The 144,179-nt window shown below is 35.9% G+C and overlaps 3 protein-coding genes across 6 annotated transcripts in view; 1 reads left to right on the plus strand and 2 right to left on the minus strand.

Annotated features, from left to right (window-relative positions):
• Positions 1-8,033: 8,033 nt before the first annotated feature.
• On the minus strand, positions 8,034-60,784 carry mr (anaphase promoting complex subunit morula). Of its 3 annotated transcripts, none has more exons than XM_081764480.1 (14): positions 60,568-60,784; positions 55,903-56,347; positions 51,949-52,054; positions 48,623-48,761; positions 45,622-45,796; positions 35,677-35,902; positions 33,771-33,958; positions 23,254-23,428; positions 21,651-21,762; positions 18,304-18,429; positions 16,930-17,059; positions 16,274-16,359; positions 11,648-11,803; positions 8,034-8,381 (listed from the first exon to the last, which is right to left on the minus strand). In XM_081764480.1, exons 1-14 carry the CDS (start codon positions 60,649-60,651, stop codon positions 8,175-8,177), a joined length of 2,355 nt encoding a protein of 784 aa, XP_081620606.1. In that variant the 5' UTR covers positions 60,652-60,784; the 3' UTR covers positions 8,034-8,174. The 3 variants fall into 3 exon arrangements, with proteins under 3 accessions (XP_081620606.1, XP_081620605.1, XP_081620607.1); XM_081764479.1 differs by having other exon boundaries at positions 51,949-52,060; positions 60,568-60,782; XM_081764481.1 differs by lacking the exon at positions 60,568-60,784 and adding an exon at positions 60,474-60,489 and having other exon boundaries at positions 51,949-52,060.
• Positions 60,785-60,930: 146 nt separating this feature from the next.
• On the plus strand, positions 60,931-111,294 carry LOC145689150 (uncharacterized). The gene is made up of 15 exons (XM_081763282.1): positions 60,931-61,336; positions 63,479-63,780; positions 67,926-68,103; positions 71,810-72,045; positions 75,478-75,640; positions 81,210-81,313; positions 83,400-83,626; positions 85,913-86,163; positions 91,545-91,688; positions 93,504-93,646; positions 95,943-96,119; positions 98,494-98,791; positions 101,022-101,207; positions 103,047-103,341; positions 110,894-111,294. The coding sequence occupies exons 1-14, from the start codon at positions 61,321-61,323 to the stop codon at positions 103,313-103,315; spliced, it is 2,694 nt and encodes an 897-aa protein (XP_081619408.1). The 5' UTR covers positions 60,931-61,320; the 3' UTR covers positions 103,316-103,341; positions 110,894-111,294.
• Positions 111,295-119,238: 7,944 nt separating this feature from the next.
• The window catches only part of LOC145690007 (uncharacterized), an 865,423-nt gene continuing 840,482 nt past the window's right edge, over positions 119,239-144,179 (minus strand). For both annotated transcript variants that reach the window (XM_081764484.1, XM_081764482.1), the window contains 2 exons: positions 131,216-131,371; positions 119,239-120,747 (listed from right to left, as the gene is read on the minus strand). In XM_081764484.1, the coding sequence (XP_081620610.1) occupies positions 119,956-120,747; positions 131,216-131,371 (948 nt within the window). In that variant the 3' untranslated portion in view covers positions 119,239-119,955. The remainder of the gene's footprint in view (positions 120,748-131,215; positions 131,372-144,179) is intronic.

Genomic DNA, 144,179 nt, shown 5'->3' on the forward strand with positions numbered 1-144,179 from the left:
TTATAAATGAGTATTGTGCACATGCAGGTAGAATTATACAACACCACCATAAAGAGGACTTAAAAAAAAAAAAGTATTTTGACATCACAAGTGTTAATACTTGCTCTCAACACAGTTTATTTGCTTTCAAAATATCTCACTAATTGCTTAAGAAAAGAAATAGAGACTGGCTGGCGTGTAGCAATGACTCATCTTGAACTGCAACTTCTTCACAAGTTACAAACATACATCATTTATTTGAGTTACTTAACAGCCATATGACAGGACGATAATAATATTTTTTTTTTTTTTTGTTATCAAATAGCGTCTTCATAGCTCAATATCTATCGAAGGTTATCTTGTTTGCGTGTTGTTTTAGAGATTTTGTATATTTTCCTGTGTCAAACGTGATGTATATATTTAATCATTAAATCAGAAGTTATATTTGTTACCTATGCTGTGACAAATAGACTTCATAAACGGAAGAGCAATTGCTTCCTCTTTAGTTGGTATCCCGCTGGACCAAGCCCTGATTTTTTAAAAGTAAATTATACAGTTACATTTCAGTCACTTATAGATCAGGCGTAGCAGCACAGACAATAAGCCCAGCAGAGGGAAATTGTAGGCTAATTAACGTTCGTTTTACGTTATAATTGGCCACTCTGTTGAGCATTTGCCAATCGATTTCATTGCTAATGTGACCATTAGGAAAGGAGTAAAATTACAATTGACAATTTGAGGTCGAAACTGATGATCGAATTATGGCAAATTGTTAGTACGCCAACTTTACTTTAAACGACGTTGAGCAAACGTATTTTTCAACTTCATTTTTGTATCATTGCCAACCATGCCCATCATTAGCCTACGAAGGGCTACCAAGTGTGCTGCTAGGGTATATTTAGATTCACACTAGGCTACTTCAAATTCACAAAACAACTACCATTATACCCCAAAATGAGATAGAAATTCATTATATGTATATTGTTTATGCCCATTAAATGAGACTTTGTTTTCAAGAAAGGCAAGAGGAATGACTTTAACGTCCTCAACTAGGTTCATGGTGCAGACAAAAAATAAATAAATAATAAAATAAAATAAATAAAAAACTTGGACCTCATTTCATAACGGTTTGCGTCAGGGCAACGCAAAATATTCGTTTTTGTTCGGGATAACAGTTATAATTATTTTCTCCTTTTTTGCGTAGTGTACGTAAGTGAGTGCGTAGCGTACTTATAGACTAACGTGATTTCGTGGAAATACCGAACGAATGCAAGAGACTCATCCACGATTTTGATGTAGATAGTGGCGAGAATTTATCATTTTCTAAATGTTCTTTGAGCATGGATCAGTCTATATTATGAGAGAATAAGTCCTAACTAACTGACTGACTGATCAACGCCCAGTCTAAACCGCTTAAGCTAGAGACTTGAAATTTGGACATTAAAGTACCACTACGGAAGGATTTTTTGAAATTCGACAAGAAAAAGGGGGAATAGGGGTATCAATTATTATAGTAAAATGTCCATGTCTTGGAATCTTTGAAGGGTAGAGACATTAAATTTGGTATTTAGACTCTTCATTTAAAATAATTAAAGACATATTTCAGCGTTTTAGATATTTTTGCTACAAGGGACAAAAGGAGGATGGGGTTGCAATTATTAAAATAAGATGGGCATATCTCGAAAACTCTTAAGGTTAGAGATATGAAAATTGCCATTAGACTTTTTAGTTAAAATAATTAAAAATGTGTTTCAGAGTATTTTGATATTTCCCTTAGAAGGGAAGAAAAACGGTAGGAGTTGCAATTATTACAATAAGACCAGGGGTAAAAGTGAGGGGGAACGCGCGGGGACGCCGTCCCCCAACCTCGAAAATATATGTACGGCGTCCTCCAGTTCCTAAAAAATGACAATGGGTAAGGATAGGCAGGGTGGACGGCGTGACGTCATGTCGCTAACTACCGTCCCCCTACCTTTTCAGATCCACTTTTAACCCTGAACAAGATGGCCGTATCTCGAAATCCATTAAGATTAGAGACAATAGGATGTAAAACTTAGTATATAAACTTATTACAGAAGTGGGTATATGCTAAAAAAAAAAAAAAAAGCAGACAAATGGGCACCACATTTGTTAAAATTATTCAACTTATGTCTGTCTTATGTCTGAATTATTAGGTAATAAATTTACTTCTTTAGGAATACATGTGTTAGGAATTTATCTCCTTTTTGGAGATAAATTACTAACACATGTAAAGAAGTACATTTAATAATTTTCAAGAAATTAAAGGAAATGAGAAATGATGATCCAAAATCCTACCGGTCAATATGCCTTTTCAACATTATAAGCAAATTATTTGATCAGGCAATAGTGGAAAAGTTAATCGGCCATAAATAAGTCCAGTAGTAAGATAAAGGCAGAGAGGGAAGTGGAGGCCATAAAAAAGAATAAATAACTTTTAAAAAATCCTTTTTTATCGAGAAGGCGAACAATTTCTATTTTTTTTATCAATATATAAAAATAACTTCAAGATTGTCAGTGTCATAACCAGGGGGAAACGAGTGAACAATTTGAAATGAATTTTTGAACACATTTCGCACCTAAATCAACATGAGTTAATATAATTTCACTTTGATTGGAGTGCCTGTTCTAAGAAGGAAAGCGGATTTTTTTTTTTTTTTTTTTTTTCACAAAGAATGATGTTGCACGAGGAATGAAAGCAAAGCGGAAATGTGAGGCGCGAGGCCATAGGTCGAGCAGATGCTGGGGTTTGGGGACAAAGTCCCCAGCTAGCGGAAGGCTAGTATACTTATTTGTTTAGAAAAGTATTAATTAAAATGTCCTTAAATTTTATATTGGTATAAAGAAGAAAATACATATTTTCCTATTAACTGAAAGAAATATACATGGTGTATCAGAACAACACCGACCACGTTTGGGAGGTGATTCCTGACATCAAGATAAGACAAACACAGCAATTTTTATAGAGGTAGTTGGTGAGTATTTCAAATTATATATCCGTAGCCAAACTCCCTGTATAAAAATTATTGCGGAAGTAGGCCTACCGCCAGGGACGTACGCAGGAATTTATTTCGGGAGGGGTCCAAAGCGTTTCGGGGGGGTCAAAATACAATTTGAGGCTAAATTATATGAAAATTTCTAAAATTGTCCCTAAAAGTAGACTACATTTACAAAAAAAAAAAAAAAAAAGGGTTTTCGGGGAGGGTCCGGACCCCCAGGACCCATTCCTTGCGTACGCCCCTGCCTACCGCAGGATTCTACGACACATACTAATTCCTAAGTGAAGTCTTGACCCGACTACAGTAGGTCCCATAGTTCTGGAGCTATGAACCTTTAAAGTTATTATTATTATTTCGTGCTTTCGGCAGTGTATAACTCCAAAGGAAGCATTTATGCACCCAGAATGGTCTATAATTTTTATCTTGGTGTCAGGAATCACCTTCCAAACGTTGTCAGTGCTGCTTTGAAACACCTTGTATATTTTAAAATGATACATAAATAAACGTAAACTGTTAGAATTTGTATTATCTTTACTTTATTAAATTATACGATCTATTTTTCGTATAATTTATACCTGCTTAATATTCTCAACTATTCTGTGATGCGTAATTCGCTTAATTTTATTTTAATTTATTTATTTGTCGTGTTTGGACTAATGTTCAATCACCACTTACAGTCCGCGAACTACAGTTTGAAAATCGATACTCTGAAGCAAATAACAATAAAAAATCTTTGAAATATTATGAAAGTACAATTTATTTTTTTCTGAATCTCATATAAAATATTTAGCATGGTTATTTTTCTTTAATATTGCAAACAAATACGTAAATTTATAATCTTTGAAAATATAGCTTTAAAAAACACGGTAACTTAGATTTCCTGAAGATGTTGGTTGGAGAATTTATGTTATGATTTTCCCCATTAGAACTGGAAATGATCAAAGTTGAATAATTTGTGGATATTATTACTGTTCTTCAATTATTGCTACTGGTTTTATAACCATTGATGAAACATGGGTCCATCACTTCACATATTAGACAAAGGAAAACACACAATAACATACTTAAAATGGGAGAATCGACCCCCCCTCCTCAAAAAAAGCGAAGGCAGTTCCATCTGCTGGCGAGGTCATAGCATCAGTCATTTGGGATGTGCGTGGAATAAGTTTCATTGATTATCTTTTTTTAAAAAAATCAACGGCGAGTATTATCCAAACTTATTCAGCGTTAGAGTAATGAAATCAAGGAAAAACGGTCTCATTTGGGGAAAAGAAAGTGTTGTGTTATAAAGACAACGCACCAGTTTATACATCCGTTATTGCGATGGCCAAAATCAATGAGTTGCTTCCTCACTCACCTTATTTACCAGAATTAGCTCCTATTTTCTTTTTCCAAACATGAAAAAGTAGTTCGGTGATAAAAGATTTGCCAATAGTGAAGACGTGGAGTCTGTGGTTAATGGTTATTTTGAAACTCGACGTTTGACACTATAAACAGGATATCGAAGCTATTGAATATTATTGGGAAAAGTGTTTCGAGCTAAAAGAAGACTATGTTGAGAAATAAAGAGAGTTTTATTCCCAATTTTTTGTTTTCTTTCTTAGATCGGGCCCTTCTGAGATTACCCTCGTATATTCTATGAAAAATCTAAGACGGTATCAAATGTAACGGCTACATTGGATTCTTACATTTAGAGATAATTCAAGGGTGTGAGGCAAGAACATGGTACCCACAATTTTGCAATTGCTGTGTTTTACAGCACCCGATAGAGAGCAACGCATATCGCTTCGTTTAACCTTGTCCGTTGAATCCTCCATGTATAGTCTTATGTGAAAAATCAGCTTTCCGACTTGGAAAATGAATTGTGCAGTAGAAAACCTCTAATTTCTTAAAATAGTAAAATTGTGGGTTACCAATGTTCTTGTCTCACACCTTTCAATTCAAATAAACAAGGTCAAATTTGTTGAATGACAAACATGTAGAACACTATTTCCAGACTTTATAATTTATATCACAGATGCAATGCTTGGTTTATGATAATCTAGATATGGATACTTCAATAATTTCAGCAAAAATAGATGATTAGTTGTTTCTTAGCAATAGAAAACCTTCGTCACAAATGAATCAATAATAATAATAATAATAATAATAATAATAAAAATTATTAGGGAAAATTAAGAAAATATAAACAAAACAGTTTGGAAAACGTCTTTTTAGTACATATTAGCATTTTCTTTCGTAAACGCTAATACTCAATACATAAAATAAAACTTTTTGTAAACGTATGATGTCATAGCAACTAATTAACACTCATATGAGCAGGACGGACTCAGAGTGTTAAGTAAGTAGATACATACGCATATGTAAGTGAAACAGGTGTTGCAATGATTCCGTTCGTAGATTTTTCCTCGTGTGCATGCTGAACAAACGTGTAAAATGAACTTTTCGTATCATACATTTATTCAATATACACGAAGTTTTATGATTGTTTATTATAACCGAGGTCGTTTAGTTCAGGATATTTTGATGCTGAACTTTTCAATAGCAATTTTATTTTTTCCTTACACCCAACCAGGGCCAATATGGTTCGTGGTCCGGTGGTGCTGGATTTAATTAAATATTTTCTTGTGAAATATAAACAAAATTATTGGGGTTTTTCGGAAAACTTCACCCTTGGGTAAATTACCCCTTGTTAGATTTTACTATAAAATGACTCATGCAATATGTAGAGTTATTAATGGAATGTTTGTTTAAAACATAACAATAACAAACATTGCACGATTCGTATTTCATATAACTCAAGAAACTCACCCTCACGAGTAAAATACATACAACTTGTGCATTTTTTTCGTAAGGAGTAATTTACGTAACATTATAGTTATAAAATACTTATTTATAAACCAAGAACAAATTCGGCTGAGTTGTTTCTTGAGGAAATCTTTGTTTTTTAATATAACTCACCCCCAAGATTAAAACTATATCTCGTAGATTTTTTTTTTTGAGGCCAAATAAGTTGTGCCATATTGCTTATGAATTATGAAAACTGTTTTTATTGCTATTGAAAAAATCGTCCGAAAAAAAAAAAATAAACTATCCCTAGTAGGTTCTTTCAGGACAAATAAATTATGCCATATTGTCAGGTTATTAGAGAAATAAGAACAAATTCGCCTGAGTAGTTTTTGAGAAAATCGCCCGAAAAAGTTCATCTCTAATAATAAACTAATCCTCACAGATTTTTTTCAGGACAAATGAAATATGAATAAAGTTGCCTGTCATTTTTGAGAAAATCGTCCAAAAATAAACTATCCCTCGTATATTTTTTCAGGACAAATGAGTTATATTATCAGGTTATTAATGATAATAATTATTAATGAGATATGAACAAAATTGCCTGAGTAGTTTTTGAGAAAGTAGTTCGGAAAGGAACTTACCCTTAAGTATAAACTACCCCTTTTCGATTTTTCTCAGGGAAATAACTTACGCTGCAGTTATGAGGTTGGTACTGAAAAATTAATTTATGAGATGTAAACAAAATCGTTAGAGCCGTTTTCGAAAAAAATGCATTTAAAAAAATCATCCATCAGTAAACTGTCCTTATTTTTAGCGGTAGGAAGAAAATTCGATAAACTTTTCTGTAGAATCACATAAAAACTGTAAATGTAAAATTTGGTTTGAGATACAATAAACGGTATGGCCTCCAGGCGAGTGTATATCAGGACGAACGGACAAACAGACGAAGTCATAAAAAATGAAAAAAAAAAAAAAAAAAACTCGGTATCTATGCGCATGAAACGTGTAAATCCGTTGAAATCTCGACTTAATTTTTTTTTTTTTTTTTTTTTTACCATCACACTTTCTTGTTTCCTTTCATCATTTAAAAGTGCGTGTAAAAAATGAGAAAAAAAGAAACGGAAAGAAAGGAAAACTGACGCCTTCGCAGTTTAAAAATAATTTCACAATGAATTTTATTTAAGTAATATGCGCCCCTTTGATGATCTTTCATGTGTCTCATGTCAGGATCAGGAGGAGCTTGGATAATTGGTACTGCTGACGGTGTTATGTTGTGTCTATGTACAATAAGATTTTTTTTAATTGATTTTTTTAAAACGTACCATTCTTTTGTACGTATCGTCAAGTAAAATGGAAGCGGATGATTCGTAACGGACTTTTTCACTCGGCTCGTACTGATGGTTTTAAAAACAAAAGTATGACATTTGTTTTAATGGTATGTCAAATTTAATGGTGGTATATCTGGAACTTACAGAACCAACTTGAAGTGTCCTGTCTAGACTAGAAACTGAACTTTTTTTTGAATGCCTCCTTTGCTCTAAAAATGGCCATGACAATACGATAGATATAGATACTTCCGTTCTAAAGTTAGTGAATATGAGTTTTCAAAACATTTAATGTCATCATCACTAAATCCTAAATGCTGTGTTAAATGGTGAATCTGTCAACTTCAACAAGAAACTGGTAGATTTTTTTTTTAATGAAATGTGGTTATTTTTCCTTTAGATTTAGAATGTATGCAAGAAAATAAGACTTTCGTTTCAAGTATTTTTCCACAATTGTCTACCTTTGTCCCTAGAATGACATGAAAAATTAGTTCTTTCTGTAAAACTGTTCCCGTCACAATTTCGACATCATACCAACGGCAAAGGAAGCATATTTGAATTGGACATGTTTCAAACAAAATTTGCTTGTTTTCTTGTACACATTCTAAAACTGAACCAAACGTACTGCATTCAAGTTTATATGAATATATAAACTTCCTGGCTGTTAAAAGAGAGCTGAACATTCTGAATGAGATCGAAAATTGCCACCTTTCGTTTCACAAATTTAACGTCCCGTCTTAAACTACTATTTCTGGTTCATGTTAAGATTCAAAATTTTACCATTAAATTTGGCACGTGTAATTTGATATATCTGTGTTTGTTTCAAGACTCTATATGCAATACGACTTACTTAAAATCCTGGGAATAATTAACGGATCACTTAGCATACATAAAATATATTGCAGAAATAAATACAAAACAGTTGGTAGTTTATGGTTTATTTTTATTTACTTATTTATTACACACTTTCATCCAACAATTAAATATAATCTCACATCTCAACGAAACAATCTGAACATTTTTCTCATTCATACAAGTTTTAGTTTCTTGTTCGCAGAGGTCTTTAAGTTTTTGGAAGTCGATAATAGCCCCCACTAAACAGCAACTTATGCTCACGAACTTTTCTGTCCAAGAAATGTCTTAACTCTTGGAGACTACATTCATCCGCTGTGGGTCCCTGAGACGCAAACATCTTCAGCATTTGGTGTATCCTTTCCAATGGTAAGGAATCAAGGTTTGTTAACATTCCTACTATATACGACCAAAACACCTGTAAAAACAAATTATATATATATATATATATATATATATATATATATATATATATATATACATTTAATTGGATAAAGCACATGGTGATTTAACACTAAATAGTAAAAACACTGAATACTGACTGTTTTTTTTATGCTCTTTATGTGTATACACTACGGTCGACGTCGATTTTTTCACTGTCATTTCGAAAACATTTTCAAAGTGTCAAAATACTGAGGAATTAAATAGGACCAGAATCAATGCAAAACATACATATTACAGAAACTACAACTACTAATGTAAGCAGGTACTACAAATGTAAGCAGGTATTTTAAGTTTTGTTTGTAAACGTATGCTGCGAGGATGATGTACACTGAAACCTCTGAATAACGGATAACGACGGGACATGATAAATTGTTTCTAAATACTATTAGTTATGATATAAATGCAAATATAGACTAATAGCCAAATACTGTACCCCCTAATGTAATGCTAGAATTTTTGGTGGGTATGCGTTCAACCGTTTTCAAAGCTATATCGTGTACCCACTCCCATTATGCACTCATTCTTTCGCAAATTTTGAGGTAAATATACAAGGATAAATCAAAAAGTAAGGTGAAATTGCCTGTCAAACCCATAGTATTGTGTGTAGCTAATTAATTCTTTTCCATGTTACAGGTAATCTGGTAATAGAAGTGTGACGGCTTGTACAACATTCTATGTCCACCCGTCTGGTGCTGAGAGCAACTCAAAGATGGCGCAACGACTGGAACATTACACCAAGGAGGAAGTGCGCAGTGTCATTCGTTTTTTCTGGGCCAAGGGAACAAAACCATGAGATATTCATCGAGAATTAGTGCAGGTCTACGGAGATAGTGTTATGTCGCTGAAACAAGCGTACGTGCGGTGTAACGCATTTGCAAGTGGTAGGAGTACTGTCACAGATGATGGCAGAAGTGGCAGACCATCAACGTCCATCACCGACACGAATGTGGCTGTCGTCGATGCCATGATTCGTGAAGACAGAAGAGTGCGGTTGCAGGACATTGCCAATGAATTGAATCTCTCTTATGGTTCCGTAAGCGATATCGTCCATGACCAACTGGGCTTCACAAAAGTGTGCGCGCGCTGGATACCCAAGCTTCTGAGTAACGAACACAAAAACCAGCGAATGGGCATTTCCCTGAGCCACCTCACACGTTATGCCGACGAAGGAAATTAATTCCTTCATCGCATCATAACGGGCGATGAAACTCCGATACCTCTATGGACATCTGAATCCAAACGTCAGAGCATGACATGGAAACATCCATCGTCACCACAGGCCAAGAAATGCAAGACAATAGCATCTGCCCAGAAAACAATGGCTACTGTCTTTTGGGACCGTCTCGGTGTTATTCATGTTGAATTTCTGGAAAAGGGTACGACCATTAATGCAGACACCTACTGCCAAACCCTGGACAGGCTGAAAGCAGCCATACGGCAGAAACGGCGGGGGGCACTCCAAGAGGTCGTGTTGTTACTGCATGATAACGCAAGTCCACATACAGCCGAACGGACCCGTACACACCTCCGTGGGTTCAAGTGGGAAATTCTCTATCACCCTCCGTATAGCCCTGATTTAGCCCCGTCGGATTACCATTTGTTCGGCCCCCTGAAGCAACATCTCCGTGGGCAGCGTTTCCAGACACTGACAGAGGCACAACAGGCTACACATACCTGCTTAGGAAATCTGGAACAACATTTCTTTGAACAGGGCATGGATGATTTGGTGCCACGTTGGAACAAATGTTTAGACAACTACGGTTCCTTCTTCGAATAATAGTGTGATACCATACTTCAAACATAGTAAAGCTTCATCGACGTATCTCTGTACGCTTTCCTGTAAATCAACAATTCACCTTACTTTTTGATTCACCCTTGTACGTTGGACTATAAAAATATTAGGTAGGTATAAGCCATATTCGACTCATTATATCTGACTGTGTTCAGTGTTTCAACTACTGAGGGAAATCTCCTGTGTAAAGAAAGAAAAGTATCGCTAGGGAGCGGAAATGAAATCTTTCAGTTTAACGTCGACTGGTTTTTGATCTCGACAATGTTTTCATACACAACGAGAAAGAGAAATATCCAAATACAGAATTTATGCAATATCTGTTTGTATATAAACAGACCACAGGAAGAGAAATGACAGTTTTCACGGATAAAAGTTTGAGTTTTATGTTTTGCGTCCTTATACAGCACCGAAGTTTTGAATTCGGAACCACAACTACAGCTTGAATTTGGTAGAATTAGTGAACGCGTAGACCATCATAGAAGCCAAATTTTACAGTATACACAACAAAAGTGAGGTGTTAAAACAATACAAAATGACTACCATTTAAGCGTGTTACTTGTGTGTTAATTCAACACGCACAACATAACCTTCCGAGCATATCAGAAATAACTAGTAACTGACTGAGAATTTGCATTTCTTTTCATCGTTCGCTATGAGCAAAGCTTTACGCAGTATATTTTTGGCATTTACATCAACTAACGAATATCGCACTATGTTTTCTGTAATCGGTCACGGAAATAGCCTTGTAAGCCTATGAATTGTCTGATAACAGTAACATGAATAGTATTACTGCCATCTGTTCTTCTTATCTGTTATTCTTACAACACACAAGAACAACAGATGGCAGCATCTATCATACACAAGTGGGTATATTGAATAGTGGGTTATGGGTATTGAATTAACCACAAGTAACCACGATAAAGCGCTAGTTATTTTTGTTGTTTGAATACTTCATTCTTTGATGTGTAAGCCGTTCCCCACCGTACTATCTGTCCTCAAAAAGAGATGGATTACAGGAACCACGCCACCTGTCCCCAACGATCGGTGTAAAAATGTGAATAGATTGAGATAAAAGATATGCGCTGCCATATACAGTACATATTTGATGTAAGTTCGTAGCATGTACCAAGCAAATACCGGTAGTGCTGCAATGCGAACTACTCAATTAGGAGTTTACATAACACGTTTAAGAAGAGTTCTGAGTACACCAATCAAACGTTAATAATAGAATAACAATAATTACCGTTAAAAGAATAAAATAAGTCGTTTTGTAATTGAACTCACATTTTGAAAATAACCCTCAATTATTTCACGTATGCTTTTCGGGATCTTTCGAATTCATATACAACGCTGTTTCTTTCTTTTTTCATTTATTAATTAAACAAACTCTGAATAACCAAATAAAGTTAGCATAGAATACAATAAAAATAATATATATATATAATCACCTGTAATTCTTCCTCTCTCTGGTCATGCGCCGACGCCATTGCACTCTCGGCTTCCTCATCTTCGCACACCATTTCGGTGGCCACCGGACACTTGGTTCTCGTTGGACTCTCTTCAACTAACAAGAAAGTATCTGTGCTAACCTCTCGCAACAGACCCTGCAACAAAAACGCATTCAAAGATACAATTCCAAAATAAAAGAAGACGAAGAACGAAAACAGCAAAGTTTAAGTCATGTCAATTGAAATTTACTAGTGAAGTTGAAGTCAACATGAGGTCATTTCGTACTGAAAACATTAATAACTGACAGAGAGAGATCGAAGATAGTGATTAGAGAATACAGTTGTAAAGATATGTGGTTTAAGAAATCACTTTTTGTTTATTTCTTTTTAACACTAAGTACGAGGACCACTCAGAAAGTAAAATCCCTTCGCGCCATGTACAACGCTAGCGGCTCGTGTAGCCGCCATTCGGGGTCAACTTGTCTCAGATAGCTGGCTGTTCACTCTGTATGACGGTTTGTTGTGCTATCAATTCTTTTATTGCTGAAGTCAGTGTTCGAAATTATTTTAAAATTGAATCGACTTCTAAACCTAAGAAATGTCCGCCGATATAGTCACCGCCAAATTAAGCCAGTGTAGTGATCCTTACGACAGTAGCAGACCTCATGTTATTAAAGAAAACACGTTTACGTCTTCAATGGTTTTAATCGGAATTGTTCAACCACACTTTATATAGCCCAGACCTGGCTCCTTCTGATTTTCATCTTTCTATGAAAAACTTTTTAGGAGGAAGGAGTTTTCACAGCGATAAAGTCCTGAAAGAAGAGGTCACTTCTTAGCACAATTGGTTGGCGCTGGAGAAATCTGAGGCAGGGATACAAAAACTCATTACGCGACATGAATGAACATATTTGAATAGTAATAGTCAGGGTTCGAATCAACGACGAGAATGAAGGGGGAGGGGAGTTCTCACTCTCGTCAAGTAATTTTCCCGGCTTGTCAAAGAAGATTTTTTTCTTGCCAGAGATATACATCTATATTACTATGTAAATAAACATTTGAATATATATCTGGAAAGCCCACATCTCTCGTAAAATAGCTTGATTCGAACCCTGGTTTAAGGTATATACTAAGGTTCTGTTAGACACTTTACGTTACTGTCATCATGAAAGAAAATATCAGCAGATAAGTAAACCATCGAAATGATCAGCATATAATAAAACTACAATACGTGTAACATAAAGTACTATATTTTTTCATATTTATATAATGTAAGTTACGTTGTATTTTTTTTTTTTTTTCTTTCTTGAAACATTTTTGCTAATAGTTAATTAATTATAAAACTGGTACAACTTTTCGGACGGAGGAGGTAACTACCTAGAATCTCAATTTGAACACTATTTGGTGAAGTCTACAACTTATTTTCATGTTTATTTTAGTAAAATAAATAAATAAATATTATATACATACATACATACACAAAAATAAACGGTACTTCACAACGTAGTTATTAGATCATTACAAAATAGTATAATTTCAAATAACCAGTGACTTTAAGAAACTGCCCACTTTTATATAGTGGATTACCAACACATATGACATCAAAGTTAACAATTATAAGGACAATTATGAATATTCTTTTAAAAACTATTTATTTTTTATTAATATATTATACATTTTCGTAGTTTTGAATTTGGTTTATTAGACACATTTAACTTTTCTGAAAAAAAAAAAAGAAAAAGAAATGTGGGGAAAACGTATTATCAATTGAATGTCATTTGTTTTGTTATATTTTGAACACAACTTAGAAAATATCCAGCAGCTATTTATTTATGATGTCACAGTATAGGTATAAGAAGGAATTAAACAAACCTTATCCGTAATGTGCTACATAGATTAGAAACAGTTTTGTAAATTAAAATGAATGTCAAATGTTCGATATGACATATTTTTTATTGTTTCAATAACATAATCTTAGTAATGACATGAAGTGCGAACGTGAAATAAAAGAATAGGAATGGCGAAAGAAGCCTTTAGGAGGAAGAAAAGTTTGTTTTGTGGGACCTTGAATAAAGAGTTGAGAAAAAAACTCATAAAATGCTTCGTGTGGAGTGTTGTACTGTATGAGGCGGAAACGTGGACATTACGTAAAGGTGACGAAAATCGACTGGAAGCCTTCGAAATGTGGGTGTGGAGAAGAATGGAAAGAATTAGTTGGGTCGAGCGGAAAACGAATGAGAGAGTGTTAGAAATGGTGGGTGAGAAAAGAACACTTTTAGATATTATTAGGAAGAGGAAGAGAAACTGGTTGGGACATTGCCTAAGAAGAAATTGTATCATGAGAGACGTCCTAGTTGGTATGGTGGCGGGAAAGAGAGGGAGCGGGCGAAGGAGACTACAATTAATGGATGATATTAAAACAGAAAGATCATACGCGAAGACGAAAAGGTTAGCGGAGGACCGTGGAGCATGGAAGCTTCTCAGCTGCGGCAAGTGACCTGCCAATAAAGGCAGAATACCTATGATGATGATGATGATAATAACATAATCAGAGATACACAAGCTAGAATTTTATTCTCGTAACAGAAATTCATATTTAAGCACTATAACATGCCTACCCTCTATATACTTTATTCAGATATATTATGGTGTTTCTTTCCCTTTTATGACTATATCACTGAACTCGTACTACTAATAATATTTGGAAGAAAGAAAACCAATATTCAAATTGGAAATAAATTACTACCGGTATGCTTGTATACTTCAGCTTTACATTGAATGTTTATACCTGGAATGAATTTTGGTATGGTATTCCATACCATCTCAATTCGAGCACTGAAAAAAACAATAAGAAGAATACGTAGGAAAATAAAATTTACGAAAGAAAAACAAGGGAACGCAGAAAAATAAGATGTATTTCACAAAGAATGGGAAAAAGAAAACAATAAAAAGCGAACGCAGGCAAAACTTTTTAGGAAAGAATGGAAAAAGAAAACATTACGATGGGAACGCAGTCAAATATTGTATTTACTAAAAGAATTAGAAACGAACACAATAGAAAGGAACGCAGGAAAATAAAGTGTGTTTTGGAAAGAACAGAAAAATGAAAAAAATTAAGAAGGGAACACAGGAAAAGAAAATGTGTTTAGAAAATAATGAAAAAAGAAAGCAAGAAGGGAACACTTGAAAATGTGTTTGGAAAGAACAAAAAACAAAAAAACAAAACAAAAAAGAAAAAGAAAGAAAAAAGAAAGCAAGAAGAGAACACTTGAAAATGTGTTTAGGAAAGAACGAGAAAAGAAAGAAATAAGGGAACACTGGAAATATATGTTTAGGAAAGAATGAGAAAAGAAATAAGAAGGGAACTGGAAAATATGTTTAGGAAAGAAAAGAAATTGACAACAGTAAGAAAAAACGTAAGAAAACAGAACCTCTTTAGGAAAAAGCAGAAAAAAGAAAATATTACAGGAACGCAGGAAAATATAATGTTTGGGACAGAACGGAAAATGAAAATAATAAGAATAAAATAACACAATTCAGGGAAATAAAGTGTTTGGAAAAGAACAGAAAAATAACACAATAAAGCATCGAGAGGTGGGGGTGGGGTGGGGTGGGGTGTTTAGAAGAAAAATGTCAGCGTCAGCACGTATTTTGAAGAAGATGCATTAATAAATTGGACTGTAATCTGAAGAATGGCGAATTGTTAGATAACACCGCGCGTGACGCTTGTACAAACTAATTTAAGAATATACGATTAGCCCAGGTAGATACGATGGATGTAAGTTTAACGATACACAGGGTTATGACTAATTATACAATATAGATGTGAATAAATTGATTAGAAATGTATATTAAGAAGCAGCATTAAGAGTTCTAGAATGATTAATGGTTGCTATGTAATCAAGCGATGCATATTACTGATGTTAGTTAAACTAACTCGCCAACTAATTGTTTAATAAACATATCACTAAATTTCCAGCTTCTTATAGGACATGTATTGATAGCTGCACTACAAGGAAGTTAACTTTAATTCCCAGTACTCTTTCAAAATGCAAAATATAAATGCTAAAATTCTGTATTTTATGCTGATCCTAATATTAGGATTTTACAATTGATATACACAGGGTATTTCTAAAATATTCATCCGATTTCAAAATTTTAAAGATTGAAGACGGTTAATTGTATTTGAATGAAATCCCTACAGTTTGGAAGGAGGGGTATTTAAATTCATACATATTAGGTCCACACACATATCATCCGTTCGAAAGTGATGCATTAGCTTTGGGAAAATAATACAAATTTGTTACAAAACACAAACTAATTGCAGTTACATCAAGTTTTTAGTTCACTAATCGTCAGTGTGCCTTGGCACATATTAAATAATAGTCAAATTCCCATGGCTTGAATACCGGTGGGAGTGGGCAAGTTGACTAACGAGAGACGTCACTAATGTCCGTTGCTTCTGTAGACTAGTAACATCCCTCGCGAACCAAACGCAACTTGAACACACTCTTTATTCAAACACACTCACTGAAAGCGGAAGAAGACTTTAAACACACCGGTATATTCTGGAAATTACCAGGTGGAAAGAAAAAAAATAGATAGATAAGAAAAAAAGACTATTACCTGAGACTGCCAAAATGTTATTTTTCTTCTCAGCACGGTTGATGGAACTTGCATCACTTGACTCAATTCGTCAATTGTCCACTGATCTAAAATAACAAAATGGTTCTGTTTTAAAAGTGCTGACACTGTGGTATTATAATTTTGGAGAGGGCTACACTGCACTCAAGCATCATTGAACAGAAAAATGCAGGTTTATATATTTTTACATAATAATAATAATAATAATAATAATAATAATAATAATAATAATAATAAAATTAATAATAATAAAATTAATAATAATCATCATCATCATCTCTAAATATTTACCTCAGTGCGCCAAATATTTGTTAAATAAAGTTATCTGAAATTTTGTGAGTGTATGGATTACTTGGAATGAATTTCCGGTAAACTTTGTCACCAGTTAATTTGTTCTTTCTTTTTTAAATTGCAATGTCTAGGTACTTAAAAAATCTTCAATTGTAAATTTTATTTTTGGAATTTTAGTAACATAATCTAACAATCGATCTAGCAGGAGCTGAAACCAGAAACGGTACACATGATTAAAGTAAATTAATATAGTTTGAAAAAAGAAAAACGCTTGGACAGCTCTACATAGCCAAAATGCATTTAAAAAGTGACATAAACAAAATGCCTGTCAAAACAGGTACACTTACTCTTGCTCTGAAAGTGCCATATAATGGTGGCGTGTATTGGAGAGACAGTGAGATTGATTTTTCTGTCCTTCAGCTCTATATCGAGGTTCACAGAACCCAGATGAGGTTTCCAACACAACGTTCGATTGCCCTGAATTAAGAAAATTAACAATTATGTTATATTATATATACTAAGACATCCTTAGATATACACAACAGAAGAAAAATATATGAAGAAAAGTAAATGATAAAACTAAATTTATTATGCCCATATATTTATCTTATGAAAATTTTTAGGAACTGTTTTGTTCGTTACGTCGATCACGATGTACGGAGACAAAACTACCGCTGAAACTAATGTTGATCACTGATCACGTTTCAGTTATATTATTATATTTTATGCCTTCCAGTTTTGATGAAGTAATTATATGGGTGTTGGGACATCATAGTACAGTGGTTAAAGCGTTGGATTCACGTCCGCGTGGTCCCGGGTTCGATTTCCGGCCGGAGCGTCGTGAGGCAACCTGGGGAGTCACGTGAATAAAAGACGTGGCAGCTCCCGATATGCCGGTTAGAGGTAAGGCGACGCAGCAGGTGTTCGTCGCTAGCCTGAACGCAGTTCCACCAGTCGCTAACAGATGGCGTGGAGCGGCTCAGGCCCACAAATCTGGCCGTTACGCTAAGTGGTTTGGGGTAGGTTTAATTATACGAGTACTTTCTAGACAGTGATTATACTCTGGTTTCGTACGATAAAAATTATAAAATTTATGCATTTAATTTCGACTAGTAAAAATCAGAGTTTTAGTTTTGGGGGTTAGGATTTTCTCCATACACAGTAACCGACTAAAGAAACATAAAAAGTACCTGAAAATTTTCACAGCATAAATGTACAGAAATAATAAAGTCAGTTTTATTAAGTTAACAATAGTATACCAGACATTCTCTTTATTACATATAAGAAAAAATTATATATATGTGAACCAAGAATGTTATAAAATAGAGGATCTGCCCATACGTATCTTCATCATATGAACTCAGTGAAGCCAAAAAACAACCGAGCATCGTCCGAGCAGGCACGTCTGATTGGCTTCTCTCGTTTCCACCATGATTGTTGGCTCGAAACATTGCGATCTTAGTGGAGCGAAGTGAGCAGAGCAGGTGTGGCGATGCTGTGACGTATGGCCTCACGATTTTGTTGTGTGGGCAGATCCTCTATTTTATAATATCCTTAGTGTGAACACTGTATTCAATATAGATGATAAGGCTACCCACTAACTGTATCGGACTAAAGTTATAAAATAAATTTTTTTTTCTATAAGAAATGACCCTCCACAAAAACTATAAAATTACAAGGAAAAGACAAAAAAAGCCTACGAAAAGGCAGTTAGTCGTTACCTTTAGTGTTTCAAATGCTCTCGTATAATTTTCAAGATGGTCCATCACCAACTTCGGCAGCTTTAAAGTTTCTTCCTTGAAAGGAGGCCAGAACTGAGCGGACAATATCAAAGCCGACGCTGGAAACTGTTAAAGATACAGAATTACTTTCTAAGTAAATCAATTTACCATTTTTAAATTACATTCCAATATACAACGTAAGTTACAAATCAATTCTCGTTAAGTTTAAGAAAATTTATAATGTACATTGCAGTAAATTAGTGAAACTTAAACACACAGTTTATTATTAACAACTTCGTTAGATTTCATAATAAACAAATGTTTAAGTCATTACATTTTCAATGATATATTTAAATAATACATTTTCAATGATATATTTAAATAATAATCATTATAAAACCAATTACCATTAATATTATTATTCCTACTAATCTCTATCCATACAAATATATAAAAAATATTTATGACTGACTGGACAGTGTAGGATGCATAGTGACCTAGTTGATCCTTGGTTCAATCCCAGGTCAAGTAAGTTTGTGGTGGACAACATCATGTATGTGAGTTTTCTCGGGCTTCTCCCGTTTCCTCATTTCTCCAAATCTTCCATAATAATTCACTTTCAATTATTATTAATCTCCTTTTAACCTAACAGAGCATAATCGTGGGACGTTAAACTAATAAAGATTTTATTTCATTTTTGACTCACCACTCTATCTTCAGTACCACTTTACCAACCCGAGATTGGAAATTTGTATTTTGGTAGTTTTATCAGGTAAGATTTTTATTTTTTAAAAAATGTTCTAAACTTGTTTGTATTCTTAGAAGGTTGCAGTAGTTTCTTTATTTCGGATAAATAAATCGATTAACCTTTTTCAAAATTCACACTAATTTAAATCACATTATGCAGAATTTTCTTCGCATTCTTGTGCTTCAACATCAGTGGTAAATCATTCAACAATGTATTAAAATAAAGTAACGTATTTAAACGCATTACCATATAATTTGAAAATCAACTATATAACATAGGAGGTATCAACTCGTATGTGTTTTCCTACAAAATATGTTTATATAAATGTGACAGTGCACTAACTACATTGATTGTTACCTGGTTATACAGGGTGTTTCAAAACAACACCGACAACGTTTGGGAGGTAATTCCTGACACCACGATAAGACAAAAGGTACAGACCAACCTGGGTGCAGAAACCCGTCATTTCGGAGTTATAGGCTGCCGAAAACTTAAAAACTTTAAAGGTCCACAGCTGCAATACTATGGGATCTACCGTAGTCGGGTAAAGACTTCACTTAGGAACTACTATGTGCGCTATTCAAGAATACATGCTTCAGAATCCTGCGGTAATCACCTAACAATTTTTATAGAGGGAGTTTGGATACGGGCAAATAATATGAAGTACTCACCAATTACCCCTATAAAAATTGAATCATGGATATTTAGATAGGGCACATACTACTTCCTAAGTGAAGTCTCGACCTGGCTGTGGTAGATCCCATAGTATTGAAGCTATGGTCCTTTAAAGTTCTTTTTTTTTCTTTTTTTTTTTTTTTTTTTCATGTTTTCGGCAGCCTATAACTCCGAAATGACGGATTTCTTCACTCAAGTTGATCTATACTTTTTGTCTTATCTTGGTGTCCTCCCAAGCGTTGTCGGCGTTGTTTTGAACACCATGTATATTATTTTTTAATCTTACGGGTAATTGAGAATATTAATTTTGTTAGTAAAGCTCCTCTTGATGACATTAAGTAACATTCATCCGACGACATTTCTGTTCACACGATCTATTAATAAAGCTTTCTCTTACTGTCAAAAATATCAAATTTTTATTAAACTGTAAGAGGAGGGGGAGCTTTAATTTTTAATTTTCTTATTGACATTATTTTTTTTAATGCAGTTCTTATAGTTTTTTAACTTTTTTTTTCTTATCCTTGTCATGATACTAACTAAACTGAAATATAACGAAAAAAGTCTCTTGAATCTTCGGAATTGTTAACATTTTTATTTTTTAATTTCCTTCGTGTTCTTTTACATTCTAAATTAAAAGAAAAAGAAATTAGTCAAAAGTAATAACTGAAATACGAGGGCTATCAGGAAAGTAGCACTGTTTTGGCCTATCGCGGCAGTAGGCGGCGCTAGAGTTGTTATTATGATGTCAGAACGTTGCCACACTCAGTACGCATCCAGCTGTGATAGCGTGAGGACTGTGACGTTCTTACTGTGCTTTATGTGATGTATTACAACGTGCGCTGCAATAGAAAATCCCGCCTCTTGTGAGGTGCATTCTGTGATTAGGTTTTTGTTGGCAAAAAGCCATTATGCCAACTGAAATCCATCGCCAGCTGTGTGAAGTGTACGGATTTTGGAATAACAGGTGAAGGCCGAGTGAGGCATTGATACAATGAGGACAACACACGTCCATACACGGCCATGCGTATTTGAGAGCTCTTAAATGGTTTTGGATGGGAGGTGTTCGATCACTTACCATACAGTCCGGATTTGGCGCCGAGCGATTATCATCTCTTCCCAGCGATGAAGACATGGCTCGCTACAGAACGCTTTGATACTGACGGCGAACTGCACGCCGGTGTACGGTAGTGGTTGAAATCGCACGCGGGCAGATTTCTCCCGCGACGGTATTGAAAAACTTGTGCCACGGTATGATAACTGCCTTAATTTGCATGGCGATTATATGGAAAAATAGTTTAAGAGTGTACCTTTCAAATGTATATAATGAAATTTGGTTTGTGTTCATTCTTTTTTTTTTTTTTTTTTTTTTTTTTTAATTTCAAAATGTCTGTTACTTTCTGGACAATCTTCATGTATTACTCAGGTTTGACAGCTCAGTGACAGAGCGCTTCTCCCTGGTACGAAGGGTTCTTGATCAAGGGCGCCGATTTCTCTGTAAATTTGGGGGGGGGGGGAAGGGGCATTCAGATGCAGAAAGTATATATATGAGGAAAGTATTCTATATATATGAGGATTTTAAAGACAACTTCCATTCAAATTATGCAAAATATTGTATATTCATAAATACACTACGGGGGCCTACATGAACTTTAGGGGGGCACCCTCGGCCTCCCCAGGATTGGCGTCCTTGTTCTTGGTTCGATCACACATAATAATGTGAACTTATGTTGAACAACCTTGTATCCATGTTTTCTCGGGGTTCTTCCGTTTCCTCTATTTCTTACATATCAACCTATTCATTTATCATCAATCAGTATTTACTACGCCTCTCCTTTAGCTCATACGTCATCACTGCAAAATATTAAACGAAGATTTTATTTCATTTTCATTTACATATTACTAAATCTTAAAATGACATACGTACCTCTTGATCGAGGTTGAAATTTGGATCTGAATGCAAGTGATTATTAATTCTGTTAGAATCGTAAACATCTTTCAACATGACTTCACAGTAATGAAGTTGGGCTTCTCCAAACCTGCAGAAAAACAAATTAAATTTTAAATGACCATTATCAAGCATCTACATATAACCCAACAACCTTACCCACAATACCCTTAGCATACTCTGTAATTTAGAACAATTCAAACAGAAATCTTCCTTACAAATTATTATTCAGATACAAATTTATTAAATACTTCATCCTGACCCATAAATCGAACTACTACTTTAAAATCGAAAAACTTGGAATGAACACAAAGAGAACATACAATCGCGGAAATTAGCATTCAAGTTTTCATGTGGATATCACGATTCCAATGACAGTAGGAACTTAGCGGAACATATGAGGTTCAGTTTCCGTGTGGCACTGTTTCGTTCATTACGTATGTGTGAACTTGAGAATTCCACCCCCCAAAGGAGGTAAACCATGTTCTGCGTTGACAAAGCGTTGCAAGAGAATTGTGGAGCTACTTGAATTAAGGGGAAACTAACTTCAGCCAAGGTAGTCACAAATAAGACGTTAAAAGTCGATGCGCTGACTTCAAACCACTTAGCCAAATGTGTGTTATTTCGCAGGTCAACGTTAAATCTGGATAAACAACCTCGATAAGAACTGGGATTGTGTTATACACAGTCTTACTTAGAAATATAGGCTTCACTCAAACACAAAAAACAATTATGCCCTTTAGTCTACAGCAGGGGTTCTCAACCTTTTCCATAGGTATATTTTGGAACATATCTAGTACCTACCTCAAGAACGATTTATGGGCATATCCTGAGGTAAGGGAGTTATTCTTTTCTTTTCAAAAAATAGAGTATCTTATGGATTTTTTAACTACACTTTCATTGAAAAACACTTCCTAAAGGGGATAGGGCCTCCATAAACTTACTCGCCCCGAGCGAGAAACGGTTTAATTCAAGTGCAAGTGCTAATTTTTAGTCACGGAATAAGTTTTTGATTTTTTTTTTTTTTTTTTTTTTTTTTTTTTTAAGAAGTGAACCAGAAATACCCAATAATATACATAGATATAAACTGCTCGTTGGAATTACAAATCCTGCTAAGGTTATCAGAAAAATAAATTACTTAGCGGAACACAAGTTCAACGGCCCAATTGTACACTGTTAGGGAAAAGTTGTAGATACATATATCTTTTATACAATTGTTATTGCCTTAACTACCTTATATGACTAACCTTACAATGCTAATGTGTTTATCCTAAGAGAACTAACTTCAAGAGTGGCTGTTGCACTCACGTTCAGCCGCTCAAAGTACGAAAATCGGTTAATTCACTGAACTTACATATTTATTTGACCACAATATTCAACAATGTGTAAATTATGATATGCTGGCAAACTTATAATCCTCCCAAGCAACATCTAATTTTTATACTTGGAACGACAGAGGATAAGACAACAACTTTCCCTGAAACGGGTTTACTGGGACAAATGGATTGGTACTCTAAACTTAGTAGCATCATTTAGTAAAGAAAAAAATATGCTAGGCGGTACCTATATTTCAGATTATTACCTTAGCTTTAATAGCTCCAGATAGCGTATTTCTTTTTCCGTGTTATAGCTAAATTGTGACAATAGACGATCCGCCAAAAGCGTTCTGTATTCGTTGACGAACAACTCCTTACTGCCATAGACATTCACCAAAATGGAAATGATATCGGACGTCCTTCTACTCTTCGATGTTTTAGCTGCAATACATAATTTTAAAAATAATAATAATAATAACTACACATGGGTAATAATAATACAAACGCATTTGGGAACAAATCTTTTCCATCCTTAGATAAAAAAGTCAAAGAAATTTTAAATAAATTACACACAAACATTTCAAAACTGCACAAACTACGAAACATGCAAGCTTCTTCATGAAAAAAAAAAAAAAAAAAAAAAAAAAAAAAAAAAAAAAAAGACTAGAAACACTGGCTATCTTTTCGAAGGAATTAGGAAGTAAGACATGGCATTTAAACTGGGCAATGGCTATACTAACCAATGCCATATTTTACTGTATTGTTCTTACAAGTAAATTTCGTATTACTTAACAATAAACTTGCACACACCATGTCACAATTCGTTGGTTTAACTTCGAACCTTCCACTTAATTGCGTTCACTCAAAGAATTATTTTGAATAATAATAATAATAATAATAATAATAATAATAATAATAATAATAATAATAATAATAATAATAATAATAATAATAATAATAATAAACTAACTAACTAACTCTATGGTTTATGGAACCCGGAGGTTCAGTGCCGCGTTCACAAAAGCTCTCCACTGACTTCTATCCTTAGCTAATTGAATCCAGTTTCTACTTTGTATTCCAATCTCTGCGAGATTCATCTTAATATTGTCCTCCCATCTGCGCCTAGGTCTTCCTAATGGTCGTTTTCCGATGGGTCTTCCAGTCAGGACTTTGAAAGCGTTTCTACTTTCTTCCATTCTAGCTACCTGACCTGCCCACCTAAGCCTTCTAGACTTGACGACCCTAACACTGTTGGGTAAACCGTATAAATTATGTAGTTCCTTGTTATGAAGTTTCCGCCATTTTCAATTTCCGTTCCTCTTGGGTCCGAATATTCTTCTCAGGATCTTGTTCTCAAATACTTTCAGTCTATGTTCTTCCCTCAGAGTAAGCGACCATGTTTCGCAACCATACAGAACAGGCATGATTATCGTGTTATATATTTTAAGCTTCAAATTCTTCGACATAAGTCGCGACGACAAGAGATATAGTAACACGAATTCCCTGCTTTTAGTCGACATTTAATAATAATAATAATAATAATAATAATAATAATAATAATAATAATAATAATAATAATAATAATAATAATAATAATAATAATAATAATAATAATAATGAGGAGAAGGAGGAGGAGAAGTATGTTTCGTTTCACAGTATGAAACTACAGTAGATTTCCAAATGCAAATTCAATACTCAAATTTCAAGTAGTGCATCTATAATTTCTGGTTGAAACAGAGGAATAAAATCAAAGAAAGAACCTGTTTTTCGAACGCTGAATCTATATTAAAGAGCCATTACTCGCTATCTAATGCTGTTTTTGCTCTATAGAAATTAACATTAAAAGCAGAAGTGGTAAATAATGTCTATCACTTCCGGTTGCAATAGAAAGAATAAAATAGACGTGAAACATATTCTTAGTTCTGAATCAATATATAAAAAATACTACTTGTCGGAACTATTTCCGTTTTATCCACTATATGATGTGTTATAACACAAAAATCATAATTTTTCACCACTTCCGGTTTCAACAGATAGATAAAAGTCGAAATCAAACTCCTTTTTGGGACGATGCCCTGTGTCGAAAACCATTTTTTTGATATCCCTTCCCGTTATTCCTCTACGGAAATACGTACTGAAACCAGAAGTAGTAATAAACTCCAACCACTTACGGTTTTGTTAGAGTGTTGCGGGTGGTGATGGTATGTTTTCCTGAGACGATGAATCGATAGATAAAAGCCGCTTATCGCTCAATCTATTACCGTTTTCGTTCTATGGTGATTCAAGATAAAACCGGAAACAACTGATTTCTACCACTTCCGGCTTGAATAGAGCGTTAACGAAGGAGATGGGACCTATTTTTCGGACGTTGGATTGATTTTAAAAAAATGTTTCTGGATATCTCTCACCGTTTTTGTTTTGTGGAAATCAATATTGCAACTAAAAGTAGTACTAAAATTTTAACCAGTTCCGGTTTCCCTAAATTGCTGAGGGTGGGGATGGCATGTTCTATGGAAATCAGCATTGAAATCGGAAGTCCTAGTACATTTCAAACAGTTCCGGTTTCAGTAGAGTGTTGTAGATGATGATGTGTTCTCTTGAAACGCTGATCCGATTGCACAAAATTGCTTGTCGCTATCTGCTACGGTTTTTGTTCTATGGCGATAAACTTGAAAACCGGAAATGGTTGATTTCTACTACTTTCGGTTTGAATAGAGGATTACCCTCGGCCATGAAACCTCTCCTTGGGATGACGAATCGATTGGAAAACAGCTACTTGATATCTTTAAGTTTTTGCTCTATGAAAATCAGTACTAAGACCGAAAGTAATAGTAAATTCCAACCATCACTTCCGGTTTTAGTACAGTGTTGCAGATGATAATAATATGCTCTTTTGAGACGCTGAATCGATTACAAGAAACCGCTTGTTATCTATTACCTATTTCGTTGTACGGCGAAAACTGTTGACACCGGAAATGGCAAATTTCAACAACTTCTGGTTTGAATATTCTGGTACCTATTCTTGGGACGCTGAATTGATCGCAGAAAACAATTTCTCGATATCTCTTATTGTTTTTGCTCTGATAGACAGACATAATTATTCTTTAAGATTTCCGACACGCATAGCATAGTTTGGAAGCCTAATTATACGAAGATTAATAAGCGCCACTTTAACTACGAAGTGGAAAAATTTCGCCTAAAAGTCTAAAAATAGCCGAGGATGTGCTAACCACGTATCACCAAACTAAAAGCTCATTGTATCCCTCTATTGAGAAGGGATTTATTTCAAACAGCATAGAAACAAAATATTTATACGGTAATACAGTGCTCCAATGAAATATACTTTCTTTTATTTTATTTTTGTAAAGAGTTCTTTTGTGATGTATAAGTTAACAAGTTCAATCCATATTACATAAACGTTGGGGTAGACAAATATCATATTTGGGACTCTCCAGCCTTCATTATTTTATATTCTTTTACTTTTTTTTCAGGTTCTTTAGAGATTGAAAGACAGGCATAAGACGTAGAAAAATGACAAAAAAATTTAAATTTAACGTCCCACGGTTATGCCCTGTGGACTAAAGGAGAGGAACGATAAACGAAAGTGAATGTTTATGAAAAAGTTGATAGAATGGAAATGTGGGAGGAGATGGGAGAACTCAAGGAAACCCATGGGCATGATGTTGTCAAACACAAACTTACATGACCTGGGATCGAATCGTTTGATTTGATTTGATTTGTGAGTTTAGCGTCTCGTTCAGCAGCGAGGCTACATGAGATGTGGACCTATTTTAACGTGGGATCCCAACCACATTAGCTCCCGCTGGAACTTGAACCTGGGTCTCCCACGCCAAAGGCGCGTACGCTAATTGCTTAGCCACGAGGGAGCTCTGGGATCGAATCGTGTATTTACCAGAGTTGAGTACACTTACAACTGAACTATCGTTACCCTATAGGACATTACTCACAATATTTAAGGATGGTTTAAAGGGACAAGTTTTGCCGATAGATGTCACTACAGTCTTAGTATATCTCATGTATTTTTTACTGATACCACATTAAACATGCTGATTGAGTTCTATACCAACGATTTTAATGTTGAAAGATACTATTACATGTGTTATGAACTATATAATCCACAAGATAAAAAGCTGGAACAAAACTAGATGTTGCAGAATATTCTAAACCTTAAACTGTACCAAAAACACTGAATAAATGTTAAATGTCTATGTGTGCATCTAACCAACTCTATCTGCCTCATACTTCTTCTTCTTCTTCTTCTTTTTTTTATCAGTGTTGCCAGTCTTCGAATGCTAAACTAGTTACAACTAAAAGAAATTCCTAACATACTCCCCCCTCTTGATTGAACATAATCAACAATTAAGGAATATAACACAAACTCTACAATATATTAACCAAAAGGAACCAGTTTGGTTATTGAACGTTTGTAAGTCCCAGATTTTGTTTTGACTTTCACTACTCTTACAAGTTCGTCTTGCCCCTTGTACACCTCGTCGACTACTCCCAACTGCCAGGATAAAGGGGGAAGATTGTCTTCTTTCACTAACACTATAGTATTCGGTTTCAAGTTTTGTGATATCTTCTTCCATTTGCTGCGTTGTTGCAGTCCATGGAGATAGTCTATAGACCAACGTTTCCATATGTATTGTTGCATTTGTTGGATACGTTGCCACTTAGAGAGATAAGTTTCCTTAACATCGGTTATATCAGGTTCAGGCAAACTCATTAAGGGTGAACCAATAAGAAAATGGCCAGGACTAAGATAGCTAGGGTCTGTAGGATCACTCGACAAAATGGTGATAGGTCGCGAGTTGAGACATGCTTCTATCTGGGTCAATAAGGTACTTAATTCCTCATATGTGAGTGCAGTATTTCCAATCGCTCTCCTTAGATGATATTTCATTGATTTGACGGCACTTTCCCAGAGACCACCAAAATGTGGAGATCTCGGAGGAATGAAATGCCATGTGATGGCTTCTGAGGCAGCAAATTCACTAATAGAATCCTGAAACGCTTCTGAAGTGAACAGCTTGTATAATGAATTCAACTCATGATTTGCCCTGACAAAATTGGATCCATTATCACTGAAAATATGGGAACACCTTCCTCTTCGAGATATAAATCTTCTAAGTGCTGCTAAGAATGCTGATGCGGTTAGATCAGTTACTAATTCCAAGTGAATAGCTTTAACTGCTAAGCAAATAAATATGGCTATGTATGCCTTGCATCTGACACGACTTCTTGGTGCATTCTTCAAGATCACAGGACCAGCATAATCAATTCCGGTGTTACAAAATGGACGTGAAGGAGTCACTCTAGGTGGTGGAAGTTGACCCATCAATTGTTCTGACGTTACAGCCTTCAGTTTGAAACACGGCAAACATCTGTGTAGCACTGCTTTGATAACTTGTCTAGCACGTGGAATCCAATATTTTTCTCGAAGAGATGCTAAGAGTAATTGTGGTCCAGCATGCAATAAACGCAAATGTTCTGCTGTAATGATAAGTCTAGTTAAATGATGGTCAGTAGGGAGGATCAATTGGTGTTTATTGCTATAGGATAAATCAGAGTGTTCAAGTCGCCCTCCTACTCGCAAAAGACCTTGATTATCAATGAATGGATGTAAATCTCTCAATGAACTGTTTTTGGATACGGAACATCCCGATGACATATCTTGAATTTCTTCATTGTAACAAGTACGTTGAACAATACGAACACACGTTTGTAAGGCTGTCTTTAGCTCATCAGCTGATAATGCATGATTCCTTCTTGTAGATTTATGTGTCACATTGTAAATGAATCTTCGACAATACGCAACAACTCTAAGCAGCTTCCCTAAGGTGGAAAACCCTTCCATAAAGTTCGTTGTATGATTAATATTCACCAATACAGTCTTGGACGTTATCCGCTCCTCTGGAATCTCTATTTCCATCGACGAATTTTCCTTAGGCCACGACACTGGATCCTTTAACCATTCAGGTCCATGCCACCATAATTTGGAATGCTGTAAAAGTGTAGAGCTTACTCCTCTGCTGATAAGATCTGCAGGATTTTGTTGTGACGAAACATGTTTCCAAACACTGATGTTGGTAATTTCTTGAATTTGCGAAACTCTATTTGCTACAAATTGTTTCCAACGATTTGCTGGTGATGCAATCCAAGCTAACACAATTTTAGAATCGGTCCATAAATGAATTTCATCGATTTTCATATCAAGAATAGGGATGGTTTTGTTAACAAGTTTCGCTAAGAGTACTGCACTACATAACTCTAATCGTGGAAGTGTTACTCTTCTGGTTGGAGCAACCTTTGATTTTGAGCACAATAAACAAACATTTATATCACCTGTCTTGTTTTCTGATCTGACATAGATACAAGCTCCGTATGCTTTTTCGCTAGCATCACAAAATCCATGAATTTGAATGTTTGTAACTTGGCCCTGGACTAAGATAAACCTATCAATTTGTATCCTTGTGATGATGGGTATCTCTGCGAATAAATGATTCCAACGTTCCAATAGTCTTTCAGGCAAATCATCATCCCAGTGTACATTGCATAACCATAATTCTTGCAAAAACATTTTGAAAGAAATTACAATTGGACTAATCAGTCCCAAGGGATCGAAAATTGACGCAATGATGCTTGTGACTTCACGCTTTGTAATTCTTTCATTTTTTGATAATGATGTATTTGTTGGTGCCTTACTACAAATCAACAACTTATCTGATGATGGATGCCATTCTAAACCCAATGTCTTGATCCCATCATTCCGATTAAATTGAAATGGAGTTTCCGTCTCTCTCAATTCTGGTGAGACAGCTTCTAATAATTTAGGATGATTTGAACTCCATTTTCGTAGAACAAATCCTGCGCTCTTCAACAAATTGATTAACTCTGATTGTAACACAAGCGCACTTTCGACATCATGACTTCCAGACACTACATCATCAACATAGAAATCACGTTGGATTACTTTAGATGTAACTGGATAGCGCTCTGCCTCTTCTTCTGCCAATAGTTGTAAGCATCCTGTTGTTAAATATGGTGCAGGCCTTGTCCCGAAAGCTACAGTTACTAATTCATAAGTTTTAAAAGGTTCCTTAATTGATTTCCTCCATAGTATTCTTTGAAAGCATGTATCGTCAGGGTGCAATCTTATCTGACGGTACATTTTCTCAATATCTGCACTAAATACAATTTGATGCGTTCTAAAACGCAATACAATAGAGCACATATCTTGTTGGATAGTAGGCCCAGTCAACAGAATATCGTTCAGAGATAAACCGTTTGATGTTTTTGCAGAAGCATCAAACACAATCCTTGTTTTGGTTGTACTACTAGTTGGCTTAAAAACTGGATGATGTGGTAGATAGCACAAATGTTTGTCTTCCTTTGAAGTATTAATTTCTTTCATGTGTCCCAATGTAAGATATTCATCCAAAATTTTACAATAATCTGCATGTAGGGTTTGATTCCTCTGCAACCTACTTTCCAATTGATTGAATCTTCTTAAGGCTTCTTCATATGAGTCTCCCAAATCTTCATGATTTTTCTTAAACGGTAAACGAACTACAAATCTGCCTGTACTATCTCTTCGAGTATTTTCATGGAAGTGTGTCATACATTCTTGTTCTTCTTTACTCATTGTTACAGCGTCTACTTCTTCCAACTCCCAGAATTTACGTAACTGTTGGTCCAACCCATCAACAGTATGAGCCAAACATGCTGTAGTAGGTATTTGGGGATGCTGACTGACAAGTGACTTCGATGATGATGGTGGAATCCTTCCGGCAAGAATCCATCCTAACTTAGTATTTTGTAATATTGGGAAATCACCTTCACGTGCCCTTTGGCCTGGCAACAAAAGTTCAAAGAATATTTCTGCCCCAAGTAGCATATCAATTTTATCTGGCTGGAAGAACAGAGGATCTGCTAGTTGAATATCCTTAGGTAAATTCCAACTATCATAATTGATTAACTCTGCCGGAATGTTACCTGTAATGCGAGGCAAAACTAAAAAATTCATGGTTCTTGAAAAATCTGATACTCTTGACGTTAACGGAATATTTACACAATACTTTGTTTTAGAAGACACATCGTTTATACCTTGTATAGGAACGCAATGCTTATCCTTAGTTAATCTCAATTTCTGTACTAAGGCTTCTGTCACAAAGTTCGATTGAGAACCGTTGTCCAAAAGAACACGACACTGATATGTTACCCCACTACTATCCTTCACATGCACAATAGCTGTTGATAGAATAACCTGAGGAATGCGTTTCATTTTCAAAGTACAATAAGAACCTTGTGATGTTTCTTGCTTACCATTGACTGATCCTGATTGACCTGAGGGATTCTTACTACTTACTAAGTCCTGAATCAGAGAATATTCATCATCTGATTCAAAGTGTAGTAAAGTGTTATGTTTCTTACCACATTTTTTACAAGACCCTGCCTTACAATCCTTAACAAAATGATGCATGCAAACAGTTTATACATAATCTTTGTTTACGAACAAATTCTTGCTTTTCCTTATTACTAGCATGCAAAAAAGACGAACATTGAAATAAAGTATGATTTTGTTTACAAAACATGCATAATTCCTTTGCTGTTACTACATATGTATTACTATTCTGAAAAGACCTTTTGGTCCTGCCTCGCATATCAAGAGTTTTCGCGTCTCTTGTATGCCCATCACTATGAGTTGTCTTGATGCTCTCAAGTGCTTGACACTTATGTTCCAAAAACGAAAATAATTCTGATAATGGGGGAAAAGAAACATTTTCATTTTTTAATTCCCATTCCTTTCGCGTATTGGTGTCTAACTTTGACAAGAAATGATGCGATAGTATCACTTCATCTAGCGGAGTTTCTAAGTTCATAGCCTTAAGCGCATTCAAATTTCTACTGACCGTATTAATAAATTCTCGGAAGTTCTTTGCACTTTCTTTATTAACTGATTCGATGTTCATCAGGCCCTGTATGTATGTAGCTGCTATCAGTCTTTTATTCTCATAACGTTCAACAATTAAATTAAAGGCTACCTCATAATTATTTTCTGTCACTGGTAACGACTCAATTAACTTATACGCTTCTCCCTTCAAGGCTGACCTAAAATAATGAAATTTTTGTATAGCTGGCAACCCGTTATTATTGTGGACCATGACCTTGAAATTGTCGATGAAAGGGAGCCAATTCTGATAGATACCATCAAATAATGGCAATGATAATTTGGGGAGTCTAACTTCACTGACAACACTAGCATTAGTCTCTTTAACGTTTGCGTGCTTTTGTTCATTATACGTGCTAATTAAAGCTTGTATTTGAGAATACACACTATAATACATAGTTTCAAACTCGGCTCGATATGATTCATGTTCTTCCGATTCATCTTCTAGTTCGATCTGACACTGAACATTTTCAAACTTGTCCCACACTTGTTCTAAATGTTTTAAACGAACATGCAGTTCTTGAATATTTTGTGCTGTATCAAATTCCTGCACAAATTTTTGCATCCGGGTGAGTTGTCCTTTATAACTTGCTCTTTGTTTTAGCAATTTACTATTCTCTTTGTCATCCATTTTAACGTACTTGCCAAAAAAAGTGCTTATGATATAATATGTATACAACAAAATTACAGCTAATCGAACAACTGTTGCACTCAATTACAAAACCAAAGTTCGTTGTTAACTTCGCATAACTACAACCACTCACTTTCGTTGCTAACTTGCGTAAGCTACAATCACTCACTACCTATAAGCATTTGAGTCACTACTCCTGGCAACCCTTACTTGTGGATGAATTAACTTTTATTGTTGCTAACTTCTGTCAAGTCACTCACCACACCAATCCACAAACAAATTTACATTGTTTCATTCTTCCAAACAAAGCACGTAGATCACGTTCGTGAAAAGCACAGTTATTAATGAATTGCACACACTACTGGATATTATTTCACTTGTAACTATCATCTGCAAAACATCCAGGCAACGGAGGACCATAAAATGATACCACATTAAACATGCTGATTGAGTTCTATACCAACGATTTTAATGTTGAAAGATACTATTACATGTGTTATGAACTATATAATCCACAAGATAAAAAGCTGGAACAAAACTAGATGTTGCAGAATATTCTAAACCTTAAACTGTACCAAAAACACTGAATAAATGTTAAATGTCTATGTGTGCATCTAACCAACTCTATCTTCCTCATACTTCTTCTTCTTTTTTTTTTGTTATCAGTGTTGCCAGTCTTCGAATGCTAAACTAGTTACAACTAAAAGAAATTCCTAACATTTACCTTTCACGAAAATTCACGATTTCTCTTACAGATTTCAACCTAGAGACCCCAAATTTTTAAAGAATGAACTTCATAACTTATCGAAGGCAACAATCCGTGCCGAATTTTTATTTAGAATTTTCTTCATTCTTGAAACAGTCATATTGTTAAAGGTTTGGATATCCATTTCAACAATCAAGCCATTTCAACAATGAAGAAAATTCTAAATAAAAAATCGGCACGCATTGTTGCCTTGCATAGGTTATGAAGTTCCTTCTCTTAAAAATTTGAAGTTTCTAGGTTGAAATTTGTAAGAGAAATCGTGAATTTTCGTGAAAGGTAAAAAATACATGGGAGGGATACGAAGACTGTAGTGACATCTATCGGCAAAACTTGCCCCTTTACACCAACCTTAAATTACTTTATTAACAACAAATAACGTATATTACACAGATATTTATTAGTTTCGAACACTTACACGGATCAGCATCAACTGGATCTGGATTCCAATTCTCCCAGTTTTCTGTATCATCATCTGATGGACTTCCTTCATCCAATTGTAAACCTTCTCCTCGAACTAATTCATCCGCTAGTTCGCTGGGTCCTTCCTCAGTTAAACTGCTAACTACACAGCGTACTGTGTCGTCTCGACATCGTAAATATTGTCTAGAAATCAAATATTTTACAGTAAGCACACCCAGATTCTTCTTTTAGCAATAACATTATAACTATTTTTTGCAATTATATTATAACTTTCTAATTCAAGAACAGACGGGGATAAAAGATTCTATTTCACGGTGGTGATTATTATTATTATTACGAGAATACAGTATTACGTACTAGATTGCAGAGATCAACAAGAAAATGTAGGAAAAGCTTCTATATGAATGATGTATCTTACTTAGTTGTATAATTGTGTGCTGCAATCAATATATAAAATTACTGAAGAAGATATGTGCAATAAACAGACGATACTTTATCGAGTAAAAATGTTATATGAATCACTGTGTTGGAAAAGATTCAATGCATATCTTTAAGAACATTTCTACATAGTTAATTATATACAATGGACATTCATACTCCAATAGTTGATATAAAACAATTCTGAAATAGGAATGGAAAACAAATTACTTACCATAAAATAATGGAAATATAATCACTCATACTAAAAAGAAAGGCACACTATAAGCACTATCGCTATATGCTTTATCAGATAGGAGAGGGGAAGAAGTACACGTATTAAAAAAATATTTTTAAAAAAATCAATATGAACATTACTGGTTGATTGGATTAGATTCTAGCGTTTCTTTTGGCATCGAGACTATATAAGAGTATGTTTGTTTTTTTCAGCGGTGAAGCTACATGAGACGTGGATCTACAGTACAATGTAAAATTCGAATTACCGTAATGCGTTCAATGCTCCCCCACCGGAAATCAAACCAGGGAGTAGGTACACCAAAGACGCACGTGCTAGCCATCACACCAGCGGGGAAGGGTATATCAGTCGCGGTTTTGCAACTTACAGACACGAGGGAGCTCTGGATCGGTCTCATGTTGCACTATATACATAAAATTTCTTTTCGGAATTCTTTTCTTCCATTATTTCATACTGTGTTATATGATTAGTTACATGAAAAAGTTAGTTACATGTGGTAAATAAATAAATGAACAAAAATAAAATAAATAGAAAAATAAGTAAAAATGAGTGAAATATAATTAAAAGGGTTGGAATTGATGGAAGCACAAAAATTAAGGCAACAATGAATGCAAAATAACAAACAGCATAATAATACAAATTGAAAAAGAGGAAAGCACTATATGTAATGAGTTATCAAATAACTAGTTCTGTTTCCTAATTTAACTCAACAATTAATATACTCTGAGGCTAACGGAGATGTTGATGAAGATGATGAACGAAGTAATGGAATGGAGAGAGAAAACGAGAGAACTCCAAGAAAACTAAGCCCACGGTGTTTATTTACCACAAAGCCCAAATAAATAATAATAAAAAAAAAAAACCTAAAAAACAGAAATAATAATAACAGAAATTGTACACAAGAAACGAAATGAGTTCAAGTTCCATAAACTAAATGGTTCACACACAAATTTTTGGCGTGGAAACCAAATTCGATTTCTGGTAAAAACTCATGTAGTTTGGACCCCACGTTAAGCTGTAGGTTCACGTCTCATGTTGCTTTGATGCTGGGAAGGGAAACAGAACTGTAAATGAATTAATCAACGGTAGGAATTAGTGGAACAAGAAGAAAGACAAAAGATAGTCAAAGAAATACTTCAATGGAAAAGGGAAAGCCAGACTACACATAATATTACAATATACGTGGCACTATAAATTATGTCATTATAACAGAAAATACATTATTTACCTGACAGGTTGCGTTACAGTTTCCAGCAATACTCCAGTAGGATCTAACTGTCTGAGTGCTCTAATTGCAGCCACATATGCCGTCAGAATATCAGGTGTATTTACTCCTGGATGAAGTAAACGCGTCTCCAAAGCTTTCTGAAGTTTTTGAGTCAAATAAGGCCTTAGATCGGTCTTCTGCAAACAAATTCGTAAATCTTCTACCGCCGGTTGAGAATCTGGGTATTCTACGATATTAAAAGAAAAAAAATGCTTATATGGCATTATTAAGATGTTAATTGAATGTTGTATCAGAGTTTAAGAAACGTTCGTCAAGTGGGGCACAAGTATTAGTCAAAATGTTCTATGAACTACTCTATTCTTCTTCTTTTCGAAAGTAAATTTATCATTTTCTTTTTTTTTCTTTTTTAATGTTTTAAGCATACACCACCATATCAGATGCATTTGTTTTTATTACAATATTGTTTATAATTCCTGTAAATTCATGTTGGTATTAACAAAAGAAAATACATAGTATTCTTTTTATTTAATAACTGAAAGCTATTAAGAACAGTTTATAACAGTGGTCGCCAAACTTATGAAGCTTTTGAGCTACCGTGCCGTTTTTAAATCTTACAGTGAACTACCAACAAAAACAACTACCATTTTTTTAAAATCTTACATTTGTTTATTGCTTATAAACTTACATTACTAGTAAATATGAAGTGAAACTATCCAAGTTAGCAAATGTCTAATGTACACACGAAAAACATAACGTTTAGCAAATGTCTAATATACACACGAAAAACATAACGTTTAGCAAATGTCTAATATACACACGAAAAACATAACGTTTAGCAAATGTCTAATATACACGCGAAAAACAGCGTTTAGCAAATGTCTAATATACACACGAAAAACATAACGTTTAGCAAATGTCTAATATACACACGAAAAACATAACGTTTAGCAAATGTCTAATATACACGCGAAAAACATAACGTTTAGCAAATGTCTAATATACACATGAAAAACATAACGTTTAGCAAATGTCTAATATACACACGAAAAACATAACGTGCACAACCCCACGCTTATACAATCAACTGTGAGATGAGCCTGACAATGGCAGTTGCGCAGAAGAAACAAGCACTTGTTGTCAGCGCCTCCGGTCGTTAGCGTCAGCTCAGTGGAGGAATCAAGGTTAGCCAACTGGAGCGTTAGCGCGATCTAACGAAAAAGTCCCCGAGAGCTACTAGTAGCTCGCGATCGACGGTTAGGCGATCACTGGTTTATAATAACGAGTTAAAATGCCTGTTCTTCACACGAGGAGATATCGGTTTATGGAAAATATTTGACTCCCTTTCCTCCTTACTATATGCATGCCAATGAAAGTGTATAATAAACATCCATTAGATCTGAATACTACTTATTCTAGCTTTGGAACTTCTTGTATTAAATAAAAAGCAAATTCTGACCAAAGCAAGTACTATCTAATAAGAAGGCCCGGATCTTGTTGACAAGTCAACTTTTCTCTGTTACGCATAGGACAAGGGAAGTTCAAATAAAAACGTCATCCATCAACTCCAGATTCTAAAACTATATTTTTTAAGAGTCAACTTTTGGTCACTTTTTGCCGTTTTGAAGTTTTAGGTCATTATTGAATATTTTAAGGTAACTTTTATTTTAAGGTAACTTATGGTCTTTTTATTCTTTTTCTTCTACATAAGGAAATCTTAAAATGAAGACTGTATACGGATGTGAAAAAGACGAAGGTAAATAATCTCTTTTCATGTTTTCTGACTATTGGGGGTGGAAAAACTGCGTTCTTAACAAGCTAATCAAAACGTAGCTGGTTAAGGAAAGGTAAGGATTGGTAGGTGGCCAAAGAGATAGTGTTGGGTTGTTGACCACAAAGGATGTGATCACGTGAATAACTAAAACTAGATTAGAAGGCGTACAAAGATTTTAAACAGGCTTTTTATCTATTATTTTCATGTAGTCTACACTTGCGAACTTTTATTGTTTTAAGAGTGCTTCTAGTTTCAACTCGGGAGTGATTTGACACTTTCAGTACGTACAATGCCGTACAATGGACATAAATGATCAATGGAGTGCAACTAACTGAAACAAAACTTTTTAAATATGAGTGAGAAACGTTAATTAAAATCCAACAGATATTTAAAAATATCAATGTTTAATGAAATACACGTTTAAAAAAACGCAAGTTTCAAGTTCAATTTTTGTGGATTTTAGGGTCATTTTACAGGAATTTTAGTGTCACTTTTTAGAAAATTTTAGGGCAACAAGATCCGGGCCCTGCTAATAAGTAACTGCGTTACAGTTCGGGCAACGTATCTTTACCCAAACTGTAACGCTATTATTTATTAGATAGTATATGCTTTGGTCAGAATTTGTTTTGTATTTTATCCATAAGATAGTTTACTTTTGTTATAAATTTTGACACACCCTATCCCCAATAGAATACGCCCTTTAATCAAAGTGGTATGATAAATACCTATCTTCAGGTAGCTATTAATTATGTTCCAAAAATCATTTCCATTACATCAGTCAATTTCCCGGCCCCGAAAACTACGGATTGACACTAAAATTGGTCATTTTGGACATTTTATTTTCATCTCTCATGCCGATAGGGGCTGAACTTGGACTTAAACGGCATTGGAAGTATCAGAATTTATCTCAGCGATTACAAAAACTATGAACTCGACTCTTAATATCGTTCGTTATCGATTAGTTCTGTATCACCCTCTTCCTACCCCTAAAGGAGTGTTAGGGGTATCTTACCTCCACAGTACTTTTTCCGTACTGTAAGTCATGTGTGAACCAAGTTTGGTTGAAACTGGTCAAGAAGTTTCAGAGTTATATTGAATATACATACATTGTTATGCATCCATATTATATATGTATATACCGGTATCTGTCATTATCTGAGAAAAGTTTACAGTAAAAATGATTTTAGCTCGATCTTAACGTAATTTGAGCCGAACATTGCTAGCTCAGAAAACGCTATATTTATAGCCATAATGATTAATGGCCCCACAATGTAAACCTGCACCGAAGGAAATAACGTCGGTTATAAAATATGATTCCTGAGTATTTCGTTTATTAGTTTGTAGTAAGTCCTGAAACTAATGACTTTTTAAAAAAAATATTTTTTAAGGTTTAGGCCTGGAAATGTTTCTTCTACCTTTCTCGATCTTCAGCTTCCTCTTTCTTCTAACTCCCAATATTTTTTTTTCTATACTTAAAATCATCAAACAGTTGTGTTCCTTCTTCCTATTCCTCGCTTTCCTTTCATCTTTCCTTCTATGGTAGTATGAAGAAGACAATTTCTTCGCAAGATGTGTCCAATCTAATTGGCCTTCCTATGAAGGATGCTGGCTAAAAACGTCCTCTTCGCTCTTATCCGTTTTAAACCATCTTCGTTTGTTGATTTTTCCGTCCATTTTATCTTCTCCGTTTTTCTCCAACATCACATTTCGAAGCGCTCTGAATATTTCTTCTCTAACTTCCGTAATGTTGTTTCAACTCTTTGAACCATACAGTCCAATGCTCCATATATAGCACTTGACCAACTTCTTTCTTAGGCCAATATTGAGCCTGCTAATTACGGTGATCTTTTCTTGTTGAATGCTTCTTTGGCTATGGTAATTCTTGACCTGGTCTTTTTGGTGCAGTAAGCTATTCTCCTCAAAATACTTCCCAGGAACTTCATATTATCAATCTCTTCAAGTTCTCTTTGTTCTACCCTGACCTGTAAGTATATTGCGAGCCTATCTTATTCAAAAGCCGTGATATACACAAATATTTTGCATTCGTACACCTATTCTTAATCTTCACCATAGAAGTGTAGAACGTATAACGTTTCGTCAATTGAGATAATCACTTTCGATTCTAGAAAACATAATAATTAATTAATAGCTCAAACGCGGGCTGTGTTACATAAACAACTGTCTGCAGTTTATATACTGCATTCATGTTGCTTAGTTACTAAATTATATTCTGCTTCACATGGAGTAAATACTTACGGATTTAATTTATGTAATTATAACCTTATTTCCATTTAGAATCTTAGTTTCATTTAATAGTGTATATTAATGGTAGTACGCTTCACGTGATTTGGTGGTAAATCTTGTTATATATTGCAGACCTAGTGAATGTAGCGGAGCGGCGATTGTTAGCTATTAGGAATTAGCGTTACCCACAAAGTATTCTTAGATTTTGTTTTTTTATCTGCCTGACGACCTTTCAAAAGTATTTTCTTCTTCTAATTTTCATTGTTAATATTTCCATTACCAAGTAAATAAAATTGTTAGTCAAGTTTTCGTTAACATGGTTGTCCAATGAACTATAAAACGATATCTTTTTTTGGAGTTGTCCTTACACATCTTACAATGTATGACCGTCTATTTCAATTTGTCTATGTAACAAATTGCAAATCACGGGTTCGAGTCCTGGAGCTATGTTACAGTGGAAACATTAACAATGGGAAAGAAATCGGTCAGAACTAAAATTTTTATATTTACAAATATCATTGTAGCATTCATGAAAAAATTCAGTCAGGATAACCGGATGTGGGATTCGAACCCGAAGCCCGGGACTTCACAATTGCAAAACCAAAATTGTCAACATTTGTCTATTAGGTCCCATCGGTCTATTAATCTAAATATCCATAACATACTTTACCGTACTGTAATTTCCCCATAATGATGATGAAGGATATCATCTTTTACTAAGTAGGGTTTCCAAAGTCAAAATTTGAACGACGAGGCTAAATCTTTCTTAAAGAGTTTCCCCACATTCGCTATGAAAGGGAGCCCATAAAACAAAATTGGCTCAAATCAGCCGAACCGTCTAGAAGAAGACAAAAAGCTGAAATGCAAATTTTCAATGAAGAATGGAACTCCACTCTCTTTTCTAGAATAAGATAAGCCTCATTACCATGTAAACTTTCACAAGGGAGAAAGTGCACATGTCAACACCTTATATGTAGGTTTTTTTGTTTTTTTTTCATTTTTAAAAGAAGCGGTGAATTTTATGTTGAAATAAAACGCAGAAAAATGTTTTTAATATCCATTAAATTGGCTTCATTTGACAGATTATTTTATGGTACTACGTTTGAATACAATTTCGAGCATGTGGCCACTGCGGCTGGCGCGTAAATGGCATAATCTGGAGGTCCAATGTTCACATACTCTTCGCAGTAAATACGGTTGTATTTCGGCAATAACGCGTCGAATGTTGGCTTCCAAGTGCTCAATTGTTTCTGCTTTCTCGGTGTAGACATGCGACTTTACATATCCCCCAGAGAAAATAATCTAATGGCATCAAATTGCACGGGATGGCCAGTTAGATCCATTTCGTGAAATTAATCGTTTGTCAAATTGAACCATGGTTTTCAAAATAAATTTGGACAATTTGCAAACGTTGCTCCGGTGTGAGTCTATTCCTGATGAATTGCCAAACCAAACTAACCTCAAAACAATCCAGAACTGTAATATCAGCTGTCACAGAAAACAGAGTTGCCAGTTTAAAGTTCTTTAAGGTTTATTTCCCTAAGATACTTTAAATGACAATGTTAGCAAAGACGGATGCCTTTCCTGATGGTACTTTCATTGATGAGTGCAAATAGACCATTCTCTCAGACTCCGGTATCCAAACTCTTTGTACTACTTGCCTTCCTCTGTTCGCTATCGCTCATCTGGTACCTGCACTTTCCGATAGTCACGAAGAAAATATTCCTGTTAAATACTTACTCCTAAAACTTTTATAGCTTCCTGTGAAAACTGACAAATTCACATGCACCAATGGTTGCCATATGTTTAGGTGTGACTTCTCTCCGTTGACTTCTATGGGAGATGAATTTTACCCATGATTATTCTTCTCTCGTTCAGCTTATTTCAGATTTAATGTTGCTATAAATTCTGCCAATGGTCTTGAATGTCATGCAATATTTGGTTACGATCCGTCACGTTGTTCAAAATAAGAAGCTTCAGTGATGTATAACATTTCTCAGGTACAGTACAGTTTTGCTGTATCATATCCAGGGTTGGCAAAAACCATGGTTTTTATTGAAAAAACAAAAGTTTTTTTTTTGGGTTTAAACTCGGTTTGTTTGGTTTAAACCAGGTTTTATTGGTTTAAATAATTTACTCCTATGTATTTATATTAGATATGGACAGAAATTAGTTTGTTTCGCCTTGGTGTTATTATGCAACAACAAGGTTATGCTGGAAGGGGTTACATAAGCTTAAAGCGGAATACAAAACTCTTCTCGGCTTCATTCAAGAAAAATTGTTCATTTCGACACGAAACCGGGACTAATTGGTCACAAATGCGATTGCCGACTCACTCACGAAGGACTCCTGATAAAAATACATTGTACTGATCTATACATAGGCCTAGTTGTTAACGAATCGCTAATTGGTTTACACTTGAAAGATGGGTTGTAGTTCGACCGAGAATTGAACACGGGACCCTTGATTAAAAGGTGAAAAGTACATAAACGTAATGCAGATGGTTTCATATGTAGACTCACCATGAAGTTCACAAGATTTAAAGCATTTTTCGTTTTTTTTTTTTTTTTTTGTTTGTTTGTTTGTTTTTGTTTGTTTGTTTAAATCAGCCAACCCTGATCATATCCTTAACATGGACTGCCTCGAAATACAAAATAAACAGTTTCAATTTAATGTTTCTTTACAGATGTTTTTCTCTAATTTTTTAAATGTTTTTCAGTTAAATCTTCTACATTTTTCCATGTTAAGTCGAACGTCGGGCACACGCTTACAACATGTCACACGAAAACTGCCAAGTGTTCTTCGGTAGAGTGAGTGATTTGTTATTTATTATAGATTTATTAAGAGCTGTACTTCACAAAAACAATATTTGGAGCTTGTGAAGATATCACATCTTCACTACTTTATTCATCATCATTACTTTATTCATCCAGATCATAATGCTAGTACCAAAAAAAGTGTTTTTACTAATAAATGCACAGTAGATTGATCAGAGAAACAGATCAATCTTACCATCCATTACGACTGTTATTGATATGTAGTATGTACAGTCCGCAGCAAACAATCTGCAACATGAGCATGTAAGTTTATTGTGAAACTACGCTTAACAGCGCAGGGAATCAACATAACGTCTAAGTGGCACGAATCACGCCAGAAGAAACCTCGGCGCCCTCTCCATCACACTTATTTTGGAGCAAAAGACTTCGTCGTTTCACAATAAACTTACATGCTCATGTTGCAGTTTTTTTTTTTTTTTTTTTTTCTGTGAACTGTATAACATGGTTCTGAAACATGTAATTCATATTGGAAACCACGAATACAATTACCAAACTGTGAAAGTGGAAGTAATCTACCTAGTCCAACCCCCCATTTCTTTGTTTTGGTTTATCTGAAAGTAAGTTATAGAAAACCTACCTCAGTTTAAAATTACTTTCTCGAGTTACCGTAAATTTTCAGAGAAAATGTTAATTACAGTAGCTGAAAGACGGAGACGTATATCTTTTTTCATACTTCTCGATTTTTCTCTTTAAAGCTAACATGTAGTCTGGATAATAATTATCCCACTTCGATACGAATGAAGTATAGCACACCAAATAGGTGATATAACCATAATATTAATGTTTCAACTAACAAATTGAACTTCACATCCATCGCAATGTATAAATAAAAAGATACATATATAGAAAAGAAAAGTGATTCTTTTCTTGGATTAGATAAGACAGGGTGTCTACTAAAATTACAAAATGAAATTTCGTGACTTTTTCGTGACCTTTTCTTTACCAAATCTTAATATTTCGTAACATTCAAAAACTAATAACAGTACCTATATTCTTCAGCACTAATCTTTATCTTATCTCTACTTTCAAAGGCTGTTCCTTGGAGTGATAAAAGATTGGTATCTTCTCATAGTTGAATAAACTGGTTAGATGCGTAGGTGGTTTCGGCGATGCGATGCGATTTGCATCGCCACTGCTCAATGATGCCAGCTGAAGGAAAGTCTCATGACCGAATCTAAATGTGAATTTGCATGCATGCGATAGAAGCGTGCTTTGCTTGCGATTTGGTAGCGTCTAACGCCGACAATAGATATTTTTGGCGGTGAATTTTAACGCTGTATACAATAAAATTTTCCAGTCTGTACTTATATTCCTACAGATAAAGTGATCATAAAGCTAAATTTCCTTTCATGACCGTTTTCTGATTTCGTGACTTTTTCATGACTTTCGTGACCGATAGACACCCTGTAAGAATCAGGGCTTGCCCAAGTGGGCCCAACCCGAAAAAACCCACGGTTTTTTTCGGGTTGGGCCCACCTGAAAAAACCCACTTTAAAACCCACCTGGGTTTTTGAGCTTTTTGTTAGTATATTATCGGTACAACTAAGGTGATCACATTGAAAGTGACTTTTATCAGATTTTGGACTTCCCTTGGGCGAATTAGATGCTTTCAGGTTAGAGTATACAACAACATTCAAGGTTAGACCTATATAAAGTTCTGAATGCACTGAATGAGTAAAAAAGCTTACCTTAGCTTGAGATAATTATAGAACAAGTTAATGTATAGACGTTATACCTCATACATTTGATGAGCTTAAGGCCATAGGTGCCTGTACCACTAGTAAATATGTAAATACATTAGTAAAACTATTAGTATTATTTCATACATTTGATGGTAACAGAAGTATTCCTCAGTTACATTTGGTTTTCCAACAGTTGCTACTCTTCAAATAAGCATTCTTTAGAATCAACACTAGCAATAGCGTAAAAATTCTTGTCAAATTTAAGAAGCTTAATGCTCGGAGTTCCGAAGACTTTGTAACCCTACTATTTCAGGTGCTTAATTTAAAATTCCATACTAGTGGAAATGTCAATGTAGAGTAAAGATAGTTGCATTTACAATAAAACTATTTATTTTAAGCTGGAAGATATTTAATTCTATTTAAGACATTTACCTTATAAAATTGGAATTATCTCTTTGTTAATTGTTTTAAATTCATTTTCGAGAAAGAAACGTCTTGCTAGTGCTAGGGAAATTCCCGTAATTGAACGCGCAAAGTATCGGAAGTGACAATAAAACCATTTATTTTACGCTGGAAAATATTTGGCATATAAGATATTTTGAAACATTTATTTTATAATATACGAATTATATCTTTTTTTTAAATTAATATATTTGGTATTCATACGGTATTTGGCGAATGTTATTGAGGCTCCTGGAATGTTTCGATCTACATTTGTTCGTTTACCTGCCTGTACCACACATATTACAGGGTACAACTTTCGGTTTTTTAAGTTTAAATTTTCAGGGTACAAGCACGAGACACACTAAATTTCCTGCATAGATTTTGGCGGCATACCAATCATTTCAAAATTTCAAAATGGCGGCATTTCTTTTTTTAAAATAGCGGGTATCCACGCTACAAAGCGCAATTTTCGGTCTTTTAGAAACGAATTTTCAGAGTAGAAGCACGAGACACACTAAATTAGCTGTATATGTATTTTGGCAGCGATCCAACGTAAAATTTCAAAATGGCGGCCATTTTTCAACTAGCGTAGAATATCCACGCTACAGGGTGCAATTCTCGGACTTTTAAGTTGAAATTTTGAGGGTAGAAGCAAGAGACGTTCTAAATTTGCTGTATATATTTTCTCGGCGATTCAATATAAAATTTCGAAATGGCGGCCATTTTTTCAAAACAGTGGTGAACAGAAAATTTGCAGAGCACATTTTAATACTTTTACTCCAAAGACATTGAAATATTTCGAAAAAAAAAAAAAAAACCAATTAAACCCGAAAAAACAATAAAACCCGAAAAAACTCATATGGGCCCAGATGGATTGGATTTTTTCAAACCCTGGTAAGAATTATCATTTCATAAATGTGTATTTTGATTTAAAAAAAGAAAAGAAAGAAAGACAAAAGCAACTTACCGATAATAATATTAAATAGTTGATCAATTCTTGTCCGAGTATATGTCTCGTAAAGATAATGAGTTAACTTCTGCTTAAATTTTTCGACAGCTTCCTGTGTATTCGTTCTTGCGTGTTCCGTATCACCACCGCAGTAAATTCCTATTAGCCAACCCATTACAACAGTATCCAGCCACTGTAAAGAAAATAGGAAAATTGACAGCTACATACACATTATAACAAACAAACAAACAAATAAATAAATAAAAAAAGATGATATTCACTACCTAAGCAGAACGGTAGTGTGTTTGATTGATAGCTATTAGTTTTAAGCTTTCTGAGCATGAAATTAAAAAGATGACCACCAAGGAACTGTCACCATACTTAGGTTTATTGATTCATTCCGAGAATAGGACAAATTGAACCACATGCGAATTCTAGTAATAGACATTTAAGATTGGTCGAGGAAAGTACTGAATGAACTGTTGAAACTATACAACAATTAAGCATGATAGAGTTAGTGAGCATGAAAGGGTTAGGGAGCTGTTGTTTTTAATAAATATGTACCAAAGCATGTTTGTAATATCTTCTGTATTACATATGTGTTCTATAGGCTACGATTTTAAAATGATTTCCTTGGCACACCAAGCACACTCTTTCAATGTACACTCATGTCCAAAATTATTGTCGCACGTCTATAAATGTGTTGTTTTATGAATACAATTTGATAAGGAAATTGCCCAGCATTTCTTATAATATTAGTATGTGTATAAACGGCAAAGACATATATGAGGCAAATTTCATGACAAAAGAGCAGTAAATAAGAACAATAAAACGAAAATAAAACTTTCCTGTCCATTTAGCAATGTTTTGTTTTACTCATTCTAATTTTCATATTTATAATTCTTTTCCTATGAAATTTATCACAAATATACATATCCCGATTATACACATAGTATCAGTATTAAAAGTACTCTGCAAAATCATTATCAAATTATATTCTTACAAGAAGACAGTTATAGATATGCGACAATCATTTTGGACATGAGTGTACACTGAAAAACTAATTTTTTGAAGTTTCAAGTCCTCTTGAAGTATAAAGGTTACCTAAGATGTGGATCCAAACTTAGTGTGGAGTCCGAACCACTCGTACTCTCACCATCTGACTGAGAATCGAACCTAGAGCTCCCATACCAAACGTGAAAACGCTCACAATGTAACTATACGGCTCTCCACAACTGTTTCATTGAAAGTGAACTGATAAGCTAGCTTAAAAAATTCTGTCCGTCTGTCTTTTATAGGTTTCTCGCAACAATTACTAGAGCATATAAATGTTAATGAAAGAGGAAACAACCGATTTTTTTTTAGCACATCATATACTCTATATATGTGAATTCAATAACGTACAGAGTGTAAAAATGACTAACTGGACTGGAACTCGAACCCTGGACCTCCGGCATACCGTACCGATGCATTAACCATTACGCCACCCAGTCCATATATTTGTACGTTATTGAATTCACATCTAGAGAGGATATGGAGTGTTAAAAAATCGACTGTTTCCTCTTTTATTAATATCTATATGAACTCAGGGATCGTCCAAGCACAGCAGGAGTCTGTGGTACACTCATGTCCAAAATTATTCTGGCATGTCTATAAATATGTTGTTGTAAGAGTCTAATTTGATAACGAATTCGTCGGATATTTCATATTATGTTAGTACGTGTATAATCGGCAAAGACATGTATGTGGTAAATTTCGTATCAAAAGAGCAGTAAATAAGAACAATAAAACGAAAATTAAACTTCCTTGTCCATTTAGCAATATTTTGTTTTACTCATTCCAATTTTCGTATTTATAATTCTTTTCCTATGAAATTTAATACAAATATACATTTCCCGACTATACATATAGTATCAATATTAAAAGTACCCTGCAAAATCATTATCAAATTATATTCTTATAAGAAGACAGTTATAGGTATGCGACAATCATTTTGGACATGAGTGTACAACCCACGTGGTCCGAGTGAAGAGCACCGACTTTGAGAGTGAGTGGCTGTTCTGGGGAGCGTAGTGGTTAACGCATCAACACAGTATGCTGGAGGTCCATGGTTCGAGTACCGGTCCAGTCAATCACTTTTTCACTCTTTGTACGTTAATTACTAGCACATTTTGTGCAAATTTTTACCAAAAGTTCTGTCTAATAAGGGGAAAGAAAAGAACGAACTATCTGCCCAATCCGCGGATCTTTAATGAGTATGAAAAATATAACGTCACTTTTCATTTCATTAAAAGATTCGTAAATATAACCGGAAATCACGTGTGTCGTTTTACCTACATGTGTGTATATTACTACCATGTTCTGTGTGTAGAAATATTAATTTAGAACATTTTAATTATTACACATCTAATAAAGATCTGACAAGGGCAGAGAGAGAGAGAGAGAGAGAGAGAGAAAGAGAAAGAAAAGAGTTTAAATTTGATATAATTTTACCCATGCTGAAGAGTACTCGCTTTTCAACGAGAGGACAGAACAGTAAAACAAATAAGTATCCAGTGATCGCGACTGCTTTCTTTTTGCATCCTGTGCCTTTAAATAAGTGATACAAAAAAAATGAAATGAAATTTTTGAGTTTTACGTCCCACGGTTATGCCGGTGAGGCTAAAGGAGACAGTGATGATGAGTAATGAATGAAATGGTGGAATAAAGAAAGTGAGAGGAAATGGGAGAACCCCGAGAAAACCCACGTACACGGTGTTTGTCCACCACAAAGTTCACTTGGTGGGGGCTGGGATCGAACCCGGGACCCCAAGCACCAGAGGTGAACGCTCTACCACTGAGCCACCGCGGCCCCAAATAAGTGATACAATTCACTTAGTCATTACAAATCTTTCTTTGTGCCTATGTGCTCGTATACTCTGGTAGACGTAGCGAGAATTACTTATAACAAAGTCTTTATAACAAAAACAAAGAAATATTTTATTTAACCTTTAAGAGCAAATTATATAATAAAACTTACCCTTTCTAAGGAACCAATGTGTGATACATCGAAACTTCCTTTACACGATTCCTGGACGTGGTTTTCAATCCGTACATGAATTAAGTTTGTAAGTACATTTCCAGCTAGCCTCTCAAGGAGCTCAAGTTCAATTAATTTTCTGAAATTAAAATTTATATTTGTGAAAGCTACACCAACAAAACAAAATTTTAACTGTTAATAACAACTACTTAACAGGCAATCACATGAAAGGTAATTTTGTCTATTCTGACAGTGCATTGTGAACTAACTAACAAAGTACTTAATACTAATTATGAACACTTATATTACGTAAGATTTTTTTTTTTTTTTAAGCGAATTAAAAACTGCTACAAAGTACAACAGTAACATCTATACACATTGATTTCACAGAAAAGTGCCCAATTCATTCCACTAGTCAAATATAGTTTCAACAGATATCTTAGTTTTAATTTCAATGACTTTTTACCCGCCTTCTTCTCACCTTATAGTTGATCATACCTTTGCTTTATGTTCTCCACTTATACCTGACAGTATATTACCTTTATGTGTCTTTTCAGATTATTTTTAATCCGTTTTTCAATGTTTACAATAATATAATTCAATGTTTAGTTAGAAAGTAAGTAATATAAAACATCCTACAAATGTTTGTCATATTTTAGTTTCCTTGCTTCAATTTTTGTTGTTTTAACTCCACTTGCTTCGTGGACGTAGTGGACTTTGTGAACTACGTATACTGATTACATGGAATTACAACTGAATATTCGTAGTAAGAACTGACTGCCCCTCCCCCCCCCCCTTAAAGATGTTCCCGATAGTAGTTTTCCGATTTTTATGGCAACTACACAAGAAATTATTGTTTAAAAGAGTAAAAAAAAAAAAGGACCTTTCTAATAATGAATTTTAGACTTGTATTGACATGAGGCCGGACGAAAATATTACAACAATAACCATTTTCGAAGGAAGAAAAAAAGAAGGAGCAGATGTTCTTTGTTTGGAAACAGTAGCAGCGATAGTAATCTTGAATATCCCGCGGTGCGGAAGGGGGAAGTAGCAAATTTTAAGAGCTTTGTAAAATTATTAAAAACTCAATTCGTACAGGACTTGTTTCTGAAGAGGGAACGGGGGAGACGCAAGATAGTTTCGCCGCTACTGTTCCTAGCCATTTGATTTCGGAATTCTCTTGAGATCTATATTAAGTTATATATTGACATACACAGAGTGGACTTTTATCTTGAAACGAACCCATAACTTTCAAACTAAATGATAAAAATTAATGAAATTTTTTGACACTCAAATATTGACAGGGAGGACATTGTTTATCATACTCCCCAATACCACCTGACTAACAGTGTAAGCAACCCAGATAAAGTTATATATTTTTAAATGGAAGTATGTCAGTTTATTACATATTTAAAATCTACACATTTAACAAAAACTTACAATATCACATTTATTAGTAAGTGCTACAAACTACGGACGCTACCATATTACAAACATCCAAACACATCCAAATTGTGGAGGCCTCTACAACAGTAAGAATACAGATTAGACAGACGTGTCAGTGCACATCTAAAGTACTTAAGTGTCAAATACTATGCCATGATAACAACTAGGAACAAAGTTACAACGGACTGAAAATTTGCTTAGTTTTTCCAAAAGCTTCTATTTCGAAAAATGTACCACGATAAGTATTACATTCATTTACATAGATAGTTACACATATACTGTTTAAAATGGTGTAGTTGTAGAAAATTGATTTTGAAAATGTTGCCTTCGTCTACTTAATTTTTGGAAGTTGTAATTACAATAAGTTCTAGCAGTGTTGCCAAGTTTACCAATGTGCATCATAGCTCTGAAACGGATAGAGATTTCAAATTTTTGTAAATGGCATTATGCTTTATACGTTTATATGGAAACTATTTATATGACTATATGTTAATACTTATGTAAGCACTTTTTCGAAATAAAACCTTTTTGAAGAAAGTAAAATTTTCAATTCCTTGTAACTTTGTTTCTAGTTGTTAGAAATACATCATATTATGGTCATAGTGTTCGACAGACACTAAAATACTCCCGAGTGCACTGACACATCTGTCTCATTTGCATCATTACTGTTACACAGGCCTCCAAAATGTTTTCAAATGTTTGTGATACTACACCGGCCTTAGTTTGCAACAATGAATAATAATAAATGTGGTATTGTAAGTTTTTGTTTAACACGTAGATACGTATGTGGGTTTGTAATGTGTAATGCTTTGACGTAAGGCTAGTTAAAAACATGTAACTTTATGTTGGATTGGCAACTCTATTAATCAGGTGGTATTGGAAAGTATACAAAACAATGTCTCCTTATTAATATTTGGTGTTATGGTCCACTTTGTATACAAGGTATGTCCCAAAAGTCATGAAATATATTTTTCATGGTCGCAGCACGTTCGAACGTGTTGAGTTAGGTGGGCTCCGCAGCGCAGCTTAGGTCAGTCTGCTCCGAGCATCAGTGGCGTCAGGATCGCTGATTTAGTGCATCGTGCTTTGAAACCACGTCATGGCGGGTACTTTCGAACAACGTTGGGCGATCAAGTTTTGGACAAAACTCGATAAAACCGTTACAGAAAAGGATCATCCACGTGTGAAAAGACATTGCCGCTACCTGGCTAAAGCATCATGGGAACATGCCCAGACACTCGTCTCCGCGCGTTCGTGAGTTTCTGGTGGCAACGCTGCCGGAGTCACCCTATAGTCCAAACCTTACTCCGGCCGACTTCTTTTCGCTCCCCAAGATCAAGAAAGTGCTCAAAGGACGCAGTTTTGACAGCATTGAGGCTATCCAAGCGGCTGCGACAACAGTTTTAAAGGAGATTTCTGTCGAGGCTTCCGAAGGGGCGTGTCGGTGGAAAAATGTGTAGATGCTCATGGACAGTACTTTGAAGAATATTAATCTTTTGTATAGACCTTGTTCATAACTTTTTTTAAAACATATTTCATGATTTTTGGGACATACTCTCTATTTAACAGAACCTGAAATAAAGGTCCCTGACATTTCAAATAGTGTATGTACTCTATCGAAACACTACAATACAACAACTCAGGTCTACAAAACTGGAAGTAACATCGAAGAATACGACCACACATAGCTCAACTAAAAACTCGTTGGTCTTAACCCTTTCTGGGCTATAATGATAAGGCTTTTATTGTATCAATATACTACTACATGATACTATTTATATAGTTCAACTGTTTGAACACCCACTCCCTTTCCTTCCGTTGTCACACATGGCACTCAACTGGCCACTTTTATACAGAATTACAGTTCTTTTTCAAAGTACCTGTTGACGTTGTGAAAAGTCTGAATGATGCTCTGACATTGACACTGTTCTACGTCATGGGAACAGCCTTCACATTGGACAACATCCTCTGACGATTCATCTCCATCTGCAACTAAGAATGAGAAATATAAAATCCAATGGCACTCTCAACAGAATAAATAACAGTAAACAACAAAATGAATTCAGTAACTGGATATTTTAACTCAATCTCACTAAGTTTGTTATCAAGAATTAATTAACAATAATAGTGTTAATTATGCAATCTGAATATTGCATAAATAACAGTTAATGTAAAAAAGTGTGTAATACCAAAATAATAAATAAATAAGGTTTTAAAATGCTGCAATGATGCTCTGAAAAGGGTACAGAAAAAAAGGGCGAAAAGCGGGAAAAAGACAAACCTTGCGAGATAACAGGACAAGAGCCTTCAAACCAGAACTGTTCTGGTAAAAATGGTCAAAACCGATATTTTAGTTTTTCCCAAAAGTTTTCTTTCTTTTTTTCTTCTTTCTTTTATTCAAACAGGTATGATTTTCGCCAAACCCAGTATTTGTTCTTGTACTCATTGCCAAACAAGTTAACGAAGAAGCAAGAAAGCTTTGGACAAAAAACCGGAACCGTTTTGATAAAAAAAACTGAACCGGTTTGATAGAAAATCAAATCGGTTTTGAAAATTCGTTTTTCTTAAAATATTCAAAAACTAGTTTCATTTCTTCTAAAAACCGAAGAAGTGATTTCTGTGGCCCCCACTAATGATAACCCTACTTAAAACTCCACGGCCATTCACCAGAAGATAACGTGGCTAACCAGAATACGCCTAACTCGCCAGAGATTACTGTCCCCCTACCGGTTAATCATAGTTGGAACATTATGTTAGAAGTTGACTACCACTGTCCACAACAAGTCTCCCCCCATTTCTAGGGTGGTTGTTGATACCCATCCCAAAAGGGGTAACGGGATATGCCCACTTCACGATTAGTCGTTTGACCACAAGCCTGCAGATTTCTAAAACCTGGCCCTCCCTATCTTGTGCATTAATGAACCTCATAATATATGCAGTTCTTCAATGGGTGCCCACTGGATGGTTTTAGGGCGTAAGATGCGCCCACGAGAATATTTCTGATTATAAAGTTTTCATTAAAAACGGTACAATGAAGTACACTGAAGTCAAAACGGTGACGGATTCTACATATGTTCCTATGAGTTTTTAAAACATGTAAGCTTCACCTCTCTGCTCCAAAGAAGAAACAAAGTTCTTTGAGCTTTCTCACCTTCTTTGGGAAGTATTTGAAGTTCTGAATAGTTTCTTCTTCCTTCAGCGAGGAGTCTATCTCAGTTTCAGAGACAAATGTTTGTTCTTATTAATGCACAGCTTTAATGTTCAAAGCAGTTGTCAACCATCAAATTACCGACACGGAACAAAGAGAGGAGGGAAAAAAGCTCACGAAAAATACAATCCGAAACTGGCTTTCCTAAATAGAAAAAAAAAAACTTTATTCTCATAATATGTTCTGTGCTCCAAATTTAATAGTCCAATGGATTAACGGCGCGGTAGCTCAGTGGTAGAGCACTCACTTGGCGTGCTATGACTCCTTGGTTCGATCCCAGGCCATGTGAATTTGTAGTGGGCAATTCATGTCCGTGGGTTTTCTCGGAGATCTCCCGTTCTTCCTACATTCTCATTTTACCAACTACTTCATAAATGTTGTCCTTCATTAACCGTCCATTTCCTTTAACCTACAGCGCATAACCTTGAAGAGACACAGTGCTTCATTGATAGAGCGCACCCCTTTGTTGCCAAGGGTTCAAGGATCGAGTTTGCGGTTGACAACACAATGTCCGTGGATTTTCTCGGGATTCTCGTTTCCTCCAACATTCTCATTCTACAATTTTTTTCATAATCATTCACTTTCATTAATCATCCATCTCGTTTAGCTTAGAGCACACAATCGTTGGATGTAAAACTAAAGAATTACCCTATGTCTTATTTCCTTACAGTGTTTGAGCTTTTAATGAACCATCGATGCAAACACATCGAAGTGAAGGAGAGGAAGAAATGCTTACGTGCATTTGCACAGATCCCAATATTGGTTAAATACTATCAATAATATACTAAATTCAGTGGCGTATTTAGGATTTTGTTTCGGGGAAAGCTATGCACAACACGGGAATGCAGCGGGGAAGGGGAATTGCCCATTTGAGTTTGAGAATTAAACAGTTTAATTTATGCATAAATTAAAGTCTTAATGGCAAAAATTGCAGACTGACGAATCTTATGTGATATGATACACACAAAAATTTAGCAGTGAATCTAACCTTTTTTTTTTTTTTTTTTTTTATTCATAAAAGTAAAAGGAAGCATCATCTTGACCTACCTAATATCCCGGGCTACTTATTCCCCACTCTTGATTTTCTTTACTTCAAATATTTACCTTTCTTTATAACTGAACGATGTAAATATTTCTTTGTTATAATAACTAGTCCCGTTATGTTGACTGGAACACCAGTTTCGCTTATCAGCTTCTCCTTTTTTTTTTTTTTTCTTACTATCGACGGCCGACTTGAATAATAACTAACAACAGTTGAAAGCATGATAGGAGAAACGAAAGAAAGTAACAACTAAGAAAAAAAAGAGTAGAATGAACAAAAAAAAAAAAAAAAAAAAAAAAAAAAAAAAAAAAAAAAAAGGAACGCAGTTCTTACATGGAATGAAATTTGACAAATATAGTATTATTTCTGAATAAAGAGCATAAGAAAATAAAAAGTCAATTAAATTCTTAGAAATGGTAAGGATTATTGTTGTACGTAGAATGCGAAAAACTAACAAATTTATTTCAGGGGGAGGGGGGCTTGAGCCCGATAGCTACCCTAAATACGCCACTAACTACGATTCATTAATACAGTTACCCAAGAGGAAGAATAGACATGGTGGGGAGACGTTATTTATATTCCCATTTTTTTCCCCTTAGGCATCATTGTCAAAGCAAGAACAAAACAAAAAGAACACTTTTTTTTTATTTATTTATTTTTTTTTTTTTGTGATGGACAGAATGGAAAAGGAATTTTTTACACTCTTGTGCCATTTAGCTTTGTTAATTTTCAGAGATCGTTTAATAAGAGGATGCCTATGTCACAGTGTAATATTTGGAGAGGATCCCAAAAGTGATGGAAGAACTTGTAAAGGAAAATACTGGAAAGAATAAGAAAGAGCTTCACCTCTTATGAAAATTTAATATTGCAAAACTAAAAAGGAAAGTTTTCTTTATTTCCCTCCTTTCTTCCAACTCTTCGTATTACTCTGATTGTTTTCCACCGCCACTTTTATCGAGAAGGGAGGATACTCTTAAGAGGAGATAGTCCTAAAAAATGAAATCTTTCAGTTTAACCTACCGCGATTATGCTTTTTAGGCCAAGGGAGACGATGATAAAGGCACGTGAATGATGATGGAAGAAAATAAGATGAAATCTTTAAGTTTTACGTCCCACAGTTATGCCGGCTAGGTTAAAGGAGACGGTGATGATGAGAAATGAATGAAACGGTGGAATGAAGGAAGTTGGAGGAAACGGGAGAACCCCCAGAAATCGTACACACACGGTGTTCACTTGGTGCGAGCTGGGATCGAACCACGGATGTCATGCACCAGAGGTGAACGCTCTACCACTGATCCACCGCGGCCCCATAATGATGGAAGAATTGGTAAAATGAGAAATTGGGAGGAAACAGGAGTACCTAGAGAAAACCCACGGACACAATGTTGTCCATCACAAACTTACTTGGCTGGGGGATCGAACCAGATATCCCACGTACCAGAGGTAAGCATTCTTCCACTGAGCCACTGTGCCCCCAGAGATAATCTAAAAGACGAACATCTTAGTTAAGAAAATAATATTTTGAACCCTCTCGTACGTCACTGCTATTAAATACTATATAACAATAAATAAAATTCCAAGCACCTGACTGCGATTTATCTGCATTGCAGAACACTTTAAAAGATATCTTGTAGAAATCTTCTATAGTTTTCTGATATTCCAGAGGGAGTTGCGAATGCAGGCATGCTCGTACGATCACTTTGAAAGTCCCCAACAGGTTCTCTTCACCATAAATGCACTTTCGAATTTTGCGCTTGTTATGAAGTTTCTCCAGTCTTTCCAAAGTAGGAAGAAACATAGAAAGCGAATTATACAAGTTATCAACAGCTAATCGAAACTTTTCAAATCCTTCACTTTCATTCTCTCTGTCACGAAACGTCTCCCAAAATGATGGAACAACTTTCTGTTGTAAATTCTGCTGAATTCTGTTTAAGACAAGCTCTTCTACAAAATCTACACACTCCAACTTCTCAACTAACTCAAGGACTTCATTAACGCTATCTATCGGACAAATTCCAGAACTCCAAACCTACAAAAGAAAGAAAGAAATTAAATCAAAATTACAATGGTTAAGGACATGTGATATATCAGTTTTGAAAACTCATAGGTAAAACTACGTGTTTTGAGCACTCAAGCTGTACTGTGTTAATAATAATTAAATACACAAATTGAACAGACATTGAAATAGTAGTACGGTTATAATACACGAAGTAGAGGAATTGCACAAAAGCATATTTTTTTTTTACATAAGTACGAAACGATATATTGTACTAAAATCAAGGAAACAAAAAAATAAAAATAGAATACAGACGATATAAAAGTGATATTCAAGAAATGATCTTTATCAGGGAGGGAATATAATGAAATTAAAGAGACAAGCAATAAACAAAAATAAATACGTCCTGAAAGATCACAGGTATAAGTGAAATTCAAGCGAACACTCTTATAAATTGCTTATGTCTCCAAGCCAAAAACAAAGCCTATCACATACTCTGTGTAAATTAAAAAAAGAATTTCACTTACGTCATTCAAAACAAGGAAAATGAAAATTCCTGCTTAAAAATAACATAGAAAAAAATAAATAAAATAAAATAAAAACTTAGAGAGACATACAATAATGTACAGTGTTGTATATAAAAACTCCGGAAGAGCGAACAAAAGTCTGTACAGGTCAATAGGCATACAATACAGTTTTATTTAATGTTTACAAGTATAGGATTACTAGTATAAAATCTTCATACGTGCTACAGTATACAAAAGCTGCATTTTACTTTACAGGTGTAGCGTTACTAGTGTGAAACCGATACAAGTGCTGTAGGAACTCGCATCACTGCCACGTTTTCACTACCCTCGCTGACGTAAATACCCACCATTGCTGACGTGCCTGCTTCCCATGGAAGCATTCCGCGTAGGCCAACCAACTTCGCCCTGTCCTGACTCGTTTACGAAGCATTTGTGCTTTTTACTTGTCATTTAACACAAGTTGATTTGTATTGCACACTGTAGGTTTTATGGCATATGCTCGAGCGCTATATTTACAAGCAAATAGTGAAAAATTGTAATTTTTTCAACATTACTTCGATACCTCTCTGAATTTCATCTATGCTAAGTGAGGTATTGTCATGTCCAGCGCAAATCTCTTGGAAGATAATGAATAAGAAAGAAATTAATGAAATAATTATAACTTTTCCACAATTATTTAATATGGTATGCCTAACTTGTCGTGTTCGATAATTTGATTACTTATATAGAGTTAAGTGCAGCAGAGTAGGTCCAGGTATATTGAACCTAACAGAAACTAAACTAATCCAACCTATCCTGCCCATACCTAACCAAAGGCTCCCACTTAATTGGCAAGCATAAACTCCTTTGACTCTACCACGCTTTCCAGTTCACAATTTATAAATCTGCACGTCTGTACGCAGTGTAAAAAACCAGTTAGGCTTATACTTCTCCCGACTACGGGTTTCTCATCAACTACGAGTGTATATATATATATATATATATATATATATATATATATATATATATATATATATATATATATATATGTGTGTGTGTGTGTGTGTGTGTGTACGTATATATATATAGGTTGAGAAATTTTGCAGAACAAACTAGAGATAAATTCTAGTTACGGGGAGGGGGGTTACCTACTTCACAAAATACATTTATTCCGAAGTTGGTCGTCCGTGTGTTTTTCCACTGAAAGCGTAATAAAAGCTATTGAAATTTAAAATTTTCAATTTTTATTTCCTTTACTGACTTTCTGTTTGGTTTCGTTACCTTGCGAGGTGGGGGAAAGGTTAGGTTACATTTGGAAGGTTCTGGAACACAGGTTCCCCCATATAGGTTGGAAACTGGGCTGGTTCCTTTCTGTACCAAAGTTTAATAATTAATTCACATAGTATTGCCGAGCGAGCGTGAGCGAGTGAAGGCGGATCAGAGCCCCCTTGGGCACGTTCTTTTCTGTTTTTATCATTATCAACGCTTTACTTTACAAATCCTATCACTGTTCATCCACATCCAGCGCAACGTCTTTTATAATTGCAGCCATGTTGACAATACAAATGCTTCTTATTTTCCCACAATGCAACCATTCCGTAACCTTGCGCGAAGAAGTTCCCTCCGCTTACCAAATAGTTCCATGATTATAACCACTCATAGCCCTACATAACAAATAAACACAATTTTCAATCTCCTTACCGGTATATATTATCAGCACACAAATGAGCAAATTATCCATTTCTTCCTGATATACAACTCTCGCTCTCCTCATATATTATCAATAGAGCCCGGATTTCCATGCACAAACCAAACCCGAGATATGCATGCAAAAATTTAAGACCTATGTTTAGCACTCTTTTCTCTAAAAATGTTACAATTTTGGTAATTTCTGTTCACATTCGGTTAGTTTAGTTTGGGTTAGGTTAGGTTAGTTTAGTTTATGTTATATTAGTGTAGGGGTTCCGCATAATTTTCAAAAAAAAAGATAGAATTTCGCTTATTTCTACTAATATTAGGTTAGTTTAGGTTAGCTTAGGTCAGTTTAGATTTGGTTACATTATGTTACGTCTAAGTAGTTGCATCATTCATTTTTCCTGTAAATTTTGTGTTTTTTACGTGCTTCTGGACCCCTTGTACTAAACATACTGCAAATTTAACACATGCGCTGAAATGCACAGTAAGAAAGTAGAATTTTAAATAAGATACTTGTACAAAAGTATCTTAACTTTAATGGCATCTGTTGTAATTAACTGTGTACGCCTTTCTTACGATTTCTTCTGTAAACCTTCTGCGTTTATCAGTAAGTAACGTTTTGTAGATCGAAAAGTTCCTTAGTGCATCAGCAGAAGTCACTGGTGCATGTGAAAAACACCAATTGTCTTAGTGTGTTAGGTCCTCTTTCAATTCCTTATTTTGGCTGCAGGGAAGCAAACTGGTTCACACTGGTTTTTCATGAATCTAGTAAATTGGACCACGAGAAACATTGCTTCCCTGCAGCCCTTATTTTCAAGCTTAAGTACATTTGGAATGTCACAGATTGTTTTCTACCTGGGACTTTTGCGTAATATTTGGCAAAGTTTATCTGATGCTATTTTTGCAACACCGTGAATATTTCACTAGACAAAGTCTGTGATAATTCGCCCAACAAGCAGAGTGAATGCTGCATGAAGTTTTCCAACTGTCGGGTATTCTCGAGAAGTGGTTGTGTTCCCACTTGTAAACATTTTTGTGAATAAATAGGGGCTGCATCATCGGGATTTAGTGAGTATACAACTGTTTTTACTTGATTTAAGTTATTTGCATAATAAGACACAGCTTTTAGCCAGGAACCCCATTGGGTTAAAGCTGGTACTGGAACATTTTTCGCAACTTTGTGAAAGATACGTACGCGAGATGGAGCTTTCACAAATACTTTCTTTACATTTGGTACAAGCGTGTCTCCTTTCCGATATTGCCTTCTGATAGTTTCTACTACACGATGAAGACCGTGTGCAAGACAAATCAGGTGGACTAATTTAGGATACAACATTTTATTGTATTATTCTATACATTTTATTCTACATCTAAGTTTATAAACTGATTCAGTTCACTTTAAATATAACATTCTATCTTGTGATATACTCTAAAATATGCTAATATGCAGCAATAAAATTCGGAAATATGCAGTACCGTATCCTGCAAAATTTACGAAATATGCATGCACATCGAAATTCACTCAAAATATGCGTTATCATATGCGTCTCAAACGAATTCTTACAAATCCGTACGAGAGAAAAATATATTTTCCATACGTTTCTGCATGTTACTATAAACATACATTTTGCATATAAATCCGGGATCTAATTATCAAGCACACAAACTAGCAAATTATTTGGAACTTAACCCATGGTTTATATTGGCGCCCGCAATTAGAACTAACTCCAAACTTTATTTCATGAACCATTCTCTACCAAATAGATGGGTAAAGCAAAAAAGAAGCGAGTTCTGAGACGTAAAATTCGTACTTAAAATTCCGAGAGTTTTTGAGGTTTTCCAGGTCGGTGGGAACTCTGTAATCTAACCCTTAACATGTTGGACCTTCTCTGCAACATCAAGGCCCTTATATATTTCTCTTTTGAAGTTACATGAGATATTTCTTCTATAAATTTTACCCAATCTTGCACATCTATGGTCCCATCAACTAGAATGGCACCGCAATTTTACTCTTATATTCTCAATCATCATCGATAATCTTTGTGGATTTACCTTTTCGTCAAGAATTGGGAAAGCATAGCAAAGCTTCTCCCACACATAGTTCAATTCTGGTAAAACAAGTGTATCTCCTTCCATTTTACTTCAGTTTCTTCATTGATATTCACCACATTTATTTGAAATGAACACTATAAATATTAATTTATCTTACGCAATACGATTGTCAAATGTTATAAAATTTAACAAAGAAGGAACAGAACTCGCATGCAGATTGGTGTCATTGGGCCTCATTCTGTAACGGTATTCGTAACAGTTGAAGATAGCAAATCAAGTATGAGTATCTTAAACGTTATTATTGCTCTAAATAAGAATCACATTAAAAAAAACATAATTTTTCTCCATTTCACCCTTTTAGTTATCATTTATGTATATTTTTCGTTAGCACATAGAACATCTATCTGTAAATGACATTTTATTTTAATGGCAACTATACTAAATGCTCCTGATTAACATTTCAAAATAAGTTATATGAGAATTTAATATTTCTAAAATGTAAACACATTAGATGTTTGCTTTTAAGCATTAGATGATCTACTTGAATCACTTAAATGAACGTTCGTAGGTGAAAGGGAACCGCGGCACCATTGATGTCAAGCAATATAAATGGCTGAAACAGAACGGATAATACACTGAAGAACAATTCAAAATGGTTGACAAGTCTGGAATGTCGAAATTCCATTATGTTGTCAACAGAAAGAATAAGTTTACTGTTTAGAAATTGAGATAATTACGTGTATTATCGAAGACATGGAGGAAATTGGTAGTAAGTGTTGAGTATCTTCCTTTTATAGCAACATGAAAAGTATTATTGAAGTGGTGATGGATTATGAATTCTCCTTAGAGTAAATTGGTGATCAAATTAAATTCATTTTGAAATTATTCTGTTTAATTATACGCACTGTTTAATTATACGCAAGCATATATTTCAAGTATAAGTTACATTCTAAAATGCGGATAGTGAATGCTTGAATGGATAATTAAATCTTACTGTTGCTTTTAGCTTTGCGTAAAATTAATTTTGTATTTGTTGATATTACGTATATAATATAAATCCTAAGGTTTAAGTTGCGAAAGGGCATATAGGGAACTATGTAAAAAACATTATATAGAGAAGATTACCAGATTGAGAAGCTATCGCCAACAAGAAAATGGTACAAATAAACTTTTGAGTAAAGTTTATTAGTTGGTATTTCGCTAAAATAAGTATTTTTGGCATTATTCGAGCAGACGGTTCTATCAAATTTTGACATTTCTTACATTTCATGTCAGGTTAGAGCTTTGTATTTCTTTTAGCAGAGCATTCAGTAAATGAGGAGCTCCACTACTACTTGGAGATTGACTTCAGGAGGGATCAGTATAAATATAGTGTGAAAGTATGGCATAAAAACTAGTGCGTAAAACGAACCAACTTGTGCTAGATGTCTACTAAAAAGCACGAATGCTATCTGACAGAATCGGGGCAGGAGCACAGCAGGGTAGCCGAACCGTAGTGAGGGAGTGCGTACGTAGGGAGCAGGCACGTCAGCGACGGGTGGTATACGCGTAAACGAGGATGATGGAAGAGGAAACGTATAATACTTTCCTAGTATTCAAAATTAATTTCAGTATGCTGTGCACTGACAGTAATTACTTATATTCACACTCTCATTCCTTCACGAAAAAGTTTCACATCGTATTTTACCTATATATTTTCTATTTGGTAGAACCTCTGCTCGAGTGAACCCACAATTTTAAACGGTTACCTGAATAGTGAAATAGTGATACATTATATTTGAAAGAAAATTACCAAACTTAAAACCAGAAAGGAAAGAAAACTATAAAATAAACGAACCAATTCCAAGTAGCGTAATGCAAAAAATGTTTTAAGTTGGCTGTGATTAATCCTTTCTACTTTCATTTTCACCAGTCTTTTAATAATCCTAGTTCCCATAAGGCTGTTTCTCTGGAAGTGCATTGAGATTCAGTAACAATTTTTCAATTTCTCTAACTTTTTTTTTTTGCTTAACACCCTTGTGCAAAATTTAATGACAATCTGAGATGGTAAGGTAAATTTTATTTTCAAATTGTGTTGATTTGACCTGAAACGGCTCTGAAGTTATACGTAATCATACACACAGTTACAGTATGAACACTGTCAACCATTGAGGAATTTCATGATATGGCTCCGGAGATTATTACTAGATCATTAGGAAGCTTAGATGAGACCACAAAGGAAGAATACTATTTTTTTTTTTTTTAAATGCACCTAGTCGAAGTTATGCGTGGACATATGCGTATTAAAGCAGGTTAATTATAGTTTTCGCATGACAGCTATTGAGGTATTGCATAGTCTAGCTCCAAAAAGAATGAAATCTTTAAGTTTTACGTCCCACGGTTATACCGGCTAGGCTAAAGGAAACGGTGATGATGAGAAATGAATGAAAGGGTGGAATGAAGAAAGTGGGAGGAAACGAGACAGCCCCGAGAAAACCCACGCTCACGGTGTTTGTCCATCACCAAGTTCACTTGCTAACTCGGATCGAATCTACGACCCCATGCTCTAGAGGTGAACGCTTTACCACTGAGTCACCACAGCCCTCTCTAGCTCCAGAGACAATCATTACATCCTGGTGAACTATGTGGGAGCACCTGGAAAGTATGCTTTCAAGAAAAGAAATCGATTCACTCCCGTTCACGTATGTTAAGTTACGCGTAAACATGCGCACAGCAAATATACTAAATTAAATAAGAATATATTCGAATTGATAACTTACTCCTTTTTGAAGTCGATTAAATACCAAGATCTTATATATTGGTTGTGTGAGAGAACTTAACCGAAATTTTTACTTCATCAAGAAATTAACGTTACCCTATCATTATTTCATAAGAACTATGTTGTGATGATTATAATGATTATATCTTGCAGTGCCATGTTCTGTGATAACAAGTCATGGAGCAACAACTCACCATCCATCAGGTGGCCAATCAATCAACATAAACCATCAGCAACAATCATCTTATGGTCTGCATACGATCCATGAAGTGAGCCAGAGCAGTGGACAACGTCTGTGGAAGACAGACAGCCTGGAAAGCGATTCGTTATCACAGATTAATGAATTCATTACTAGCGCAGCAGTGTCACAGGGTTTGGAGACGGGACCATTTTGTCATGTGGACACATTATCATCTGGTTCTTTAAGTGCTACAAGGCATCAACAAGGGGCAACTGTAAGTGCTGTATGTTGTTTATACGAAATTAGAAAGTTTTTTTAAAAATATTTTTATTTATTTATTTATTTTTATTGTTATTTAATTTATTTTTTATTATTTTATTATTATTATTATTATTATTATTATTATTATTATTATTATTATTATTATTATTATTATTATTATTTTGTCAAGCTACATACTCATAAACTTACAGTTAAAAACTTCTTCTAAGCGTCGTACTGTTTCGTCGGATGACTTCCATCTTTACCAACGATCTTTCGCTGCAATCACATCATATCTTCTAGCATAAACTTCACTCATGCATGTTATTGAAACCTAAATAGGCTAGTAATTAGTTGCGGGATTACGGATTATATCAGTTACCACAGAGGAATTCAAAGTAATGCAATTGTATTCAAACTACCGTTGGTTGAGTTTGGTGTTAAAATGAACAATTGTTGTTTCAAAATGTGCGTTAGTTTCGGTAGGGAGATAATTTTTTTTTTAATTTTTCGTTACTCGTACAAGATGATTTTTTTTTTTCCGCATCGGAACGTTAGCGTAACAATTGGACATAAAAGTACTGTACTTTGTACGCGAGCTGAAAAGTACTTTTCTGCCAGAGAGCAACGTCTTCTCGGACACAAGTAAGGTATTTTTTATCTGCAATATTAAATATGTATCCTGTAGCTACCAGTAGCGAATGTTAGGCTAAGGATGTTTATATTTGTCAGTATAAGATATGATGTTATTACAGCGTAAGATTTTTCTTCACCGTTGATAAAGACAAAATCGTTCGTCGAAACAGTACGGTTATTCATCAAATATCGATACTTATAGAATAAGTCTTTGACTATAATTAAATTATGGGTTCTTGGTGGTCTCTTTAAACAAGTTTACTCATAAGCATCGTGGCTTTGCAAACGATAGCCTTAGTTTTTAATGCAACATTCTACAGTCTTCGTGTGAGATAAATACATAGATGGAATGAGAATTTTAGCGTCAGTTCTCATCTAATTACATGGATGTACATGTAAGAGATTAAAATAGTATCTAAGACCTCAAATTAATTATAGTTGATGGACATATTGATATTAACAATATACAGGTGATCCATTTTAATCTTTCCACGGAAATATCTCAAAAACGGTTGAACAGAAATGAAGAGAACAAAAACTCAAATAGGAAATGCCATGGAGCACCCGCGACATCGAATGATGTTGTCGCGGTGCCCTCCAGGGCCGCCATTCATGGAGTGCCAGGGCCCAAATTTAAAACTTTAAATGGAAACATGGGTCTAGTGATACCTCGTTCGATAGATCTTCAAACACTACACAGAGTTGTGGCAGAAGATTCTCCATATCGTCTGCTGTATTTAAAATGGCTACCAAGACTTGATGCCTGTATCAGATAAAACGTCCAGTACCACTAATATGAAAGTGGTTGGAGATAAATGAACAGAACAAAACGTGAAACTGGAAAATGGCATTGGGCACGTCGAATGATGTCGCGGTGCCTCCCAGGGCTGCCTTTCTTGGGGGGCCAGGGCCCAACTTCAAAATTTTAAATGGAAACATGGGGCGAGTGACACCTCTGTCCATAGATCTTTAAAAACTAAAGAGCGTTGTGGCAAGAGATTGTTCATATGAGTCACTGTTTTCAAAAAGACCACCAAAACATGGTACCTGCATCAGATAAAACATTCAGTGCCCAAAGAATGAAAACGGTGTTTGAAGTATCTATCGAACGAAGTATCAGTCGCTCGTATGTTCCCATTTAAAATTTTGAAGTTGGGGCCTGGGGGCACTGCGACAACACCATTTTATGTGCCTCATGACATTTTCTATTTGAGTTTTCGTTCGGTTCATTTATGTTCAACCGTTTTCGAGATATGTCCGTGGAAAGATTAAAATGGGCCACCTTGTATACTCCATAGTAACTGCGTATTTGTAACACAATAACTTAAGATATCATCTCCTTCTGATATTCGACTCATAAGAAAGCGATAGAAAGTACCGGTAGCACTTGGAAATTTTCACCAACCTTTTGAAAAGGCAAGACAATTAATTGTAGCTATTTAATTTGTGGAAAGTATGTTATATATGTGGACATAGTGAATGCACCAGATCAGTATTTCTAAACTTTCATCACCCGGCGCACTCTCTTTCTGCGTCACGCGTATTAAATTTTTCGCAACTGTCGCTAAAAGCCAACATACGCATATATCTTTAAAAGTAATGATAGTAAAATTCCCTCCTTTACTTACCTGTTCAATTTGTAATGTCTAAAACTTGTGTAGAGGGCCGTGGTGGCTCAGTTGTAGAGCGCTTACTTCTAGTGCATGAGATCCCGGGTTCGATTCCAGCTCTAATCAAGTGGGATTTGTAATTGATAACCACCATATGCGTGGGTTTTCTTGGGGTTCTCCCCATTTCCTCGTTCGTTCCACATTTTCATTCATATCATCATCAACGGCTCTTTTAGACTTTGCATTATCATTGGACGTTAAACTGAAAACAAGAAGGTCCTTTGAACATAAATACATTAACACGAAAATCATGAAATCAGAAAACGGTCATGAAAGTCAAGAAATCAGAAAACGGCCATGAAAGTCAAGAAATTTAGCTTTTTGGTCACGATTTTTATTTTTTTTTTTTTTATTTTATTTTATTTATTCATTTTTTTTTTTTTTTAAAAAGCTGTACAAAGACAGGAAGATTTAAGTATAGGCTGGAAAATAAGTATAGACTGGAAAAGTAATATGAAAACTACTACGTATAGACTGGAAACTTTTGTTCTATAAAACGTCAAAGTTTACCACCAAAAATGTCTGTGGTCGGCTTTAGACACTACCAAATCGCAAGCAAAGGATGCTTCTATCACATTCATGAAAATTCGGCCTAATTTGCACCCAAATTCTTTCTTGAGAATGTTACGATATTTTATGGTTTGGTAAAGAAAAAGTCACGAAATTTCATTTTGGAATTTTAAGTGACACCCTGATTAATTTTTGACGTGTAATGAAAGCAGTATATGATCTGGCCGTATCGATTGTAATGCTGCTCATAGCTGTCCAGCTATTCAGAACATAAATTGGCATTAATTGTTTGATTAAGAACCAGGACCCCCCCCCCCCCCCAATGAACTATTGCTTTGACATCTCGTCACACACTCAGATGAAGTTCGGGTTGCACGTCGATGGTGACGATTCGCAGAAATGGCAGATAGTCTGCGACATTTTACCATCCGTTATATAACCCAGTTGTTAATGTGTGTAAAGAACTTGTTACTTTTATATCGTGTAAGCAGGGAAATGGATCGTGATTCGCCCTTCTTATTGATTTGAACTTAGCTGATGTGGAATCCAATGATCGAACTGTGGTAAATCCCAACACCTTTGAGCCTTCTTCCAACCATTGTTATCTGTGTATTTGGAAGATGTATGCTAATTCTGCTACGGTTAGCTCCCGGCTCTTATGCCTTGCTCAAGATTCTCTTCGGAAACACTGTTGGTCGATCAGATTGTAGAAATCTTGACAGCTTCTGTTTCTGTCCTGAACGTTTTGAAGCTAGCGATAACATGGATTAATTGTCAACTGTATATGCCCCATATACTTTCCAAATGTTGCAACCGCAGTGTTTACCTTAATCGAACTCAAAATACAATATTTAATGTGTTCCGTATCTGTTTCTAATTTGATCCACAGGCTGCCTTAAGATTCCCTCGATTACATGACCAGCGATTTACACACTGGCAGCACCATCTGTGAGATTGTAGTCCGCGATCGTGTCAAGATCGAGTAGAACTTTTACACGCACCCAATTCTTACCTTAAATAGAAACCTACGTTTTTATTTAAGGTAAGAATTAAAGGTAATGTTTATTAGTACAGCAAGGAAAGCCCCACTCATTGTTATTATTATTATTATTATTATTATTATTATTATTATTATTATTATTATTATTATTATTATTATTATTATTATTATTATTACATTTCCTTAAAAACCTAACTCTTTACCTTATACAGAAGCTCCGTAATACGAATTGAAAGCATGATATGAATGTAAGAAATTCGGAAGAAGCCAGTTATTGAAATTTTTTTACACGATGTAAAGTGTCATGATGAAGTATATTATAAATTGGTATCTTTTTTTCAGAATATATTGGAGCTTAAAACGGTCTCAGGTACAGATGCTAGTAATGTGGAACGACGGCAGCGAAAAGAGAAACGTCCATTTTCTCCAGAATTACCTGCTGGAAGTAAGAAAACTCTGGACAAAAGAAAAGGAGCGAAAACGCTTAAGAGGCCCATTAATAAGAAGAAAGGCAGTGAATGTAAGTAGTCCTAATTCGTTAGTATATTTTCTCATGATTTTTATTATTATTTTCTTTTGTTTCTTTCTATATGAAAGTATTGTAACGTTCAGTGGCATGTGGTGGTTCTAAAACCAACTGAAGCAGTCGAATTTTTAAAAGCTGTACAAATACAAATATATAATAATATTACGTACAGTATTGCCCCTGGAATCTGAACGCCTCACTCAGAACTCGAAAAATTTGGAATACGAACGCTACTTTGAAATCCAAGCGCCTCAGAATTCGAACAACTTGGAATACGGTTGTTACTCTGAAATCCGAACGCCCAACATGTATTTTATGTGCGTTTTTGCGCACGTTTCCCCCACATTTTTCGTTCAGTTTGTTATCGAAAGCTAGAGTGAAAGGATCTCATGTGATTTTTTGGTGCTAATTTTATGCCTTTGTATTATTTTTTTAAATATAATAATAACTTATAGTTCGCTAAGAGTCCTAAAAAGATGTTATTAAAGTATTATTATTTGTTAATATTTTACCTTAAAATCCAGTGTATTTATTGTTAAAATCATTCGTGGGACCCAGGAACGGATTAATCAAATTTCTATTATTTTTGAAGGGAAAAACTTTACTCGGAACTCGAACACGGTTCTGGAACGGATTTAAGTTTGTACTCCACGATATCACTATGTTTGAATTTGTAAGTTGCATATTTCTCTGTGAAATGCACGAATTACTACCGTCTGGTTCAAACCTCGTGACATTTAAGTTTTTTAATACCCAATGAGAGTTACGAGAAGTTCTCTAATACTCGATGCTTGGGAGAAATATTGTGGGAAGTAGTATTTGCACTCAAAAATGTCTGTTAATAGAATGGTAGTGTATGTTCAGGAAAAAAGAAAATCTTTTCTAAATAATTAAAAAGAAAAGCATGATTCTACGTACAGTGCTTCATTATATTATTATAAGATTGTTTCTTCATATACAAGTCAATCTAAACCAGTGTTTATTCTTTCACCTTTTCGATTTGAAGCATTTACTTCGTTCTTCCATCTTCGTTTCACGTTATACTTGTACACGAAAGGAAATTAAATCCGACAACGTCGCTCTTATGCGCCATTGGCTTTCGTCAAACGTCAAGAGGTTTGAGCCGGACTGTAAAGTACAATATTGAAATAACAAAATAATAATAACTTTTGGCGAAACAGGAATTTAATACTTAGCGGTTCCCATCCTTCCCAGTTGCGTGCCACAATTTCCCCAAAAAAGTAGTAGAGGAGACCGGAATTGGTTTTGACAACTAACATAATTTGTTTTATAAGCTAAATTTTATTCAATTTCGTAACTTTTTCTGGTTCTTAAAAGCATCATTTTACGGTATAATTGAAGTTTTAACGTGTCTTCCAATGAAAAATTGACCCCCAATCTCATTGCTCCAACTTCCACTCTAAAATCCGCCTGTAGGCACGACTATCCGGGAAAAATGCAAACTTATTCTTTAAAGTTGTAATACCGCGGAAAAAAAGTTGCGAATTAGGGAGACTAAAAACGAATTTTAAAAATCTAAAAACGAATTAAAAAATAAAATCGGTTTATATTTTCCAGTCGTGCATGTGCTCTAAAATTTACCGAATTTGGAAGAATTCACATTACTGCGATACTTTTTAATCTTATTTAACTTGCCAATATTTAAATGAATAGGTAGTCGAATCTTACTCAAACCGATAATGATCTAGAAAAAAAGAATTGTTTAAATTGGTCAAAGTATTCCGGTCGTGCAATGGCTATCAGTTCTTACAGCAAGGGCCTGAATTTCTTAGAACTTCGAGCATTTTCATTCAGTATGCTAGTTCAACCTGCATTGACAGATTCAAATTATTGTCTCCAACGAAAGGACGCAGCTAGACAGTTGAATCTGATACATTATTTCTCTCATAGATATCACTATGTGCCATGAACGGCTTATTACCAATGGCGCAATATTTTGTTTTGCCGGAAAATTTTGGAAATACCCTCCTAGTTTGAAATGTGTGATGTTATAGCGATGTCTGTTTATTTATTTATTTATTTATTGTGAAGAATAATATACTTAGATATAGTAAGATTGTATGTGGTGCTCTATAATATAATTGTTGTTTAATAGGTATAATTACCATTTGACAAAAGTAACGTAAAGATTTAGTAATAAACTTAACCTAGACGTAGACGTATTCTATGACTAGGAAGATGAATTATTCTACAAGTTTTCAGAAAGGTATGGCAAATTAAATGTAAAATGCATTTTTTATTAAGAATAAATATAGTTGTTATCCGTATCTGTGAGCATTATGTATTTAAATATCGTTTTTAAACTAAAGAATAAAAAACGCTGAAATTTTATGCCATGCAAATATCGGCAGGGGTATGTTGAATAGTATATCCTGTGATACCACAAGGATAACAGTGTTCCCAGTCCAACATAAATTTGTATTTTGCAAATAGCACAACGTCAGGTTTCGACGGGCAGTCAAAACGTTTCCGGAATGTTGTTGTAGTTTTGTCATTTGTGATGTAATCACAATGAATCTGGTACAGTCAGGATGTCTATCGGTCACGAAATCAGAAAACGGTCATGAAAGTCAAGAAAAAGTCACGAAATTTAACTTTTGGGTCACGATTTTTTTTTATCTGTACAAATATAAGTACAAATTGGAAAATTTTGTTCTTTAAAACGTCAAAATACACCACCAAAAATGTCTGTGGTCGGCTTTAGATGCTACCAAGTCAAAAAAGGCACGCTTCTGTTGCATGAAAATTCGGCCTAATTCGCACCCAAATTTGATCTTGAGAATGTTACGAAATTTTATGGCTTGGTAAAGGAAAGGTCACGAAAAACTCACAAAACTTCATTTTGGAATTTTAGTAGACACCCTGACAGTACAGTCTGTAGGCTGTTTAAGTTTGAATTCGAATTGAACAGGCCATAATAGGCACGAGTAGTATGTAGTGGTCAGTTGGCGCAATGTCGCAATTCGAGCAACGCACAAATATCAAGTTCATGTGCAGACTGGGGAAATCTTGTTCAGAGTCTTTGAAAACTTAAAAAATAGTTTAGCACTATCGGATTTTTGAGCTCTTCTCAAAGCTAAACATGACTTTAAAAGTACCCACTTCGCTACAGTAGAAGAGAGAAAACCAACGCAACGGCTAAACTTCAAAATACACCAAAATAGGACTTCCGTCGGTGTTTCCAGCAATGTGTGTGTGTTCCGAAGATGCCTTCTTTGAAGGCATTTAAGTAAATGTCTGCTTTTATAAAGAGCTACAACAGAATTCCAGGAAGTTTTTGACTGCTCCTCGTATTACATACTTCAAATCTACATATAAAATAAAACTTACAATACCACATTTATTATTCAGTGTTGCAAACTAAAGACGCCACAGTGTCACAAACATCAAAAGTCAACCAAATTTGGGAGGGTTGAACAATAGTAATAATGCAAGCGAGATGGTCATGGTAATGCGTATTCGAAATACCCAAATGTCGAGTACTAGGTCATATTTCGAACAATTAGAAACAAAGTTACCAAGGGATTGAAAATTTTTCAAAGAACTTTATTAAAAAAAAGAAAAAAAAGATGTTTAGATAAGTGTCACATCCAATTACGCACGTCGTTTTCAACGGTTTTATAATACCGTTTAGTCTTTAGTCCAAGCATTTAGTTTTATAATAGTCTTCTTATTTCAGGGTCATCTAAGGACAGTGTTTCTGCCGATGTTGGTCCAAATGGAGAAAGTTTTTGCTGTGACAAGTGTAAATCGCCGTACATCATCAATCCTGGGAAAGTGCGAAAACCACAGAGTAAGAAATGGAAAAAGCCACTGCCGCGTAAAAGAGTGGATCCTATTACAAATAAGCTGCTAATACTATGCAATGCTTGCGGATTAGCAATGGATCGGCCACAAAAACAAAGACCGAAAAAGGTTTGTTCTATTTTAAGCATAAACAGTAAGTTAGAATGTGGCCAGTAGTTTGAAAATACCCATTTACTTACTAGTTTCTATGCGTCTCATAAAACTGTCCAATGCTACGTTGTGAGTGTGTAACTCTGTAAATTTACGAAGTGAAACCTTATTGAAATATTTAGGTTTCCCACATGATAATCATAATGCTAAAATAGTATCAAACGTTTCAATTATAAATTTTTGCCGTCACTAGTAAATATTTTCTTAAAAACATACCAATAACTTTAACAACCATCTCCGGAAACCTATGGAATATTTACAACTGGTTCGTGCGAACTGGTTGAATGACACCACTGTTCGTGACTCGGATCCTTACAAGAAATAAAATATTATGTAAAGAAAAGTACTTAATAATAAAACTAATCTGATTATGCCTATACATATTTATCGAGTAATACATTGAAAAACTTTTTTATCCAAAGGTGTCATTTGTTTTGAAGTATGTAGCTAATAATATGGCTTCAATGTTAGCTAACTATATAAATTAGTACTTAATACTGAAGATTAACCTACTGAATTTTAGAAGTAAATTTGGTCAATAAATCTGCCCATGCAGAACTATAGTTATGAAGCACCTATCAATATGGTAGTTATGCACTGTTAAAACTGAAACGAACATTAATACCAGAGTTAAGGAATACATAAGACATTCTAAGAATCAGGGTTCGGCATTCTTGGTTGTCGAAACATTGAGGGATGTCTAACGACAGGATTAAGAATGTCGAGATTATCTACCAAACAATGTCTTTAATAGAAGGGACGTTATATGAATCATTATATCAGGACAAGAAAGTCTAAATTCAATTTAAGTGCGATAAATATGGATAAAAATTATGCGACAGAACACAACATATTCATTATAGATCTGCACATTTGCCAGTTACCAATGCAAACACTAGGAAGAACTTTTTTCTGTATGGCATACGACTTGTTCATTGGAGTCCGAATTACAAAAGAAGATTGACTACTTGCTGAAGCGAGGTAGTATGAATAGGTATCCAAAGTCCATTGTATCAAATTCGTATGATCAAATTAAAAGAGTTTTGTGTTCCGCACTTCCAATAGTCCTGAAACCGAAACCACAGACATGAAGTGGGTTGGTCTACCTCTGTTTCCCAGGTTGACAGCTGCATTAAATATGATCTTTACACAATATGGCTTCCGTACCCGCTTTACCCCCCCCCCCCTCCCTCGTTAAACATTTGGAAAGAAATTTTACTCAGTTTAAGAGCTACTTCACTGATCGCAGCGAAAAATGAGGTGTTTATGAAAGAAAATGCAGTTACCAAAGAGGAGTATTTAGATATGACAAAGAGAAACTTCAAAATACGGATTAAAGAACATCTTAGAAATACCAAAGCAGAACACCCGGTTTCAGGACTGTCGAAACATTTGAAAGAAACACAACAATATTGACGATTCAAGAATTTCATTCGGGGCTAAAAGGAAAATTGAGGGACTCGTTTTCGAGAGACTTATTTATTTGTTTAAGTTAGATGAGGGATGGTTGAGTAAGGGATAAGAGGTGATAATTGAGAAATACAAATAACATTGGCATAGAAATAAAAACACTAATATAAGTTGGCAGCTGACAAATTGAACCCGCCATGTTGTAATATGCTGTTTCACCATTAGATAAGTAATCAGAAGTTTGGACAAGACACTTTTTCGTGCTGCTCGATCTTGGTGAGTCCGCCCCTTTTACTTTCCTACTGTTTTTATTATTCATTCTTCTGTTCTTAAACTTCGTGATCAAGGCTTCAGGGGAGAGCCGAAAGCTAGATAATGCAAGGTGCTTTCAGGAATTACAGTTATCTGTAACTAAAATAATTGTAAGAATTTCTGAACGTGTTAATATCAGAGGCACTTTGCTAGGCAATTTGCCACCCCGTGCAATGGCATCATTCCTCCACTCTCCCATCTTTCTCTAGATAGAACAAATCTTAAAAGCCACGAATTAAGTATGCTACTCCATTATGAACAATGAAGGGGAGGGAAAGAGCTGTCGCACTCAGAAAGGCCTAAACACTACAAGTACAGTCTCGTCTGTGTTTTTTTTCTTTCTTTCTGCAAATCGTCGCATGAGAACCAGACGAATGTAACTCCATTTTCGTAGATTTACAGGCGAGAGGACAAAAGTATTATTTTCTTAGAAAGATATGTTTTTATTAAGATGGTAATTGAGCTACATTACAACAGATGACCGACAAGGAGAACAGATGGCGTTACGTTCCATTTACACCAAGTGGGGCTTTCAAAATTGTGTTCAAACATGAAGAAAACGTAAACTGCATTTTTGGAGTTACGTTCCTCTGGTTCTCATGCGACGAAATGATAATCTATCATGTTAGTGAAAGATAAAGCAAACATATTTGCAGAGGAAATATGGTAATTCTTCTTCTAGAGTCAATATTAAGCTCTAGTGTCAATATATCAGTTTGCATTTCCAGTGCATCTAGTTCTTTTATCTTTATTTCTTGATTTTCCTTCTACATGTATTTAAAAAAAAAAAAAAAAAAAAAAAACTTGTTTCCACCTTCAATGATAAGGAACTTGTTTGTGACAAGACGAGACTAGTTTTCATATCAAAACTGTGATAACTAACAATACACCAGCTGTTAGTGAAGCACTTCATGTTGGGATTTGTTTGACCATTTGCTGTAGCACTGTCTATGTGACCTTAAACTAATGAATGCATCCTAAACATGATTTATGAATTTAGTATTCAAATAGAAGGTCAGCTTAGTAAATTTAACTACCATCATCATGAAGTCTGTTTCCGACAAGAACTATTTATTTTAAATAATATAGTTATGACATTTTGCCGCTCGGTGCAAATGTATGTGTGGCACATATGGTAGAGCCGACCATGGTTAACATGTTTAGTTGAATCGTTGCGAAGATAATATAGAAAGAATATGTATAGTATGAGTACACAGAAATCAGTTTCAACTGACCGAAGTATGATGGAGGATCACGTAATTACAATCGAAGGAACAGTAGAACAGATGGAGCAAAGGATGGAAAGTATAAAGAATTCTACAAGTAGTCACTAATCCACAAGTAGTCTATGTACAGACTGTCACCAATACTGCCATTTTGAACGCCAGCCTGGCTGTCTACTCCTGGTTCTCTCCGTGTAGTTTACTAAAAAGAGGAGCAAACTGTTACATTACATAATCCAGTTGGAAATGATTAGTATATACCTTTGCTGCGATGGAAATCAGTTAAATAAAAATACTGAACGTACACCTTCTTTGGAAGTATCACTATTACTGTACCTAATTTCGGCATCAATCACGTCATACTTTAAAAGTGTAAAATATTCTACTTTTGTGAATTTCTATCTCCGGAATCTTACATGATTTTTTTTTATTTATTAATTTTTAGGTGATACCATCTGAAGAGGATAAAAGAAAATATCTGTCAGAAGCTTGTTCCTTTGCCGTGTCGTTGGCTAAAGCTTTACATGATCCAGATGCTGAGAGATTATATTGCCCTGCGTTCAAGATTAAAGCATGCAGTTGCTTACAGAGATATATCATTGGAAATGGTGAGTATAAATAATACGTAAGCTATACCCCATATTATGCTAATCCCCAAAAGGAAATTCATGTTTTATAAATCAATGAATAACAAATTTTGCAATATTAATCTACTGTAATATGAATGCTTGAAGAGCAATTTTATCAAATAAACTTCAGTGTACTCACTTTCACTTCACCAAATTTTTGTAGATCGTTAAATATATATATACAGGGTGGTAGGTAACTCCACCGACAAACTTTGGGAGGTGATTCCTTATTTGAAATGAATGAAAAAAGTGCTAATAAACATGGGACGAAAAACGTCTCCTTTTAGAGTTATGAGCTGCCGAAAATTCACGTTTCGAAACGCTCTGCCTTAGAAACTACAGGACCGATCCCAAGCGGTTTAAGGAATTACAAAGTAACTAGTATGCGCTCTATCTAAATATCCATGTTCTACCGTGGTCCGTTATCGGCGAAACGAACTGTAAAAAGAAAGTTGAGGTATAGTGATACTCCTTTAAGTACTAATGGCGCGTTCGTTTCGCCGATAACGGAGGATGTTAAAACATGGATATTTAGATAAATCGCACACTAGTTCCTGTGTAATTCCTTAAACCGCTTGGGATAGGTCCTATAGTTTCTAAGGTAGGGCGTTTCGAAACATAATATTTCGAATTTTCGGCGGCTCATAACTCTTAAAGGAGACGTTTTTCGACCTATGTTTATCAGAACTTTTTTCTTTCATTTCATATAAGGAGTCACCTCCCAAAGTTTGTCGGTGGAGTTACATATATATATCCACCCTATATATATATATATATATATATATATATATATATATATATATTAAACATCTAATTTTAGCTGACAGCATTTTCAACACTTCAATAAGGAACAGTATTTTGATAGGGATAGGCAGTATGGAAATAGCACATGTTTACACTTATAAATAAAAGCATTTCTTCGCTCCACAAAATGCTTCCCGTAAATCTTCGTTGTTCTTCGTCGTCAGCTGTTGGTTGCGACGGTAGTGTCAGTGATGATATTGTTGAGTGCAAATTGTTGCATGTACCCATCTTTCTACTAACGATGGTCTTTTTATCAAATTCACTTTATCAATATTATGAAGTCTTGCCGATGTTTCAAAAGGCCCGATGTTGGGGCATCGTTGTATTTGGTATACCGGATGTGTTCTTTCATCCTAGTGAGTGTGTTCCTCTTTATCATAAGTTCTTTTGGCATATACACTCATGTCCAAAGTTATTGTCGCATGTCTATAAATATGTTGTTGTAGGAATATAATTTGATAACGAATTCGACCGGTATTTCTTATAATGTTAGTATGTGTATAATCGGCAAAAACATGTATGTGGCAAATTTCATGTCAAAACAGCAGTAAATAAGAACTAATAAAACGAAAATAAAATTTTCTTGTTCATTTAGCAACTTTTTATTTTACTCATTTTAATTTTCGTATTTATGATTCTTTTCCTATGAAATTTACCACAAATATACATTTCCCGATTGTACACATAATATCAGTATTAAAAGTACCCTGCAAAATCATTAGCAAATTATATTCTTACATGAAGACAGTTATAGATATGCGACAATCATTTTGGACATGAGTGTACATGGCATTTCATAGAACATGTGAACTCAAGCGGATTGGTGAAGAAACTTTTATAAACCTGTTGAATTTTTCTCGATGTTTTTTTTAGGGGGGGGGGGGGCACTAATGCTTCCCAATTATGCATCCTGGAAACTTCTCCCCACTATCAAGTCATTTAAAATATCTGAAAGACTCAGTGTATAACATTGATAAAATGAAATTGATCAAAAAATAATCATTCGTAGAAACACAGGACATCCAGGCATACATGATAGTTTGCATTCGAACGAGGGGACTAAAATTAAATTTGGACATGTACATTCTGGACAGAAGTTGAAATAATGTCATTGATATCTTTGCTATCACCGGCCAGCAACCACTAAAGAAGAAAAAGGAACATTTAAAATGTGTATTCTGTTGAGCAACGAAATATTTGTATTTCTGAGTGTAAACATATAATTGCCATTAATAAATAACTTGTAGATGCTCTAGGTTGCATATTTAACACAGAGAAAGAACATATTTTGCATCCGGTGCTATTGTATCCTTGTTAAAACGTAATATTTGATATTTCAGCCCTCGCTGGGGCCATGAACGCGAACACTCCTATTGCAAACTGGAAGAAATCACTGAGATATTATAAAGATTTTAATCCTGTACTAACGAAACACTCCAAGTGTCCATAAAACACTAAATAGTATTTAACACTTAACAGTTCGAACTATGTCTGTTCAATATCACAATATTGCGAGTGGTGATAATATTTAATAAACAAACGAGAAGGCTAATACTCACCACAAAAACAGCAAAGTTTTCTTCATGTAAGATGCGCTTTCGCAAGAACCTTCCTCCATCATCAGCTTACTTAAAATTCAAAGAGGATTTAAAAACATGAAGGAGAATGTGGAAAGGTTAAAAAAACCGGTTAAAAGGATTAAGAAATGTAAAGCACAAATCTTCTGTCTAAAATTAAACTTAAACATGCGAATGGGAGCAGTGTAGTTGGGAGCTATTTCCCCTGATTTTAATGGTTAGTTCTCGAGCTTATATTCCAAACCTCAGTATTTTATTAAAAAGGTACAAACAAATATTTAAATTATCAAAAAATACGCCAAAAATAAAGATATACAGGACGTAAATCAGGATCTAATTTTTCTCAGTCTGTTGTTTTAGGTTTTATTTCAAAAACTTGAATTATCAGCAAATAACACGATTTAAAAATCTCACAATTTCATCCCCTAATGTCGCAGTACTAATGCTCCCGTCTATCCCTATGAAGCATTATCTCGAGTTCCGTAAACCAAGGGGGCCGCGGTCGCTCAGTGGTAGAGCGTTCACCTCTGGTGTTTGGGGTCCCGGGTTCAATCCCAGCCCCCGCCAAGTGAACTTTGTGGTGGACAAACACCGTGTGCGTGGGTTTCCTCGGGGTTCTCCCGTTTCCTCCCACTTTCTTCATTCCACCATTTCATTCATTACTCATTATCACCGTCTCCTTTAGCCTAGCCGGCATAACCGTGGGACGTAAAACTCAAAGATTTCATTTCATTTTTTTTTTTTTCGTAAACCAACAAAATAGAACCGAGGTGCTATTCCATTATTCCATGTACCGCTCGTTTGTGGGACATGAGTGCAAGCCCCAATCCCTAGCACAAAGGAGGTTCCAGTGGGTTATCCGGACTTTTCAGTCAGGGAAGACACGTTGATTCCTTCAGTGTGGCGCGCGTGCGGTCCAGAACGTCTAAGGCATCACAGACCTGTTATTCCTCCTCATGGTGCTAAAGGCAGCCTGTCCATCTAAGAAGATATGAACGTTGGAAGGAAAGATTCCAACACCTAGATTCGTTACACCCTGTAATTGGTGGTGGGTAATAAAAAGATAAGACAGTATGAGCTGTTGATGAAATAGTAATAATTCAGTATTCTAGTGTATTCTCTTGTTTAGCTTCCCCAATTTGTGAATGTTAATTAAGAACTTCTAGACAATAAAGCACACGAAAAGTTTAGAAAATGGGCCATACAATACTTCCAAAATGCTATGAAATAAACTGTTTCCAGACCTTTTCACATGGGTCAGAAATCAGGGTGCACAATTTATTATGTCATAGTTTTCAAGAAATAAAATTTTCCGCATATTAGAGGTCTTGAAAACAATTGTTAGTTCTTTAAATTAATTACTAAGATTCAAAAAGTGTTGCTGAGCGCAACGAAGACCCTTAACTTCGTTTCTGTAAGAAATTACTAGAGCTCGGATTTGAATGCAGTAAAAAATCTGAAAATATATACTAGAAAGGTAGAAGATATACAGTATAAATAAAATACACCGTGTTTCAAAAAGAATGACTAATTTTGGACGGTAATAATTATGGCACATGGGACGTGCCGGCAAGGAAATGAGTGTTGTTTGAATGGGTGTGGCTTAGAGTTTCAGAAAATCGCCGTTAGATATCACTGCGTCTTCTCAGTTTGCAGTCAGTCATAAGTAGGATTGCTTCCGCTCAACAGAAGGCATTTTGCGTGCTGCAGTTTGCAAAGACTGAGTCAGTGATTTCGGTCCAGCGTGTTTTTCGTCGGCGTTTTAGCGTTGATCAGCCTGCGCCCAAAAACATTCGTCGTTGGTGTCGCCAATTTGAAGAGACAGGATTGTGCAAAGGTCGGCCTCGCATTTCTGATGAAATGCTAGATGTTGTTGGATGTAGATGTTGTTCGTGCTGCTGGTGGTGGACACGTAGAGCATTTGTAATAGCATAGCTAAAACTTGAAGATTTGTGAGTATTTTGCAGTTCATCCCATTTTCGTAGTGTGTTTTTATCAGTACATACGGATTTTTAAAATCAGGTCTTTCTTTTTTAAACATCCTGTAATATGAACTTAAGAAAAAGCTTGTTGATTTTAGATTCTCTTTCTTGTATACCATGCGCAGAATGAATATTCACGTTTATAGTAGTAATAGTAGTTTATAGTAGAATGAGTTTATAGTAGTAATTTTACAGCACAAATTCAGGAATATATGAAACACAAACTGGTGCACATAAGCACTTGCTAAACTGAATAAGGGATAGATTTTGGATAAATTTGATTTATGTGTTGTTTGGTAATTGATGAAAGTTGTCATTAGCCTCACAGATATCTCCTAATAGTCATCGTCCTGAGGTTTACTTGGTTTGAAAAATACAAACACCGTGTGCGTGGGTTTTCTCGGGGTTCTCCCGTTTCCTCCCATTTTCATCATTCCACCATTTCATTCATTCCTCATCATCACCGTCTCCTTTAGCCTAACCGGCATAACCGCGGGACGTAAAACTTAAAGATTTCATTTCATTTTGGTTTGAAAAATATGCTAGGATAGAGTATCCCATTAATTGTGATCGTAAAGAGTTTTTTTGAAAGACAGTGACAGAAATTATTATTCCCGTTCAGAGGATAGCAAAAATACTTTCTTAAGGAGTGTCCAGTTCACACGAAACTACCGATTCAGGGCGTTAAAAATGTGAAAAATGATTCGTAACTTCATTATATCTAAAAATAATAATAATAAAAAAAAATGGGGGCGGCGGTGCCTTAGTGGTAGAGTGTTCACCTCTGGTTTATGGGGTTCTTGGTTCTATACCAACTCGCGCCAAGTGAGCTTTGTGGTAGATAAAACACCGTGTGCGTGAGTTTTCTCAGGGTTCTCCCGTTTCCTCCCACTTTCTTCATTGCGCCATTCATTTCTCATCATAACCGCCTCCTTAAGCCTAGCCGGCGTAACCGAGGGACGTAAACCTTGAAGATATATATGCAAAAATATGCTTTTACCCGTAGAATATGCACTAACTTTCAAAATATGCATTTGGACATTCGCATATGCATTTTTAAAAAATCCGGACCCTAGTAATTACTTATCAAAGTTCAAATGTAGATGTAAGGATTTTCATACGAATATTCTTTTTGTTCTAAAAGTAAACAATATCTGAATCTTTTCTTTATCTTTTACTTTGAAGGTGATCCCGAAGGCTACAGGGAAAGAGCTCGCCTTCTCTTGCAGTTCTTAAAAGATGCTAAGAAACTAAGTCAACAGAAGAGCTTTCTCTTGGATCGAAAGGAGGTACTGCTTATTTCAGTTGTTTGGCATACACTATAATTACCACTAGACAGAAAACAATGTGACATAATAGAGGAAAATGAGGCTGTTGGACTGACTGGAACTCGCCGCTTATATTTGTTTGCTGAGCAGTTAATTTGTTAACCTAATTACCAACCAGATAATTCTTTTAGTTCCATCCAATGACCAGATTTTTCTGTTATTTCATCTAGATATTGTTTAATTTTTCATTTATTTGTTTATTTTGGTAATACATGCGGTAGCAAAAGAACTTAAGTTCTTACAAATTCTGTAGAGTAAGAAGAAACTTACTTTCAGTAATTTCGAGGAGTTTGTGTACAGTCCGCAGCAAAAAATCTGCAACATGAGCATATAAGTTTATTGCGAAAGGACGAAGTCTTTTGCTCCAAAATAAGTGTACACGGGAGGACGACGAGGTTTCTCCTAGTGTGATTCGTGCTACTCAGACCAAATGTTGATTTCCTTGGCTGTTAGGCGTAGTTTCACAATAAACTTACATGCTCATGTTGCAGGTTTTTTGCTGCGAACTGTACAACTGCAAACATAATTATGTTGGTACCACAAAGCAAACCTCTTAAATGGTAGAGTATAGCACTCTCTTGCAGACCTGTCAAAACAACTGAAAGGAAAACGATAAGTTACTTCATCGCGCAAAATCGCAAATGTGATGCATCTTTGAAAGATTTCTTATTATATGTAGTAAAATTCATTAAACACAAATCAAAACCGTAACCAATGTGCGTTGCGTTGGAATTATTATGTAATTTTTGACGGAACTTTATATCTGTGATGTACTCGAAAATATTTGTAAAATTTTTTCTTCATTTCAAAGAATTTGTAAATAGTTTTTATTTTGATTGATCTACCGATCGCATTTTCTCATATAGTTAATATTTATTTATTTATTTGCTTTAGATATGTGATTATTTTGACAAAATTTAAATTCAATCTGAGTATAATACTAATGTATTAACCCTTTCTGATCTGAATTATGTTTTGGAAATGAAGGAATTTTTTACTTCGATGAATTATATATTTAAGTCTAAGGAAGTAAGAAAACAATTTTTTTCCCTCAAAATTATATATTGCCAGGGCGCTATAACTACAACGTATGAGACAACTTGGAATCATTCGGCACGATACATGTGCTACGAAAGCCAAGGAAGCTTGTGATTTCAAATGGAATCACACGGTCAGAAAGGGTTAAATATGCACTTCAACATACTTTTTTTTTTTTTTTGTTAAAAATCAAAATTTGTTTACCTTTGCAGTGGGTCTTGATGTCTAAAAAGAACTTGCCATATTTCTTGATTTCATTCATCCCGAAGTATTTTACTACTCTGGGTATATTTCTTGAATTAATGCTTGCTCATTTGATATTTGTTTTTCTTCTGGTATGCAGGAAAAAGGTATCTTCAGCACTAAAAGTCAGGAATGAGTAGATTAGTAAGGTCAACCCCTTCTGAAATGCCGCGACGTTCGATAAAAGTGAACAAGTTTTGATTTTTAATAAACAGTAACAATATTAATTGTTGTCCTTTTACTTATGATATCGCATATAAATAACTGTACGAACACTCGATAAGAAGAAACAATATGGCAGGTAGTATGCGAGAGACACATAACTTCTGAGCTCTCGAGTTCATCTTACGTGTTATTATTGTATTACATTTCAAAGAGTTTTTCACTTAAGTTAGAATAAAGAATAATTTCGCCTGTGGTTATTCTTATCCTCCTATGTACAGTTTCGTTCTAAAGAAACTTGATCACCTAGCTCTCTTCGAAGGGGAAATACATTTCTTAGATAGAATTAAACCAAACGAATGCTGCGGCCAATTGATATCTTCATTTCAAGGAAGCGGTTGAGATAATATGGCCGGCTTCTAAGGAGAGATTGGTGACCAAATTCTTTTCAACAAGTCTACACATTCCTTATTGCACCTCAAGCTAAGTTCCAGCAAAGCTTGAAACGCCAGTTTATTATTATTATTATTATTATTATTATTATTATTATTATTATTATTATTATTATTATTATTATTATTATTATTATTCCTTGTATTTGCAGGGCGAGAAGAGAGCAGAAGAGAAAGTAAACGTGGAGAAGGATTGTAAAAGCAAACCTCAGGTGCCTCGTGGATTTGTAAGAAGAAGAAGTAAAATATTTGAAGATTTTGTTTTAACAAATAGAAAATACTTAAGAGAAGAACTTAGATTATGTGAAAGAGCATGCCAAAGAATTCTTATGTATTCAAATAATTTTTTACATAAGAAACTTAAAGCCTCTCCAAACAGGTATGCAATTTTATTTCTGAAATGCTTCTTCTATTTTTGTAATTATTTCACTTTTATATTATGAAGTATTATTGAAGAATCTGTTGCAAGAATGGGAATTAAATAATTAATTTAATATATCGTCGGTCCAATGCCAAAACCGCGAAGGTGCAAATGTTGCTATTTTCACCTAAGCTCAGTTTTATGTTATTTGGGGCACACAGATTCCAATATCAAAGTTCCATTTGTGAAATATGAGTATATTAGAAATTATCGTCAATTCCTAAAACATGTACCTAAGTCTATATACTGATTTTTCGGAGTAAGTTGAATATTAAAATTCTTATAACTCAGAATCAAATTCAGCACATTCGCGGTTTTGGCATTGGATCGACGATATTAAAGTTCTATTTGTGCAAGAGTAGGTAGAGCATAGATAGAGCAAATTTCAGTCCAGAATCGTTTCCCATTACCAGTTTTTCTTGTAAAATACTCTATAAACAGTATTTTACAGAAATAATTACAATGATGTAACTTCTCTAATATAAAGTAGAGAAAGGTAAACCAAAGCCCGAGCAGTCTGGAGCAGAATCTTAACATAGCTCCGAAGCAAGCTAGGTGGACTGGGTTAGGAATCCCCAATGCTCCACACAAACAAAGAAGGGGTTTGAAAGTCACAGAACTCCAAAGCAAGCTGAGCGGGAAGAAAGAAAGCCTAGAGATCCAAGGCAAACTAGAGGCTTTGGGTTACGTATCTTCTAGAGCTCCAAAGCAAGCTAGAGGAGAGGTTGACCAGTCGAGACTGATAGCTGTCGTTGAAATCCTCTCGGTCATATAAGTGCTTCAGGTGAGGCAGAGGCGCTGCTGTTCCCTTCGTCATGTGATCATTAGTGTCGCCGTCATCTACGTCGTTTGCAGCTGTAGTACTCCACAGTAATGTGCACGTGGTGGTTATGCATAAATAAGAGTACGTGTTGGGTGTTTGTAAACACAAGCACGTGGGACATCACAGTATCCTTATTCACTTTGTTAATATCACTTTACGTCATATGTCAGCGTAGATGTGAATGACCCCGTGTTCTATCCCAAGCCATATGAGTTTGTGGTCCCTGTCCCTGGGGATTTTCTGTTTAACTCTGATATTCTTATTCTAGCAATTCGTTCATAATTTACTTCTATTAATAATCGTCTCCTTAGCCTAAAGAACATAACCGTAGGCCAGTAAATTAAATATTTCATATTTATTAACGGGAAATAAGCATGAGCGCGAAATTGCGAGGCACATGTCAAGGAAGAGAAAAAGAAAAAGGCTGATTGCTTATTATAAAAGAAGCATTTTATTCTTGGTTCGATACAAGTACATACCTTGGCTATTTCTTCATAGTCACTTTGAAACTCCAAGCATTTTTGGTAGAGTGGCACAAGCTCTCATAGATCCTCTGTGTGGAAATCTGGCGTGAGACTTCAGCCAGTCGTGAACTTCACTGTCATTGGGATGTAGGGAAGCAAGCAACCTTTCCAAGTGAAAGAACGAAAAAATCAGTCTCAGCACGGCAAAGTCAGGACTGTATGAGGAGGGATTAAAAAGTTACAGTCAAAGTTTTTGAATTGTCTCAATAGCACGGGAAGTTGTGTGTGGACGGGCATTGTCATGAATCCAGACCGTAACACTCCTCGTTGCTGATTTTGGATGGCACGTCGCAGATTGATTTGTTTGGCAGTATACACCTGCTGTGATATCAGCTGCATTCTGTCCTTTTACGTTGAGACACTCATCACAGACCTGACCTCACATTTAGCGGGACTTCTTATGGCAGAAATCTTTTCATTTCGCCTTACTTCTATTCTGAGGTACTCAATTCCATACTGATAAATTATACCTCTGTTGCAGGCACAGAATACTAGAGGATGCTTGCACGCACGTGCAGCTTCGTCAATGTTGCTTAGTTTCACGTTATTTTTATTATTATTACTTTTTATATAGAAACACCTATAATATATAATGTGGATATTTGGAATTTTCATATCCTCTACTAGTAACTCCTATGACAGATTTGGCCCATCTGCCGCCTTCCTCAGCACATAAGCCAACTGGAATATTTTTTAAAGGTTTACTTTATGTTCTTTAAGCATTTGACAAAATCTACAATAGCTATAAATAATTTATTGTAATAGCTCGATAATTGAGGAATTTTGGACCCAGTTGATAATTTGGTTTTCTTCAACATGCCAAGACATTTATTTCCTATGTTTACTATGTATTTTTTTTGAAATACCTTGTACATATAGAGGAGTTTGTGATTTCAGAGAACGAAGACTGGAAAAACGGAACAGTAAAGCAGCACGAGGGCTTCTAAAGCCCATCTCGGAGCTTCATCAGGAGAATTGTTGTGGTGATAAATGTGTCAGTCTGTCCTTAACGCATCCCATGTTGTTGGAAACGTGGCGGAAACAAGCCAGCTTAGGGCAGAGGGCAGCTCGATGTGTTCTTGCTGAAATGCTCACTCCATCAGGAGGAACAAAAGCGAATTGTTATAAGTTTATACAGATGGTAACAGGTATGTAAATGCTTTGTTTCATTTATTATTATCATTATTATTATTAGAGATGTTTAGGCAGTAAAAGCATGAAAATTAGGCAAGCAAATAGACACTTATAATTGAGAAGCAGGCATCGAAATAATGAACATAAACATTCACTGAAATACAAAATCTGTTAGAAAGACCCTGATAATTGTTTGTATATATATATATATTAAAGGCATGAAATAATTTCAATTTGCATTTAATAAATAAATAATTTGTAGCATATTATCAGTATACCTAGCAGTCTAGTTTTACAGCACTTTACACACATCAGAGTGAACAAAGAAATTAGTGAATAGTTTCAAATGATTAGATAAATTTAGATAAATCTAAATTAACTTTACTTACGTGCATGACCTTGTAGCGGGGGAAACGTGGTGGTTCAGTGGTAGAGCGCTTACCTCTGGTGCGTGAAGTCCCTGGTTCGATCCCCGGCCAAGTAAGTTCGTGGTGGACAATATCTCGGGGTATTCCTGTTTCCTCCCACTTTCTCATTTGACCAATTCTTCCATCATTATTCATTTGCTTTAATTATCGTCTCACTTAAGTTGCAGCTACCTGCTGTAAATCTGTGGCTTCTCAGACGTTCGACGTTTCCACCCAAACTGATCTTGTTTCCGACAAAAGTCCAGAAATTCAAACACCAGATGCATCGACTAGCGAACCTCCCAACACCCCACCTAACAGTGTTTCCGTTAGTGTTCTTTCAGGTTGTCTTCGGCGAAATCCACCTCTTCGCTGCTCTATATGGCCAGCCTAAAATTTAGCCAACATACACGCCATCTGAATGATACAGTAATTTCTCCAAAAACAACAAAATCTCCACCTGTTCGTAAACCACTTTCAGTTTCTTTGAAACTTGATATGGTGGAAGACAACCTAATGGATACTGAGTAGACGGTAGATGACGCACGTGGAAAGGTTCGCCTGAAACGTTGATTTATGATCTATTGTTTTTTATATTGTTATTGTTATATATTGTTCATTATTAATATTATGTTTTATTGTCATTTTTTATATATTTTTTATTCTCATATATTTATTATTTATGTTATCTCTTAGATTTTTACATCTCTTTTACAGCAATATTTTGTTATATTGCGATATGTTGGATTTTAAACTTTTATTTATGGCATATGTTTTAATCGTGACGGGGATAAATAGCTTCGTTGCTGACGTCCCCATTGAACCCCAATCAATCAATCAATATTCTCTTAACGTAAAGGGCATAATTGTGGGACGTTAAACTGAAAAAAAGAAAGATCCTTGTAATATATAAATATTTAATTTAATAGTCTTCAAATATTTGGAAAAGTAGTTCTCATTCTTTCATAAGCAAATCAAGGCTTTTAGTGAGAGATGTGAAAAATATATTTTTCATTGCATCAACGTAAAAATAACTTCTTGTAGGATTACATAGAAGGGTAAATATTAATGTAGTAGAATTATTATACGTACGAGTTTTTTAGTGTCATAGGAAAAATCCACCTTTTATGTATATAGAAACTAGGACAGAAATATACAATATAATGGAATATACAATACAATGTAATATACAATACAATACTATGATGGTATTCTATACGCACAACTATTAATTATTTTGATAAATCCTAACACGAAATCAAAGATTTTTATTCTAAGCAAAATTGCTTATGTGAACATAGGGTCTATTCCCCCTCGTTCCGGAGATAGGGGTGGGGGTAACTTTATTGCCTCTTGCATTTGCCGATTTTTGTTTAAAACATTCTAGCACACCCTGTAGGGGTTATGTTGCATATTATACCTCGTTTGAAAATTAATGAAATAGGATTGCAGATGGTATAGATTGCCTCAGTACTGCATACAAGAGGGAAGTAACGGAGGGAATATTTTTCGAATTTCCCTATAAAATTCCCTTTTTAAACAATTTTGCACTGTTCTTGAGTGGAAACACTGTCGCAAGAGGAACAGTATCTGATTAGGCGAAAATGATACTCTGTACCAAAGATCCAGGTGAAGTATCATCATTTTAGCTTCATTAGAAGCCATAAAAAATATACTCTTCGTAATTCCTTACTTTAATAACATAACAATGTTCCAACTTTCCATAGATGACAGTGGTTACGAATATTAATAAGCGATTTATGGACAACCACAATTGATATTTACCTGTTACACAACGTGCTCCATGCTGGGGAAATTTGCTCACAGGCAGTGATACGTTCCTCAAGATGACAAAAATTACGAATTTTCACACCATATCCTTAATGTGTCCCCAAAGGTAGAAGTCCATTGGAGTGAATTCTGGTGATCGGGCAGGCCATTCAACTGACCCACGGCGACCAATCCATGCCTCAGGAAATTGTTCATCCAGGTACTGACGCACCCGGATGCCAAAGCGGAGGGGCGCACCGTTTTGTTGAAAAAAAAAAAAAAAAAAAAAAAAAAAAAAAAAAAAAACTGGAAAATGTACCATCTTCCGACAGCAGACCTGGCAGTATCTGATCCTGTAACATCTCCAGGTATCATTCCGCAGTTAAAGTTTCGTGAATGAAAAAAGGACTGATAATTCGTGTTCCCCATATACCCGCCTGCACCATAACCTTCTCTGCACCGATCATTTTGTAGAGATCTGTCCATGCGGAGTTCTCAGGCGACCAATAGCGCATGTTCTGCCTATTCACCTCCGCATTTACGAAGAAATAGACTTCATCGGAATGGAGTATCTCCATCACAAAGTTTGTATTTAACCGTAATTGCTCGATTACCCACCCGCAAAACTGTACGCGGCGATTTGGATCGTCCTCGGATAGGTGTTGCAATATTTGCACTTTATACGGCTGTTGCTGTGCCTCTGTAGCACCCTGTACACTGAACTGGGACTAACATATCACATTGCATGGAGAGACGACGTGTGTTCCGCTGTGGTGACATCGAGAAGGAGGCCAGCACTGCCGTACCTGTTGCGGTCGTCCGTTGCTGTCCACGGTCGTCCACTACGTGATCTATCGCGACCGTGCCTGTCTCCTCAAATTTTGGTAAATAACTGTGCCACTGTAACATGTGACACAGTATGACGTTGTGGATGACGCTGATTGAAATCGGCTGCTGCTGCACGGGCACTTCTCTCACCCCACAGTTTGACGATCTGGATGCGTTCCTCAGTTGTTAACGGCATTTATCATTGTTCACCACCTGTAAAAAGAGGAATAATCACATTGAGTTGTCCATAACTTCTCACTAAATAAAGATACATGAAATCTGATTTCAGATTTGACACTCTGAGCAAATTCTAGCCTAAGGTCATGTATCACATGACCCACCTATCGTTTGAAATAAAAACTTGAAGTTCAAAATGGCGGCATTCAAGATGGCAGCCGTCCTTTAACCACCATCCAAAAGGTTTAACCCAAGCCCTATTGTATATTTCCTACATAAGTTCAATATAAATACATACATACGGATTTTAAAAGGAGTGGTAAGGGACTTTTGAAACAAAACCATGTAATTATTCTGATTTGAAAATAATATAATGAAACCACGTATTCACTATTTTGTTTGATAATCTGCCATTTTCCCGGCAATGTCATAATCCCGTCTGTGTAAAACTTACATTTTTTTTTTAAGTGACACGTGGTTTTCAAATGTCTCTTTTGAAACTGGCTTAAGACAATTCAAGAAGTTCTTCGGGGACTAAAACAAATGATAGTTAGACGGGGCTATACAGTGAATGCATTAAAACCTCTCAGCCAAGATCTCTCGATTTCTGACAGGTCGTTAAAAATGTATGCAGTCTGGCGTTGTCAAAGTGGTGTATGACCCCCTTTCTGTTGATCAGTTCCAGCCGTTTCTTTTGAATTGCTAGATGCAACCGCGCTCATCGTCGCGAGTAGCAGGCTGAGTTTATCGTTCTGTGAGGTTTTATATTGTATTTTTTCTCATATTGTAGGTTATTTACTTATCACCACTCGTGATCAGCAACTTTAGAAATGGCTGGAAATTTTTGCGTTTCAGTAGAGATTTACAGATAGAAATTCGATCGAGTAAATGTTTTTGAGTCATATCATGGGACACTCAAACATCAAGCTTCCTTTTGTAGCTAGCTTTTTCCAAGTGGTTTAACATTGTGATGGATGTTTAGGTCGATTGGCGATGTCATGACTGCTTACTTGCCTATCTTGTTTTACTTTTGCGAGAATATCATCCTCTTTTGCTGTGGTTGGTCGTTCACTGCGAGGAGCATCTTGGACATCAAAATTTTCAGAAAGAAAGCGAATCAACTCTCTTTCGGAGTGTTGCTTTTGATAACGTATCTTGCTTATAAACAGCACAAAGCGTGCGGCCAATAAAGCACTAGCCTGGAACCCCAATTTCATCTCCCCATGAATTTGGCCGAACTTGAATATAAGCGATGGCTTCCGATGCATAGAACACGCCAGTGAAGGAACCAGAGTCGTCAGATGCACCGTTCCTGCGATATCACGTTCTAAAGATGTGAGATGCCACGAGATGGCGCCAGTATCGAGGCACAGCTGCGAGATCGCCTCTTCACGCCCCGAGGGTGTTTGTATAAAGTGTAAAGCTAACACGTTATAGTGGTCACATACATAACTCCGTATTGTTTTAAAGTCATTGATCAAGCCCGTTATTTCTATCTTTTCTGCTCTCAACTGATTGTATTCGTGTTTAGTGCTTATAGTTACTGCAAAAGAAGACGATTATATTGCACTCGTTTTCACTGCTTTATTGCGCTTATTTGAGGGGAACAATTGTATTGGATGCAAAACGCGAAAACGGATGTTTCTGATTGCGTTTCATAAACTAAAGTGCTACGTCGATCTTAACCTCGATGCTGGCGCCATCTCGTGGCATCCCGTACCTTTGGAACGCGATATCTCAGGAACGGTGCATCTGACCACTTTGGTTCCTTTACAGGCATGTTCTACGCATCGGTAGCTATCGATTGCAATCACGTTCGGGCAAATTCATGGGGAGATTAAATTGGGGCTAAACTTAGCCGCACTCTTTTTTCACGGCCCTGCCCAGCATTTGTGCCTTTGTCAAAATAAAAAAGCTGTTATTAACAGTTGGTAAGTATCCTAGGTTGATATTGCCTGTTTTTTAAAGCAGAATTTAAAGCACGCACACTGTTCCAATTTTTCCTCCGTTATCACAATCACACGCAATCGCAAAGAGGTAGTCACACGTTCTTAGTCAGGAGGGTGTGAAGCTCCACTAAATACAGGCAAAAGGATAACTCATCCAGTGTCACTAATGATTGCTCCTTTCTCAACACTTTTCAACCACGCCACGTGTGCTTTTTTACACAATCTTTATGTAATTTTCTAAATTATCTGTTTCTTATCTTTTAGGTTGCAGCTACACAACCATTTGTTCTGTGAATGAATATATGAGAAAAACACGTGGAGTTCGTGAGCCACCCGAGCATGGCCTTAAAAAATGGTGGAGAGAACATCCTCGGAAGCGGAAGTCTGACAAAAACAAGAAGAAAAATGGTAATTATTTACTTAGGATTGAGAAAAAAATACTTGGAAATAAATAGTGTACTTACCAGTACCTAAAGTACGACTTGCTAGATCGTCATGTAGAAATAATAGTTATAGGTTCGTAAAGCAGTGGTCTTGAGTTTACTTGCTTTATAACCTATGTAATCTTCTCATTACTTGTATCCAGTTTGAAGTGAATGAACGCCGACGTGTAAATGTATATACAAAAGCCTTACATCATTCAACACTACTTTAATCCTGAATGGCATATATGTAACTGTTGTCACTGCTTCTGAAACATGTGTAAAAAAATTAATTGGTGAATATAAAATAATAGGCTGTTGAGTAATCATAAATTTCCTATATTATGAAAACATATTCTAAAACTTATTTTTCACCTTTATTCAGAGTTGACCAGTTATACTTTAGCAGCACTGAATTTAGGAGGAAACCTCTAAGAGAATGTGGAGATAGTGCTGAGCATTGCGAGGGAAATTAATCTGGGGTCGAATTAGTACTGCAATTATGAACAAAATTGGGAATAACAATAAATGAGACACGTTAAATTCATGAATGGAAAAGATCCAAGAAATGCAAGTAAGGCAAATGAAAGGATTTACTGTACCTCAGCCATAGTGCAGTTATAGGATCCTTATATTAGCTGGGAAGGTGTGAAACACAGTCCTGCAACAGCGTCTATAGCTTCAAGTGTTTTCTGGTATCCAGTTAACAGGTACTTGAATGCGGACCTCTAGTATGGACGTCGATTTCTCTCCCTCCTTCATGAGATCATGAAAGAGCTATGTTCCTTCAGAATGGTGATGGCCCCTACTCAGTACTTGTCATATGAGTGGTATGAGGCTATGGATAGCCTCACGTCTTGGATGAAGGTGGTTGCTCAGGAATTACTTTTGTTGCCTTTTTGATTTTTTAACGTGATAAAGAGTCCCTCGTGGTCCCAGTCTAGTAGTTTTCTTCTTTGTTTCTTTCCTGTTTCTTCTGTGTTGTCCACCTCCACACAAAATAGTAAGAATTGAAAAGTAGGAAATAAAGAGTTATGCTGAAATAACCATGGTTGAGCTTGTTTTCAGGAAGTAGACAGAAACTAGGAATATATATTAACAGTTTGGGAAAGATGGAAAAATAGGAAATATCTTGTGTTCTTATTTTGATTACATATACATAATGATGATTCAATACATGAAGATTGCGTGCATGGAGAATCCGAAATAGGCACAATGTCAGGTTGTGACATAGTTCGCTACAGTACTACATATGCATCACTTCACACTACTTATTCCCTTAGGCGCATTTTTAATAGTTATACCTTTTGTTATATAATAAAAATTGATATGTTGCGATAGATGGCTATTTTAAAGATAAAGAGATGTGTAAAACAAAAGACCAGTTAGATACATCATAATTTTTCTGTTTAAATGTTGGAACTATTTTTTGCTTACATTTCAGTTTGGTGTTTAAACCGATAGAGATGGTTCGTCATGGTTAAGTATTAGTATTCTCGCCTTTGGGGTAAGTCTGGTTCGATTCTCGGTAAAAGTAGCATTGATTCAGGTTTCAAGACAGTAGGCCCACGTCTCGTGGCCAGAGTCTGCTCAATAAGAACGTACAACTTAAATCATCCAATCGTATTGTTGGGCATTCCGTGACATTCAAAATAACTAAGATGGATATCTAGTAAAGTGTACTTGCCTCTGATGGGTAAATCCTGGCTTCAAAACGATCACTGACGTTTATTTCTGTTTTCTTTCCTTCTTTGTTTCTTTCACTCTTATATTAGTGATTTGTGTCTTTTGTTGTTAATAGGTGATACAGATGATAACGACGAGCCATCGGAGAAGGAGAATTCGACTCAAAGTAATGAGATTAGTGGTTCTGAAGTGGATATTATTCATATTCCATCACAAGAGGAACTGCAGACTCTCACCCCGGAAGAAGCAGCTATTCAGGTAAATTACAGTATTGCCTTTGTTATATCGTATTTCGGATGGAGAGCACATTGTAAAAACTAAGAATCTACCGTTCACCTCTGCTACGAGGGAGGATCAAATATAAACGGGATTTTTGTTACTGAACATCAACAATTGGTAGGACTGGCCGCGCGATTCTGCTATGTTTAGGCGGGACCGCTGGGAGTGGAGAGAGCGTGCTGTTACATATTTCCCGCCAATTCGTCAGTACCGCTCATGATGTTGGAGCAACAGGTGCACCCCTCCACTGCGCACAGTTACAGCGGCAGAAATTTGCCAGAGATTGACGGCATAGTTCGGGTATCAAACATTGTCAAGGCGTGTGTATGCCTGACATAAAAAGTTCAAGGAAGGACGAGAACGTGTGGAATCAGCAACACGATCGCCGTCCTCGGACCAGCATTACGAACGAAAATATTCGTGCGGTTAAAGGCATTATTGACGACGGTCGACGAGTAACTTTTTACATGAGCGACGCACAATAAATGCTGAATACTACTGCGCGCTGTTGAACAAGGCAAGAGTTGCATATCGCCGCAAAAGACGAGACCAATCGATTCGACAGATCCTCCTGCACAACAATGCGCGACCTCATACTACAGCTTGAACTGTCTCGAAGCTACAGGAAATGCAGTGAACTACACTTGAACATCCTCCTTACAGCCCGGACTTATCGCCCTGCGATTTCCATTTGTTCGGACCGCTTAAAAAAGCTAGGAGGGCAACGATTTGAAGATGACGAGAGTGTGGAAGTTGGTGCGCAACTGGCTGGTGACACGACCCCGTTCTTTTTACGATCAGGGCATCAAAAAGCTGCCCATACGCTGGGACAAATGCATTTCCAAAGGAGGAAACTATGTGGAAAAATATATTGTAAGTGCCTTGTAGTATTCAATAAATGAATTTAAATTTTTAAAAATTCCGTTTATATTTGATCCACCCTCGTACTAAGGAGAAACAAATTTCTAGTTACATTTCGTGAGCTCTCTCATTTGCCTCGGTCGATCGATGATAAATTGGTTTTCCATTGCAGCGGAGAGGTGTGTTATGGTTTTATCTGCTTGAATATTCTCTCATTGACTTGAATTTCTGTGGTTCTTATTGTGTACGAATATTGTAGTGCTGTTTGTATTCTGATAAAAAATACACTTCTTTTACTATTAATTGGTGTACGAAGAGAAACATGTACGGCCATTGTTTCTAACTGATGAAATAAGCAACCCAAACGATTTAATGTGTTCCCCGAACAAGATAATATATAATTCGAAGTATAATATTAAATTTCGACTAAAATGTTCAATTATTTTCATAATGTAGAAAAAGGTAAACTTTATAGGCTTTGAGTTTTCTTTTAATTTGATTTGGTGGGCATATTTTACAAGAGTCTGTTATAAGTCGTCTCTGGTATGTTACGATTAAGCCAAGATACCTTCTTTTCTGTAATTTATTCGTGTATTTTGTATTAGAAATAAGTTTGCACATTGGAAGAAAGTGAAATGAAATTTTTCAGTTTATCATCCCACGATTATGCCTTTTAACCTAAGAGAGACGGATTAACGCAAGTGAATGATGATGAATTAATTGGTGGAATGAGGTTGTGGGAGGAAACAGGAATACTTCAAGAAAACACCACGGACATGATGATGTCCATCAAAATCTGACTTGGTCAGGGGTCGAATCAGGAACCCTACGCACTAGAGGTAAGCGCTCTACCACTGGGCCACGGTGCTCCCCCCCTCCCTCCATGCATATAGAATATTTAAAGTAATATTTTATTGATTTGTAAACGCTAACTTAATGTTTGTTCAAAATTAAAAAATGATATGAAATGAAATCTTTGAGTTTTACGTCCCATGGTTATGCCGCTGAGGCTAAAGGAGACGGTAATGATGAGTAATGAATGAAATGGTGGAATGAAGAAAGTGGGAGGAAACGGAAGAACCCCGAGAAAACCCACGCACACGGTGTTTGTCCACCACAAAGTTCACTTGGTGGGGGCTGGGATCGAACCCGGGACCCCAAGCACCAGAGGTGAATGCTCTATTACTGAGCTACCGCGGCCCCTTTTGTTCAAAATTAAGTTGTTAAGTGCAATGTAAATATAAAATTCTACCTGCAGACGTTATTTTTTAATATTATTTACATTTCTTTGGACTGTGAGTGTATACTTTCTGAAAATATCTAATTAAAAACAAAGAAAAAATTTAAAAAACTAATTTTTATACTTTGAATCTGATGAAAAAGTTTGTAATTAATAAATTAATTATTGTTTCAGTTGCAGGTGCAAAGGCAGCAATTAATTCAACTACAGAAGCTATTATCAAAACAGCAAATGCAGATCTCACAGCAACAGCAAATAATAGAACAACATATCTTACAGCAACCATCAAATAATTCTACTAGTAACAACCAGCTTCAACAGCTTCAACAGACCATACATCATTTGCTTCAGGTATGGAAATTCTTAAGTGGAGGATACACAAAATACAACATTTACATAATGGTTATTATAGGATACGTTATTTTATGAAAATGAAGCTTCTCAGAATAGCTTTTCCTCACATATTTTCAAATATCAGTAAAAGTTTTGTAGTTAATAGATTGTGTGATTGTCCCTTTGTATTTTGTTAATTGTATTCAGGCAGTTCTTTATGCTTCCTAGAAGAAAAGAAAAAGAATGGAGTCGTTACAAATCACACAACATTCAATGCGTAAGGCCAGTCGAGAATAATTCGATCATCAAAGTTGCTTCATGAAAGAATTTGAATTTGAGGACCAGTGGAAAAAAGCTGTACGCCACAAGGTAATTTTTTTTTATAGAAATAGAAATTCCCTCAGCAGAAACAACAACAACAACAACAACAACAACAACAACAACAACAACAACAACAACAACAACAACAACAACAACAACAACAACAACAACAACAACAACAACAACAACAACAACAACAACAACAACAACAACAACAACAACAACAACAACAACAACAACAACAACAACAACAACAACAACAACAACAACAACAACAACAACAACAACAACAACAACAACAACAACAACAACAACTACTACTACTACTACTACTACTACTACTACTACTACTACTACTACTACTACTACTATTATTATTATTATTATTATTATTATTATTATTATTATTATTATTATTATTATTATTATTATTATTATTATTATTATTATTATTATTATTGAAGGAGTAATTTGGATAAGGGCGTATCGATCTATTTCCGGTAAAATGAGATATACATATTTTCTGCAAGTTTGAGTATGTCCGCATGTGTCTAGGTGGTAAGGTAATATCTTTGCTCCGTAGGGATCGCCTGTCTCCAAAAATGGTGTGTGAATACGTTGGTTAAATGAGTAAGGGCGTTTGTTTTTCTGCTGTCCTGAAGAATTGAAGAATTGCTAGTTACGCCCTTATCCAAATTTATCCCTCAATTGTATTTCATACAGAAAGAACCTTAACTTTATTATTATTCCTGAGTGGGCTTTTAGTACTTTTTGCTTTCTTTGGTTACGTTCATAATAATTTCGACGGGTGTGCTCCGTAATAGTAGTTATGTTCGGTCTATTTGTAGTCTGTAGTACCAATTGCGGGGGAAGAATACTGTTTAAACGATTGATATATATATTGTTTTCGAGGGGCGGAGACTCCATTTATAATCTCGTGAATGAGAAAAAGCTTTATCCTGTAAGTTATTCGTATTTCTAATAGGTTTTCATGTATCGTTTTTTCAAACACAATACTTTGAATTTGAAGAGCAAGATCGACTGTTATTTCTTTATAGATAAGATCGACAATCGTACACAAGAGGAGTTGTACGCAGTAAACATATTCCAATGACTTAGAAGGAATATTACATTCCAATGACAGAAGGAATATTAGATAATGGGTAGCTCATGTTCCTCTATGTTAGCAAGTAACCAAGACCTACTCTGAGTCAATACTTTTACAGAAAAAAAAAAAAAAAAAAAAAGAATTAGATTTATAAAATATTTTCGATAAGTTTACGACGTTCTAATTATTTCAGGGTGGCCCAAAAGTAGGTTTACACCCCTGCATTGATAAAGTATAGCATTCTAGTTTATTGGTTTATTTGCTTCGGCTCTTCTGAGCTTAAGATATAAGTAAAAACACATTAAAAACAATCTGCCTGATGGATGACAATAAGAAATTATATGAAATGCAATGAGCTGATCAGTACGTACTGTGTACATACTTTTGGGCCACCCTTTATAATAATTACGTATGTCTATAAAACTTGGCTTATTTTAATTTTAATAAAAATCGAAATTGGAAGGATTTTTTTCCTAAGTGTTTACAGCTTGATTTTATCTATAGAACACCTAAATAAAGCTATCAGTTAAGTTATAATAATGGGTATGATAGTGGTACATTGAAGAACTGGTATTTAGCTGCCCAGTTACCTTTAATTTAGAGGTTAAAAAGCTGGCTAAGGATAAGGACACAAAAGGGATTTCTTTCACTTTAGTTTGCTTATGATGCAAATGAAATAAAATAGCCCAAAAGTATGATCTCAATTTAAGCTTGAAATCTTTATTGATTGTAAGAGTGACCATTATAACGAAAAAGGAATTACAGACACATTTCAAAAGTAACATCACTAACTTTACCTTAGCACTACTAGTTAAATGTACCGGTAACTTTGAGAAGAAAGGTAGTGTTTCTGAAGTCCAAAGGCACACTATTCAACTGAGACTTACTGGGATGTTGGTCTAGAATATAGCTTTGAACGATTTTTAATTATGTTTTAAACATTTAACTTGTTTCATTTCGTAGGCAGCAGAATTAAGTGAGGTGAACATGAATGTTGGAAAGCCTGTTTCTCAAATGAATTCATCAAAGATGGATCATCAAGTGCGAAGTCAGACTGTGGTGACTGCAACTCCAGCTGTACAAACGAACACGTCCCAATCTTCGTCCAGTTTCTCTACACCATCAGTGATTCATGGAAAAGAAGATGGAACAGTAACAGTTTTAACACCGGTTTCAACAACAGAGAGCACAGCGAACATCGGGACCCAACAGCTGCTTCACATATTAGAAATACCTACTCCTGAATCATCGGGTTCTTCAGGTAGGTATTTTTTTTTTCTTTTCATTTTTCATTCTTTAAAAGTTTATGCTGATAATTTTCTTATGTAATATATTTACGTCTGTTTTCTAAGGTAGAGAGTATTCCTGTAAGTTTATCTACTATTCGTACGTGATATGCCTCCTACTATTCAGAAATGACTGTCTATTTTTAAAAAATGGCACGCGTAGTATATAGCGAAAAACACGAATAAATGATCTGCTTCAAGTCTATTTTCTGAAGCCAAGAACATTTCTTTTATCAAGAATTCTTCAGTGAAAACCTAACTGTTGGGCATAGTAGTTATTTGCTGGGATTAATTGTTGTGTGAAGTAGGCACTTACTCTGCAATAAGGGGTTAACACATATTCTGTGGAGATAGTTGGATTTTGTATTGACCCGATGTAGGAATAAAGTTTTGATATATTCACTTGGAAATTGTGATTTATACTAGTAAAGCGACATTACGTTAGGTATGTTTGCGTAGGTTGAAGGATAGTGTGTAGGTGCTCGGGTACAGTGAAGAAGTATAATAAAAAGTGTTCAAGGAAGTAGTAAGTGGTGATGAGAGCCGTAGCTAGATTTCGGCGCCCCCTATACACACCTTACTAAGCTTTTCCTTTTTTTTTCATTTAATAGAAGCAGCTTTTGTTGTTATGCTACGCTGAACGCTGAATTTTTATCAAATTGCTTGGACAGATCATTGCAACAATCAAAAGCGATCATTATGTGTAAGAGCTGTTTTCAAGAGGTTTATTTTGAGCTTTTTGTTAAACTTGACAAAACTACCTTTGATTGTATAGAAATACAAGGTGTGTGAGAAAAGTAATGAGACTGGCAACGGGCGATCTGGCAACGTTGTGTCTACCGGCCTGTGCTAGACTTTGTTTATCCCTTCCACTTGCTCAGTCCGAGTTACAACTGCGTATAGCTAACACATTATTTTTGACAGCGTCATCAGTGAAATTGTATTTTTGTTGTGTGTTACAGTAATGGAGCATCGGAATTTAGAGCAACGTTGTGTTAAACTTGGTGAATCCGCGAGTGTGACTTTTGAAAACTTGAAACAAGCCTATGGAGAACATTGCTTATCAAGAGCACAAGTTTTCTGCTGTCATAAATAATTTTTAGAAGGCCGAGAACACGTTGAAGATGAACCTCACTCAGGGAGACCTTCAACTTCAAAAACTGACGAAAACGTTGAACGTGTGAGGGCTCTTGTGAGATCAGACTGTCGTTTAACAATAAGAATGATAAGTGAACAGTTAAATTTAAACACTCACCTACGTCAAATTTTGACAGATTTGAACATGCGAAAGATTTGTGCCAAAATGATGCCGAAAAACCTCATAACTGTACAGAAGGACAATCGAAAAAACGTGTGCGTTGATCATCTTGAGAGGATTGCCAATGACCAAGAATTCTTCAATTATGTGATCACAGGTGATGAATCCTGGATATTTGAGTACGATCCTGAAACAAAGCAGCAAAGCGAAGAGTGGCACACTCCGTCATCTTCTCGGCCAAATAAATGTCGAATGAGCAAATCAAAGATCAAGACGATGCTGATTTGTTTTTTGACAGTAAGGGTATCGTGCACAAAGAATTTGTTCCACCATGACAAACTGTCAATCAAGTGTTTTATAAAAGTGTTCTTGAAAGGCTCAGGAAAAGAGTAATTCGTGTGAGACCAGACATTGCAGACAAGTGGATGCTTCATCATGGCAATGTCCCGTGTCACACGGCCATTTCCATCAGTGAATTTTTGATCTCAAAACGCATTACTGTTGTTCCTCAACTCCCCTATTCACCTGATTTGAGTCCTTGTGACTTCTATATTTTCCTGAAATTGAAACATATCCTAAAAGGACGTCATTTTGGAACTCTGGAGAACATTCAAAAGACTGTGACCGACCAGTTAAAAGCCTACCAGTTGAAGATTTCCAGCGCTGCTACCAAGAGTGGGAACAACGACTCCGCCAGTATATAGCTACATTGAAGGGGATAACATTGTTGTTTGAAAAACATAAAAACTTTAGTTAGTACAAAATCAGTCACATTACTTTTCTAACATACCTCGTACACTTGGAGAACAGTTATAGAAATTTACAACGTTTCATACTATCGATAAGAAATGAAATTTCAATACATAGAAACTATGTGCTTTTAAAATGTTCGAAATGGTTGTTATTGAAAGCATTATTTTCTTATTTCTTTCATGCTATCCGTGTAGTGATAACCAGTGTGTCGGATGCTGCCCAGTCTCAAACTATTTCAGTGATGGCGTCAGGGGAATTTGAACCCATAACCAATATCAGCGTAGGACTACCAGCAAACCAAGCTTCATTTAGCAAATTTGTTATTCTTCCTGAGGCCACCATTGAAACAGCTTCTTCGCAGTCAGTTTCTGTGTCACAAGGTAATTCAGTTTTATATATATATTAGAAAGTTATTAATTTGTAGAAATTGATTATTAAAGTAACACATACGAGGGCTGCTGGAAAAATTTCTGCAATATATATGAAAAAATACATGTGAAATTCTGGAAATGGCTTTTTGGTTTTTCAAAATATTCACCTTATATTCAAGCTATCTTTGTGATATTTTAAGATATTATATCTGAAAACATAAGCTGTGTGAAACTGAGCTTATGTTTGCGTAGCTTCACTATATGTGATGCAAACCTATCTCGATTTATTAAATTTCTTAAATATTAAGGTCAGATTTGTTTTCAGCAGCTCAAAAATTATAAGGAATACCTTGTTTTATCAATAATAATAATAGAAGTAAAATAATAATAATAATTCACTGTCCACCAGTGTTATCAATGTACTTAGGTTCACTCATGTCCAAAATAATTGTCGCATATCTATTACTGTCTTCTTGTAAGAATATAATTTGATGATGATTTTGCAAGGTACCTTTAACACTGATATCGGGAAATGCAAATTTGTGGTAAATTTCATAGGAAAATAATTATAAACACGAAAATTAGAATGAGTGAAACAAAATATACAAGAAAGTTTTATTTTCGGTTTGTTCTTCTTATTTACTGCTCTTTTGACATGAAATTTACCACATACATGTCTTTGCCGATTATACACATACTAACATTATAAGAAATACCGGGCGAATTCGTTATCAAATTATATTCCTACAACAATATATTAGACATGCGACAATAATTTTGGACATAAGTGTACATATACAATGTGCACATTCAGCGCGCGGGTGACTTCAGCACAAAATGAAAAGCAAGGTTTTTATTCCACCAGGGTTAAAGTAACTTTAACCTATTACGCACTAGATTTGACTTCATTTATTTATTTGTAATACGGATTTATCGCCACAAGAAAGGTTTAATATCCGCCTTTATCACGGAATAAAACTTACTTGTGTTGGAGCTCTAATCCAGCATTGGCATTTATTTATCATTACATCTAACATGGCTGACAGTAATTCACGATTGAAGTCTCCCGTTTTTTAGTATCGTTGTACTTTATCAATTAACCATTTGAAGTTTGAAAATTAAGTTCTGTGTGTGATGCTTTCGGTGTGTATATTATAACAAGTACCATTTTATTTTGATTGTATATACAGTATATGGTTTGTGCAAAGTCCCAGCATGGACATACGAATATCAAAACAAAAGATACGTATTATACAGTGTGTCATTGTCCATATTTGAAATGTTATAACTCGAAAACGACTAATCGTATTTGAATGAAACGCCTATGCAAGAGTTCGACTGTCACTTGATGTTTGCCGTGCGGCAGGATGAGGCCACATTGAATATGTGTGAACTGAAAACCCGATATAATTACAATTATTTTCTGTTTTATAACGATTTATAGCCAGGCCCAATGGCAGAACTTTCTTTATCTTTTTGCGATAAACTTTTCTGAGTCAAAAATTTTCTGCAGGAATTCCAAAATAAAAAATCAAGACGATACTATCATATTATTATTACAGCGTTACATGCCAATTATTCTGCACAGGTGCGGAACATTTTCTGCGATCACATCGCAGATCGCGGCATGTTCTGCTATGGGGTAGCCAGGTAGAGCACTTTGAAATTGGATATGTGTATGAACTTGAACATTCGTTCTTTCGAACTATAGGTGGTACATTCAGATACGATTAGCCGCTTTCAAGCAATGAACCTACTTTGAAATTGGATGAAGGCTTTAGACACACCCTGTATAATTATTATTTACAGGGTCCAAAGGCAATATTTATTAAATATATTTTCTTACAGGTGCTTCTGCAATCCCTTATGGACAGAATATAATAAATGCCAATAGCGACGAAATGAGCATCACTGTATGTACTCCTGCCAGTGGTGGCTACAGCACAGTACCCGTTTCGTTTTCTCATCATCCTGCAGCAGAGGTTCCCGTTTCCTCCAGAAACATTGTGACGTCGAAAGGAGAGCCAGTTAGTGGAGCTTACCAACTGTATGGGATTAGCGAAATGATCGACCAAAATACCGGGAATTTATTGCCCATGAAGATAAACAGAAAATAAATGGAGAACGCTGAAATAGGTGTACGGTAAGACAGATATTTATTGTTATGATGATGTACAGATACTTATATAAGTTTCTTGTATACTTATACTACAGAGGCTGATAAGACTTCCATATAGACAACTTTGAATTGTTTACTCAGCTATGACAGCCCATCCTTCCATCACCGGTTGTGTTCTATGTGACGACAAATACTATTGACAGTTGCCCGACAGTACACTTTCCACTGGAAAAGACTTCTTTGCAGGCTTACAAAGGGGTATTTTACTTCACTCGTGTTGGGACGGGGGCCGCAGTGGCTCAGTGGTAGAGCGTTCACCTCTGATGCTTGGGGTCCGGAGTTAGATCCCAGCCCCCGCCAAGTGAACTTTGTGGTGGACCAACACCGTGTGCGTGAGTTTCTTTGGGGTTCTCCCGTTTCCTCTCACTTTCTTCATTTCACATTTCATTCATTACTCATCATCACCGTCTCCTTTAGCCTAACCGGCATAGCCGTGGGACGTAAAACTCAACGATTTTTTTTTTCGTGTTGGGACGCTTTCCAGAAGCCTGTAACTGAGAGAAGAAAGTTATTTCTGAAGTCCAAAGGGATAGTAGACCAACAGGACTCTTACTGGGATGTCAGTAAAGAGAATAGCACGAATCTCGATCCTAGCTTCCATCCATCCATCTGTAGAATGCTATCGATGATATAACTGTGTAACTGGAGTCTTGTTCTAATACAGTTCAACCTCTTTGTTTCCGCTCCGTACAGGGTGGGATTTCGTTGTTGTAAATATTTGGGAAAACATGTTCCTAATTAATGGTGAGCATTGATTTTCACATTGTTGGCAACGCGATTTAGCTTTAATTTTCTTCTGTAACAAAATCCAGCCACAACCATGTTGAAACCGCGTAGATAACTTTCGGTGCACTGCCGACCGAAATTGTTTCGTCCCTTTTAATCTACACTTACATAATTGGTTGATCCTTTCCAGAATTTGTCAGATATGTCCACGGCTTGTCTACAATAACTACAAACTTCCGCTAATCGACCATCAGATAGTGTTCGTACAGCTTTCTGCAGTTGTTCGTTTTCCATACCACGATATGGCTGGAATGAACATTTGCCTCACGGAACATTTTGAGACGTAGTTTTTTGTGAATAGCTGGTTAGGACACATGAAGGTCATAGCACTCCTTATCGGAGGATTCTGTCAATGTCTTAATTACGTATAATATCGGAGGTGTCAGCTTCAGTGGGGTCTGTTTTGGATTTAGTTTAGGCGGTCGCATAGCATATTTTGGCTGGAACAACTGAAATGAGCACCGAAATTTCCTAAACTGTAGCCTTTCCAGAATTATTCACTTTAAGCGCCAGTAGTCTTTGCACAACACGATTACTGTATTAACAAACACACACTACTGCCTCAGTGGTGAAAGTTTAGGATTTTGCGGTGCGCTGCTCTTATGAAAACGTATCAGTTTCTGTTTAGTGGCATGCTCAGTCCATCAATAATAATAATACTATTATAAGACTGAATTAAACGTCTCTTGTGTGCACTCTGATCCTAATGGAAGAAGATGATGATACAAAGGAAACTCACAGATACACAATGGGCTGGGATCAACCGTGGAACCTTCTAGTTGAAGACCTTCCATCCAACACAGAGAAATTAAAGCAAAGCGATACGGTATGTAATTCATCAAAGAATATTTCTGTAATCTACAGTTCGCGCGGAAAGTATTGACGCGACACAAGTGGAAGCTACAACCGCAAATAAAAAGACACCGAACATACTACAAAATATAAAAGTTAGAATATTCACCGAATAGTCAGTATTTTGTTGAACCTCCTTTCCTCTTCTTGCATACTTTTAGTCGTTGTGGAACACTCAAGGCGAGATTTTGGAGGGTAACGAGTGGCAAGTTGTCCCAAATCTGCCTGATGGCAGCTTTCAGCAGAGGCAATGTAGAGATGTCCCTACCCTCTCTCTCATGATATACCATAGGTTTTCTATAGGTTTAAGTCTTGACTTTGCCCTGGCCAATCTTCAAAAAATGGGACAGAAGCATCTTTAAGCCAAGATACCACACTTTTGGCTGTATGACAAGGAGCTCCATCTTGCATTTAAAAAAAAAAAAAAAAAAAAAAAAAAATGCAAATGACGATTCCAATACATCGTTTAATAGCTCGAAATAGACAAACTGATTCATGGTCTGGTTTCTAGGGAGAATAACTAACTCCCCTACACCACCATATCTAAAGGAACCCCAGACCATGATGCTAGCAGGGTGTTTTACAGTTGGACAGGTGTACTGAGGAAGGATGGGATCAGCACCAGGAGGACGGTACATACTCTGGCAACCATTGCCACTGACGAAAAACGTGGCTTCATCAGTCCACAACAATTTTCCTATTCATTAACAATCCAGGTACCATTTTTTTTTTTTTTTTTTTTCAAAAAGCCAGTTTTATATATATATATAACGATGATTCTCTGTAAGAAGGGGTTTCCGGCGAGCTCTGTAACTTCGTAGCCCTAAGTCGTCATGAATTTTCTCCTGCACCGTCCGAAGGGACACATTAGCAAGCAATACAGGATTGTTTTCTTTTAATGCCCTAGCTGATAAAGAAGGTTGGTTCTGGAGCTGCCTTTTCATTATCTTTAGTGTCCTTTGAGACACTTTCCTAGGTAAGCCTACCAGACGTTGGTCTCGGACGGGGCATTTTGATTTCTTCTTCGTCCTTAAATTGTTTCACCAAACGTTGTACTGTTCTCAGCTTCAGACCCGTTTGCATAGAGATATCTTTGGATTTTTTACCAGCTGTCAACAGGGTAATCACCGCCTCAGTTTCACCAGGCTTCAGCACGTAGTAAGGCATTTTGTCACAAAGTAATTAGATAACAAAACACGCAGAGTAGCAACAAAATTACACGAAATCCCAAGAGTACGTGCACACGCCAAGTAATCCTGTCGACCAACCAAAGCAAGTTGAAACTTATTACTCCACAGTAAGCAACATAACAAGTGAGTGTTTCTTGCCAGTTAGTAACAAGAGTATACGCGGCGTCATTAAGGAAATACAAGTGTGATGTGTAAAAGCACGAAAAATATTGACGCTAAACTTTTAGGCGTCAATACTTTCCGCGCGAACTGTAAAGCAGTGCTATTCAACCTTTTTTTGTCGCGTACCCCTAGATATAGTACACCATCCAGTTGTGTACCCCTGAAGCTGTTTAAAAAAAAAATAAATAAATCGAATGAACTTGGTGGGATGATTTACAGAGGTGTAAAAATGGATCCATACTTGTGGGAAAAAATCTGAGACTGTATGCAATAAATGTTACCGATTACTTGGATATATTAGACGGGCTTGACGTCATCTCGACAATCATCCATTGGAAAGAAAAAAAATTCTTCAACTATGATCATTTAATAAATATTGGAAATATGCTTATTTTAGGATTACGTACCCTAGAAACATCTTCGGGTACCCCCGGTTGAATAGCACTAATCTAAAGCGAGCAATACTTTCCTTAGTCTTTGCTTGTAAAGACCATAACCGGATAAGGAGGGAAAGCATTTACCTGATTTTTCTTCTTCTTTCCAGTGATTCGTCCCTACTAATCATAAAGTCAAGCAAATTTATAAGTTTCAAAAGTATATTTTCAGAGAAAAAATTAGAAAAAGAAAATAATACAGTGTTTCCACAAAAATAGGACTGGGTCTTATATTAAGGTTTTCCCCAAAAGACTGATTAAGCTGTGCGTGTCAACTCGGAGCGTAACCATTATTAATCTCCTCTGTGATAGCATGTAATTATATTTATTAGTAAACCCTGTTTGTTTTTCAAGATGATCTTAAAGATACAAAATTACCCTGATCTGTTTATATTCCTATATGAATTTGTGTAGTTTCCGATATTTCAGATTTTTTTTTAAACCAAATATCCATTTTCAATCAAAAGCAGGTCAAATCATAGTAAGCAAAAAGTTGTTGGAAGAAATTTAAAAGTTCCACTAATGTTGATGCGTAAAGCACGTGAAGAGAGCACGTGATCTCTTTGTTACGATTTGAGCTGCTTTTGATCTTTGAAAATAGAAACTTGTTGAAAGTATCCAAAATATTGAAAACTACATTGAGTCCACATAGGAATATAAAGTCAGTACAATATTGTTTAATGCATTCCATACGTTTGGTTAGTAAACTTTTTTTAAATTGCAGTGGAAAAAGATATAGTTTATAACTTTTCCGCTCGATATGCCAGTTTTCCGATTTATAGATTCTCTTAACTTTTGTACCTAAATGGCCAACTATAAATTAAGACCGGTTGTAATATGTACTAATTTAACGCTGAAACAACATTTATTTTCTAGATCAGTGACCCTGTTTATCATGCAAACCTATCCGTTTGTAACATTGTACTTGTTGTTATGAAAATAAGGGGGAGGGGAGGGAAGTAATGAAAATGCAGTGTTGGCAGTAGCAATTAATGTTTTTCAGTAGATAAGTACTTTTATAATTTCCCCCAGCGTACCAGTATGCCAAGTTTGATCCAGATTAGATGAATATGGTTGAATTTGTACGATACGTAAAAAAAAAAAAAAAAAAAAAAAATCAAATGACGGACGAAAGTTAACGTAATCAAAGTATTATAGTTAAAAAAAAAGTACATTCGCTCTGAAGTTATTGATAACTGGACATCGGATTTTCATGCACTTAAAATTTATGAAAAATGTGTACAACTATGCTCTTAAATGTGATAAAATATGCATTAACAATAGAATAAAAAAGAGCATTTCAAACATGCAGCAAGTTGTGACAAAGTTTTGCAGGTGAAATATAACATCAGGAACTTCTCTTCAGAATTTGTTTTTTATGACAGTTATAATGTATATACTCCCAGTTTTTTAAAACGCATACAAATTATAAGATTTCTTTTTTTTTAAAGTTATATGAGAACACGATCTTTAGTTTTTCTTCACATTTGTGTAGTAGAGTGGATTTACTTTATGTGAAATGATACGAGCTTCTTTTCTACATGTTTTCACTGTAGAAAAAAAAAATGTTTTCATTTTTAAGGATTTACTCTTTCCTGTAATTACCTATCAGTATATAAAAGGTGCTTCTCTTCATTTTTTGGTGTCAGATTATAACATTTGTAACCAGTAAATGACCTGTCATCATTAATAGATGTTACTGGACAATATTTATAGAGAGGAGCCAGTTTAGTATCTATATTTTCTGGCAAGTTGAAATTTAATCCTTGAAGTTATTTTCTCCATAGTTTCAATTGTTTTGTAGTCGGAAGCTTCTGGCAATAACGCCCGTCAATTTCTTTTCCACAGAGCGCCCGAATTTACCAGGAAGTGACTGGAGCTCTTCTGAACTTCATCAACTAGAGCTAAGCATTCTCTGAGCAGCATTCCTAAATATCTTGTTTCTGAAGTGGTCTACACGATATTACAATGGGCCGTATAAATAAAAGTGAGCAAGTGCTTAAAACTCACAAATTCGAAGCAAATGCTCGGTTTCGTATAATTAAAAATAATTCTACTCAAGCTACTCGTAAGCAAATGCTCATTGCCCTTGGCTGGTGAGCAACTGCTCTAGATTTGGTATAAATAAAACCGGGCGAATGCTCATTTTTTAGAGCAAGTGACACACAATCATAGTCATACGTCTTGTGAATAAAATCAGGAAAATAAACACACTGCTGAACAAGACTGCACTTAGTTAATATAATGCACTGCACTGCTGATACAAAAACACATTTACACGTGACGTTTCGATCTTCTAGCCAAGATCTTCATCAAACGTACACGTTACATCTGATGAGGATTTTGGCTAGGAGATCGAAACGTCACGTGTAAATGTGTTTTTATATTAAATAAGTGCAGTCTTGTTCAGCAGTGTCTTTATTTTTCTGGAGCAAGTGCTTAAGATTTTTTGAGATTCCTCAGTACCTTGCCCAACTTTCTCAACAAAAGTTGTTAAAAGCGAAATTGCCGAGTTTTTAGGGATTCCCGAAAGAAGACGTAAAGAGTATAAATTGCGAAGGAACTTTGATGTTCTTAACTGTAAAGAATTGTACACATTTAAGAAGGAAAATGTTAAATGGCTTGCACAGTATTTTCTTTCCGAATCGACTAAAAGACGAAGTGGTGCTCTGACGAATTATGAAAAGATGAAAATTTTTTAAGGTATGTAGGAGATCCCGGTTTTCAGGTGGATGTTACAGATGATGCTGGCGTTACTCAGCGTAGCGTGTCAACTGTCTTCTGAGAGGTTGCACAGGAAATTAAGCAGAAAGCAAAATTATGGATACACTTTCCTACAACAACTGCTGCTCTTCAGGAAGCTAAGAATGAATAATCCCAGCGGTATACAATTCTGAATAGCCGGAAGTAAATATATAATCCCATTCCTTTAACATAATTGGTGTGTTTCCAATGCGTTTGACATCACATTTCTGCTTCAATCTCATTTTCATATTGTTAAATCTTTTTTGAAAATCTGACTCTCTGTAAATAGCATTTTATTCCTCTGGCAGTTGACTTTTTATATTAGCGACTGCAACTTTTTTTCTCTGTTTATTTTGTGAACTTTAATTAGGATTTCTTTATTTGCAGACAATTCCACGAATCGCTTCTGAAAATAGTGACTTTCTTCAATCATATTTAAAAGGACTTTTAATCAAAAATGACGTTTTTGTTTTCGACCGTATATAAGCTATGTATGTTTGAAACTATTCCTAAGATTTAGCAATGTAGTATCGATTTTTCATTCAAGTTTTTAAATATCTTTAAAAAATAGTTTTATGCATAAATGCCGTATATATATTGGTAAATATTTTGGAATTTGTATCTCAAAAATGGCTTTATTTGTAAATATTTTTAAATGTTTGAAATTAAAAACTCTTCTTCCCTCTATCGTACAAAGTAGACAAGACAGTAAGTTCATTGAGCACTTACTATTTGTCAGTGAGCATTTGCTGAACGAGTAGAGGAAAGTTTTATTTATACCAAAACAAAGAGCAGGTGCTCGATACTCAGCTTGCTCATGAGCAAATGCTCAGAAGCAAGTGCTCATTTTTATTTATCACTTATTATATGATAACACGATCCAATGTCTTTATCATATTTTTCTTAAAGGCTTGGCAATTGTAAGCGTCTTCACTGTGCTGATCGATTGCTAACATTATTGGTCCTCCATAAACTAGGCATTCTTCCATCCTCCCATGCAAAAAGCCGTTCTGTTGTACAAACATGTAAATATATTGAAAATACATACTAAAACTGGATTTATTCCACGCTATAATCATAAATGGAATATGCTTTTAAGTATTAATATATGCTTCAACCTTTGAAATATGAAAATGCACTATAAAACTTCAAATTCGAGCTGTATTATTATTATTATTATAAATCCCTACCACATTTAACAGAGATGCATATAACCAAACAAAATATGCATTTGCATAAAAGTCCGATGTCTGTTCATAATCTACTGTGTAGAGAAAAGTTCAGTACTTCGATTGTACAATACGAATGTTAAAAATTAGCTTTATGTATTCTTCCTTTCTTTCTTAGGTGATGCAACATCGGACAAACTGTGTATGAAGAATGGCGTTATTGTGAATATCAAAGTGATAACTATGAACTATATTATTTTTCTCAATGTTGTATAATATTTTTTCCTACAGGCTTAATGAATTACGTTTGTAAAATGAACGTGATTTATTCATGTGTAAAATAATTAAATTACATGCTGTGCATGTGAAGAAATTATTGCTTAAACTACCACACTCATGTATACTCAGGTATCAAATAAATGTGCCAATTACCGGTTGGGTAAATGTCAACATGTCATTTGAAAACCAAGTGATGGGCTGATAAATACGTTCATATTTTGACTGAATTAAAGCACGTTTTGGTGCATTCTGTAGCAAAATGTATTCTGTACATAATGTAATAAATAGTATTGAATTGTAGCGAACAAGTATTATTATTTCCTTGATCATTTAATCTGTTGAGTACCATGGATTTGAAGATAGTTTGATATTTTCTTTTTTTTACTTATTAAATTTCCTTAGTGCGAAAAACATTTGTCCTTCATTGGTTTTGAAGGAGTTTCGTTTCCAAAACTTCATTAAATTGTAAAGTTCTGCTTGTTGTGCAGGTGTAGGTGGAGCAAATTATAGTCTGGTACCGGTTTTTAATACAAAATCCACTATAAACAGTATATTACAAATATCACTTTAATGTAAAGTCTCGTATACTGGGTAAAGAGAGATTACCCAAGGCCCGAGTAGCGCAGGACAGGATCTGCACAGAGCATCGAAGCAAGCATGGTGACTGAGGTTAGACTGCCCAACAAAGCTCCGAGCAATATAAGAAGGTAGATGGGAAGCCGAAAGAAACTAGAGGCTTTGGGGTATGTATCTCCCAGAGCTCCAAAGCAAGCTAGAGGTGGAATGACCAGTTGCAGACTAATGTCTTTCCTTGGAATTCTCTTGGTTATGTAGGTGCTCCAGGTGAGGCATTGGCACTACTGTTCCCTCGTTATGTGGCCAGAGGTGTCGCTGTTGTCTCTGTCATCTGCAGCCATAGTTAATCCATAGTAAGATGCAAAAGGTTGATGTGAGTAAATAGAAGCACATGTTGGGTATTTGTAAACACAACTAAGCACGATATTACAATATATTTACCCCGTCTATCCGCCATCTGGGTCCCACAAACATCTCAAGCACTACTTGGTGAATCACCATCAATGTTGACCAGGATGTAGAGGGTCAGAAGTTAAGAATAGAGTTTGTTAATAGAGGTGATCTATTCAGTCGATCCGAATATATGGCTCCCGATGTATTCCCATAGACGAATTGCCCCTTAGTTGTATGCAATCCAGCTGTACCTAAACTTCTTGTTGCTTGCATACCATTCAGTTACGTTCAATATTCTAACCAAACCTCCTTCACGTGGTGTACACGTCCCACTGCTACTTGTTATAGTAAACCATAAGTACACTGCATTTACAATGTAGTCAATCAATCGTCTTACCATTTACTTTGTTATACCTCATATTAACATGATTGCTTGTTATCATTATTATTTTTAAACACCTTATTCTCATCATTATTATAGCCAACACAAATTTGGTAGAAGTTTGGAGAATGGCTGATTGTGATTATGTTCCCGCCCCCGATATCTGGAAACCGTGTAGAAATTTTTTGGCACCCACAATTTTCTTCTGTTACAATGTAACTTTTAGAAGCCAGCCATTAACTTTACGTTTTGCGAACTGCTATTTTTCGTTCGTCCCTGCTCGCTTTCTAATTGTTAGAAGAACATACATTGTCGAAAAGGTGATGGAATATAGATTTCTATGGTGTAATATTTGTCTCAATTGTTCTCTATTGGAAGAAGAGAAAGAAGAAACTAAAAAGAATATTTAAAAATTGGTAAATCTAGAATTTGTCAAAAGGTGGCAGCACTGCAGCAACAAAACCTCGCCCAGCTATACATTCATGCCTATCGTATTAGAAGTTAGAAAGAGCGGCATTACAATGTAAAAAAAAATGAAATATTCAGTAAGCTTTGATGGATTTTAAAATTTTGAAATCTCACGTCTCACGCAACAATTTGGCGTTCGTTTGCTCCGCCCCTATTCCTATTCTAATTGTCACAAAGCCATGAGCCATATACTGTAAGAAAAGTTTCAGAATTCAAATTTGATTGGTATAACATGTGTGTCCATTGTATCCTATTTTTAAAAACAAAGACAAATTTTATAAAACTGAAAATCCACCATATATAGCGTAAAAATGTACGTAGCACAAAAAAGCAATTTTGTCTCTCAAATATTGGAACGAAAAGCATATCATTTGTTCGAATATTTTATCTCTATTATTGATGCTAGATATTATTGTACTAGGTTTCAAGAATTACCCCTATCATTTATGTATAAAAAATTTTACGTATCGTGTACGAATACATAGCACTTAAAGTATACTTCATGTGTTGTACTTATTTTTCTTTCTTTCGCAGAACAGTGACTTGTTTGGAAACAAAAATAGAGTAAAGCATGCGCACAGTTTTCCCAAGTTATAGGTAACGTTATTACTATTATTTGTGACCATAACAGTGATAATTATTATTGAGAGACGCAGTTTTTTTTTTTTTTTTTTTTTTTTTTTTTTTTTTTTTTAGTGACTGATTTTTCGTAGAAGCATGAAGAAAAAGAGGGATATCTTTTGTAATCTTAGCCAGTAGCGTACCCAGGAATTTATTTCGGGGGGGGGGGGGTTCAAACTAAATATGAAGCTATTTTATATTAAAATTGCTAAAATTGCCCCTAAAATTAGGCAAAATTTTTAAAAAGTCGAAATTTCGGGGGGGGGGTCCGGACCCCCGTGTCCCCCCCCTTCCGTACGTCCCTGATCTTAGCCTATACCTTTTTGCAATTGTGGTGAAGTCCCACTTTAACTGTGAATTCTTTTGTTATTCCGTATACGCTCTTAACTCCTGTCCTACATTGATTATACATATCTTGAATTATACAGATGTGTGTGTTTGGAACATACTTCTTCTTCAGTGTCCACTAAATAAGATCCTGTGGCATTCTTATCATATGCTTTCTCTAGGTCAATGAATACTATATGAAGGACCTTCTGGTATTCTCTGTGTTTTACCATTAGCATCCTAAGTGCAAATATTGCGTCTGTGTCCATCGTCCTGGCATGAAACTACATTGGTTCTGTTATTTCGGTCTCTTTCCTCAATCTTGCCTCTATCACTCTCTCCCAGAGCTTCCTCCCAAGGCTCATAAGATTTATTCTTCTGTAATTGTCACATTCTTGAACATCTCCTTTGTTTTTAAAAACTGGTACAGTCCGCAGCAAAAAGCTTGCAACATGAGCATGTAAGTTTATTGTGAAACTACTACTAACAGCGCAGGGAATCAACATAATGTCTAAGTGGCACGAATCACCCCAGTAGAAATCTCGTCGTCCTCCTCTGCACACTTATTTTGGAGCAAAAGACTTCGTCGTTTCACAATAAACTTAAATGCTCATGTTGCAAGTTTTTTCTGCGGATTGTACAATGTAGCTGCGTTTCTATTCTTTTGGCATATTTCCCGTTTCCAATATCCTATTAAAAAGTCGAGTAAATCACTGCACTCCATTTTTACCTAAACTTTTCCGTACTTCGATAGGAAGATTATCCGGCTCTGGAGCTTTAGCACTTCTCATTTTTCTTCCATGACATTTTCTACCTTTACCATGGTCACAGGCCGAACCAGTCCCTGATTCGTGGATAGATTTTCACGTTTCCTTCGAGTTTTCTTCATTGAGATGTTCCTGGAAATACTTCTTCTACCTCTTCTTTATCATCTTCTCACTTGTCAGAACCTTGTTATTTTCGTCCTTGATGCAGCATACATGCGAAATATCTTTCTTCTGCTTCTTACTTACATTTGAAAGCTTGTGTATCATCCTTTCTCCCTGTTTTGTTTCCAACTCATCATAAACCTTGCATTTTGCTACATTAATTGCCTTCTTGGCGTTCTTCGCTTCCTTGTAATCCATCAGATCTAGTTGATAGCCAGAGTTCTGTCATTTTTTATATCGTTCCTTCTCCTTCATAGCTGCTCGAACTTCTTTATTCCATCACCATGTTGTTTATCAATGAGGCATCTTCCTTTTGTTTCTCCCGCAACTTTTCTTGCTGTTTTTCTAACAAGTAAACCTTACGTTTGGGTGAATCGAGTTGCTGACTGAGTTACATATGAGAAAGTAGTACTAAATGTGGTCAGTATTTCAGTGAAGTTGTAGGTGCGAAGCTCCAGGGGTTTAGGAGATACAGCTACCATAACATCACATGGAAGTACAGAATAGTCTTCATACAGTTGGAGGTAAAAGCTCTGTAAGACCTCTTGTAACGACGAAAGGTGAATAACAAGTATATGGGTACATATTAGGACTAGGGGAAGTCATATAGTAAGGGTATATAAGGGTATAAGGGTACCTGACGGCGGCCATCTTGAAATCCGCCATTTTGAATTAAGGTTAAGTTTTTAAAATAGGAATAGGGTCATGTGATACATGATTTAAGGCGCAAATTTAATCAGAAGAACAATAATGACGTTAATTTTGATTTACGCGCAATTGGTAAAATGTTACAGGGAAATTAAATATTGTTGCAGCATATGTATTAGTCCTTTATCCCACCTTGTAAATTTTGTGTTAGTGATAATAATTAAATAAAAAGCAGGTGGATAAATATTAGGTCTCTGGTAAGAGTTGCCTTGATGGCGGCCATGTTCGAATCCGCCATTTTGAATCAGACAAAAGTTTTAAACAAAACACATAACACCTTATTAATAGCAAATTTTACCATAAATCCAATGATATAACCATTTTTGCTTTATCATTAACCAGCACAAAATTAAATGGGAATAGACTAATGCAATAGATGACTTCGGGCTGGAAGTTAATCAGAAATACAATGGTGGCGTTACAATGTTAGTTGTTTGATGCTGTACTTGCATGTCATTTCGTTGTTTTTCTTGTATCCTGTTCACATCTATTTCTCGCTGCAACAGTATTTAATTTCCCTGTAACTTTTTACCAATTGCGCGTAAATCAAAATTAACGTCACCATTGTTCTTCTGATTAAATTTCCACCTTAAATCATGTATCACATGACCCTATTCCTATTTTAAAAACTTAACCTTAATTCAAAATGGCGGATTTCAAGATGGCCGCCGTCAGGTATACCCTTACTATATGACTTAATATGTACTCATATATTTGTTATTCACCTTTTGTCGTTACAAGAGGTCTTACAGGGCTTTTACCTCCAACTGTATGAAGACTATTCTGTACTTCCATGTGATGTTCTGGTAGCTGTATCTCCTAAACCCCTGGAGCTTCGCACCTACAACTTCACTGAAATACTGACCACATTTAGTACTACTTTCTCATGTGTCTCAGTCAGCAACTCGATTCACCCAAACGTAAGGTTTACTTGTAAATACTAATGATACTCTGGTCCACTCCTCTTCCACGAGCAACTCATTCCTTTATTTGCAGTACTTGGTAAATTCTTTTCGAGTCTTTTCAGCTATTGTCCCATCTAGTTTCCACTACTTCGTTCGAACAGGAATATGTTGTCGTCGTCTTCCTACTTTTTCTTTGATGGCTACTACGAGGCGGTCTTGCTCCGTTAGAATCTCACCTGGTATTATTTTGCAGTCCTTTGCATTATGTATGTTTTGTCTCCGCTATAAGATGAAGTCTATCTGAGACCTTGAGGTGCCATTCTTATATGCAATAAGGTGTTCTTTCTTCCTGTACAAGGTATTCAGGATAGCCAGATCGAATGATTCTGTCATTTGTAGTATGTTGTCGCCTTCCTTATTTCTGTTTTCTTCCATGTATTCTTTTATAACCTGATCTTGATCGTCCTACATGCTCATCTATATCTGCTACAAGCTTCTCACGTAATGAACAATTCTGCAGAGTACTACCTAGTTCCATCGAAAATTCTTGCTTTGTCCCTTCATTACACTCAACTTGTGAGACATAGGCGCTGACTACGAGCTTGACTATAATAATTGTGTAGCTTATTCTCTTCACGTTCATCAATTTCTTCTTCATATTCTTATCCAAAACAATCCCAACGTCATTATTCCTGTTGTTGTTCCTCGTATATATTTATGCGTGTATCCATTTCCTATTTTCTTTGATCCTGAAACCTTCCATTTAGTCTCCTGGATACATGCTACGCTTACTCCTCTTCTTGCCAGCGTCTGCGATAATTCGTAGCTTCTGCCTGTCAAGGTGCCAACATTCTACGTTTCTATTTTGATCTGGTGTTTTTGGACTCGCTTGTTTAGCCCTTCCATCCTTGAAGTGGGAATTATCCATCTTCCAAAAGTCATTTCAACGGGTCAGACGTTTTCCGGACCCGGAAACTACGAATTCGACATAAATTTCAGTTATTTTTGACATTTCATTTTTCACCTCCCTCACTCTATCTTCTGTAAAATGGGATAAATTTAGACTTAAACGGCATTGGCAGTGTCACTACTCATTTCAGCGACCCCGAAAATTATGGATTTGATAATAATATCAGTAATTCTCAATTATTTTTACATGTCATAATTTCAATCCCCTCCACTGTGGGAGTTATTTTCTTTTACGCTAACATGTTTATGGCTAGCCCCCATTTCAAATAACTTCATTTACTTATGTTGTGGGTCCAGGTAAATTGCAACGTTGCATTTTCATTTAACATTGGGCGCATAAAGAGTGTACAGCCCAAACAGCTCGTCCGATTTAAAAAAAATTCCTCACTTTAGATTGAAAACAACATATTTGGAGACGGAATATCCTCTTATATTTTGTTGTAACTCTGATGTCAGGGGACTTTTAAGACAATACAGTATATATATATATATATATATATATATATATATATATATATATATATGTGTGTGTGTGTGTGTGTATGAAGAGCAGACAGATTAGTTCGGTGTTAGAAAGAGGATTGAATCTGAGTTAAATTTAGAGAGAAATGGTGTGCATGTATGGGAAAGACTATACAGGCCATAGGAACATCTTCAGGTGGTGCAAATTCTTTGAAGAGGTCCGTGTGAACCTTACGGATTTGCGAGACGGGTTCAATAACAGCATCCATCGAACACAACGAAGGCAATTGAAGAGGTAATTCATTAAAGCTGGCAAATCCATCTTCGAACACTGTCGAACATATTCAAGATTTCGTACGGTACAGTGTATGATGTGACTCATAGCAAACAAATTTCGTAAAGTGAGTGCTTTGTGGGTACCAAAGAACCTTACAGACGTCCATGAGAGGCACGAATGATGACAAACCTGGACCACCTGGCACAGTACGCTAAAGAAGGGTATGATTTTTCTGGAAGGTATCGTTACAAGTCAATTTCCTACCACGGAAGACATTCAAGGTGTCTCAATTTGCGAAAAACATGCTAGTGATTGTATTCTGGGATATGCTGGGGGTTCTACTGGTGGATTTTCTAACGTAGAGCCACTGTGAATTATGCATCGTATGAAAACAACATTAGCGAAGTTACATCGCGCTTTGCGACGAACGCCCTAACATTAAAGCTATACTCTATGATAATGCATGCCCCATGTTGTTAGTTCTATCCGTGAGAAACTCTAGAAGCTTGGATGGGAAGTACTCGATCACGAATGCGCCGTACAGTTCTGATCTGGCACCATCATCTTTATGGACCGATAGAGGAATTTCTTGGCTATCCAACCTATCAATTGCAGTAACGAAGTTAATTCGATTGTTAGCAGATACCTTTAAAAGACAGATTTATGTGAACATGGTATTTTGAAACTTGTGCCACGATGGAAGAATGTAGTGAGAGATTTAGCAGGTATAGTGAAAAGTACCTTTAATATGAGTCTTTAGTTGTATATCGGCGCTGCGCCTCGGAAAAGCTGCTAAGTGACATTTTTATCTAAAGTGAGTTATATATTACACTAAGTTATGAGCAGAAAGTTGCGTTGCATCTTCCTTTGATTTCCTATATTTGCGTTTCTATATTTGAATTCTTAATAGTTTTGTTGTAATAAAAGACACAGACATTTGTTAATGATGTAATAGATGAGAACGTATTGTTTGTTTCTCCTGGAAAGTAGCCAGTTTCGCACATAGCGGTTTTTCGAGGCGCAGCGACGATGTATTCTTGAAGTATTACTTATTACATTTTCTTCTACAAGTAAACTGTCGTGGATTACACTTAAATCCTCCCTCGCATAAAACACCCTTGATATCTTCGTCAAAGTAAGCCAGGTTGTTTAAAGTGGTTACAAAAGCCAAAAAGCAAGATGACCACTAAAGTGTACCTAGTGACATTAGACAAATGAAACACAATATAAAATTCACAATGAGGTAAATGTAATTGTAATCCTGAATTGTAATACAAAAAAGAAAAGAAAAAATATGACTGAGCACTGAGAGAATACTGATATTGTACCTTACTGATAAAAAATAATCATGAAATGCATTTGTACATGTTTAAAACATTGATTTGAATTGTAGAGTAAACCTTATGCACTGCGTGGAATGAACCTGAATACTTAAAAAAGAAATACTACTTAATAAAATACCGTTTGTTAAGTTCTTCAGTTTTCATGCTGTTGATCTTTCGTTGAAAATTGCTTCACTTATCTACAAATAAAATACTAAGTCAGTCTTTCACAGATTGAAGTGTTCTGTATACGTGAAAGTGGGATAAGGTGGGAATCTGTAACTGGACATTGTTTTGTACAACAACAACGTATTGCATTAAATTCATTGCGCTAATATTAACAATGATATACTTTTACTTGCTGGCACTTGCGGATTCATTATCGAAATAAATACTTCATACAAGGCACTTGCAGGACTATACGGTAATTCATTTCTTTTTCGTGCAATACAGAAAACCGAAGCATAAATGTTGAACTCACAACCTTCATGAAAATTACCGAAAAAAAAAGTTTAAAAAATGACTAGACTGACCGAGCTTGCACAGCACTGAAAACCAACGCATAACACACGCTACCAACAGCAGCACTAAAAACACTGTATCCATTTTTCAAAGTGTTTTACTATCTTTCTACTATTTCCATTGCTTGTCGCTTTTTAAATATCTCACTCACTACACGAGCAGTGTCTGCAACAAGGCTATCTACAATTCCACTGGCCACTTGTTTCTTTACGGCAACTTCGTCTTCATCATAATTTGTCCATTCTTTCTCCTCCTCTTGAAGTTCACGCACTAAGAGTTCGTCCACTTGGTCTCGCTTCTTCCGACTCCACCGAATAATTAAGTTCTCCTTCTGGGCTTTGGGAACAAAACCGAAATACACTAAAACTTGTTTCTCAACAATATTTCGTAGATTGTCTTTTGTTTTCGGATACATGAATGGTTTCCGTTTCAGGGAAGGTGGTTTCATCCACGACGGATGAGAACTTTCTTTCTCAAAACTGTACGCCTCTTCCACTAATTGTTTCGTCAGATCGAAAAGGAAATGCTTAAAAATGCGTTTGCTTCTACCTTGAAGGTCCTCCTCATGTTCACTATCTATATAGTACTCTGCAGGGGCTTTCAACGTTTCAATGTCTTGGCCATTAACCTTCGCTGAGTACAAATAATCGAGAGCTGAGTGCACTAACGCAAGGATTTCAGATTGCTCTTTGGGTACAGCACGGAACACTTCACTTGAGATTCTGTTGATATCTACTTTGCTCAAAGGAATTCTCAGTACTCCTGGAGGAACTGTAGTTTGCGGCGCTCGGGTGGCCTGACCAGGTGGTGTGTAGGGAGGCGGTGGCTTATTGGGAATTTCCCGGACAATGTAGTAAGGATATTGCTCTTGTGCTTGCTGCAATTGCTGAATCTGAAATAGAAATCGTAAAACAAGTACTTTAAAAAATATTACTGATATTAACATTTTTAAAGCAAATAAGTATTGTATGCAATATACAGGCTGTTTCAAAATAGCACCGACAACGTTTGGGAGGTGATTCCTGACACCGAGATAAAAAGTATAGACCAATTTGGGTGCAGAAATGCTTCCTTTCGGAGTTATAGGCTGCCGAAAACATGAACTTTAAAGGTCCATAGCTCCAAAACTACGGGACCTACCATAGTAGGGTCAAGACTTCACTTAGGAACTAGTATGTGCTGTATTCAAATATCCATGTTCCAGAATCCTGTTGTACTTCTGCAACAATTTTTATACAGGAACTTTAGCTACGACCACATAATTTGAAATACTCATCAACTAACTCTATAAAAATTGTTGGGTTAGTTCCACAGGATTGTGGAGCATGGATATTTGGATAGGTCACATACTAGTTCCTAAGTGAAGTCTTGAACCGAATACGGTAGGTCCCACAGTATGGGAGCTATGGACCTTTAAAGTTCATTTTTTCGGCAGCCCATAACTCTAAAAGGAAGCATTTGGACAACCGTGTTGGTCTATACTTTTTGTCTTATCTTGGTGTCAGAAATCACTCCCCAAACATTGTTGTTGGTGTTGTTTCTGAACACCCTGTATAAGTTAATTACTATGAATAGTTGATTTTAAAAAGCAAGAGACAAAAACCAAATAAACATATTAAACAAAAACTTCATTTCACAAACCCTGAAATTATTATTGTTCAATATTACGTCAATATTTGGACTAAAGGACTGTATATTTTTAATATATTTTCCAAATTCCGTAGTTGATGAAAATTGACTGGCTACCCTATAATTTCCTTCGAACTTTGGCCATGTAGTAGTACACATGTATGTAATATTAAGACATGGATTACCAAGAGAAAAACTATCCCTATTACCCATTCACTTCTATAATTTTTGTGAAGTTAGTACAAATATACAATATAAATAAGACTCAAATCTCTTAAGATGGGCAGAATACATCACTCCCATCGAAAAAGATGCAAGTAGTATCATGTACAGAATTCCACTTGGAAACCTATACAGTACGGAGACTTCCAGATAAACTACACTATAGGAAGATTATACTAAGATGAATCTTCGGAAGAATTTTTCAACAATCCTGGGTAGATTGGTTTCGTACGGTACAAGGAAAAGAAGAGATACGAACTGCTGTGAAAAACATGAAATACTATGTTTTCAATTTTTTTTTTCTACAAGTGGTGCGCAATCCTACGTTGTACTGAGACACTGAGCAATATTTTCAAGCATTGAGTGCATGGCAGGATAGTCGGAAAATCGCTGTAGTGCTGGAAGAATGTACGATAGAAAAGCAATAGGCGTTTTGTGTAGGTGGCAAAACATCTTCCTATCATGGAAATCCATAACAGAGGTAACACTATAGGTTATGGTTCGTAAGAACTTGATCTCATCTGCAGAGGAGTTAACAGGGATTAGTCTACAGCATTGTGAGAAGTAGCTGAATTTCCGAAACATATGTGCACAGTAGGTACCCAGACCAAAGACTCGAATAGACATATTCTCGAAACATCTTTTCAGGATCAATCTCTCTTTTTGCCTTACCCGGCTGTTTGATAGGGATATTTTATGAAATAAATTAGTTTGTTTTGTTAAACTGTCTACAGGGTGGTCCATTTTAATTTTCCCACGGAAATATCTCGAAAACGGTTAAACATAAATGAGTTGAGTTGATTTTAACGTCCCTTTTCCGCAGCGAGGCTATATGAGACGTGGACCTACTGATTAACGTGGAATCCAAACCACATGAGCTCCCGCAGGGAATCGAACCCGTGCCTCCGACGCCAAAGGTGCGTACAGTTATACATAAATGAACCATACATAAGAAATGCCATGGGGCACATCGAGTGATATTGCCGCGGTGCCCCCCAGGGCCGCCCTTCATAAGGGCGCAACTTTAAAATTTTAAATGAAAACATGGGTCGAGTGATACCTTGTTCGATAGATCTTCAAACACTAAACAGAGCTGTGGCAAAATATTTTTCATATCGATCATCGTATTCAAAATGGCCGCTCAGACATGATGCCTGTATCAGATAAAACGTCCAGTACCAGTAATATGAAAATAGTTGGACATAAATGAACAGAACAAACAGTGAAAGTTGAAAATGACATGGGGCACGTCGAATGATGTCGCGGTGATCCCCAGGGTCGCCGTTCCTGGTCGCCCAGGACCCAACTTCAAAAATTTAAATGGAAACATGGGACGAGTGATACCTCGTTCGATAGATCTTTAAAAACTAAAGAGCGCTGTGGTAAGAGATTGTTCATATGGGTCACTGTTTTCAAAATGACCACCAGACATGGTACCTGTATCAGATAAAACGTCCAGTGCCCATAGAATGAAAACGGTTAAATTAAAATGAATAGAACAAAAATTCGAATAGGAAATTACAAAGAGTATTTATTGTTCCACGGCTCGAGAATGAGAGGAAAAGATGATTAGAGTAAAAGTGCCATAATGCAAAGGAGGAAATCTAATTCCTAGAATATTATCGCTGTAACCTCCCTCCGAAAATGGGTGAAGCAGAAAGGAACGGTAAAGTTTCAAATGAAAACCTTAGATTTTGCAAATTGAATCTACGTAACAAAGTTAACTGAAGTATGTTTTTATAAGAGATAGAATAAGAAAAAGTAGGTAAAATTCGTGTTAAATGATACCTCCAATTTTTATTGCAGGCAATGATTTGATGCAAAAATGAATCAACTAAATTTCGAAACAAAATTGTCCAACAATGCAGTTTTTAGAACAATGTGTACAAACGTTGATCAATCGTCGTCTGTAGGGTATTGGTTCGATTCTTTTCCTTCTATGTCTTCCTGCATGTCATGTCAAGGGCTTTTTCTTTGTGAGTCTCCTCTAGAGACCTGCACGGGCCGAATTTTTCGGCCCGAGCCCAATCCAGCCCGAATGTACGTAGGCCCGGCCCAGCCCGGGCCCGAAAAGTTTTGGAGATTTTCGGCCCGAGCCCGGCCCGGCCCGATAAGTTTTTTTAAAAAATGCTTGGCCCAAGCCCGGCCCAGGCCCGATAAATTTTCGAAGGTTCATTTTGTAACATCTTTTACGGGCACACCTCTTCAACGTTTGCCTTTATTCTAATTATCGTTTAACGAATGTCAATAATTATTAAAGAATTGCAATTAATCGGCCCCAGCGCGGCCCGACCTGAAGAGAAATCAGTGTCCCAACCCCGGCCCGGCCCAAAGAAATAACAGAGTCGGCCCGCCTAAGCCCGCCCCGCGGGCCGGGCCGGGCTTCGGGCCAGGCCCGGCCCGTGCAGGTCTCTAGTCTCCTCACGTCCGGGTCCGGGGTGTTTTTTCTTCGTGAGTTCCCTCGCCTCACGAAGATTCAACGAGAATTGACATGACATGGCTTTATATAATGATGTGCCGTTGTCTAATGCACAGATCGCGGATTAGTGGGCAAAGATGTAGAAAGTCAACGGCTGTGGCAGTACAGAAGGTACCATCCCGATATTTCCTTAGTGGAAAAGAACGACAAGGACAATCTTAGTTATAATGGGCGGAGCAGGATGCATGCCTATTTCCAATCTACCTAATATGATCTGCAAGGGAAATTTAGGAGATAAAATATGAGGTTCACTGAGATGTCCACAGTACAGCGGTACGTAATGATTACGTTCAGCGGTAATTTCAATTGTGTTTGTCAGTAACGAAACAGTACATACTGATGCAGATGCTTCCCGAACATCTTGCGCGCATTGCATTAAATTCTTAGGGGCGAAGGAGGCAGGCAAAAGGTTTGCAAGGTTCCACAAATGTATTATACGAACCTTTGTTTCGCATTTCAGTTAATTCTCGAGCCGTGGAATGATAAATTACCCCGTATGATTTCCAATACGAGTTTTATTCTGTTAATTTATCTCCAACCGTTTTCATATTAGTGGTACTTGACGTTTTATCTGATACAGGTACTATGTCTTGGCGGCCATTTTCGAAACGATGACCTATATGAACAATCTCTTGCCACAACACCGAATAGTATTTGGAGATCTATCGAACGAGGTATCACTAGACCCATATTTCCAATTAAAATATTAAAGTTGGGCTCTCATGAAGAGCATGAAGGGCGGCCCTGGGAGGCACCGCAACAACACCATTTGATATGCCCCATGGCAGTTCCTATTTGTGTTTTTGTTTTGTTCATTTACGTTCAACCGTTTTCGAGATATGTGCGTGGAAAGCGTGGAAAGCATGAAGGGCGGTATATATACAGGGTGGTCCAAAAGTGTGGAAACACCCAAATTAAATCCAAACTGCTCAGAATTGGGGAAAAAAGTGATGATAACAGACGAGGTGGAAAATCTTTTGAGACATATGGCACCATCGGCTGCCATTTTGAATTGGCGGGAACTTTCCTAAATGGAAATCCTATCGTGTGATACATCAAATAGGACTGACATTTTTCCAGGAATCCAGAGGTGAGATATTTTTGGCTCTCCAACCAACCGTTGCAAAATTTTAAACGATTTTCTTTTGTTTCAGGTGTCGCGCAACACGGAATGGCACTAACAAGGGATGAGCGGATAGTTATCGTGCTGATCTCAGAAGAGCGCAGCAACAGACAGAGATCGTAGACGATTTCGACGCTCTTTACCCAGAACGGAAGCCCATTTCCCATAGTGCAGTGTGGAAAGTTATAGCGAAATTTAAGGAAACCGGGTCGAAGGAAAACAAACCAAAATCAGGCAGGCCTCGCACAGCGACGGACGAAGCAACATCCACTGCTGTGTTAGCATTATTCACGAGAAATCCCATCCGCAGTACCTGTCGCCTAGAATGTGTATTCTGTACGTCTATCCTGGGAATCGTATCTGTGCATAAGTGGCATCCATACAAGATACAGCTATTCCAACATCTAACCGAGGATGATCCCAGACCACCGAGTCGAATTCTCTGAGTAGGACGCGGAACAAATCAGACAGAATCCTCAATTTGCATATGACGTGCTGTTCTCGGACGAGAATTTTTTTGTGTCGGGCGAGGTGAACAAGCAAAATCACCGATATTGGTGTATCAACAATCCACACTGGTACGACGATTCTCGGGTCGTTGGCTCTGACAAAGTGATGTTGTGGTGCGGTGTATAAGGTACTCGTGTGGTGGGCCCATTCTTCATCGAGGACAATTTAAATGCAAGTGCCTACCGTGACATGCTTCAGGACGAGGTCCTGCCGTCCGTCGCATTAGAGGATGCCTCCTTCCCTTCGTTCTATCAACATGACTGGGCACCGCCGCATTTCAGGTTATGTGCTCGTGAGTATCTCGATGAGCAATTCCCACAGAGATGGATAGGTCGGCGAGAACCTGCAGAATGGTCACCGCGTTCCCCAGACCTCAGTCCATTGATTTTTGTGGGGCTATATGAAATATGTTGTGTATGTTACCAAGATCAGGGACATTAACCACCTTCAAAGCAGGATTATTGACGCATATGCCAGCATTCCTGAGAATATACTTGGTAGAGTAATGGATGACTGGCAGCAGCGGATAAATTTAACGATTGCTCAGAAGGGATGGCACATTGAACAATTGCTGTAACATTGGTCAGTGGGTCACACATTGCCCGCAGTGTTATCTTTAAGTAGGTGCGGAAAATCGGTTAAAACTTTGCAACGGTTGGTCGTAGAGTCAAAAACATTCCATCACTAGATTCCTGAAAAAAAAAAAAAGTCCTATCACACGAAAGGGTTCCCATTTAAAAAGTTCCCGATATTTGAAGATGGCAGCCGATAGTGCCATATGTCTCAAAAAGTCGGTGACTCAGTGGTAGAGCGTTCACCTCTGGTGCTTGGGGTCCCGGGTTCGATCCCAGCCCCTGCCAAGTGAACTTTGTGCTGGACAAACACCGTGTGTGTGGGTTTCCTCGGGGTTCTCCCTTTCCTCCCACTTTCTTCATTCCACCCTTTCATTCATTATTCATCGCCGTCTCCTTTAGCCTATCCGGCATAATCGTGGGACGTAAAACTCAAAGATATCATTTCATTTCATTTTATATACCCTGAGATTTGGGACACTGACGTCATTTTGTGCGCATAAAACTCAATACTTTTTAGACGACTTGATACTACAAAATTATACAGTTAAATTGAATTATTATTATTATTATTATTATTATTATTATTAGTAGTAGTAGTAGTAGTAGTAGTAGTAGTAGTAGTAGTAGTAGTAGTAGTAGTAGTAGTAGTAGTAGTAGTAGTAGTAGTAGTAGTAGTAGTAGTAGTAGTAGTAGTAGTAGTAGTAGTAGTAGTAGTAGTAGTAGTAGTAGTAGTAGTAGTAGTAGTAGTAGTAGTAGTAGTAGTAGTAGTAGTAGTAGTAGTAGTAGTAGTAGTAGTAGTAGTAGTAGTAGTAGTAGTAGTAGTAGTAGTAGTAGTAGTAGTAGTAGTAGTATTTGATTCTTCACTTAAATGAAAATTGGGAGGAACTGAAGGTTATACTACCCTGAAAGTTAGGTATTGTGCTGTGGTAATTTACAATGGAAAGTATATCTTATTAAAAAGTTGCAATTTAAGAAAATCATGTGGCGTTTCCAAGAATGTTGTCTGGCAAATAATTTTCCACAAGAAATATTTTAAACTTACGAGGGACGTCTAATAAGTTATTTATTTAAACGGAAGGAATGCAGATAGGCTCACCTGGTCATCACTGTTTTTCGATGATGGAGGTCTAAGCACTATCGCTAGTTTGTAAGCAGCGAAGAAATCCCAGAGAAAAAATAGTCTTTTTCATGGCCTGCAAATCACTGGGAAACATCCTGTTCAACCTCGCTGTCCGACGAAAAACACTGGTGCTGCATCGCGGTACACTTTTACCGGTCGCTCGTGGATCTCCTTTGGTTCCTTCACTTCTTATTTAGTGAGAAACTTGATGACCAAGCGGTGTTCCAAGTCGATTGTTCACAGCGTCATACACTCAACTCACAGCCACTGCGTTGCTCCGACTGACCTCAAATTGCGCAGCGAGGTTTCCCATAGTGGCCTTGACATGCGTCTCAAGCGTCATTATGTTCCGCACCTCTCTTCCTGTCTTAGGTAGATAACTTATTAGACGGCTCTCGTATGTACGAATTATGCAACGAATTTGTTCTATTTTAAGGAGCGAAAACAGAACACTTTTTTTCCGTTTCTTTTAAAAACTAAATAGGGATGAAACATAGCCTCTGTCTATAGTTCGTGAGACTGACTCATTTGCCGCATAGATAAAGAGCTGTCTGATACACAGTTGCCACATTATATACTGGAATAGTGACATTATCTGTTCGTTACAACTCTGATAAGGTAATCACCATAACTGTCAACTGGAGTCATCTAGGTGGCGGCAACAGCCAGAAACCAATTGCATTAGCCAGTGGATTGTGGTTTCGGGTTTTGCAGTACGAACGATCGGAGACAGAAGACAAAGTGGACTCATTGACTAATCAGCATAACTTTTGATGCAAATTCTATGTAACATGTTAAATAAAATTCTGTTTTTAAAAAATAAAAAATGCACAACATTTAATCCGATTAATCACCTTATTTAATTAGTAAGTTCATTCTTCTCTCTTTGATTGGAACAAATCTGCCTAAGTTAATACATGCTGGTTGAACTCTAGTATTCTTATTGTCAGGTCTTTTTCGATGGAAAGCATAACCAATGGTGATAACCTTTCTTGGGACATTTAATTTCTTGAAAGTGTCGATTCTTTTTGATGTAAAATAAAAAAAAAATTTTTTTCTTTTACTGACGCCATAGGTACAGTTAATATTAATTTCAGAAGCTTTGTAGATTCACTAAATATTTTTTCTACATTATTATGAACAATTCATTCTAACAAATTCAGTCCCTGACAGTGATCCGAATTCCTCTTCAGTGTAGACTGAAGAGAGTTCGTAGCAGAGATTAATGTTATAAAAAATATGTACATTGAACACGCTTTATTTACAATTTATTTAGGAAAATTTAAAATAAATTGTGGAAATGTATCTAGTGCATACAACATTACTGCCATAAGATGTCCTGTAAATTGAAACTTTTTTTTTTTTTTTTTTAACACTCTCCTGAATTGCACTTTGCTTGTTTTGTCTAAGCCTTAACTGTGTTTTTCCTCGGTTGAAAGCTGGGCAATTTTTTTTGTAAGTTATTTACAGACGTCATGGTAGGCAATTCTTTCAGAATTTGTAGGTTATGTACAGAATTAAAGCACATACAATAAAATTAAATCTAATAACTAATAACCAAAACAGCTGATACAAAAGAGATACTGGTATATGGATTGCGAATGTTACATATTCATACATAGGGCTGTCAACTGGCCGGCTTTTCATTGGCCTGGCCGGAAAAAATGCTGTTATTTTGATTAAAGCCGGTGACGGGTACAAACTTCTCACCAGCCCCTTTATAACAGTTTTCTTTTCTTTCTTTCAAATTTGTATCTAGTTCGAAGTATAGATATTGAAAAGTAGCTGTCATTCTGTAAATTCAAAACTGTTACCTTTAACCATCTATCAACGATTAATATATTTTGTTCACCTGTTTAGAAAATTTTAGAGAGATGACAGGGACTGTATCAGGGAAAATTTGAAATTTACTTTCAAGGAAATTTATACATTTATTAAGAGTGGAAAAGGATTTCTTAAAGCAATTTCCTATAGTTGAAGTAGAGACTATATGTATAACGAGTGAATTTCATTTTCCAAATCGAAAATTGTCACGTAAAGATTATTATAGTTTTGTTCATCTGTTTCGATAATTTTAAAGAAGTGGTAGTTACTGGTAAATACAATAAATTGATCAATGCCGATTGATCAATTTCAGTTTCTCATTTATAGCACAATGTATCTATTAAGCTTATTAGTGAATGTTCTAAGGACATACAAAATATATGTGTTAATGCACTTTTGTTCACGATAGTACATTTCCTTTCCATGGATAGGTCCGAACAGAGATACTTCACGCTGAGACCTATATCATAGAGAATTTTGAGGAAGTGCCGTTTTTTTTTTATTTTACAGGGTTGGCAACCCTATTCATATATCAACACACACACATGTGCGTAAAAGAAAAAAAACTACATTCCAAATCATCCGACTTGGTTGTTACGCAATGCACGATGAACACAATATACTTCCACATGAGGCCAGATAGGAACAACATGTTAGCTGGGAAGGGTCCAAAGTATTTGAGGAAGGTCCAATGCGTCTACGTAATAACGAACCTGTCTTATACTGTACCCGAAAAGATAAGTAATTCTTAATTACTGTCACCTATATTTTTAGAAAAAATGATAGAACGATTATTTCTATAAGAAAAGAAAAGAGTACATGAAGAAGCGTAAAATAAAATATTTAGCGTACATCAATCATTTCTCTGTTAAATAAGTATAGTTCGTTAGGAAAGGCTACAAATGTTAGTCAAGTTTCGAAATTTTTGGGAGGTCCGGACCCGGTGGAACCCCCTCGTGGCTACGCCTCTGAGCATTGCTAACTAGTCCCAAATTCAATGTGGCTTTCTCCACCATACAGTTTTATTAAGAGTATAAAATATACTTATTTTATAAAAGAAATATGTATATACAAAAATACTATCCACAGAGGGGGGAGGGGGATTCTACATATTGACTTATTAATATTTGGTTCACAAATTACTGTAAAAGAAATCTTCATTATCTATATAAGCTAAGAATTAACTTGTAAATGCGGATCTACTACATTTGATTTCTGGTCTACTACATATTTTCTTTCTTATTTTGTAATTCTGCTATCACTTTTTTTTTTAATTGTCATTAAATTGATTTGCTTTAGTATAAGTACCGTAATTTAAAAATATGAATGCATAAAAACCAATTCCATTTGTTAATTGCTAGTGAAATAAAATTCAGAAAGCTTATTTAGCGCGAAAAACCTTCTCATTCACTGGAAACCGTGCTGTGTTGCAGAAGCACTGCAACGACCAGACCCTGAGATAGGGGAAAGGAGACTTAACATTCGCTCCAATTCCCGCGCTGAAGGAATCTAGTCGTCGTATGCTCGCTGCAACACAATATAAATTAGAGACTCTTAAAAAGCGAAAAATAATCCGTCACAAACGGATTAACGAAACGAACAGTTACAGAAGTAAAAAAAAAAAAAAATGTTATTTAAAGTATATATAGGAGTATTAGAAAGTATTTTTTCTGTTCTTTACTACTACTGCTAATAATATTTTTTTCTTGAAATACTTTCGTCGTTGCGCAACGCTGCAACACTAACATTCGCCGCCACTGGCATTAGCATGTTCATACATGTACAAGGAATTGCATCGTAAGCTAATTAACCGCTTTACTGAGTCAAGTCTCACGGACTGTAGAAGAAACTTTCCATCATCTTACTGTGTATGATTACCTCTTGTTCGATCTGGAGTTGCTGTAAACGAAGTTCTTCTGCCTCTCGTCTTCTGCTGGTGAGACCAAAATCATCATCAAACCATTCTTGCGTGAAACCCTCATTGTCTGCCCCTTCCGATTCACCCACTGTCGGAAGTCCAACGCTGAATTCCACCTGAAATAACCGAAACAAAGATTAACAATCTTATCTTCAGAGAATAATTCGAACTTATAAAACAAATAATACATTGTTTCTTGGAGAGTCATCAGGGAAAATTCATTTGACTTATTATATAAAATTAGTTTACTTCTCTTCAATGACAATCAATAATGATAATTATCCTAATACATACATAATTAAACCAAGCAAACGTGGGTAAAGGCTTAGCGTTTCTAACCTCGGAATCAAGGGAGTCAAAGTTCGAATCCGGCAAAACAGCCGTTCTGCTAAAGTTTTTCACGACTTTTTCCTCCGTTTAGCCGTAAAGTAAATGACGGGATATTAATTCTAACTATAAGCAGTGATATCATTCAAATCATTTAACAACCAATACTATGATTTAGTATAGCAATTTGATAATATTAGTAATAGTATTAGTATAGTATATATTTGTACACTATTTATTCATTTATGTCCACGCCAGCACTGAGTCCCAAGGCTGGATAAATGGTGAGGATTAGTATCAGGAAGAGCATAGGCTTTTTAAGAAAAGCCTGCTAAAACCAAAATATGATGGTATGGTTTAATCTTGCCTCGGAAAATGCTAGGACCTTTCCGGAAGAGACGCGCAAGGGCCTCGCTTGCCCATTGTGAGATAATTATGAAAGGATTAAGCCGATGTTCCGCACAATGAAGATTTGGGAATTATTCAGTGACGGATTCGCGAGGAGATACCAATAGGAGAGGAACAATCCGGATTCCTGCCAGGCTGGCGAACAACAGATGCAATTTTTGTCATTAACAAATGAAGGAAAATACCAAGGAAAGAAGAAAGTACATGTAGTGTTTCCAGACCTGAAGAAAGCTTATAATAGAGTACTGCGTCAAGAGATTTAGAGATGCTTGAGAATTAAAGATATGCCAGAAAAGTATGTACGCCTCGCCCACGTACGAAACTAGGCAAGAGTAAAGCAACATAGTCTCCACAGACTGGATACCTGTCAGGATCAATTACATGATGGATCTTCCTTGAGTCCAGAAGTATTTAATCTAGTTAAGATGTGCTATCTGAATGTATTAAAGACGCATCCCAGACAACATATACGTGTACGGCACATGTGCACTATCCATGCATAAGCCGTGCATGTGCATTTGTGTGGATGATGCACACATACATAACCCGTGATTAAGTCGTGCATGTGCATTTGTATGGATGAAGTACACATTTATATAACCCGTGCATGTGCACATGTGCATTTGCGTGGATGAAGCACATTTAAATACGCTACTGCACATGTGTATGACACATCCATAATACCGTGCAAGGGTATACTTTTACTTTCATTCTCCTAGTATTTAAAACATGCAATATGGCTATAGTATTTTTAATTGAAAGTTGTCGTTTTTCCTCCAGGCGGTGTTAAAGAGACTTTTCCACAAATGACAGCTGAATGACTGTAAAAACTCCGTAACGTCCGCTGAGCTAGGATATAAGATCAACAGGTGGCAGCACTGTACTGATGTAACTACTGTCAGACAGTTCATACAGTCAGACAGTTTTATAAAATTATTTTCGTGACTGATTACAGCAGAACATGTTGCGTTATTTGTTAGTTGGCAAACATGTCAAATATACTACCTAAAGCTTTGCTCAATCGCAAATAATAAACTACAAAAGTAAAATTCTCACTGACAGTTATAGTTACTTCTGATATACTTGGAAGGTGATGTATTTAGTGTTAAAGATGGTGTTACTGCGTAAGGCACCAAATATGTACTTTTTTTTTTTTTCGCTGCATCCCGAATATGCATTTACATCACCCTCTGTACTACGAGGAAATCAACTGTGTCCTACATATAAGTCATCTGGGCACTGCGCGTAAATTACCTATGTGCTACGTGTAAATCACCTGTCCTACATGTAAATCACCTATGCACTACATGTAAATCGAATACGTGCTACGCGTAAATCAACTATGCGGTAGGTGTAAATCACTTGTGTAGGACGTGTGCATTGCACATGTACTGCGCACGTGAAGATGTTGAATAGGACCTGTGACGCTATGTGCATCACATGTACAGGCGTGCATTTATACAGACGATGCGCATGTTGCATCCGTGTAACTGTACATATACTATACGGTTAGTGTACGTGCATTGTGCTGTCTGGGATTACTTTGGGATCAATTCATGCTAACTGATCGAGAGAAAATGAAAATTGCCGCTCGACCCTTTCAAAAAAAAAAAAAAAAAAAAAAAAAAGGAATGTTGAGTGATATGAGTACTTCAAAACCGCAGTTAATTATTTTTTTTTCAACATCGCATGGCGACGCAGCAGCTGCCGCCATTTTGCGTTTCCTTGATTTTAAGCGTTTACGTTGTTTTGAATATCTCAGCATGTACTTGTCCTACCAAATTAAAATTGTTGGACGTCTCCAACTTGTGCAGAGCTAAAACTTTGATCTCTTAACATTTTTGCCTAAAACCACTTGAAAAGGGTGAAATCAGGGCCTATAGTAGCAACATTTGTGGACACTGAAGACGTGTTTGGGAAGAGGAAGCAACTGACGTAGAGGTCTGTATTTGTGTGTGCATGTAGTCCAGGGTTATAAGTTTCTACTCAAAAATTTGCAGACCTGTAGCAGCTCCCAACGGCCTTTAAAAAAAAATCGTAAAGTTAGGGAATTATGTCACTTTGGCATATTTTACTGTTCAATATCTCACCTCTAATGGGTCTGGATTTAAAAAATCTGCAATTTTGGGAATAGTTACTTCTTTAGTATACCATAACACACAAGAAAGCGCGTTTTGTGTTTTTGAGCGGCAGGGGGTCAAAGTATTAAGGAATGGTGTCATAATCTATGAGGTGTTTTGTTCACAAATTTAACTGGAAATTCGTTGTTGTGAAGTAAAATAAAGTAGGATGAATGATTAGTCCAGTTAAGGCTCTCAAGCTCCTTTCTTTCCTCTAGTTGTGACTCACTGTCTTCTCATTGCCGCTACCAGCAGGTGAGAAAAGTCAAAATGTACACTTGACAAAAAGTCCGTAAGTACTCATTGCTCTTGCTGCTTGTTATATCAATGGTATTCAATCATGATTATTCTTGTTTTAACTGTCAACTCATACAGGAGACTGGCGTCCTTTTCTTTTTATTTACATTCCCCAGTCGGTGTTTACAGCGAGTGAGTGACAGTCCAAGATGGAAGCGAATTATCAAAATCGTCGATCCCGCGTAAGCAGGAAAGGACAGAGTAAAAGAAGAAGAAAGTGAAAGGGATTAAATGATTTAGAATACTTAATTGGTCATTTTGTTGCTAAACCTGATCCTAAATGATATACTAAAGTTGGAACCCATGTAATTTCCCGACTAGAATAAAATTTCTCGTCAACTAAAACATACAGTGAAAGTCATAAGTATTCGTACACCGACTGCAAGCTATGAATAAATGCCTGTAGCTCCGATTTTGTTGGAGATAGAGCGTTGGAACAAACGGTACTGCATTCTCCATTAAGTTCTTTATTATTTACAAAACTAACGTTCCGTGAGTGCGAAAACATAGACAAATAATGGCAGAAGAAACGAAAATGAACATGATTTTGATCTGTCAAAAGTATTCGTACACTGAAATTAAAGACAAAAACGTCCAGCTGTTCGAGCTGTTGTTGACATAGAACGCCCTCTGGAGGTTTGCAAAGCTAAATACAACTACAGGCAAGCGAAATATCATACAAATTCAAAGAGTTATTCAAGACGGAAGACGTAATGGGTCAAAAAGGGACGGAGACAACAGAAAGTAAAATAGTTATAAGGCTTCATAACGATCTACCATTAACTGCAAGTTCTTACGGGAGATATAAGATGTTATCGGACGACCACATTCGACCGTGCAGTCAATCATAGATAGCTTCTGCGAAACAAACACAGACAAAAACATGCCGCGAACTGGACGTCCACGGAAGATCTTTGGACGATGTGAGCACATACTGCTGAATGAAATTCAGAAGAACCCAAGAATCAGTGCTCCACAGATGCTGGCAGAAGCAGCCAAATCAGGTATGTTAGTTTCGGAAAGTACTGTGCGTCGTGCGTGAAACAAACAAGGTTATAATGGGCGCGATGCTTGAAAGAAATTTTTTGCTTCTGAGGTGAATAGGAAGAAGCGGCTCTGGTTTGCGAAAGCTTATGTGAACAAAGATGTAGCTTTCTGGGAAAAAGTTATATTCTCAGATGATAGTAAATTTAGTGTGTTTGGCTCCGACGGTAGAAAAATAATGTGGCGGGAGCCAAATACAGAGATGAACTCGAAATATCTGCAGCAAACGTCAAGCATTGAGGTGGAGAAGTGCTAGTTTGGGGGCGCATGCGTGCTTTGGGAGTGTGAAAGTTGACAATTATCGACGGTATTATATACCAGCATATGTATACTGATATCTTGAAGAAAAATCTACGTCCTAGTGCTGATCAAATGGGCCTGCACAACCACTTTATATTTCAACATGATAATGATTCCAAATATACAGCAAACAATACAAGGCTCTGGTTACTATACAATGTGCCAAACCAACTGGCCACTCCTCATCAATCGCCTGACCTCAATCCGATTGAGTGTTATGGTACTGACTCGGAAAGAAACTCCGCAATCCCAGCATTACGAGTAAACGTTCTTTACAAACTGCACTTGAAGAGGAATGAGTTTCTATAACAGTCGAAAATTCTCGACATTTGGCGCAATCGATGCCGAAGCTCCTTCTAGCTGTAATTAGGGCCAAAGGGTTCCCATCCAAGTATTGAATCATGCACAATCATATTCTTTCTGGACGTTTCGTACGTGTACGAATATTTTTGACACATCAAAACCATGCCCACTTTTGTTTCTTTTGCTATTATTTATCTATGTTTCCACATTCAAGGAACGTTTCTTTTGTAAATACTAAAGATCTTAATGCAAAATGCACTGCCGTTTGTTTTATGCTCTATCCCCAAGGAAATCAGAGCTACAGGCATTTATTCATAGTTTGCAGTCGGTGTATGAATACTTACGATTTTCACTGTATATTTGCTCTGTTCATTGAAATAGTGGCGACACCTGTGTGAGTGCCAAAACAAAAACAATAGGGGCCCCATTTCGTATCGGTTTGCACCAGTCAAGCCCAAAATCTGTGTTGCTGACATAATAATATGAGATAGTCTTTTGTGCACGAGATACCGTTAGGCGTGCTATACCTACACTATGAGATAAATCCTAGGAAATATCTTACATTTATCTTCGGAAAAATGTTACAACATATCTCGTAGGAAATCCTACCGTTTTGTGCCATACACGTGAGGAGTTTTCCTGTCTGGCCGAATGACGTTTCTCAATATTATGAAATAGTTCTATTTAATAAACGTACAAGATTGATGAATTCCTATGCTAACTATACTGCACATCCTACTAATATTAATACCAGGCGCTATATTGTTAAATTGGATACCTCTTTAGAAAGCATAAAAATCAGAAGGGTGCTGGTGTACTTTTGGCACACAACATTTTAGAAGGTTTATACGTGAAATTCAATACTTTGCATGTAAACATATTTATAAAGAACAAATTTCTGCAAGTAATAGAATTAAATACAAAGTAATACATCTATATTTTACGTTTACAAGTGTAGATTTACTAGTGTAAAATCATTATAAGTGTTTACTACGGATAAAATAAGTGAGGGACAATGTTTAGCGGAAGGGTTCCAGCTATGTTTTCTAAGAAAGGTTACAATTTCGGTGTTTTCTGTTCACATTAGTTTAGTTTAGGTTAGTCATGGTTATGTTATGTTAGATTATATTAGTATAGGGGTCCAGCTTATTTTTTTTTTTTTTAAGAGAGAATTTCGCTTTTTTCTATTAATATTAGGTTACTTTAGTTTCATTAGGTTAGAGTTAGTGAGATCTAAGTACTTGCATCGTCCATTTCTCCTGTAAATTTTGTATTTTTTACGTTCCCCTGAACCCCTTCTGCGAAACATTTACCTAAGTGAGTGCATATAAAAGATCACCGGTGATACTACTTTCTACCATCGGTGTATTTCTGCGCATTTTAAAGAAGCTGTAATTAATCCATTTCGCGGCAGGATGTCTTCACTGTCGAAAGAGATCTTGTTGCTATCCTTAACGGTATTAAACAAAGATAAGAAAAAGAAGAAGAACCAACTTTGAATGACCTTGGAAGACTATCTTTTTCAATGTTTTTTTTTTTTAATTTTCTTTTACTCGAAATTTCTTCATAGTTCGTTACTAAAATATTTGCAAACATATCCTCATTTTATTGTCCTAACAAACCAATATGGTATGTTGCCAGTAAAATAATTTACGATTGATCGAGCTTCTTGTGGGTAATTACAACATTTCATGTCACGCCCCCTCCCCCATTACAAAATCCTGGCTAAACGAACTAAAATATTTTATCAGTAAAATAGTTTAGAATGATCCAACCCTTGGTGTGATAACCACAGTATTTTGTCACGTACCCTCCTATTACGAAATCCTGGCTACGTCCCTGGATAATACAATACTTGTATCATTTTCCTAAAGAAGAAAGGAAATGGAAAAGCGTTATGAGATTAGGGAGACGTGTTTTTATAGTTACTAGTCTTGAAAATATATCAGCTTCCGAACACTTACTAGCAGTGGGCATAACAAACGGTTTTTCATTATTAAAAAAAAAAAAAACTGATTGTTTAAAACTTTCAAAGAAACCTGTTCGGTTTTAGGACTGAAACTGGTTTTGGAGGAAACGGAATGTCGGCTTTCCGGTTTTCAGATTGTAGAAACCTGTTTCCAGTTTTCTATAGAAACGGTTTTGCTATCACTAGTAACTACACAATACAATATGCATTATTACTTAAGTGGCACGGTAGCCCAGTGGTAAAGTGCTTACCTCAGGTGTATGGGGTCCTTGGTTCGATCCCCGGCCAAGTAAGCTTGTGGTGGACAACATCGTGCTCGTGGGTTTCCTCGAAGTACTCCCGTTTCCTTCCACTTTCTCATTCCACAATTCTTTTGGGACGTTAAACTCAAATGTATATATTATTAACAATTGTATATACAATTTCTTTTCTTGATCTCTTTAAAGTCTAATCCAAGATATTCGGGAGGGCACGTTCCCTTCGCCATAGACGCCCGTGATTTCCCGGATACAAAGTAAGATCTTTTATATTTGAGTACTAAACTAATTAATATTGTCAGACAAAACAGCATAGTTCAAGTTCCTTTACAATGATCCTTCTCTTTAAGTTCATGCCAGCTGTTCAACAGTGGATAATCTACGGTGACAGATGCTTGTACGATACGAATTGTAAAATGCTCATTCACTTCATTCTTGTGGAACACCCAAACAAACACATTCTCGTTAATCTAAACGCTTTGCTGTTACGCTAGATGGATAGATCGTGAGAAATTTTAATAGCTCGTTTTATTGCGTTGTGCGGTGCAGCCCTTGTGAAAGGAAAACTGCATATGCACATTCATCACTTCTGCTAACTGGGTACACACACACACACATGTGCGTGTGTGTAACATATAACACACGCTCGTTCATTCATTTATACCTAAGCACATGACATCGGCATTTCGCCACCTCATAAAGCGTAGGCACACGAGATGTTCAATTACACTTTTTCAGTGTGTTGACAACTAACACATTTTTCATACCAACAGAAATTAAAAGGATTTATTTATCTCTCACTGATAAATTTTACCTGCCTTCTCTGTACTTGGACAGTTATTCAGTTTGAATTCCTGTGTCCAATGGTTGATAAAACAACAAGACTGTTAGCTAATCTTTTACATTTATATCTACGTATTACTTTCCCGGCACTATATTCGGCTTTTGTGGTGAGTCTCCATTAATCAATTACAAAATTACATAGCGCATCCCTGCATGATGAATATACGAGGAATGTTCACGTCAAAACCGGAATTTGTTTCAGATAGTGCCAATTGTTTGGACATTTCAAAGATAGGCGTTTATATTACCATCTGGCAGCAGTGCTTTGACATTCTTTCTTTCGTTCTTTCTTTCTTTCTCTCTCCCCCTCCTTCATCATCTCATGGCAAAAGAGGCCTAATCACTGTGAAATTAAAATACCACTAATTTTGTAGTAATTATGTGATATCTTCAAATAAATAAAAGATAATTGAAATGTGGAACAGCGCGGTAGACAATATTATTTTGCATGAGGTAGGCCTACCGTTACCACGAGTCATCTAGTAGCTCTCCATTTGCAGCCATTTAGAAATGCGAACAGAAATGTCGATTTTCTAAATGGCTGGAAATCGAAAGCAGATAAGTGAGTCGTGATAACTGTATCTCATGCAAAATAATATTGTCTACCGAATTCTTGTTCCACTTTTCGATTATCGTTTATCTATTTGAAGATATCACACAATTACTGTAAAATTAGCGGTATTTTAATTTCACCGTGATGGGGCCTCTTAAAGATGACAGACGGCGAAAGCCAGTGCACAGCGCGTTTTGAACGAAAATGTCAATCAAGAACGTATTCGAAACGCGGTTCTCTCAATTTCTGATAGGTCATTAAAGATGTGTGGGATTTGGCGTTATTACCGCAGTAAACGACACCCTTTTTGTTGACCAGTTCTGGAATTTCTCTTGACTTGCTAGGTGCAGTCACGGTAATTGTGAACAGTACATATCCGAGTTTATTGTTCTAACCGGTGACAGCAGCTCGTGATGCACCGATCCCATTAGACGCACGGCATAACACTGCTAAGACCACTCTCTGTAGATTTTGCCACAGACTGTGTATTATTTCTCGCCTTGAGCACTATCATTTTCGTACATTGTTGTTGTAGGTTACCAACGTTTCATCACTTATGATCAACAACTTCAGAAATATCTCGAGTTCATTAAGTTTCAGTAGAGAATCGAAAATAGAAAATGCGATTGAGTCAATGTTTTTGTGGCACTCAAATATCTAGCATCTTTTTTGTAACAAGCTTTCTCCAAATGATTTAACACTTTTTTATTTTCGGTGTTTGGGTTATCTGCGTTGTCATGACTGCTTATACGCCAGTCTTGATCATATTTGCCAGATTATCATTCACTTTTGCTGTGATTGGTCACCCACTGCAAAAAGCAACTTGGACATTCACAGCGAAACTATAGACGTGACGCTGTATTTGATAAAAGTCTTATTTTTCTTTAATTTAAGTGTCTTCATCCCGGCGAAATTAAAATACCGCTAATTTTAGAGTAATTATGTGATATCTTCAAATAGATAAAAGATAATTGAAATATGGAACAAGAGCACCCTAGGCAATATTATTTCGCGTGAGGTACCGTTATCACAAGTCACGTAGTGGCTTTATGTTTTCAGCTGTTTAGAAACGCGAAAATAAATGCCAATTTTCAAAATGGCTCGAAATCGAAAGCAGATAAGTGAGTCGTGATAACGGTTTCTCATGTAAAATGACATTGTCTAGGGCGCTCTTGTTCCACATTTCGATTACCTTTTTATCTATTTGAAGATCTGACATAATTAATGTAAAATTAGCGGTATTTTAATTTCGCCGAGATAAAGACACTTAACGTCTCATGATTATGCACCGAGGCTAAGGAAAACTCTGATGATAAGCTGAATAATAATGGTGGACAGAAGGAAGTATCCTGTGAAAACATGGTGTTTGTCCATCAGAAATTTCACTTGGTGCGAAATGGAATCGAACAATGGTTCCCAACACCAGAGGGGAGCATTCTACTACTGCGCCACCGCTACCCACATAAAAGCCCAACTTGTGTGGCCTTGTTTAACGCTGAGCATTTATCATTATAAAAAGTTAATAACGAATTTGATATAAATAAAAAAATACTAAAACAAAATTGATGTTTCAAAATAACTTGAAAGAAACAAAATTACAATTTCAAGATAAAAGCATTCTAGGAGTCAGCACAATGGAATGTACAGAAAATTTTATGACATGTTTACTGCTTCGAGATGTGTTATTATTCTGTTTGGACTTCATGGCTCAAACAAGGTTCAAAACATTCTTACTACCCTGTTTCAACGTTCGACAATGTTTCCCAGCTGCAAATATTATAATTGCGCATACTTTATTATAATATTATTAACGGTTACCGATGATGTGAATAACCCACTAGATTCCGATGAGGAAAAAAAAGTATTGAAATCTGCTTACGCTGGTGAATATCGCTTCCGATGAAAGCTTTTCGACTTGTACACATGGTCAACTAACAAAGTAGTAAGATGAAGAAGCCCTATATGCATTTGTCGTTATTCATTTAAATTAATCAAAATCTGAGCTATATATCATATTATCATTCTAGTGCTTACGAAAGACTCCAATACAATAGCGTATATATATATGGTGAACAATGCGGACATTGAGCCCCTGAAGTGTTAGATAACCCAAAATACATAATTGTAACGAAGGTTGCAGACCGTACGGCATATTCTGTTCATATTTTGCTTACTTTTTTCTTTTTATTGATCTTCTCTATGTTCTATCTTTATATAGAGAAAATAAAAATAGATTTTTTTAAGTAATAAATGCCTGCACCCAAGATAAATATTCCAAACAAATGGCTTATTACAATTTTATACGGACTAAAGAAATCCCTTATCTATGTCACTGCTACCAAATAGTGATCAGTATCAGTGATAGAAACTGAAAAAGAAAAAAAAAACGACGTATCCATAGAGTCTGCTTTAATCAGGTAGCAAACAAGCTCAGAGTTTTTGTCCTTCAAGTGGTTTCTATCTTTCTTTCTTTTAGAAACTCAATCATAAGAAAATGACTGTGTACGTACGGCAAACAGAAGTCCTCTTTCACCCGGCAGGCTTAATACTGGACTAACGAAGAAGTTGGTCAAGTGCTATACATGGAGTATTGGACTATATGGTTCAGAGACTTGGACATTACGTAAGTTAGAGAAGAAATATTTAGAGGTTCGAAATGTGCTGTTGGTGGAAGATGAAGGAGGTGAATTGGACGGAGATCAACAACGAAGTAGGGTTGTTCCGATAATCGAGTAATCGATGACAATTCGATAAAATTTCAAAACCGTTTCATCGATAAAGAATTTTAATTTTATCGAATTATCGAATTTTCGAGACTCCCGAAATGTTTGAGACTCTCGAAATGATCGAGACTCCCGAAATGTTCGAGACTCTCGAAATGATCGAGACTCCCGAAATGTTCGGGACTCTCGAAATGTTCGAGGCACTCGAAATGTAAGAAACATTAGACAACTTCGAGACACTCGAACTGTTGGAGAATCTCGAATTGTTTGAAAGCAGAAAATACAGAAATATATCAATATGATCGCATTTGTCGAGTAGCTTGAATATTTAGAAAAGCTTGAGATTATGGGAGTGTTCGAAAGAAACGATGTATTGGAGGTTATTATAGTTGTATATAATATGTATTACATACATACAGAGTGTTCATTTTAAAACTTCTCTCCTTAGCAATGTAGTGAAGGAAAAGTTTTTTTCCCCACAGATCTGTACAAGGTTTAAGCAGTCTGTCAGAAGAGAGAAAGAGGAAGAGAAAACATGCATCACCCGAATGGAATTGGAATCCAAGACAACATTAGTCTACTAATAGTCACTTTGCCGATTGCGCCAATAACGGGGCAGGCAGAAAAATAATTTTACTTATGATTTCGAGAAATACAACTTTGCAATAACTTATCAGATGAAAAAGTTGTTTGACTAGTTTGGCTGCAAGAAGGAATCATTGGAGAGGTGAAGGAACCGAACTGTCCATTACTACTTTTGATAATACTCGAAACTTCGATAATACTCGAAATGTAGATAATACCCGAAACTTCGATAATACTCGAAATGTTGATAATACGCGAAACTTCGATAATACTCAAAATATCGATAATACCCGAAACTTCGATAATACTCGAAATTTCGATAATACCCGAAACTTCGATAATTTCAAATACTCGAACGGTTTCGAGTAACCGATGACAACTCGATAAATTTTCACTCCCGAAGTTCGATAGGTCTTCAGCCTTATCGAACACCCCTACAACGAAGATGTTTTAAAACTGATAGGAGAGAAGAGGACGCTTTTAGCCAGCATCCTTCATAGAAGGCCAATTGAATTAGACCCATCTTGCGAAGAAATTGTCTTCTTCATACTGCCATAGAAGGAAAGATGGAAGGAACGAGAGGAGCACATCCAACTCCTTGAACTTTAAGATTCGTCATTTACATAGTTTTTTTTTTTTTTTTTTTTTTTGTATTATTGAAATCCCGCATGTTGAAATGAAAACTGAAGAAATGTTACATATATATAGATTTTAATTACAAATACAAGACAGATGTTCACCTTAAACATACATTAATATTTCCCTAATTGGTATTTTGTGAAAAGGTTAGTTGCAAATATTATATTTTCTCACTATGTCATTAAAAGATTTATTGAGTAATACAAATCTTTTTGTGTAATCTAAAAGTATACTATTTTTTTAAAAGAGTAATATGGTAATGCCAACTAGAAATGCTCGTCGTACGCACTCTAAAGAACTCATCTGATCTTAACAGGGTGGGTCTAAAAAATTCAACAAATTTTCAAGTCGTAATACCGCGGTAAAGTTGCGAATTGGGGAGAATAAAAGTTTTTTTTAAAAAAATAAATAAAATGTATTTATATCTTCCGGTCGCGCAGGTGCTCTAAAGTTTGTCAAAATTTGGAAATATTCAAATTTCTACGATAATTTTTAAATCCTGCTAATGGTCTAAAATAATTTGTTTTTAAACGTTTACATTTGTATTAATGAACAA

The sequence above is a fragment of the Thermobia domestica genome, chromosome 7 (assembly GCF_964235325.1).
Source record: "Thermobia domestica chromosome 7, izTheDome1.hap1.1, whole genome shotgun sequence".
In the NCBI taxonomy this organism is placed as follows: domain Eukaryota; kingdom Metazoa; phylum Arthropoda; class Insecta; order Zygentoma; family Lepismatidae; genus Thermobia; species Thermobia domestica.

Excerpts from the sequence above, each read along its gene's own strand:
- mr (XM_081764479.1), bottom strand. The coding sequence starts at position 60,651 with ATGGAAGGAGATACACTTGTTTTACCAGAATTGAACTATGTGTGGGAG. Across the intron at positions 18,430-21,650 it reads ATTTCAACCTCGATCAAGAG|TTTCCAGCGTCGGCTTTGAT; the intron begins GTACGTATGTCA and ends TATCTTTAACAG. Across the intron at positions 11,804-16,273 it reads TAACATTTTGGCAGTCTCAG|GGTCTGTTGCGAGAGGTTAG; the intron begins GTAATAGTCTTT and ends TTTTTGTTGCAG.
- LOC145689150 (XM_081763282.1), top strand. Across the intron at positions 75,641-81,209 it reads GAGATATATCATTGGAAATG|GTGATCCCGAAGGCTACAGG; the intron begins GTGAGTATAAAT and ends TTTACTTTGAAG. Across the intron at positions 83,627-85,912 it reads CTTAAAGCCTCTCCAAACAG|AGAACGAAGACTGGAAAAAC; the intron begins GTATGCAATTTT and ends TTGTGATTTCAG.